At 30.7% G+C, this 121896-nt stretch overlaps 5 protein-coding genes and 1 long non-coding RNA gene across 28 annotated transcripts; 3 read left to right on the top strand and 3 right to left on the bottom strand.

The window, feature by feature from the left end:
• Positions 1-7320: 7320 nt before the first annotated feature.
• Positions 7321-20157, top strand: LOC105144645 (uncharacterized). The gene is made up of 13 exons (XM_087413447.1): positions 7321-7454; positions 7529-7680; positions 7758-8577; positions 8740-8858; positions 8935-9209; positions 9295-9460; positions 9555-9735; positions 9814-10172; positions 10342-10498; positions 10691-10819; positions 11105-11222; positions 11417-11571; positions 11727-20157. The coding sequence occupies exons 3-13, from the start codon at positions 7925-7927 to the stop codon at positions 11839-11841; spliced, it is 2427 nt and encodes an 808-aa protein (XP_087269573.1). The 5' UTR covers positions 7321-7454; positions 7529-7680; positions 7758-7924; the 3' UTR covers positions 11842-20157.
• A 496-nt stretch (positions 20158-20653) lies between these two features.
• Mpc1 (mitochondrial pyruvate carrier) lies at positions 20654-23568 on the bottom strand. 5 transcript variants are annotated; one of them, XM_087413474.1, is made up of 4 exons: positions 22835-22940; positions 22163-22737; positions 21518-21618; positions 20654-20940 (listed from the first exon to the last, which is right to left on the bottom strand). In XM_087413474.1, exons 2-4 carry the CDS (start codon positions 22210-22212, stop codon positions 20783-20785), a joined length of 309 nt encoding a protein of 102 aa, XP_087269600.1. In that variant the 5' UTR covers positions 22213-22737; positions 22835-22940; the 3' UTR covers positions 20654-20782. The 5 variants fall into 5 exon arrangements, with proteins under 5 accessions (XP_087269600.1, XP_087269602.1, XP_087269601.1 ...); XM_087413476.1 differs by having other exon boundaries at positions 22163-22551; positions 22835-22932; XM_087413475.1 differs by having other exon boundaries at positions 22163-22590; positions 22835-22926.
• Positions 23569-26860: 3292 nt separating this feature from the next.
• LOC105144649 (tolloid-like protein 1) lies at positions 26861-84212 on the top strand. Of its 14 annotated transcripts, none has more exons than XR_015547421.1 (19): positions 26861-27182; positions 34776-34898; positions 39039-39091; positions 39201-39299; positions 41497-41586; positions 41727-41904; positions 43327-43353; positions 44361-44572; positions 46496-46703; positions 47053-47261; positions 47361-47586; positions 48348-48533; positions 49908-50153; positions 51390-51610; positions 52357-52539; positions 54340-54463; positions 54538-54722; positions 72658-72798; positions 82307-82502. XR_015547421.1 is itself a non-coding variant. In XM_087413444.1 (18 exons), the coding sequence occupies exons 4-18, from the start codon at positions 39209-39211 to the stop codon at positions 59408-59410; spliced, it is 2421 nt and encodes an 806-aa protein (XP_087269570.1). In that variant the 5' UTR covers positions 26861-27182; positions 34776-34898; positions 39039-39091; positions 39201-39208; the 3' UTR covers positions 59411-67554. The 14 variants fall into 14 exon arrangements, 11 of the variants coding, with proteins under 11 accessions (XP_087269570.1, XP_087269565.1, XP_011051974.1 ...); XR_015547420.1 differs by lacking the exon at positions 72658-72798 and adding an exon at positions 68408-68554; XR_015547419.1 differs by lacking the exon at positions 82307-82502 and adding an exon at positions 68408-68554 and having other exon boundaries at positions 72658-72795.
• LOC147907310 (uncharacterized) lies at positions 34983-39031 on the bottom strand. The gene is made up of 2 exons (XR_015547426.1): positions 35979-39031; positions 34983-35902 (listed from the first exon to the last, which is right to left on the bottom strand). It is a non-coding gene; the product is annotated as an uncharacterized LOC147907310 (long non-coding RNA).
• Positions 84143-95438, bottom strand: LOC105144650 (cytochrome P450 6A1). Its single transcript, XM_011053680.2, has 6 exons — positions 95271-95438; positions 92818-93190; positions 89537-90065; positions 86466-86687; positions 86042-86293; positions 84143-85884 (listed from the first exon to the last, which is right to left on the bottom strand). The coding sequence occupies exons 2-6, from the start codon at positions 93148-93150 to the stop codon at positions 85712-85714; spliced, it is 1509 nt and encodes a 502-aa protein (XP_011051982.1). The 5' UTR covers positions 93151-93190; positions 95271-95438; the 3' UTR covers positions 84143-85711.
• Positions 95439-101235: 5797 nt separating this feature from the next.
• Positions 101236-119948, top strand: LOC105144651 (hypothetical protein). 6 transcript variants are annotated; one of them, XM_087413449.1, is made up of 11 exons: positions 101237-101488; positions 101802-101959; positions 102035-102190; positions 102490-102612; positions 109730-109881; positions 110000-110113; positions 111060-111120; positions 111231-111520; positions 111607-111738; positions 111809-112021; positions 115876-119948. In XM_087413449.1, exons 3-11 carry the CDS (start codon positions 102069-102071, stop codon positions 116961-116963), a joined length of 2295 nt encoding a protein of 764 aa, XP_087269575.1. In that variant the 5' UTR covers positions 101237-101488; positions 101802-101959; positions 102035-102068; the 3' UTR covers positions 116964-119948. The 6 variants fall into 6 exon arrangements, with proteins under 6 accessions (XP_087269577.1, XP_087269575.1, XP_087269574.1 ...); XM_087413451.1 differs by having other exon boundaries at positions 101236-101488; positions 101802-102190; positions 111610-111738; XM_087413448.1 differs by having other exon boundaries at positions 101835-102190.
• The last annotated feature ends 1948 nt before the right edge of the window (positions 119949-121896 follow it).

The raw sequence follows: 121896 nt of genomic DNA, 5'->3' as shown, positions 1-121896 counted from the left end.
GAAATTATATTATATTAATACATACATATTAATTAAAAAGATATTTAATAAAAAAGGATTATATGTAAATGTATAAGATGAATAAAATGCCAGAACAATATTTAATAGAAATTTCACCTTTCATATAAACAATATTTTAATGCTGGGTCTACAATGAGTCGGTAATCGAGTAGTATCTTTGAATTTTTTTGACTGCTGGCCAACTCTACTGCGATTCATCAATCCAGACTTATTAATTCACAGACTACCGACTCAATTCGGATCGCTCTAACCAAAAAATTAGAATTTTGGATTCGGCAATGACTATACGAATCTATTTTCCCAAGGAATTGATAGATAGATATAAATTTGTGTAGTCTTTTGCCAAATCCAAAATTCTAGTTTTTCAGATATTGGGGACTTATATAATAGACCCGGACTAACTTTTTAAACGGGAGATTTTATTTATTATTCTTATCATCAAGTTCATTCGTCATTCCCAATAACGCCTATTCATATAGTAGGTGCTTTCCATTTGGCACATAAATCGGCACAAGCGTCGTTCTATCTTTATTACTTACTAAATGTAAAGAAAGTTGAAATGATACTTATGTTGACTTGTGTCACTAAAGCTCGATTGCATCAATGTTACTTTGATAAGTGAGGCTTAAAATTTTTTCTGTCTGTGGTTCTTTTTCGGCTTTAAAACGAGACAGAGTTTTAAATTTTGCTTAAAGTCAAAGTAACGTTGGTGCAACTGGGCCTAAATGGAAAGCACCCTATACACCTCTGTGACCCCTATTGACCTCTGTTACACGGCATACTTAATCGGATTAATAACATCCTATTTCATAGTTATGAAATTGACCAATCATAACTGTTCCTCAGAAGAATGGAACAACTGTGACTGGCCAGTTTCATAACTACGGATGTTATTAAACTTGATTAAGGGTGCCTTGTAAATATAGTCATTGATGCCATTTTATGTTTAAGCCATGTGTCCATGGTGCTAGAATTCGATCCGAATTCTCAGATCGAAAAATGTAGCCAATCAATTTGCCGTTTTTCTATAAAATTTACATGTTGATTGGCTACATATTCCTAGATCCGAGAACTCGGACAAAATTCTAGCACTATATACACAGGATTTTACAGCATATTAATAGAATAATAAAGAGGGCAGAGGTTGGTACACATCTACGATCAGTTTATATTTGTATATGTCGCGTCTGCGTCGTGTGTTAGTCTATATTCTCTACATGCTATTCACGTCATGAAGCAAGCGTCATCTAAGACCGGTATTCATAGTCAATTCATATTTCAAGATCAAGACCATCTTAAGTAATGTCTTAAGGCGCTAACACGGTCTTTTTGGTTCGCGACTTCTTAAGACTTCTTAAGACTTACTTAAAATAATTTTGAATATAAGATTTGACTATTTCCGAATGCAGCCTTTAAATATCGACCAGTGTTTTCCATTAGAAAAATTAGAGCAAAATCAGCGCAGCTACGATATATATAGTAGCACAATTCTCCTGATTTTATATTGCTCAAAATGGAATGCGAATGTATGAAATAAGTAAGTTGTCTCGTCTCATTTTCTCCTTTATTGCTCTCTCTCTCTCTCTCTCTCTCTCTCTCTCTCTCTCTCTCTCTATATATATATATATATTTAAACGAGTGTTTCAATATTTCATTTAAACGTTTAATTTTAATTTAAAGCATACATGATTCAGAGTAAAAATTTGGAAGGAAATATTATGTACCTTGTCTATTTGGTAAAATGTGTGAAAAACTTCGAAAGACTGGTCTAATTCTTGTGAAAAAATGATAAATTGAAAAAGTGACCAAAAGTAACAAAGAAAATTTAAGTAAGAACAATTTCTTTTTATTTAGTGTATTTTAAATTTATTTTTTGGATTTATTTATATATATTCATATATATTCCTTTATATCAACTTCCTCATAACATTTTTATAGCATATATTTACACTTATATAATATTTCTCTATATAAATATATATTTTTAAGGTAATTTAATATTTCTCCAAATTTTTCTACATTTTTTTCTTTATTTTTTAATATATTTACAATTTATTTTTTTTAATTTTTATAAAGTTTAGATTATTTCATTGCAATAATAAGTTTATTCACGTTGCATGCTCCATATGCTTTAACATGCTTCTACAATAGCTTTTGATCATTGCTACGTCTTTTATTCTAGTCTGTATCATTGAACTATAATACAACTGGAACGTGCACTGCTGATGCATTAGTTGAAAGAGTGGAAGACGTGGACGAGATAGCATGATGTTTGGCGGGTATACCTTTCTCTTTTTAATTATCTGCGCATGCGCGTAACATAACGTTATATTCATACTCAAAAGTAAAAATCACTTTCTTATATAGCTGAACTGACACGATTCTTATAGCAAAATATATTATAATTATTGTTTTTCATCTGATGTATTTTATTCATATAATGCTTTTATTTTAAATCACTCAGGGCCAATTGTTCCATCTTTTGGAAACTTAAATTTTACCTGTTGGGTAGCAAGATTACCCAATCATATGCGTTGATTACCAGATTTACCTCACAAATAAAATTTACCAAAAGATGGAACAACCGGCCCTCACACACACATATCTACCTCTATTTACCGGTAAACCTTTAAAACCTTCTAACTTGACTGTACGACAAAAAGAGTTATATCTACGATTTGCTGACTCGGCATGCATTCTAGTGGCCAGTGCACGTTCCAGTTATAGTAAGGCTTAAACACAATAGGCACAGGCAATAGGCACAGGGAAAAGAGAATAATGAGCTGTCCAATCAGAGCTCTCGGATATAATATCGAATTTACACATCAGAGCTCTGATTGGACAACTCGTTATTCATTGTTGCCTGTGCCTATTGCCTGTGCCTATTGTATTTAAGCCTTTATAGTTCAGTAGTTTGGGGGCGACATTCGTAGTCAATCAATTCTTGTATTCAAGGCCGTCTTAAATACAGACTTAAGATGTTGCTAATTAATTAAAAGGCTGCATTTGCATCTTAAGACATTACTTAAGACGATCTTGAAATAAGAACGGACTATGAATACCGGCCTATGTGGTTATTTAAATTCGAGAAATTTAACTCGCTTTGTCCCTCTAATGGAGGTGTCGCGAACTGCTCAACAATAATTCGTTTATATTCGCTGTATAGTTCAATGACGCTCCGTTTAAAAAAAAAGTTTTTTAGTTTTATATCCTAGAAGTGTATATAAAGCGTAGAACGATCCGTATACTTTTTGTGGAACGTTTAGGAAGCGTAGACGAAGTATTAATGGAGGAAGTGTATCGATACGCTCCATGTACTTTTTGCGAAGTGTTGTGGAGCGTTTGAGAAACGTTAATGAAAAATAAAAAAATTTTAAACGTGTGGGAAATGTAACAGATGAGTTTCGGCATATTTTATGGAGCGTTTGGAGAGAGTTTGGGGAGCATGTATGAATATTTAAAATCACTAAGAATCAATGGAAAGTCGATGAAGTTTAAGAAGCATTAAAACTCTTTGTTCACACTTCTTTGATGCTTCGACAAACTTTACATTTTCATCAAGGATAGCATGTAAGCGCGGTAACATGATCATTATAAGAGCGTTCTGAATACAGGCTCGTTGGGGGTTGCACTAACATTACTTTGATTTTAAGCGATGCTTAAAACTCTCTCTATCTTTTTCCTTCTTTCAGCTTTAAAGAAAGAAACTGAGAGTTTCGTTTAAAATTAAAGTACATTGATGCAATTGAGCATTAAGATGATTCTTTAATAGTATAGGCGAGAGGTGCCTCACTATTGCCCATCCAAATTACAAATATCGACATAATTTGGATAAAATATTAAAACTACACGCGCGTGTAATAAAATATGTATTATGAAACACACGATAATAAATCAAGAGTTGCATCTTCATCAAACGAAAACAAGGTAAGATTATGTTTACTTTTTGAGGTTAAATTTATATATATGCAAGTTTATGTATACATAAATATCTTTCCAGAATGGAAAGCCGACCTATTATTTTTTTGTGATCATTAAAATCGTAATTTTTAAAACTATTATAATCTTGTTCAATTTTTGACACGTACATATGCTGCGTGAGATATTGCTATGGTAGTATAAAGAGTGTGGTCGAGTTGCCACTACGAAGCATTTGATTAACCAATCGGAAGAAAGAATTTTACTAATTTTACTAAACCAATCAAAAAATGCTTCGAAGCATTCATAGAGGCAACTCGATTGCAAAAAGACATGTCGATGTGTGGCGCACGGCGCGACATCTAGTGATTTCGTCGGAGTTTGAACTCTGCTTTAGGATCCTCTTAAACCTCGATTAAAAATTAGGGAGCGTTTATATTGACCGTAACTGTATGCCGTATAACTGTATGCCGTAATCTGTAAGAATTGATTAATCACAGTCAAATATTCCCCTCTCATTCGACTGTAAGAAGAGAATACTCGAAAGTGATTGGTCAATTTTTATAGATTATGGCATACGGCATACGATTATAGCCAATATAAATGCTCCCTAAAGCTTATTCTACAATAGTTGTAAGCGCAGTTGTAAGTGATTGTAGTTGTAAGAATTGACCAATCACAGTCAAATATTCTCTTCATATTCGACTTGATTGGTCAATTCTTATAACAACCACTTACAACTACGCTTATGACTGTTGTAGAATAGGCTTAACTCCGATTAAGCTAATCGATCGATTAAATTTTAGTATTTCCAACTGCAAGAAAATATAACTTAATTTTCTGTGAAGAACGATGTAATAATAATAGCACAGATTTTTATTAATCACAAATTTCTCAATCGCGAAAAAGCCACGAGTCAAGCATGTGAATACTCGGCCCCGCCAAAAAAGGATGTTTTCAAGTCTTGCAGTTGGCAATATTTAATCGGCCGATTAAGTTAATCGAAATTGGTGAGATTATGGTGGTTGGTATAGCGGATTACATCAGGTTTTAAACTGATGTGGGTTGAATTGAGTTGAATTAATGCTTCATTACAATAAAGAGGCTAGGCATGCTTACCGAGCGATTGAATATGATTGGTTGGATCTCTAAGTAACAACCAATTATGCTCGGCGAGCAGGCTAACCGCTTTATCAACTTAAACGCACTCATTGATTGCGAAGTTGTAATTGGTGACGCTGTTTCGTTCCGCTGTAAATTTCCGCTTCATGGAACGTCAACGAGGAGCACAGACTCTTGCATAATACATAACATATAATGCATAAGAACATGTATCAATCAAAATCTTTCGTTTCCTTCCTTTCCATAAAATAAAGAACTCTGATTGGTTGGATTTCTTATGTCTTATGTGTTATGCATTATGCAAAAGTCTGTGTTCCCCGCTTTACTTTTCGCACTTTCATCTCACGTGAGCTTGTTTGTGTGATTCAGGAGACTTATTATGGTTCTTTAGACGAAATAAAAATTACAAAAGCGAACTTACTAGGTGTTAATCAATGAAATTATAAATATTCTAGTAAATTCGATCACTTTCGTAATTTTCACCTCATTTCAAGAACCGTCATAAGCCCCTAGGGAGTCGATTGTGTATTTCGAAACCTAAGATTTGTTTGCGTCGCATGCTCCAACATGCTCCAACATAGTTCCTACTCACTCTAATGAGTGCATTGAAATGAGTAGGAGCTATGATAGGAGCATATTGGAGCATGTTGGAGCATGCGACGCAAACAAACCTGTAGTGCATATGATAAAAGTGAATTCTCATTTGATTGGGTAGTTTTGATCATAGTGAAAATGCGACATTTCTCACGAGACATTGCTCGACAAGAAATTCTATGTCAAATTGTATCAAATGGTGTCAAAGATTGGTTAAAATTTGTCAAAATTCATTCTACTTAAAGGCATAGATTATTGTTTCCACCAATGGACATTATTTTTATGCTTTACATGGAGAAAAATGACAACGAAAATAATAAAATTCGCAAAAGATATTTAAATAAATCATTTTATAATAAGAATTATAATTTTATAATTAGAATTAATAATAGGGATTTTTAAGGATAACTTAAGAATGCCATCCTTTAAGAATGATCTTTAATTGTATCAATAAAAGAATTAAAAGTTTGGCCAATAAAAAATCCTTAATGATAAATAATAATATTGGGTCATCTAAAAAGTATCCGCGGTACTTTGTCGCTAGATATATGACCATCAATACACATCTAGTGACAAAAAACCGCGGATACTTTTTAGATGACCCAATATTAACTCGGATGTCGGTGACAATGGTCTAGTCCGGATTAGAATGTAAGAACCAACCAACTACAATCGAGCATTCCCCCTGTCAGTCGACTATAACAGGGGAATACTCTATATAGACTATAGTTGGTTCTTATATTCTGATTCGAATTAAACCTTCGGTGGAAATTAGATGGAGACTTAGGGTCACTTTCACCAAGCTCCGATTAACTTAACAAGCTTAGTAACTTTGCAGGATTCCAACTGAAGCTGATGTCGGAGAAAAAATGCAAAGAGAGAAGTTATAAATATAAATTTGTAACACTAACTTATGTAGCAAGGTTTCTCTCTGGTAGCTGTTTGTTAATAACCTATTTTTGTATTCAATATAGTATGTAAAATTACAGTTAATTATAATTATTGAAATATGTTTAATTCTTCAGTTCACTTTTTTTTTTAAATTTAATAAAAGATGCTGAGTTATTGAACACCTCTTATTTTAACATATTGGTCGACATACATAGACATTGTAATAGTTTTGAACAGATTTGTTTTTATTGACTTACTTTTATTTAACCTATACATTACGGTTGAGGTTCACTTAGCGCTTCAAACACTACGCAGCATTTGTAGCACTGACATGACTAGTTCACTTGATGTTTCGGAACGCTCCTAGCAACTCTAATTATGTCATCGTTTTTGCTCCCGCTTCGCTCCAACTGTCTCATCTCAGAAGTTGGATTGGTTGAAGCATTCACATTGCAGTTGTAGCATTCGGAACAGTAATGAACCAATCGAAGCGTAATGTTCAGAGCATTTGGAAGAAGCAAGTGGATCGCAGCCCACATCAGTCAATGTTTGCACGAATCATATACATGCATCAACATACATCTAGTGACAAAAAACCGTGGATACTTTTTAGATGACCTAATATATACAATATTATCATGCATATACTTATACATACGTATACATGATGGCCTGCATTCAGAACGTGCTTACAACGATGTAAGCGCGTAACGTGCTATAATTTACGTTACGCATACTATAGAATTTTAGAGATAAAAGCGCGTTCTGAATACGGACCGATGTATATGTATAATATAAAGGGTATGCTCAACGCGATGTTGCAAACGCTTAGAAGCGTTTTTTTAATTGATCAATTTGTAAAATTCTTTCTTCTAATTGGTCCATCAAATGCTTCAAAGTATTAATTTGTAGGGAACTTTGACACAGCCATACACACACATCATATTGAAAAAAATTTTCATTTTTCACATTTCCGTTCTAGGGGAAAAGTTATATGATTCGATTCGATGACGTCACAACCGAAGGAATTGTATGTGGAAAGTCATGAAACACGCCGCACTCGACTGGGCGTGTTTACTCTGAATGCTTTGAATCTTCGTTCGATACAATTGTGGGATTCGCACATTATACGAGGTAAGAAAACTCGAAAATCAGTTCTGTTATCAACGTAAAAGTCTGCTCATATAATAAAGGAATTTTTCTAATCTAAGGAAACATAAGATTTGTTTACACAAATTAATAAATAATCAAAAGAAATGGAAGAAACACAGTGAGAGCGGGAAAACAAAAATGCATGGCCTATGCTAAAGTGTTCAAAAACCTTCAATAGCGATATTGTAATTCGAATTGAGAGAGAGAAAGTACGCACTTTTCGAAAATGATTACCATTTTCCAAACAATGACGCCAATCGTAATCGCTTTCTGGTTCTACTGCCTGTTGGGCGTTGTCGGTCAGTATGAGTGGCAAGCTCGTGACTCCTTCGATGAGATTCGTATGCAGATGGATAAGGTGAACGACGATAATTGTCAAATACAGCACCTTGGTGATTTGTATCTGCCGGATGATTCGATATCGCATTTGCCTGACATAAAGGACATCAATATCAATCCAGTGTTCCCGAATCGTACAGCTTTGTTACATCTTCATAACATGGCACTCAGCAGGAGCTTCTTCTGGAGTTACATTCTGCAATCACGCTTTATTCGACCAGCGATCAATGATACTTATGATCCTGGCATGATGTACTATTTCTTGTCCACAGTAGCAGATGTTTCTGCTAATCCATACATCAATGCTTCGGCTATTTATTTCTCACCTAATATGTCTTACTCGCCTTCCTATAGAGGTTTCTTCAATAAAACCTTTCCCAGATTTGCACCACGAACTTTCAGGGCGGATGACTTCAATGATCCTATACATTTGGAAAGAATATCCACTAGAAATACATTTACTATACAAGATTTAGGATCATTTCCTACTACCAGACTCAGTGATGATTATACCACTGATTTTTATCGTATAAACGAATGGTATGTGAAAGTGAATAGTGGAAACTTGTATTAAAAAAAAAATTATCTAGCAAAACTAATTACTTTTATAATGTATATAATTGTTTATAAACTTTTATATTTAAATAAATTTTATTAATTGATGGATATAGAATCATATATTCTACTTGAATTTATTTACAGGTATAAAAAATGGTTACCAGATAATGTAGGTAAAAGACATGATACCAAAACGACATATCACGTTGAAATTCGTTATGCTAATAATACAAATGAAACATTTAACTTCCATGGTCCACCTGGTAATGAAAGAACTACAGAAGCTACTTTAGAATGTCAAGTTTATATTTATTTTTATCATTTAATTTTATTATGCAGCTGCTGATGAATATCCTGGACCTGTACAATGGACTAGACCTTATTTTGATTGTGGCCGATCAAATCGATGGCTTGTAGCTGCGGTATCACCTGTAGCAGATATCTATCCACGGCACACTGGTTTTAGACATATTGAATATCCAATATACACTGCCGTTTCAGTGATGGAAATGGATTTTGACAGAATAGATATAAATCAATGTCCTAAGGGTAAAGGAAATAGTGGTAACAACAGATTTGCTAATACCGCAAGGTGCAAAATTGATACTACAGAGGTATATATTTAAATCCTATTAAGTTTATTAATGGACGATTACACACTAACTTGAACTAATACACACATATGTATCCGATCTACAGTGTGAACCGATACATGGTTGGGGTTTTAGAAGAGGTGGATATCAATGTAGATGTAAACCAGGTTACAGATTACCGACCGTCGTACGACGGCCTTATCTCGGTGAAATAGTAGAGAGAGCCACACAAGAACAATACTATAATGGTTTCGATTGCTCGCGGATCGGCTGTATGCATTAATTTGATTTTATTGTTTTTTTTTTAACTTAATCACGATATTGCCAAGCACAAGAATTTTTTTTAACAAGAATTTTATTCTGCAGGGGTTCATAAAATGCCAGTACAATGGGAGAAAGCAAAACCATATCTCAGAGAAAAATATCTCGAGCAAAATCATCATTATAGGAATTATTCAATTGGTTCATCTTCATTACAGGATACAAAGTTGAACATCGACCAAGCTCTTAAATTCATTTTGGGTATGAACAAGGACACTTGCAAGAAGTATGTTATCTTATTAACATATCGTACATTTCCTATTGAAATATTCGAATTTGTACAATTTCCAAATTGTGATTTCAGTAAAACGTTACCAGAGTTAATATTACGTGGAGACATTAGTTTTGGTGCAGAAGAGTTTTTCGAAAATGAAGCGAAAATGGCTACCAGATTGGCAAATTTTATCAGTGCGTTTCTACAAGTATCAGATCCCTTGGAAGTTTACTCTGGCAAGAGAGTAGCCGACAGACCGCTAACAGAAGATCAAATGATAGGGGAAACACTAGCCTTGGTGCTTGGCGATACAAAGATATGGACAGCTGGCACTTTCTGGGATCGTAATAAATTTACCAACAGAACATTCTTTGCCCCATACGCTTACAAGACACAGTTAAATACCCGCAATTTTAAAGTCGAAGATTTAGCTAGACTCAATAAATCAGGTAAAATAAAATAAGATGATGACTGAAGATGGTCTAATTAAGACCGAACGTCTATATTTTATTATTCTTTTTACTTTTAATAAATTGATTATTATTCACTGTCAACATCTTGCATAGTAGTGTATGTCCTTTATAATATTATTTTAAAATAAAATAAATTTATTTACAGATGAAGTATACACGAAAAAGAGTTATTTTCAAGCATTGAAGCAACGTTGGGCAACAAATTTTGATCAATTGGAAAAATACTATATGAAGATAAAGATTCGATTTAATGAAACAGGGGAGCACCTGAAAAAGTACGAGCATTATCCAAATCATTACAGGTAAAAGAAATGTTATTTGTTAATGCAAAATTCGCGTGATTGTATTTTGTCGATGTGCTCCAAAGTGATGATAAAGCAGTGGAGCATTAAAGTATAAAAGGATTACGTTCCCGAAAGCTTGGGGGGAATCCAATCTCTAAAGTACGATTTATTCTAATGTATGGGAATGTGGCGAATGGGCTGTCTGTGTAGGGCAGCAAACCTGGACCATGGACATTGGACAACTCCGTACTTCGATTGTAACGGTACGAATAAGTGGGTAATTACCTATGCATCCCCATTTTTCGGCTGGGACAGCTTGAAGGTGAAACTGGAATTCAAGTAAGTGTTCTCATCGGAATGTAATCACACATAATAGGAAGGAGTGCACTATGTACATATTTATATATGTTTGTATGTATGTTTGTGCACACACACACACACACACACATGTATATATATATGTATACATGTATGCATGCATACACATGTGTGTATATCTGTACATGTCTGCGCGCATGTATCAAAGAAATTTAATATGAGAGACACTGTAGAAACACAGAACCAGTTTTGTAATAAAAAGGGAAGAAACGAGGAAGATCACATTTAACAATAAGATACTTACAGGGGTATCGTGGCTGTTACGATGGATATGCTTCAGTTAGATATAAACCAATGCGATGATAAATTTTACAAACCAAATGCATTCAAGGATACACACAAGTGCGATAGAAAAACATCATATGTAAGCAGGCATCATTCTATTTTATTGAATAATAATATCTATATTATGTAAATGTAAAATATTGCAAAATATCTTTATATTTCATAATTTCGAAGCACTTTCATCAAACTAGTATAATATTACTTACGTTAATAATTTTAATAATTTTATTATATAATAAATAATAATAAATTTTAAACACTTAATTTCCATAGTGCGTGCCTATTCTTGGAAGAGGCTTTGAAACAGGTGGATACAAATGTGAATGCAAACAAGGCTTTGAATATCCATTTGAGGATTTAATTACATATTATGATGGACAATTAGTGGAAGCTGAATTTAATAATATCGTTAATGATAAAGAAACAAGGTAAATTCATTTTTTTATACTTTTTCTCTTTGTAATTGTACAAAAATTATATGTTTGTCTTAAATCTTCTATTAATAATTGCATAACAAATGATTTATAAATTTTATAATGATTATTATTATTGTATATGACATACTATAGACATGTTATTTTAGATATGATATGTTCAAGTGTCGATTGGCTGGTGCTTCGTCAATTCAAGTAAATTTGATACTACTGTTATCAGTACTGATATTCTTTCTAATTCAAAGAAGAGTTGAAAATCTTTAATATTTTATGAGACAAAGTAGCTAGTGCTATAATTGCTGTATTAGCAATTACCTTTTTTTAAGCCGTCCATTATAAATGTAAGTACTACTAAAGATATATAAATATTCAGGATATCCCAAGCCTACCATACCATCTGCTAATGACAGATTCCTGAAGTCATTTTGAGATGAAAATTCTAATACCAAAATGTTAGGGCTATAATAGTTTTTGAATTATAAATATTTAAAGGTAGCGAATCATGTTGCTTAAAGTTTGCGCATTTATTAGATTGACATTTTATTTCACAGTACAGTGCAAAATCCAATGCCAACATCTGAACTCACGAACTTTAGGCGATTAGCTAACTTTAATCCCTTCAGACTCTATGTACATTTTAGTGTAGGGGAAACCGAGGCTAGTAGACTCATTTTTCAGTTTCGAATTTTTACAGACAAAATTAAGAGACTTCGAAAAAATGAATTCTATATCAGTTACTACATACATTTGACTACCTAATAATATTTTAATAATAAGAGGAAACTGATAACTAATATGAAAAAAAATGCTTTTCTAATACATTCCATCATTCAACTAGCTCCGGAACCGGGGTAATTCGACTAAGATTATTAAAATAAAGATTAATGTATTTTAAGCTACATCTTTGGCTACATATTAATAAAACTTTTATAAAAATATATTTTTAACACAAATATTCGTTTAATACTTCTTTTTGCAAAATTTGTTCATTTCGTGCAAAAACGTCAAATTAGCCTACTTTTCGAGATTGGACATGAGAAAACTAAATTTATAACATTTACCACTGAGGAAAATCTTTTTAAAGGAATAAAATTTTGAGTAAGAATTATAAGAGTCGTCACTAAATGAGTCGTACAGTTTCATGCTGTGATTAATCTACTATCCCCATTCGTTCATTTTTTAAAAACATTAACAATATACGATAACAGAGACACATAAACAAAAAAAATCTATTGGACTTTTTTATTAAGTAAGAACTACTTACTATCTAAGTAGAAATCAAATATCTCAGATAATCATATACGACAGTAAAACAAAAACTTTAAGAATAAAAATATTTACTTAGCTACACGATTTTTTAAAATTGTGGCATAACTTCTATCATAGATGTGTTCGCAACAAGATGTTACAGCAGACTTAGCGTCTGCAGTCGGCAGTCGCTACTGCGTGCTCAGACACGTTTACGCATGTCTCGCGTATTTTGTTTTTAGTGTAGCCTTGATTATTTTACTTACCCCTATATTCAACTGATCCCGTTCTCCCCTACATCAATTTTGAATACATTATTCGTTGAATTTATGATTTAATGAATTTTGATTTAATTTTATCGTCATTATCTGAGATCTGATGTACATAATAATGTGTGTGTGTGTGTACACGCAACCTACGTTATCAATTACTGAGAGCAAAAACGCAGCAGAAATCACGCATAACAAATAAATATAATTTATCATACATTTAACTTTTATGAATTATGCTTTTTTTTTATTAAAGAAGTACATTTAATCAGAATAAGATTTTGCTAAACAGAAATTGTACTTTTTAATTTTTTTACATTTTAATTAAGTAGTGTTTCTTCTGAGTCTGCATTTATCAATAGTAACAGTGACAAAAAAATTAACGAACAGGATTTGAATTCGTTATCCTTCATTTTGATATATAATACTTCTTTACAATTAATATTTTGTTCTGTCTATATCAAATAAAAATTAAATTAGAAACATAATTGTGCATCGGACTTGACAAATGACTCTTGTCATGATAATACCCTTCCGCTCTATTTAATTCTCTATGGTTCCAATAAAATCAAGTCTGTAGGGGTTAAGTACTTATAATTCAAAAACTAGTATATCCTCGACATTTTGATAGAATTTTTATCTCTAAGACTTCAGTATCTGCTAATGGCAGGTGATATGGTAAGTCTGGGATATTCTGTGTATATGTGGTAAGTCTGGGACACTGTGTATGTGTGCTGCGCGCGCACCCGCGCGTACACATATGCGTACATACATACACATATATACTAACTGGAAAATGGAAGCAACTGTGTTATTGTAACGCCATTACTTACCATCATTACTCTGTTATAATAACGATTTGGCAATGACGAATTTTTTTTTGATTGCACAGTAACGGTTAGAAAGATCATTCGATCGTTACTTGTACTTGGAATTGTAAAAGTCACTCGTTACTGAAAAAATTAACTCGACGTTTGTAACTCGTTACTTTTTAATTGTTATTTGTAATAAGTAATGTTATTTGTTATTCGTTATAAATTACTATTTTCAGTAAGTAATGATGTAAGCTTTCAAAGTGACTTTTCCAACCTTAGTACAATTTCTCAGCGTTTACTTAATTATCATTATATAGTCATAAGAAATTATAACGTCGTTATCAAATTGTTATTGTTAAAAAGTAATGGAATAGTAACGCTTCTATTTTCTGATATACACACACATCAGTAAGATCCAAAAATTTCTGATCTAAAATAGAAGAACATTGAAAAGAAAAAAACAGCGATTATTGTTTTTCATTTTAAGTTCCCTTAAGTTCAATACATCTAATACATAAGTTTGGAAGTATCTCTATGCTCTTAAAAAAAAAACAATTTTTATCCTTAGTCTCAAGATATGCCTCAACGATTGTCTGAAGCTTTTCGTTGGTGTGAAATCTGCAAATGAAGAAATGTAGATTCCAAGAAATTTTTCACCTATCCTATAGTCCAGATGGTTCCAAGCGATTACTATTTGCTAAATTGAAATCAGACTTGCAACATTGGAGATTTCACACCGATGAAGATCTTCAAACAGCCGTTGAGATCTTTTCAGACTAAAGATAACATAATTATTTTTTTAAGGGCATGAAGAGGTATACCGAGTGTATTGAACTTAAAGGAGATTATATTGAAAAATAATAATCACCGTTTTTTCCTTCTAAAATTTTTTCCTTTCTTCTATATCAAGCCAGAAATCTTACACACACACACACACACACACACACACACACACACACACACACACACACACACACACACACACACACACATATAATACATACATACATACACCATGGTATAAATACAAGGGTACGCTCATCCGGGGATGACTTTAGAAGGCCTCTGCGCAACAGCCTGCTTACACATCACATTCGTGCGATCTCGGACACATTCGGAGCACTTCGGCCAACTAAAATATGGCTGCCATTATGGCTACCACATTTGATGCTTGGTATTGTGTGAGTGGTATAGCTACACGCAAACATTGTGAAAATTTTATATTTTCTCTTGCAAAAACAGTTAGTTATTGTTTAAATTAAAGTTTTGGTTGCAATGATTGCTTGTGTAGTGAAGCACATGAGGTATCACTTTATCTTTTTTTATTCTTCATTTCACAACAAAGACAAATGATACATCATGCAATTTACGCGTAATTCGGAACGCACTCTTTAATGCATTGAGGCATGCTGCTATGATTTACTTCATTTTTAACCGTTTGAATTTGTCGCGTAATAATGACACAGTATATATAGTAGTAATTCTCTGTGGCACCTTTTTTTAATGTTGGCCAAAATGGAGTGTGCATGCGTAAAATAAGTAAGTTGCCTAGCGTTACCACGGTTACTATCTAAACTTCTTTCTCTTTTCATCCTTTTTTCAATTTGTCAAAATTCTTCGCAAAACTCACTAGATTTATTCGCATCGCATTCTAATGAATTGAAGTGAGTAAGTGCTATTGTATTGAACATATTAGAGAATATTAGTGCATGCGACGCTAATAAACCTACTATTGCAATAATTTAAACTTTATGAAAATTAATAAAAATAAATTATAAATATATTGAAAAATAAAGAAAAATATAGAAAAATTTGTATAAAGAAATATTATGTAATTACATATCTATGAAAATATTATGAGAAAGCTGATATAAAAGAAATTTATATACATATATATCCAAAAAATAAGTTTAAAATACAGTAAATAAAAAGAAATTTTTCTTGCTCGGTTTTTTATGTTACTTTTGTTCATTTTATCACTTTTTCACAAAAATTAGATCAATTTCTCGAGGTTTCACACAACATTTCACCAAATGGACAATACACGTAATAAAATGTTTAAGTGGACATTAAAACGCTCATTTAAATAGAGAGAGAGGGGGGAGGAGGGAGGGAGGAAAAAATGAGACAGAGAAACTTATTTATTTCATGCATGCGCACTCCATTTTGGCCAACATAAAATCAGGAGAGTTGCGCTGTATATACTGTGATAATGACGTAGTCAAGCTATAATTCTCATTGGTTATCTGGCGTTATCACGTGTAAGAGCATACCCTCGTATTTATATCATGACATACACATAAATACACGCAGAAAGTGTTCAAGAAATGGAATATAAGCCGCATTGGGAGCATAGAAAGGGTCAAAGGGGATAGAAGAATCTTATACTATATTTTAGGATATTCGACTTTAATTTTCGACTTATAAAACTTCTGAGCAGTGACGTCGGGTCGCTCAAATTTTTAGTACGGCCCATCGCGTCTTATTTGATGGCGGCGGCACATGACGAGGCGCTGCCTAGCATGGCGATCTTATGTGTTTCATCGCGTTTGCATTATCCGAAAGTGTTATTTTAGCTGAAATTTTTCTTATATATTTTTATAAATCATGTTATTTAACGCGACTAAATACGTTTTAACATAATTAGGTATGTTAAACGACGTAATTAATTAGAGCGTTTCGCAAAGCGTATGTCGAACATCGTGATATGTTTTACTCATGGCGAAAGGGATAACATGGTATGCAGTTGGATGGTGTTTCTTTTTAAATCTTCACTGTATCTTTCTATGGATGTCGCCGAATGTCGCGTAAAACCTAGTCTACAATCAGTCGAAAGACATTGCCGTAAGAAATTGATCAATCATGGTCGATCGTTTTTTTCATATTCAACTGTGATTGGCCAATTCCTTACGGCGCGACATACGACACATCTCCCGACTGGTTGTAGACTAGGCCTATGAGACAAAAATTACCAACTGTGAAACGCGAAACATGGAGCAGTGTATTCATAGTCTGTTTTTATTTAAAATAAATGCTAATACAGTTCTCGGATTGACTTATGACATCTTAAGACTGTATACTTAAGACTGTATACTTAAGACATTATTAGCATATTAAGATTTATTATTAGCATTTTAAGACATTATTTAAGACAGTTTTAAAATAAAAACACTATGAATACCGCCTCATGTTTCGCGTTTCACAGTTGGTAGCCTTTGTCTTTTACGCGACATTCGACGACATCCATAGAAAGAAACGGCGGAGATTTAGAGAGAGACACTATTCAACTGCACACCAGAATTAGCACGTATTAAACATAACGTATTATACATTATACCGTTTTTATACCGTATGTTATACGTATTACATGTATAACATATGGCATACATTATATGGTTTTATACATATTATACATATGTATTATACATACGTACTATACGTAAAAAACTACTCGCAGCTTTAAATTTGCAGCCCAACCTTGCTGCACACACCATGTTATCTCTTTCACCATAGTTTTATTCATTGACGAAACGTCAGTTTTATTCATTGACGTAGTCGAGTATTCCCCTGTTATAGTCGAACGACAGGGGAATACTCGACAGTAGTTGGTTGGTTCTTATATTCTGATCCGGATTAAACTCTCGGTGGCCATTGGCTACCCGTGTAACTATTGTAGATGAGGCTTTAATTTTGACAATATATTTAAAGAATGGTGTACTAAGCTGATATAATATGCATCTAAATGATTAATTAAATAGCCATATCATTTATATACGTTTTCATTACCGAAATTAAAATAATTTAATAGAAAGTTACTGATTAGTACGCGTATTAAATGTTCGGTGTAAATAAAGTCATTGCCTCAGATGGTTTTTTTAAATCGAAAATTACAGCAAATATCCTAAAATGATATAAGACTTTTTTATTCCCTTTGCGTCCCCAATGTTGTTTGTATTCTATTCTTGATACATATATATTACATATAAATGAATTATGAATCAAATTATTAAATACCATTTTTGTAATGATAAATGCACATGGGACAATAATTTATTTTTATATTTTTATATCTATAATACATTGATCGAATTTCATATCGAAACTCTGCATAAAAATTTTCGGAATTTTATGATATTGAAGATAAGAATATGTGTGTTTATTTTACTCATTCAATTATAATTATAATGAATGATGTGAATGACATTAAATGATCTGATAGATTCAGATAGACATAACTAAGCTATAATCCGTCCAAAAACGAATCCGTCCGAATGTTTTCGAATATCTGACACTAGCAATTTATATAATATAACTGAAAAATATTCTGTAATGAATTGTTTATCACAATATCTATTAATATTTGATAAATGCTTTTATAGAAACTTATATTCTTATTATAAGCTAGCTTAAAAAAAAAATGTAGAAATCCAAATAGCAAAATTTATCAAAAACAGTGCAAAACGTTAATTTTGTCAACAAAATATTAACAGAGAAATATATAAAAATCTGTTAATAGAAGATTGCAGATTAACTGCAGTCTATTGTTAGATTATCTCAATAGACTTTAAGATGATCACACACAAAATGATATAAGCTGCATAGCATAAAGCCATTGGATAAAAACGCCATATTGATTTACATAAGATGTTCATTAGTCCAGCGATTTTATGCTATGGTTATGCAACTTATATGTCATTTAGGGCTATCCAGGGACTTAGATCGAAATGAAATTTCGGTTACAGTCATGATCGGAGACTATATCCAATTTTCGGTTTTGGTTCCGGTTCCGGTTCTTTTACCGATAACAGTTTCGATCTTTTTCGCTCTTTTTCAATTCAGGCTCGATAAATTCAAGCAGTTTCAACTTTTTTATCGATAACCGTTTAGATTTCAGTTTTTTTGGTTACGGTTACGAGTGTATAATTATCTATTGTAGAAAAAGATAATACAATAAGCATAAATTGCATATAAAAATTCGTGTTTATTAAAGGAATATTTTTTAAAAGAAATCTGGAACGAGAGATGTGTAAGCACTGTAATCATTTCTTTCCTTTCTTTGCTGTACTTTTATTTTCTACGTCAACGTCAACAATTCGCAGCATTCCAACTGGTCGTTTTAATTGTTTCGACTCAACGATTGTACCGAAGAAGTTAAAAAACCCAAACTGAAAAACTTTTTCAGTCCGGTTACTATATCGGCTTGAACAATATTTCGGTTCGGTTATCGGTTTTGATTTGATAAAAATAAAAATTTCAATTTTTAATCTTTAATCTCAATCTTCAATGCATAATCTGATTCCGGCCTAACAGCAACCGGTTGAAATTTGTCTTATGGATAAGTTTACTACTCTATTTCTATTTCCGTTAGATTACGTAAATCTAAAACAATATCTTGATTTTGATTCACCGGCTTAAGTTTACGCCTGTTACGAAATTTTGTCTGCAGTAGTCCTTAGTGTGTGATAGCCCTTGTATGGTAAAATATGATGAGCCTAGTGCAAATATCAAGCAATTGATATCAATTTGTTGCAATATTCTGATCGAATCTACTAGTAAACTGATATTGTTGAACATTTTGTTTACTATATGTACACTTATGAACTAAAAAGTTGCAGCTTTGTTTTTCGATGTATTTTGGAACTGTCTTACTCGTAAAGTGGTTGAACCTAAATAGTTAGATCCATAAGAATAGTAAGAATCAATCATTCGTAGCATTCCAAAACTTTTTTCATGAAAAAGTGTTACAACTGTTCAGTTGATGAGTGTATAAGAAATTGGAACTGCGCTCGGTTTGGACGCTTTTAGCGCTTCTATCTTTATGTCTAATGAAACATAAAGACAGGATGTTTATAAGCACTTTAAAGCGCGTATCATAAGCATTCAAACTTCTACACAGCTTTAGATTAATGTTTTTTTAAATATATATATATATATATATATATATATATATATATATACATACATAATTATAAAAAGTACAATTTTTATATTCGATATATTCCAAAGACAGTGTTCATGGACAAAATAGTCCACAATAAACGTTTGCTAATAAACATCTTTATTGTGTTTTAATTATAATTATATGTAATTTCATAAATTTTATATAATAATATAATATAATCTTATTATTTACGTATTTTAGTACCTTTTACATACATTTAAATATAGTTTCAGAAAGAAATATGGAGCACATTTTTAATTGAGTTTGTATTTATACACAAAATATATGTATGAATTATATCTTAAAATTATTTCTATTATTTCCATAATACGATTTATTATCTATAATATATTAAATCGATATTGAAACTCGACAACAATATAATTGTAGTTTTTTTATATTTAATATATTTAGTATTTAGTATTTTACATGAAAAATAAATATTTTATGTCAGTTTATATTATTGCTATCATGTAATTTTATTTAAATATAGTTTTTATTTTAATAAAATTTTAATTTGTGATTTAATTTCTAAGATATTTGATATTTTTCTATAAAAAAAAAACAATAGAATAAGAATATTCAATCTCATTAAATCTTATACGATTGTTTTTTTTTTATAGAAAAATATCAAGTATCTTAGAGAAATTAAATCATAAATTAAAATTTTATTAAAATAAAAACTGTATTTATTATAAATAAAATTACATGATAGCAATGATTTTAAATTCAAAAATAATGAAAAAATTGTTAATTAATTTTTGAATTTAAAAATTAGTAGAAAGAAAAGTTGATAACACACATTATTCATCAAGAAACAAGTTTTGTTTATATATTTACATGTTTTACAAATATCTATACATAACATGATCTTTATATATATTAATACAAAGTCCTATTATTTTAAAGTTAATATCATGTATATCTTTCGACTATTGTTCTTTCTTACTAAGATAGTGATGCTTAATAAATCTACAACCTTGCGTAATTTGTGCACCCTCATTGACAAAGTGGCAGGCAAATAAAAGCATGTTGCGTGGTTGCACCTTGATTGCAAATCTCATGAACATTGCTGAATATAAGCATAAGGCTGAAAAAAATCAGCATAAAGTCTTGAAAATTGATACCAGTAAATGCGCAACAATTACGGAAATTCGAAGAGCTATTCACATATCAATTTTTATAAATTCTACAATAATGTAGAACTAGTTATAAAGATTCACATAGTAAATATTTATCTTCTATTCTATAATTGGATACAAGATAATTAAATTAAAAAACGAAAAAAGCAATATTCCATCCAGTGTCATTGACTTGCATTTTTTACTTACTATAATTTTTTTCTTTGAAGTCTTATTCGAAATAAATATTGTTATATAATAAGAACACCGATTGTTAAATATGGTTTTAATTCTAATTTTATTAAATTTTACTTAAATTATCATAAATCTTGTAGCTAGCATAAATACAAAATAAATTTTCTATTAATTTACAAATATTGTAGAGAAATAGAAAACATATTTAAAGGAAAACAGTTTAACTGTATGCTTACTAGAACTTAACAAAGAAAAATTATTAACGCGAATTAGACGAATAGATACGTAAATCGAATCCTTCAAATATCTTGAACAAGATGCAATGCATGTAGTAAAGATAATTGAACTAACCAAAGGTCATTTTACCACTAATGTATTTGGGATCCCTCTGGATATCGGCGATGGCAGCAACCGGTATCGCCCAATTAGCAATGGGTCCCCAAAAGTGCGTGCTAAAAAAATGTTATTATTCATCACATATTTAATGCATACATGCACCGTCACGACCTGTATAAGTATTGATAATTCAAAATGCGCCCGACTTGACGTTCACACAATTCATACTGTTCTATGTTAAAACTTAAATGTGTATGAATTTAATAATTTACATTCACACACACAAGTTACACACAGGAGACATTGGACAGTTTACTAATTATAGTTTTTTATACATTCTGTCCATAGATTTCAAGCAATTTATGGAACTCATGATGAATACAGAAAAAAATCTTTATTATATTAAAATAACAGAGAATGGAACAGTTACTATTCTGTTACTTCTATAGTTGCAATTTGATAATTTTTTTATGACTATAATGATAGTTAACTAAACGTTGAAATTAAGCTAAAATTGGGAAAATCATTTTAAAGTAATCATTTAAAAAGTAATTTACATCATACATATTTATGCATTTATTTTTTGAAAAAAGTAATTTGTAACTAACGAGCATGATATTCTTTACAAGTAACAACTAAAAAATAATGAATTATAAGTACCAAGTTAATTTTTTTAGTGACTTTTCCAAGTCGTTACAAGTAACGATCATTTGAATGACTTTCCAATCGTGATATTACCATTACAGTTAAAAAAAAATTCGTTATTGCTAAATCATTATTGTAATAGAGTAATGAGTAGGGTAACAGCGTTAGAAGTAACTAATTTCCCTGAAAATAACACAGCTAGAATCATTGAGAATAAAATAATCACTTTAACTTTCTGTTTAACATAACAAGTAACAATGAGTTTATAATTTAGATTAGACTTATCTGTTTTAATGTTTTATGTCCATATAATTTTAGTAAGCTCGCCAGTACATTCGTATTATTTTCTTTAAAATATTTCTATACGCTTGCCTATCGGATATTTATAAACCTTTACAAAGATACTTCAATATGATATTAGTATCACATCACTCCTGTAAAATCTAACCTCACAAACATAATAGAGTAATAAGTCTTAAAAAATTGACCAATCATAGTCGATTATTTTTCTCATATTCGACTGTGATTGATCAATTTTTTAAGGCTTAAGGTTTATTACTCTACTATGTTTGCGGGGATAAACAACGATGCTACAAAATTATATTAATACTCCATTATCAAGATAATCTATCTTTAAATTCATGTGTCAACTGAGTAACTTGAATTAGTTGGATGAGAATTATTTACCTATTTTAACGCTCTACGAATCATTCTTTTCATTCTTTTTGTTTATCGAATATTAAACAAGGATAAATGATGCTCGCAAGCGTTGCGGACTTCAAGTCGAACGCATCTTTAAATGACATAACCATCACTTGCCTCATGAAATAATCGCGAGTTTCTTTACTCTTGAGAACTTTCATAAAACGATTCATCTTGAAAGTTTAATATTCGTGTTTTCACAGCGAGAAAGAGAAATTGCTTATATAAAAATTTGATGGGTTTGGACTTTAATTGGAATACGATCTATGGAGTGCACTGTAACGTAATGCACAGTAGTGCACAGGGATCAAAGGACACGAATACGTGGCAAGGAATAGAGAGAAGACGCGCCAAATGCTGGTCTTGGTTAAAAAAAAGTTTAAATAATCAATGTAAAATTAGAGGCAAATATATATAATATAGCATTCGAGGAAACATGAATCGCGCATAATGTTTTTACGCGTTTATGCCTACATGCAGAACAATGATTGATTGAACAAAGTCGAAAGTCATTAGCGATTTCAATCACTTGATTACTTTGACTCGTTAGCTTGGTCATTTTAATTATTTTGGCAATATTGACAGTCAGAGAGAGAATTCCTCAAGTAAAGTTTGAATATCACTTAAACAATTTTTCATTATCTTCCATACTCTGCAGGTATGCTCCAAATGATATTAATTTGACTATTGATAAGATACTCGAGATCAATCAGATTTTATCATGCTAGAGGTTTGTTCTTTTGCTTAAGCGGGGTCATGAGAGCTTTCCAACAAGCGACACACTGGCCTAGTTTCCACCGAGAGTTTAAACTGGATTAAAATGTAAGAACCAATCAACTATACAGTATTCCCCTGTTACAGTCGAACGACAGAGGAATGCTCGATTGTAGTTGATTGGTTCTTACATTCTGATCCAGTTTAAACTCTCGGTGGAAACTAGGCCACTGTGCGACACAGCAATCACTTGTTTAATATTGGCTGATTACGGTGTAAGAATAGGTGATTCCACTCGTTCATTTTTGCTCAGAAAAACTGTGACGAAATTGAGGCAGTTCAGATACGTAACACTAGAGGGCATAATGGTCTGAGACCTAATGGCCTTAGGGTCACTTCCATCAAGCTCTGATTAACTTAAAGGTCCTAGTAATTTTGCAGGATTCCAACTGAAGCTGATGTCGAAGAAAAAAATGTGAACTGAAAAGTTAAACATATTTCACTAATTATAATTAACTGTAATTATAATTAACTGTAATTTTACATATTATATTGAACACAAAAATTATTTTTTATTAGGTTATTAACAAACAGCTACTAGAGAGAAACCTTGCTACATAAACATTAGTATTACAAATCTATATTTATAACTTCTCTCTTTGCATTTTTTTCTCCGACATCAATTTTAGTTGGAATCCTGCAAAGTTACTAGGCCTGTTAAGTTCGGAGCTTGAAAGTGGCCCTAATTTAAATTTCCTATTCAAAATTTTGAATTGAATAGTGTTCACAATGTGTTATTTGTGCACAAAAAGCTAATATTATTTTTAGATTGAAAGACATAGAAATATGTTCCATGCAATTCCTATAAATGAATAAAAATGCAGAATTGAAAAACATTCATTTTAACATTCGTGAATTAATATTTTTTGAAAATCTGAATCCATTTCAATTCATTTTAATCCATTCTCGTTTGCTGGATATGAAAGGGAGGTGTCTACGCACTGAGATAAAGTATGGCAATTGAAGAAGAATTTTGTATTACACACAAAACGGACTGCTGACAATTAGAAACCTATCCAATAGAAATCCTATCCGTTTCTACATTATTCTGTAGTTTTTACCAGGATGAATTCTTTTATAACATGACAACTACTCTTCTTCGTGATATTAAATCCCTTTTTAATTCCTTACTTAAAAATTGGCGAAACAACGAACTTTTTCAACAAATTCTAAATTGATGAGCTCCTTTTCGCAAAAGATATGTTGCATTGTAAGATCCATAGCTGTATTCATTTATCTTCATCAGTGATAACAGCATAAATTATTATTTTGAATTTTGTATTCACAAGAATTATTGTTTCCTTAACTATAAATGATAAATTGTTATCTTTCTTTTTTTCTTTGGATGTTTCATGTTTTTAGATTGTTTTTTTTATTTTGCACAAAACATTAATCACGTGCAACATTAGTTTAATTTTGGTTTTTACAATGATTAATACATTTTCGGAATAGGAGAAAGTTTATTGATGCTTTTCAAGTTCTGCGTGAAGATCTCATTTGAAAAATGAGAAATGAAGAATGATTTGAAAAATCTCATTTGACATCGCTTTTACTGGAATGATGGTATGTGTGTATGCAGGTCATATAACATTTATAAAATCCGAAAAAAGCTTTGACTCAACTATTTTGAAATACAAGGTGCGTCCCAAAATTTTCCGAACTTTTTCAATAGGGATAGGTCGAGTGGCGCCATCCGTGTGTTCGATTGCGCGTTTGAAAGGTACATCCCTAGCTGACTTCCAGTAAAAATTTCATGACATTTGGTTCAGTGGAAACGAAGTTATGGCGTCTCAAGTGTCAGTATGTTGTATACATCGGTACGAGAATGAACTTCGAACAAAGAGCCAATATTAAGTTTTGTTTTAAACTTGGTAAAACATTTACCGAAACCCATAATTTGATGAAACAAGTTTATGGTGATAATTGTGTAGCCCGTGCCAGTGTTTATGAGTGGTATACGCGATTCAAGAACGGTCGTGAGGACATAAATGACGACGCACATATAGGTCGCCCAAAATCGACAATTAACGAAAATTCCATCGAAGTTGTGCGTAATTTCATCAAGCATGAGCCAAAATCTTCAGTGAGATACATGGAAATGGAATTGAACATCCCCAAATCAACGATTTATCGCATTTTGACCGAACATTTGGGCCTACAAAAAGTCTGTGCACGATTTGTTCCACACAAGTTGACTGACGACCAAAAACTGACGACACTTGTCATTGATTTTTTGACTAAAAATCACATTTTAACAATCAACCATTCCCCGTATTCGCCTGATATGGCACCTTGTGACTTCTACCTATTCGGCAAAATGCATTTGTCCATGAAAGGAAAGCGGTATGTGGACGTAGAAGACATCCAAAGGGCTTGTACCACTATTCTGAAGGACGTGCCTTTGAACGACATAAAACACTCATTTGAAATGCTTTTAGATCGTGCCAAACGTTGTATTGAGTCCGACGGGGACTACTTTGAATAAACAATTTGAATTTGAAAAAAAAAGTAAATCGTTGTTGTTTTATTTCAAAAGTTCGGAAAATTTTGGAACGCACCTTGTATTACACTCATAAAATATGGCCAAATTATCATTAATTTGAAGCATATCAATAACATTGCAGTAACGTTACAATGTTGCTGCGCTGTTGCTGAAATGTTTCTAAACGTTTCTTGTTTACTGGGTGCGAGCGACTTTATTACGTAAGAAATTAAAATTTTCTTTGTAATTAGGTTTTTATCATTACCATTGTAATAACATTAAAATGTACTTTTAATTTAATTGTTCTATGAACATTGAAAATAATCGGATAGAGATTAAAACGTATGCTTTTGCTTTATTGTTACTTTGTATCTAATTATTGGTTAATATAATAGTATTAAACACTCAGCTTGGTTCGCAGCCAAGTTATTTTATATAATTTACATTATACTTGCACATAATCGCTTTTTTAGCGCTTTGTAAGCGCTGCTGTGCTACTTGGATATCCTTAGCAGGATTATTGAATAGTTTAAGTGCTTGTAGATATTCTTATATATACGCGCAAAGGATTGAACAACTTCTTTTATTAAGGGCAACGTAAATATATTGAAGTTAATTATTGCTTTGTGGTAGTATATACTATATATAGTTATGAGCGTGCGCAAGATATATCGCTATTATTGCTGCCATTGCCATCGGCCCCATCGCTACTATTGCTGCTGCCGCCGCCGCCGTCGCTGTTGCCGCTGCCGCCGCCACTACCGCCACTCGATGCGTCGTCGTCGCACCACTGAGTATCTCACTTGATATGTTAGGGTCGTGTTTGCCGCTGGAGACTGTGATAACTATCGAATCGCATTATTACGTGCTGTGCACATCTCATCATCCGTCGTTCTCGTAACTAGTAGGCGTGTCGTAGTCGGAAATTGTGACAACCGCGTGAGAGTGCGAATATCGCACAAATATCTTATCTCAAAAGAGAGAAACAGGCAGAAAGAGAAAGAGAGAGAGAGGCTTCGCAACGGGGTGAGTTTCTTTGGCCTGAGAGAGAGGCCTGTTCCAAACGAGATCATGAAAGTAAGTCTAGATCATTTTTGCAATAAATGCGTTAATTCTTAGAGAATATAAAATATGTGGATGAAATCGTCATTTCGTTAATTTTTTTTTTAATAAGACCTCTTCGACCTCTTGAGTTTATTTTTAAATTCTGATACACTACATTTGCGATTTAAAATGTGCAAGAAGATTCGGAATTTCTCCGTTATTCATTATTTAATTATGCTGCAATCTTTTGTAACTTTGTTTCTATTTTTTAGTCTTGATTTATAATCCTGACATATCTAATATTCATTAAATTTAACATTAGATATTTTAGACGCGATAAAATATTGAAAATAATTTTTTAAGATTATGTAAAATTACTTTTTGCTATCTCTGGTCTTATCTTTTTAATTGTTGCGGAATATCACAAAGAAGATATCACAATTTTGATCATATGGTTTACTGACTCGAGTTACAGCGTTAGGTGTGAAAGATTTTTATGAAGAAAGTTCGAAATTAATTCCTGAAATAAGACGAAAATATGCAAATGTTGTGCAAAAGTTTGTTTCTTTTTAAATTAGGAAACAATTTTTTAATAAATGTAATATTTGAAATTTTATACGAGATATTATAAACATTTATGATATAAGCTCAACAAATTGGATAGTTAATTAAGATACGACACATTATAGATCTCGCGACAAATTTGATGCATCAGACAATTCATAGAATCAATTTGCTACATTTCTGTTTTTTAATCGATTATGAATCTTTTTATTCGGCATTTCGTATTTTATTTAGAATTCGGCATTTCTCTTTTATACTTTTTTCTTAATTTTAATTCTTTATCTATGTTTTATAATGATTAATTGTTTGTAGTTAAGAACATTACCACATGTTTTTTTTCTTTACTTTGTTTATTATGTAATTTCTTTTCTTTTTTTGCTTTTAATATATATTTAGATATTAAGATTATATACATTTAACTTTAAAAGGAATATGTTCTACATTCTACTGTAGTTATTAAGGCATAATTTTAATGTTATTATCCATTGTTAAATCTAACACGTATATGCAAGCAAACAAACTGTTACTGTTTTTATATTTTTTAAAAAGACAATATCAAATATTTTTCTATTTTTATTTAGTTTTAATCATTGAGATACATATACATTTATACATATTTTGCAGAATATAGGATAGAAATTTTTATAATAAACATTTTAAAGATTGTTTACAAGGACATTTACAAACTTCATAATAATTAGTAAATTTCTTGCATAAATTAAAGAAAATAAAAATTAATTTGATAATATAGAGAAAATAATAGTTGGAAAATAATAGTTAAAAGGAAATAGATTTTTCGGCATAACTCAAATATCTTTATTAGATAGTTAAGAAACAATTCACTAATATTATTATTTGTTGGTAAGAAAAATCCTACTTGGAATTATTATGAACATTATGTGACATTGAAACAGTATTATTTCATCTAACAAAGCATATTAAAACGAACAATAACTGCAACGAACAATAACTATAAGATTACAGACAACCAACATGTTATTTTAATATTATATCGTATATAATTTTAATTTTAACGACTTACTTTTTATTTGACGCAAGGACATGTGAATGTTGCGTAATAATTAAGTAAGTTAGAAGTATTCATGGATATTTATTGGACATGGATATTCGTGTTATTTAACTAAATATTTTGTTGAATACTTGTAGGTTGTTCAATTTATTAAAGAAAGCCAGCATTTACGTTGGAGTTGCCGCTATTGACCATCTCGCTATCCTTTTCCGAGCGTATGGGCGCGGTTCTGATCTCCTATAATATTCTGTTCTACTTTCTAGTGTCTCCGTGCTATTCTACATGCACTTCATGTTGATTGTTCCCGTTTATTAAGACAATAAAAATATCAATGAGAATCCTAAATAAATATCAGTAAATCTATCATTTGTCAATTTGAAATTAACGAAATATGAGACTTGCGAACTGACACTTTCTAAATAAGATATTTGAGAATTATTTGAACTTTTAAAGAATAATACAGATTAATAAATAATTAAATGAATGCTTTATAATCAAGTCAAAATATCAAATAAAATGTATAAAAACCGAATAAAATATTACAGAATATTTATTCTGATTGAAGCAAAGGAGACTTCACAAGTAATCAATGATAATAATATAGAATTAGCTAGCTTTAATTCGAATGTATTATAAAAACTAAAAACAAAGGATATATATTTATTGAGTATATTATATTATCAGTAGAAGCTTACCGATCGAAGTTGGTCTTTAATGTTTAGATAATTGATAATTCAATGTAAATTATATATCTATACACTATATATGCATACCATATTTGTAATCATTCGAACTGCGCACCGAATTGGTTTTCCGAACTTATAAACGCAATTAAACTACTGTAATAATATCACGAATTACATTAAATTGACAAGCAATTCTTAATATTATAATTCGATGCTCAATCAAGCTTATAAAGATGTTATAATCCCCTTCTAAAAGAAGTTGAACCCAGATCTCTTGTATTATTACAGTAGTTTAATTGCGTTTATAAGTCCGGAAAACCAATTCAGTGCATAGTTCGAATGACTACAAATATGGTATATATATATATATATATTATTATAATTAATTCGTAGCGTTTTACAAGTGATGGGAAGTACTTTCATTAATGTATTTTTTAATGCTCATGTGAAATAAATAACATCCTTTCATTAAAAACGCTACGAATTAATTCCAACACCTAATATATATATATATATATATATATATATGCATTACACTGACAAGGAAAAAAGGAAATATACTTTCTTTAATCGTTCTCTCAGCTCAAAAGTTTCCATTTCATGCTAAAAGAACCATAAAGTTTTATAAAAAAAAAAAAATTAAGATTTAGAGGTAAGTAAACGTTAGTAAACGATTCTTAAATCGAAGCTTTGATTGTTCTTAATACATATTTGATTTGATGCAAAAATGGCTTAAACTGGATTTTAAATGTGGTTACTGTATGTTTTTTTGATTGCTGAACATGATGCAATAATTCATTTAGCGATATACGCCTTAAGAAATATAATCCAATTAATGTGAAAAAATGACCAAATTTCGAATTCAAAATCGATTTTAGCAAGGTTCCAAGTGTTCAAATGAATCGTTACTCCCTTCAAATTAAATCTGTTCACTCAGAACAAGATCCATTTGCAATTTTCCCGAGGCCTCCTACAGAGCTTTTAAAAATTGCATATTATAAAACTGGAATATAAAACGTTTTTAAGAATAGAAAATTTTTTTTTACAAGTTCTAAAGTATATTGCTTTGTGGTTTTGACATCCTCAAATGCCTTAATTTAATAATAAAAAATTCTTTATTACACAATGAAATGAGTACATAATACAAAAAAACATAATTTAATTAATTCAAATAAACTACATATTATATAGTATATTTTTTTTATTGTTTATTTTATTTCCTAATAAAGAGTTTTTTTCGTCAAATTGATTTGAGGATATCAAAATCACAAGCAATATACATACTTTAGAACTTTTTTAAGAATAAAAAAAAATTTTTCTATCCTTAAAAATGTTTTATAATCCAGTTAAATGCAACTTTAAAAAGCCCTATAGGAAGTCCCGGAAAAGTTCCAACTGGATCTTGTTCTGGGTGAACAGACTTACAATTTGAGGGGACGACCCATTTAAATGTTAATTAGAATCTTGCTAAAATCGACCCTGAACTCGAAATTTGATTATTTTTTTTATATTAATCAGACTATATTTCTTGAGATGTATATCATAGGATTAGCACCAAGGTGTTACCAAGGTGTTTTAACCGACGACTAAAACTTCTTGAATGTTGTTCAGGATCATGACTTGGATAACATTTGTTAAGATCGAGGTCATTGGAGATTATTCCTTTTATTTTCATTTTTACACTAAATATTCATTTTTACATAAAAATGAAAATAAGAGAAATAATCTCCAATAACCGTGATCACAAATGTTATTCAGGGCATAATCCTGAGCAACATTCAAGAGATTTTAGTCGGTCGGATACCTTGGGTAATACTAATGCCAGCGGTGTTGGCGAACTTGCAAGCTTCGAAAAGTACTTAATGAAAATAAACTTAATTATAGTGTTTTGGAAAGCTCTCAAGATGATCTATAAGAATGTGCAATAAATAGAGGATTCTATTTAAGAAATTGAAGGTAACCTTCACACGTGACCTTCAAGCAACTATTCAAGGTCAAACTAATGATAATATCTTATGTCCCCTTCAAAGCCATGTAACTTTTATTTTAAAACATTTTTTTCTAAGATTAAAAATAAAAGTTATTTGGAGTGGGACATAAAAATGAGATACCCTGTATAGTATATGTATAATTCACATGAAATTATTTAAGCATTAAAAATCTAACTTCGACCGATCGAGGTAAAGGTTCTAGTTTATCGATTGTGTTCTCACATGTACGGTCTAAAATAAGATAATTATTGTTTATCAGTATTTTGTTGAATTTCACTAATTACCGTAATTATTGTATGTATTATCGGTTATCTGTCTATAAATTTTTCTAAACTATTTATGTACAAAATATTAAATCAATCCTTATATATGATAGTGTTATTAAAATATCAGAGACGTATTTTTCAAATTTTATATTCAAATATACATAGGATTAGGAACGTACTTCATAAAAAAATTACGTCACTGTTACTTGGCTAATAAATTCGGCTAATATATCCAGGCATATGATCTTTCCTCCGATCATATTGTGATATTTAGGAACATATATCAGGCCAATTATGCGCGATATTTTGTGCATAAGCGTATATGCTTTTTGCGCGAAGCGAGATCCATCCTACTTCCCTCCTGTTAAGGGGTGTCCAATTTTCGCAAATTGAGGTTCACCCCATCTCCTTCCCTCTGCCTAGGGACAACCTTTTCATGCAAAACGATCAAGGTCTACATCATATCTCTCTACCTAGAAAATCAGATATCCTTAGATAAAGAGTGAGGAAGTGAGATGGACTCATGGTGGATAACATGATGTGCCCAATTTGCATCTCTCTTTAATTCTCTGTCCTCTCGTTTGTTCGGTGACCGTTCAGATCCCAGTTTAGCCAACTTTAGTTGTTGTCTTCGTCGCACGCACATTCAGATTCGGCCTCTTTTTATCATGTACTACCAGTTTGTTCGTGTCACATGTTCCTACTCAATTTAACGCGCTCGTTGGAGTGAGTAGGAGTTGTAATAGGAATTGAAACACATTTCAGAAATATATACACAAAATATTTATTATTATTATTATTTTTAGAATTTTTCATAAATATGAATTCTGAAATATTGTGTAAGATTCGTATAAAAAAATTTGAAATATTTTCTAAAGTTATAAAATCATACAGAAATTCTAAAACTTCAAGATTTTTTTATGTAAATTCTAAAATATTGTAAGATAATATCATATAAAAGAATCAGATTTTTTAAGAAGTTATAAAATTATACTGAAATTGTAAAAATTCTGAAATTTACATAAAAATTTTGAAAAATTATTTGAAAGATTTGGAAAAAATTTCCATTAGCAACAAAAATTATTCACAAATAGTTGAAACACTGTGTGGAGAGAGCATCTGGATATTCCGTGAGATCAAAGGTTTGTCGTAATCGTTGGCATATTATAACTCTAATGCACGTCAATTAGAGATATAAATATATACGGTCAGACTTTGTAAAATTGAAATGGGAAGATTTTCACTCGGCTTCTCAAAATCTTCTGATCATTTCTATTTTTAATTGTTTATTGCGTTTTCAAATTATTCTCCAAAGAATTTGTAATTTTTTGTATACATTTGAAGATGGCTCAATCTTATAGCCGAGACTGTTATGTGAATTCTTGCTATTTTTGTAATATGAAGATTTATAAAGTTTAAAATAATTGGTCTTTTCTCCAATACATGTAATTTCTATTTTTAATTTTATAATTTTTGACTCTTATTGCTCTGTCGATATATTAACTCTGTTATTACTATAAGAGTCCTTTACTTTATTATTATCTTGAATGTTGTTCAGGATCATGTCCTGGATAACATTTATCAAAATCAAAACCATTGGCGATTATTCCTCTTATTTTCATTTTTATACTAAAAATTTATTTTTACGTAAAAATGAAAATAAGACAACCTTCAATGATCTTGATCTTGACAAATGTTATCCTAGTCATAATCCTGAACAACATTCAAGAGGTTTTAGCCGTCGGTTGGACCGACGCACCTTGGGTAATGCCGGCAGTACTGTAACTTTCAAACATCATAATTCAAAAAGTACTTAATGAAAAAATATTTTCTTAGCATTTTGGAAAGCTCTTAACATCAGCTATTAAATTCTGGAAACAAAAATAGGATGTTCTATTAAAAAAAAGTCGATATTTTACCTTGACTTGACCTTGGAAACGCTACTCAAGGTGAAACTGATAAGATCAGTAAATAGATCTTTTTGAACTTAACAACTTTTGTGTGAACAATTTTTCTCAATAATATTATGTTTCTGAGATAAAAATTTTTTAACAGTTTATTTTGAACATCCGATACACAAGGTGTCCCGAAATTTTTTGCTAAGCGCTCTTGTGTAGATAGAGCGGATTAAACTGAATCGAAAAGTCCTCTACTATTTTGCAATTTTTGCAATAGTTAACAAGATATTAATAATAATTGTCGAACTAACTAAAAATACTAAAAATTACCGAACATTGGTCTCTATATCTTTTTTTTTCAAATATTATCAACTTTACAGAAAAATTGCAAGAGACAAAAAAATGTTTATTTTCTTTTCATAGAGCTCTAAGAATTTTTCAGAATTTTTTAACAACTTTTTAGTACTGCATTTTCTTATTGGCAACTATTATTACCAACATGAAAGAATACGGTATTAAAAAATTCTAAAAAAATTCTGAAAAAAATCTCAGAACTTTATGAGAAGAAAATAAACAATTTTTGTCTTTCGCTGTTTTGTCTTTTTCTGTAAAGAATAAATGTTTTAATAATATTTGAATAAAAAATGATTGAAAACCAATATTCAGCAATTTTTAGTTATAATTAATATTTTGTTAACTATTGCGAAAATTGCAAAATGGTAGTGGACTTTTCAATTCAATTTAATCAGCTCTATCTACACAAGAGCGCTTGGCGAAAAATTTTGGGACAACCTGTATAGGGATATATTTTATATATTGTGATGTCCATGTATATACAATTATATATAAAATATTTTTTCCTGGGTGAATGAACAAATAAATAAATAAATAAATAAATAAACAACTTATACTAACGTATAGCTTGGCGGAATCCTCCTCAGCATCTACGGAATCATTCTATTTTTCCTAAGAAACAATAGAAATCTAAGGAATAATTGAATAATTCCAATATAGGAATTTATTTCGAATAATTTCATAATACGCACTCTAATAAATGCTTGAAATCACATTTGACACTTGCTTGACAATTGATGTTGCACCACACTTTGAAACGAAGAGAGAAAAGGACATATAGCGGGATCTGACGAAGATGCATAATCAGTCGTAGCAAAAACATTTATTTTTTTGCAGTTGGCAGGCCTGGGTTTTGAACAGTATTCCGACTCGCAAAAGGGCGTGGTTTACTCAAACTGATCACATCATGTTAATTCCTTCCACCATGGGTGGACCTCGCTTCGTATGGAAAATCGTAAGGTAAATGTTCCAACTAGTGTCGAAGTTATCTTGTGATAAAAATGAATTAAGGTATCCGAGCCGAATAAGATCCAGCACTAAATAAGGCCCATTTTTAAATTTATTACTTTAAAATTCGCTTTACGCCTACAATATATTTAAAAGATATGTTATAGAAAATAGATAAAAAGGGATTAAAAAATTGAAATTGGTAGCAACACATTTGTTTAACACAACAAAAATTTGTGGAGTATAAGTATTTCTTTTAAACAATGTGCTTATTAAATAAGGCTTATTTATATGACTATTATAGCTATTGTTATACCAGCGACGAGTGGTCTTGTAAACTCGCGCTCGCGCATGCGGTTGCGCTCTCGGCAATAAAAGAAACACTTGTGTGTATAGAAGGAACACTTTATTGGATACTATAGACGAGTATAGCGGAAGCAGCGTGCGGAAAGAAAGAGCGTGACAGAGCACGTCCGTGCGGTTCAATACGAAACTTGAAGTCGTTTGCTTGATAATCGCGCATCTTGCCCAAAGAACGCGCTCTTTGTTTTTCTAAGCTATGGTTCGATGCAACCTGGAGCTCGGCATGGACATAACACTGCCCTCCTTCTTCTAGATTGTCATCCTGACAATCAAGGCTTGACGATTAAAGTATTTCCGAGGGAAATTCCTGGATTTTTTAATCCTCAGACGGTTTTCTGCCTTAATCCACACTGTCGAGATGGAACACTGGGCTCCGCTCCTATCAGGATCCGTTCCTCCTCAATCGAAGGCCCTTCAGCAGCAGGATCCCTTCTCATATCCTTTAGAAGATGGCCAGTCTTCCGGATGAAATACATAAATTCGGAGGGCATCTACTTAGCTTCAATCTTCTTAATTGAGGAAAATAAATAACTCAATAATCCTCTTCCCTCTTCTATTGCGCCTTGTTGCTTCTTTCTTCGGACCAGGGAGAGGATTTATTTTCCGCGGTACCTCTCTGCCCCAAATCCCCGCCTCGGCATTTGCCCATCGTCCTGCGGAAAAACCAATGCGGATCAAAAATCGCGAGCAAGATATCTTAAAAAAAAAAAACTTCGCACAATATTGTACCAATCACCACGTATCTTCTGTACTTGTCTCTCTACAAATTTTTCTACACTAATTCTTCGTACCGATCTCCATCGGTTCTCCACGCCTGTAAAACTATCTTTCTGTCCATTCCAACATAACTCAAGCAACATGTTCTGGAACTGAAAAAAAGTTTAACCGCGCAGCTTATATCATAAATTAAAACAAAAATAATTCATTAGTTATCTTAGTAGATTAGGGCTCCGATTTGACAAGTTACTTTTCCTCTAAATGTCTTTAATAAGGAGCTAATCTATCTGAGTGAACGACTTTATTTTTACACTTGTCCAACTTGCGAATAAATCACATTGTTAAGTTTCTTTATGATCCCTTTCCTACCTACTCTGAAATTTTAGAGTCCTATCTTTTGTTTTTCGAGAATTATATAACCAAACTTTCTGTCCTTTATTGAAATGGATTTGCCTTTTAGTCGTACCAGGTTTTAATGCGAGAAGACTTAACATCAACACATTTCCTTATATCTTCATGGATTTCCTGTAACTTCGTCTAATTTCATTTAAGCAATTCTCAACCGAGAAATCCGCCTTCTCAAGTCCAGAAGAACTTCCTAATAAGTTAATCGTTTACCAGTATTCGAAGATCTCAAGTGAAATACAATTTGGCTGGCGTGAGTTTTGATGATCTATAAGCCAGCAAATACATCGGAATTCATCGGTTCCAGTGCTTTTGATTTTCAGAAATATACTTCGCTAGGTAATTTGAAATCATTCGATGTTGATGTTCCACCTGTTTGTCTAATTATTATATAAGGATGCAAAACGGTAGTCCTTGTTTTTTTTTAATTCCCAATAGATTTATTAATTCCTGAAAAATTTTTCAATTTGCCTCAAAGTTCTTCTCTTGATTCGTATGGATTTCCAAAGGAACCCTATGGCTGGAGATCAACTGGCTTAAGAAAATCTCCGAAATAGTTTTGGCTCTAATGTTTTTCAAAAAAGGCTTCCACTCATTTAGTGAAACAGTCGGTCATCACAAGCAAATATTTATTCCTCGATAATATTATCGGGGAGGGATAACAATCCCTCTGGATTGTTGAAGGGAATCAAGAATGTTCATTTGCACTCTCTCTCTCTAGCGGAGTATCGACATTGTAAATTTGTAATGAGGATTTTCCCTTTCTCGAAGGGCTTTTACCGACGATATAAACTTTACATGTTCTGCACCAATCTTTTAAATCTTGCTTGCAAGTTGCTCAATAAAATCGCTTATGGCCTTTCTCCAGAGTCTTATTGTCCAAAATGTCCCCCAAAAGCAGAATCAAAGCATGAATTCCCTCTAATATTTGTCTAATTCGATAAACAGAACAATTAATAACAAAATGCTTTTTTAAGAACAATTAATTGCAAAATGCTTTTCTTTAAATTCGATCCCTTTGAAAAATGAAAAACACCGTTTCTAATCTCAAAGAAATCCTAGTCCAATAGATTTTCGCGAAAACGTCTCTTGACGCAATTTCCTGCCAGCATGGACGCTCCCCAACCTCTTTGCCTCGAAGAATAACAGAAATACTCGGATTCTTCAGTTATTCCTTTCGCCAATCCTCAGAACTTTTTTCAAATAACGATTCGAGTAATAGAACTTTCTCACTTTAAAGCTTCCTTTATTTTCATCCGATAACAATATCGACAATCAGCATTTTCATAAGGATGCCTGGAAAGTCCATCCGCATTTCTATAAAATTCTTTCCGATGTAGCACCTCAAAATTATACTGCTGCAGCCTTTCCATTCAGCACGCCAACTGTCCTTACAGATCTATAAAGGACATTAGCCTTGAGTGAGACGTCCATTCGGACTTAAAATTTCTTTCCATACAAATAATGATGAAAAAACTTCACCAATGGACAATAGTTTACGACGCGTTAATTCCTCTTAACCTTGTTCAAAACTCGACTGAAATAAGCGATAACCCTTTTCATCATCCCCTGTTTCTGTGCCAAGACTGTCCTAATTCCAAAATCGGACGCATCATTATCAAAACGTACTCTCCTACTTCATTTTGAAAGAGAACCGAAGAGGAAGTTCTTCTTTTAATTAAGATTTTATTAAGATTAAGACTTTTCTTCCCAAATAAATTTTATTTGATTTTCTATAAGTGTATAGAACGGTTTTGTTATTGAAGGAAATCCTTTTACAAATTTGTAATAATAAGAGCAAAATTTGTAAACATTTTTTATTTCGAGGAATAGGCCAGTCTTTCACAACCGAAATTTTTTCAGGATCTGCGGTAATGCCCGCGCTCGAGACTAAGTGTCCTAAATACTTTATTTCTCTCTTAAAGAGAATACATTTTTTAAGATTCATTTTCAGATTAACTTTTCGCATTCGTAGAAACTCTGTTTTTAAATTCATAACCATTCCTTCAAAACTTTTTTAAAAATAATAACGTTATCAAGTATACATATAACTAACATAAATCAAAGCTAATGAAATTATGAATTTTCTATCAATAAATAAATGTCTTCTTTATTTTGAAAATTTCAATTCACTTTGGAATCTTCCTCAGCAACTACATCAATATATAACGAAAAGTTCACATCCAAAAAGATTATGTTACTCACAAATTGCCAGAAATGAAGTGGTGTAAAATCTGACGATACAAGAAAATTAATTAGTATGAAAGAATGTAAAACACTAAAAAATAGAATGACTTATTTTAGTAGATAGAGAGCGTATCAAAAATCTTTAATACATAATTAATCACAAAATTACATTTGTAAGAACGAGAAAGCAGATATGAAGATCGGCAGAGTCTGTATTACGTCCGTACGTTAAGACATTTCGCAGGTTTAAAACAATATTAAAATAAGCGAAAGATCACATAGTAAATATTCTAGCTAAGCATTGAAAATATAATATATAAGAACGTCAACAAAATAAAATTGACATTATAATCATTATATAAGTAAATCAAATTCAAAATTATTTATTGATTCGGAACTAATGCCTGATCCACGTCTAGTGCTTTTAACCTACACATATGTATACAATTTTAGCAATTAAAACGGAATTATATATTGCAGATGATCTTTTGGATTAGTTTTCCCCGTTCTTTGGAATAGATATTGACGATATGGTAAAGACATTTTACAAAATGCTATGTTACTTCTTTTAATGTTTTTAAGAACTATAATATCTATGGATGTCGATAATAATCGAGAAGTACATATGAATGATTATTTCAGGATGCAATATGGCCTCAGTACTTTGGCATGTCTCTGGAAATAGTTTTCTTTCACCTATCTTCGTGATACTCTTGCTACTGTGTCCACACAATTCCACAGGTTAGTAGAAAACACATTGAACAACTTTTAAAACGTTTCACGAATTTAGCCGAGAAAAATTAAACTTTTTTGCGTTTTGGAAGAAAAATTGCCATAAAAGATTTGTCTGCGGGAAGTTGTTTGAAATGACGTATTACACAACGTACTGAAATAATAAAAAGAATAAAAGTTTTGATCGCTAGCGGACTTGGAAAACTTTCCAGCTTCAAAAAATTGATCAAAAATATTTCAGTAGCACTATTCTTTGGGCCGACTCCAATTTAATTCATGTAGAGATTTTTTATTTAGTATTTGGAATGTAGAATCACGTAGAAAAGAAATTATGTGTTGAGGGAATCATTAAAAAAAAAAATTATAATAAATCTTTATTTTTTTAGTGAAAATCGGAAAATCCGATCGCCGGCTCGTGTAAAGAAATTCGGTAGTGTCACTGCACTTTTCTTAGCGCCGAGATACTACTGTATATATATTAGGTGTTGGAATTAATTCGTAGCGTTTTTTAATGAAAGAATGTTATTTATTTCACATGAGCATTAAAAAATACATTAATGAAAGTACTTCCCATCACTTGTAAAACGCTACGAATTAATTCCAACACCTAATACTATCCTGAAATATTCCTTTTTCTCCTTTTAATTTTTCTTTAAATCATATAATTTTTATCTATAACAAAATATTTTGTAACTCATCAAATAGAAAATAGGAAATTCTGGCCATAACGGTTTAAGCTGGGATTTTTTAAATACTTAATTTAGTGCTCGCAAAGATTTGCACATTTCGGGCTGATTCCGATGAGCAACCCTCACCATAGGTCAAACCGCCCAGCGCTCACGCAGTGATGCCCCGCACTCGCGCATGCGTTGTTTACAGCTAAGCGCGCAGTGCTGTAACTATTGGGTTAGGTTAAAGTAACGATGTGGTGCCGTGTGGACCGCAAAGTTTGCGCGCCAAACCGGACAACAGAAGGTGCGAGGAATCCCAAAAGGAAAATAGAAATGAGATAAAATATTTTAGATCAGAAAATGAATCGTAATGGAGTTAGGAAAAAGGCCCCAAAAAAGATATGTATCCAAAAATTTAGATCTTGATTAGACGAAAATATTGGGTCATCTAAAAAGTATCCGCGGTTTTTTGTCACTAGATGTGTTGATGGTCATATATCTAGTGACAAAGTACCGCGGATACTTTTTAGATGACCCAATATTTTTAAAGGTTGGTTGACAGAGAATGACAATAAAGCTTGGTGTAAAATTTGTAATATTTCGCTTAAATGTTGTCGATATAATTTATCAAAGCATGCCAAATCAGCTTCTCATACAAATAATGTGAATAGTATTAATGTAGAAATTGATACCTCACAATAAAAGATATGTCTATATATTTATAATTCTATTTCTCTTTGGGACGACTAAGGACACTAGTTTCACGAACGGATTAGATACTCTACTATGAACTGCGCGCATGCGCGAGTACAGGACATGTCTGGCAGCACTGCGTTCACATGACGCTCTGGTTCAGGAGCGTCTCTATATCAGAAATATACTGGGAGCGTATCTTCCGCCAAATTATCATTGAAACATGTTTTTTATTAAATAATTTATTTCTATTAATATAAAATTTTCTATTATTAATTTATTCCTTGTCCTTTAATGATATACTTATATCTTAACGTAGTTTTCTAATACATTACATAATTATGACAACGTACATTTCAATAATAGTTTTCCACATCACCCGTGAGATACTATTGTAAGATGCGTTTTCACCGGAATCAGCCCGAAATGTGCAAATCTTTGCGAGCACCGACTTAATTGAATTAATATATACTATAATATATATGTACATACATATATATCATATTGTAATCATTTGAATTACGCGCCGAAATTTTTCCGGACTTAAAATGCAGCTAAACTACCGAAATAATATTATAATTAAATTTTTGATGAAGAGTTCTTGAGCTTTCTAGAGAGATCTTAATAAAATATATTTTGTGTTATGAGTTTACTTTCAGAGATAATAGATTGTAAGATTTTATATGCTCCATCTTATATATATAAATAAGTCATATTTATATTAGTTTCATTATCATAATCATTTTTATTATTTACACGGTTATAACATGGTGTGGTGTGTTCCCGGTGGCGGTGAATGTTGTCGCGGGATCCATGAATCATCGCACCCTCCCTCAATTCAGCCCGCGAGATATTTGATGCACCACTACCACAAGACTACTTTCCATCACTGCCACCACCACCGGGAGGATTCACTACTGCCAAAATACTAAGTATATCTTGTCGTTTTGTGTCCTTTTCTATTGCCTTCTCTTTGACAGCTGATCTAATTGCAAAATATTATACCGATTTGATTCACAAGCGGATCGATCAAGCAATTTTATAAATTGTAATAACTTTTCCTGATTTCCAGAGTGCGACCAAAAATTTGTAAGCACTCCTGATGGACCGCTGAACGGAACCTTTCATGCACCGACATTGGCCAACCCTGAAGGAGAGCCACGTCAATGCGTTTACACATTTCTTGCAGGGCCGCGTCAGCGTGTCGAATTGATTTTCACGTCGTTTGGCCTTCGAGGAAAACCGCCAGAGTGAGTCTTCGTTCTCATTTCTAGAGAATCTCTAATCAGAATCACGTAATATAACGTCTCCAATTTTGATTAGTATCGTCTTTTTCAGCAAACTATATAAAAGAAGTGTAATACGAATGTATATGTTAAGCTCAAAGACCAAAAATACTCACAGAGCGGAAAAATTGATCACAACGTGTTATGACTTTTGAGAGCCATAATGCGAAATTTGTGTCATAGCCATTTAAAAAATATTCACAACATGTTCTGGCATGTTTAAAAAGCCGATAAAGCAAAATTTATATTATGATTCTTTTGACAATTAACTAACGTATTCTGATTAAGTTAAAATACCATAATAACGCAATCTGGTCATTTATTGTGAATATTAGGTATATAATTAAGTTTCCGCCATTAATTATTAAAATTCTTTTATTAATACAAAAGAAACATCAATGATAGAGAACGCTATTAGCGGTAAAAGTTAGATATTTTGAATAATATCATATATGTAATATATCATATATGTATTCTTTATTAAATCAATTTATTTCAGACATGATTGCGCGCTGAAACTTTCGGACTTTTAACACAATCAGTCTGAAATGCTAATAATCTCCTTAAATTAGAAAAACTGTAAAGAACTTATTGTGAAAAATATTACCTCAGCCAGGGTTCGGATCTGGGATCTCTCGACTTACTGGAGCGAGTACCCAACTCGATCACTGAGGCTTCAGAAATATTCTTTGCAATAGCTGATATGTATAGAGAGAACGTATTATAATGTTTGCGTGTTTTAAAACTAAACTTTATTTAATTATTATTTAATTATTTTTCTTAGTGACTGTACAATAGTAAACTTTTTTCTCCTTCAATCTTATGCAAAAATAAAGATCTGTGCAAAAATTCAGCCGTAGGTATTTTTTCCGAGGCCAAATTCTATAGGTAATGACTGTACTATCATTTTAAAAATTTTTTATGTTAAAAAACTTTAATTTTTACTGATTTTTTTTTATTAGTTAAGGAACTAAAACTGAAACCGGATTAAACTTATTCCATATTTCATTAAATCATAATTGGAATCCAACTGAAACAATCTTTCGATCTGTCCTGATTTTGAATTGCAAATTTTGGGATGCCCTGTAACATATTTGATTATATATGTAATATTATTTTATTACTTTTTAATATACATATATTTAACCGTAATATTCTCATATATCAATTATAAAAATTTATAATTGAACGCATGAAAGAATATTATTTATTTCTCTTTATGAAAAATTTAATGATCGGCACTTGATAGAGATGAAAGACAAAAAGGAATTTAACAATTTTGTATTATACGAATTATATTTGACAATTTTTGTGAATAAATGATAGAAACTTACGTAAGAATACTTGTTTATGTATATATATTTATATGCATACTTTTCCTGATAGTGGATCTGCTGTGGGAGAATTACCAGCGTAAGTATTTGTAAGAAGTTATGTTATCAATTAATAGTTCGTTATATAACTTTTTAAAAAAAATTAAGCTGTTAGGCGATAAGAGTATGAGCACTTCAAAGAAAAAAATTGTTACACTAAATTGATATCTATTTTCATCAATTTAGATTAATTTTAATCACGGTTTAAATTATTCTTCATCTTTTTCTAGTTCTAAAAATTAGAAAAATGAAGAATAAATTGAATCGAGATTAAAATTCATCTACAAAGAATGGAAACAGACATAAAGAATGAAATCCAAGTTCTTCATATGATATTTTTACACTATAAATTCTAAATGGCAAACAGAGATGGAAAGTTACTTTATAAAAGTAATTAGTTACAGTTTTTTCTCTCAAAAAGTAATTAGTTGCTGTTATAATTGTATTAAAAATGCACATTTTAATTGCAATTATTTAAAAAAGTAGACGGTCTATATGTTTCTAATTGCACACAAACATACAAAACATTTCAATTTACTTGTATTCAAAATTTTAGTAGTTCGTAAGAAAATCATTCTATGTATCAAGTATTACCTTCAAGCAAATTTTAAACATTTTGTTGGACTTCCTTTATTTCATTAAATTCCGAGATATATTATTTATTCTCAATAAAATGTCTTTGTTTAATCTATAGATTACACAAAGACGCCCACCGTATAAGTCGTGAATTATCGCACGGTGTAATCGTTTATATATTATTGTTTATATAGATTTATGTTTTCTCTTGCAGGCTTGCAAGCTATGTGCAGATAATACAAAGTAAAAGTGAATACGAAATGAAAATATTCGTAATCATATTAAAAAAATATTCATTCAAATGGAATGAAAAAATATTTATTCGTTTCTTAACGAATAAAAAAGAAATTCGAATGAGTATTTTCATTCATTTTTTATTCATTTATTCGAATATTAGGTGTATTCATCGGACACACTAAACATACAGAGAATCACGAATCTAAAAGTTACGTGATATACTTTCTTTTTCAGCTGTATTCATGAATATCTGGACATTTACTCGGAGATACGATCGGAGAACACGACTAAGTTAATAGAGACACCGTTTGGTGGACGATTCTGCGGACCAATTCCACCACGTAGACGGGTCTCCCTTTATCAAGGAATTGCTCTCAGTTTCTACACTGACAAGAATGTCACGTTGCCGCATATTTTCGGCGGTATTTACAAATTTATCAACGCCTGTAAGTTTTGTTTCACATTGTTTTTAAAATATTTGCCTGATGACATGCTAAACATGATATGCGATCATAATGATTGTGATGCATCATATATCGAACAAATGAGTAGACAATTTAAAATCAGAATTGCAGAATATCGCAATCATTCATTGGAATACATCTATCCGTTTCGTAATCACCGAATGTAGAATGCAAGTGACACATGATTTTGATTGGAATAACATCCAGATACTAGATGAAGAACCATACAACGCTTAATTTCCAAGATGTTAAATATCAAAAAGCAGAAAAACAGTCTCAATCTTCAAACAGACACCGAAGATCTTTATAAAACGTATACACCTATTATAAACAAAATTTGGTTCTTATCGAGTCGTTTTGTCAATTTATTAATCATTCCTCACAGATAGTGACAGTCTGCCGTGCCATTAACATTACGTTTGAATAATATTTCTGGATAATTCGATCTTTGCATAAAATTAATTTCGTTATCATACTGTAAAGTATATTTATCATCACTATCTGATTGATGTATTTGTCATTATATTCTATACATTTTTATAATGATTTGGACGAAGTATTCTTCCTACGAAACGATAATTGCGATTATGATGGTGAGTGTTTCATCGAGATGATGTTGTTGCTTACTTTTTACAAAATATAAAAAAGACAATTTTTCTAAAGAATTTTATTTTATCAAGTTATTTATCTATTTATTGATAAACGAATTTGTCTTTTTGATCAGAACATCATGAAATTCCTTAACAATCGATCAAATCGTTTGTGAGTAACTGTCTTTCATGTAACATTTATCAAAATTGTTACATAAATTGAAACACATTACATCATGATTTTTATCTCTTTGACGATAGTAATTAATGTAAAGTGTGAAGATGATAATCTGAAGAGGGCTCGATATAAGAGCCGAAACATGTAATGATATATATGTTTCTATTATGTATGTTTCTATTATGTATGTATTTAACTATTAATAATTTTTATACATTTACATTTTAAAGAATCGACTCTTATTTGCCTGTTTTATCGTTATAATGTTACTAATAGTTGATGTCAAGATAGCTGGTTTTCAAATCACTATAATAAAGTTATTTTTCATTAAATACTTTTCAAGTTATAAAGCTTGGAAGGTACAGTATCGCCGACGTTAGCATTATCCAACATGTCTAACCGACCGTTCTAAAACCTCTTGAATGTTGTTCAGGACCATGCCCTGAATAACATTTGTTGAAATAAAAGCTATTGCAGATTGTACCTATTATTTTCATTAATGAGATAAGATTGATTTGGTATATTATTCGTTCCATCAAACAAGATCCACTAAATCGGCAGATTTTGCCGCGTACACTGTTGGATCATTATAATGTAAACAAAACTAACAGATATTTCCACTGTTATTTTCCGGCAAAATTCCCCCCACTAAAAACAAAGCAGCGTTCAAATGCTCTTTGTTAAAGTCCTCTTTATCTTTCAATAGAATGAAACTTTGACGGCGGAGCTACTCTCACTACTATTCCGTGAATAAAGAAGCAATGAACAGACTATTCAAAAAATTGATCAATCAAAAAATGCTTCGAAGCAGTTGGTCAATTAACTAGAGTCAGCATTGTTTCGTTCACAGTTGGACAATGTCGAACTTTGAGAGAAGCATCACTTACTATGCATTTTTGCAGCAAATTTTAGCGAAATTTTCGGATAAACTTACAGAGGAATTTCAATTTAATTTTGATAATTTTTTAGTATTTTTGCTGAAAAATTTATTTTCAGTGAAATTTTAACAAATTTTCAGCATTTTTGTTGAAATATTAATTTCAGCAAAAATTTCTGCAAAATTTTAGCAAAATTTCTACAATTTCAACAAAATTTTTCCAGGATTGTTCATTAATATTTAACATAACTTATTTGTAGCCGAGTATGAAGTTGGCACGCCAGAGCCAAGCACACCGTGTACTTTTACAATACATGTGGATATCAAACGTAATGGAAACATATTGTCTCCCACTTATCCCGGCACCTATCCGAAAGATCTTATTTGTAGTTATCAATTTGTCGGACATCGTGGACAACGTGTGCGGTTGGAATTTCGTGACTTTGATTTGTTCTTTGGGGGACCACAGTACGTACATGCAAGGCTAATAATTTTCAAATATTAAAAATTTTTATAGAAAATTTCTAGTAAATAACAGCCAAATTAAAAGAAATTAATTGTATGTATTTATTGTATAAATATATATTTTTATAAAAATGTAAAATTATTAAAGAAAATTTATTTTTATAAAATAAAAACTTTTGTTGCTTTCTTTCTATTAATTAATGCATTGTTTAAATATTATAGAAGAATATTCTACATTTTTAAATATATATATTTATTACATCAATTTATATATTTATATTAGGTACTATGTATGTATAGCAAATGATATAGTTTAATCAAATTAATGAGGAAATTTAAAATTATTCCATAGTTGCCCGTTAGATTATGTAAAAGTGTATGATGGTCCTGATAATTCGACCGCTGTTATCGGCACTTACTGTGGTCAGCAACGAAATTTAGTATTATATTCCTCAGAGAACAGTTTATTTGTGCTATTTTCAACATTGAGACGCACGGCAAATACGCAAAATCGAGGATTTAAAGGCATTTTTGAGTTCTCAGAGAGTTTTGTCAGCCTAGGTGAGATTATTATGATGCCTGTTTGTTGTTTATAAATCTTTACAATTAAAGATACAAGTAAAGATATTAATTAATACTATTATCTTTTCCATTGTACAGATTTCATAACAGAATATCAAGGCGAGCATATCCGTGGGTCTGAATGCGACCAAAAAATCCTTAGTAAGAAGGAAACATCAGGATTCGTAGTTAGTCCTAATTTTCCATATCCTTACTTACCTAAGGTTGTTTGCCGTTACTTCATCTATGGCATGCAAGACTCGCAACATCTAGAGCGCGTGCGGTTGGAATTTCAAGTATTTACAATACAGATGCCCAAGGGAGAGTAAGTATTAAATAAATATATTTACTAAATGTCAGTATGATAGTGCATAAAGGTAAAAGTTAAGTTTAGCTCTCCTCACGTCCAATTTTGATAAAACCAGGTTTATCGTCTTTACATAAAACGATCGAATCTGGCAATAAGAAGTGCCGCTTTGTCCTGCGAAGCGAGATATTAATCATTAGTGATCAAGGTTCCGACGCGAAGCGACTTCCCATATCCTCCGTGCCAAGAGTCGCACAATTTCTATAATTATACTGTTGCACATGAGTTTCGACTTTCTACGAATCGATTTCTACTCTCCTCCTGTCAAGGAACATACGACTTTTTATACAAATAGATCTCACTTTGCGTGGAAAGTCATAACCCACGTACATCAGTACAATTATAGAAGTCGTGCATCCCTTGACAGGGGGGTGGAAGTGAGAGTTGACATGGGATGGAAGTCGCTTCGCGTGGAAAGTTGAAATCTATGTACAACAATACAATTGTAATCATTATAGACCTCGTTTCGGCTCTATGACAGATTTTCTAACTTGAATAATCGTCGATTTTAACGATTAATATCTCGCTTTGCGATTTTTTAACGATTAATATCTCGCAGAGCGACATTTTTCACTGCCATATTCGTTCGTTTTATATAAAAATGCGCCGAATAAGCCTGGTTTCATCAAAATTGGATATGTGGGGGGAGGGGCAGGTAAATTTAACATTTACCTGCGTAAATGTCAATTTGTACCATACTCTTTTTCGGGCTTTCTCAGGACGTCGTGTACCGATGGCTATCTAAAATTATATTTAAAAGGTCAAGAAGCAACGGATTCTTACGACAAATTCGATTATGAGATGTGTGGTAATAATAGTAATCCAAATTATGTAGTCAGCGACGGGCCGAGACTTGTGATGGTATTCAGTAGCGGAGAATTACAGGCACAAGGCTTTAAAGCTAAGTGAGTGCATATTTAATATAATATTATTCAAAATAAATCAATCAAAAGATTCAGTTTCATTGATTACTTTTTTAAAATTCTATCGTACTATTTTTGAACAAGCACATACATAGCACAACTAATCCATTTGAAAAGAATTCATTTTCTTGACTTCTTTATGAATTAGCGTAATTTGTTCAAACTTAAAAAGAATTCCTTTTCGACAATTAACAAAGGACTCTATAAAAGTATTTCTTACAGAGTTAAATTAAAGTTAATTTAAAGAAATTCTTTTTCTGTTCGTAATGAGTTCGAAAAAAATTCATTTTTGGGTTGATCATAATATACTTGTACAAAATTATTCCCGCTACAAGTCATGATCTGCTGCCACTAGAATTATAGTGTTTGAGTGATTGCTGCGAACATAATAAAAATTAGTTTTTGCAATAGCGTTTTGTATACATACATACATACATACATACATACAAAAAATATCCATACAAAATATGTATATATTACATATACAGAGTGTTTGAAAATTAGTGATAAGTCTTTCGCACAGAATGCACTAAACTGAGAAGAAAAGTCCTCTACTATTTTATAATTGTCGCTGCACCAATTAACGGCCACTCTCTATTATATCTAGCCAACGTGGCGTCAATTGATGGAACAAAAGGGGTTGATTCTCTGAATTGCGTGGGGTCAAATTCGCATCACTGATTGGACGGAGCTATAATCATTCTAGTGAGAGTTGAGACACAAAACCGGACGCCAAAAAGGACGCCATATTTCAGTCTTATCGAAAACGGCTAATAATTCTTATTCTTCTTTAATGATGACATCTGCCCTCGGAAAAATAAGAAGAGAATCAATACGGCCAAAATTAGACTGGCGATAATTATTTTAAGAGAATTAAGCTCAGATGGAACGAAAAAACATCCGCCTTCGCGTCACCATCTTGATGAACGTGATACCACACCTATAAAAATTGCTGTCACCTATTCATTTACATTCACTAACACATTAACAAATTGAAACATGGCGGTATCAATCACGAAGAGGACCGCTTGTGTCTCGACTCTTGTTAGAGTAACTCTAGACGGAGCATAGCATCGAAGCTAAGATTTTGGCAGACCTAAAAAAAGATAGAACGATGTTTGGATAGTGGCAAATCATGTCTCCTCTCTCCTAAAACATAATTCGATCAATAGAACAATAGTAGAAAGAAAGTTTTATGTCCAAACATATATCTATAAGGATTCTTTCCTTGTGAATTAATTAAATTCTGATTTTAAATAAGTTAAGTTAAAAATTATTAATTGTTCAATTTTATTATAACTTAATTCCTAATATTTTTACTTATTATTTTTAATCTAATCTAATTCTGATTGATAGGTACACTTTTGAAACGGAGTACAAGATACCGGGTACTGCAGCACCCGATGGCAGTTGCACTTTTACTTATCGCAGTTCTTCTCGTAAACGTGGCGAATTTAATTCACCACGATATCCTAGCAATTATCCGAGCGACACGAATTGCACGTATTTCTTTCTAGCGACGCCAGATGAACAGGTTGCTTTAATCTTCGATCACTTTAAAGTTCGCACAAGAAACGATAATGTGACAATTGGATATTATGGGTAAGTACAATTCTCTTGCAGCATTAATAGGATGTTTTGTAGTTATTGATACAGTATTTATCCAAGTAGAGTGGACTAATCTGACAAGGGAAATTACCCAGATGTCCAATTAGTTTTGAAAAAGTAACAATTAGAAGTTATAGTATCCTATCTTCTATTAACTAAAATGAGTGTCAGAAAATTTGATACTCGTTAGAAAAATTGATTCGAAGTCCACTATAAACGACTTTGAAAATGAGTTTAAGTGATATTTTTTCATAATTTTTTTTTATTTTTTGCGTTTTTCTATATACGTGTGAATAATATATACGTAAGTGGAATAAGAAAACTTGGGCTTCAATTCTAATGATGAGTGTTGAACATTTTTTTATCTATCTCTTCCGAAATTCGAATTGCGTTTAGATGTGGCACACTTATAAAGTTGTATAAGTGTATGTACGTATAAAAGTACATATATTTTCTTATTATGTACCATAATGTATACACGCATGCACGCACGCACGCCACACGCACACACACTTAAAGAATAAAATTTTATAATTACATTATATAAATCAAACAATTATGTTACGAATTAAAATAACAAAAGTGCAAATAAATTGATGTGTGATATAATAATTAAATAGCTAAGTGATAAATTATTTTTCCTAACTGCTGATTTCTTCATTCAACAGAAAGAAACAAGATATTTTGCTTTCGCAAAAAGATTTTTTTCACTCATTTTCATCATGATCACTTTCGTTAGAATAAAAATATATTTTGATATTAGAAAATTTTTAATAAAAAAATGGGTGATGATCATAGTTCAGAGAGGGAGTCCAATGATATACGCTGATCGTTTGTAGTCACATTGCTTTGTTTCTAATAAATTCGCGCGCCTAGCAATCTTGACTGGGAAATTATAGACCTGTTCTTTTTAATCGAACTTATGTACCAGTTCATTTTTCTTTCCTCTCCGGGAGAAAAGAAGAGGAAGATGAATTGGTGCAAAAATTCAGCTAAAAAGAACAGGCCTCGCCGTATGCTTACATTTGGCAATGGGCCGGCTGAATACGCGTTTCTCTAGAAATTAATATTTCATTAACTATTGATAAAAACGTAAAATGAAACTTTTTGATTCAGTCTAGTCCACTCTATCTATTCACGTTGTTTCAATAAGCGTTGTTTCAATAATCTCGGAATACTCTATATTATAGCATTATATATTAATTAAAATTAATTTTGTTTATTTATCAGATACGAGTTCTGCCAGGAAGATTGGCTAGAGATTTATAACATGTACCGAGACGATACGGAGAAATTGATAGGAAGGTATTGCGGCGGGACCGCACCGGGCCCGGTAGAGTCAAATCTCGGTGCTCTTGGATTAAAAGTGATCTTACATTCCGATTCTGAACTTGTCTACAGCGGCTTCAAAGCACGTTATACTTTTGAAATCGCTAAACCTATTTTTGGAGGTACTCTTATATGCTTTGTCTCTTTATAATAGAACAAAGGTAAGTATCCTGTTTAGGGGAGTCCTCTTCAATGACATTGCCTTGAGTGATCTTCAGAAGGTGTTAGCCGGTGCTCGTCCTTCGCCAAAAAGTTATTAACAAAAAAAAGTTTAAGAAATAAACTCTCTTTTTTAGTAGATACAATATTAAGAATTATATCTCGTATTTTTCTCCATATATGTAATGACTTTTTACTCGAAATAAGATCCATCGGCATAAAATATCATCTAGAGGGGGAGATAGGGTGGAATTCGCTTTGCGTGGAAAGTCGTAAAAGATATTTTAAAGCAGAGAATTTTTATTTTATATGATAGAGAAGGGATATTATTTCTTAAACTTTTTTGTTAACAAAGGACGAGCACCGACTAAGCTCATTTATGGTCATGATCTTGACAACATATGTTACGGTCAAGATCATTGGAAAGGATTCCTCTAAGAGGGTTTTTCTAAACAGGATGTTTACCAGAACAAGTAAAGAAAAAGGAATTAAATTTAAAGTCTTTCACGCGTAACTTTAAGTTAAACATTCCGTTTATATTATGTAATTTAAATTACAAAATGATATTTATTTTAAATTAGGGAATAATATTTTTTCTAAATTAAAAAATGATTTTTATTTCTTTATAATTTGAAAATATAATATTAATTTCAGATAATTACGCTCTTATTATTAGTGATATTAACTTTTTTAAATCATTATGCTATAGATTGTGGATCAAATATTAGTAGTCTAAATTATGGTATAATAACTAGTCCAAATTTCCCAAATAATTATGATGGACCGGCAAAAAACTTAGCTAGTAAAAGTTGCAACTGGTTTATAAGAGTTCGACCAGATCAGCGAATACTCTTAAACTTTGAAGTCTTCTCCGTAGAAGGTGATCAACTAGGTAATATATGGATTTATTATGAATTAATTTTATAACATTAATATTATAACATAGGTGTATATTATTCTTAAGGTAGTAAGTACATTCGCGAATTGAGAATAGTCAGAATGTTTTGAAATTGAAATTTTACTAGAAGATTTTGATACGCTTGCAACTACAATCAGATTGAGCGTTTCAATATTTTTGTTTCAATATTATTGTCAAGGAAACACATTGAAGTGTCGTCTTCTGATTTTGACGATCTTCTAATATGTTGTTCTTTACGAGCTAACAAAGGGATAGACAAAAATAAAGAATATGTACTTTTATATACATACTCATACGTACCTTTAGGGGATGAAGCATCCCTTCGAAAAAAATCAGTTTTTTTGCAATTGCTTTCAAAGCAAATATCTCTGAAATTATAAAGAATAGAAAGTTTAACACAATGAAAATTGAATGGCTTCATGAGAAGGTTATAACTATGATAAAAACATTTTTTTTGTAAATTATTTGTTTGTAAAACCGTTACCGCTTAACTTTTTTAAAACAAATTAAGATTTTTTTTAATGATAAAATAAAAGATTATTTTAAGATAAATTCAATAAAAAATTATTTGAATATGAAAAAAGTTACTTTCCGAAATATCATTTTTCAGAAATAATTATAAATGTATTTTATATGTATATTACCCATTCCCGTTCATGTGCTCGATTCTTCACGCAGCATGTTCTGCTTGCATTTTTTCGTAATAAGAGATAACGATGGCGACAAATACATTTAGACAATATTCTACGTATGTATATTTTTGTCGCGCACAGCGAGAAAATAATTTTCGTAAGGTGAATGTATAGTAAGATCATAGCACCAATTATATAATATTAGGTGTTGGAATTAATTCGTAGCGTTTTACAAGTGATGGGAAGTACTTTCATTAATGTATTTTTTAATGCTCATGTGAAATAAATAACATTCTTTCATTTAAAAACGCTACGAATTAATTCCAACACCTAATATTAAAGTATATATAATATTAAATTATACAAAATGCCAATTAAAAATGATAAATATGTATGTACACTTGCTAGCAAAAAGATTACGACACTTTTTTTGATGGATTTTGGAACTCAATCTTGCTTGTAAAGCGATTGAACGTAATTGGATAGATCCATAAGTAAGAACCAATCGCGCGGTGAACAAGCCATATTCTGAAAAAAAATTGTTGCAACCTTTTTGCTGCCGAGTGTACATAATAACGACGATGTATCTTGAAAAGTGACAAATCCGAACTTTTGCATCGCAATATCTCCGCTCGTAAGACACGTAATACAAAATAAAAGCATTTTTATTACACAATCCGAGTAGAAGCTATTGATTGAGCGTACAAAGAACTCGATCGATCTAGCCATTACTGAAATCCAATAATTTCGATCCCCCACAATTCACCGACTCGCGTAAGAACCACAGCCGGTCTCGCGCCATGATATGACAAAAATATAAAGCTGTTTTTTAATTCTTGAATAAATTTTCTTAAAAATAAATTCTTATGCGGAGAAATTTTATTGTTCATTTTCGATTAATTTTTATATGAGAAACTTTTTTCATGCTATAATTTTTACATTTTTCGGAGAAATTTTTTTCTGTCATGCTACAATTTCTAATACAACTTTTCCAGTACAACTTCTAACACAATTTCTCTAACATAACTTCTATATATTCATTTGCATATTAATACTTATATTATTGTTTTTATTTTAATAATATCATATATTTAATATTCAAATTGTAATACATTATTAATTTTTTTATAATTATTTTCAGTACGAGGTTGTCCTGCAGCCGTGTTACGCATGTGGTATTCTTCTATTCCTCGTGAGCTTTGTGGTGTCAAAGATCCTAATACTAAATGGGATTATCTTTCAGAAGATCATAATATGCGACTCAGGTTTGTTACGCTTCATATGAACAATGAGGCTTTCAGTAAGATACTCTTAATAAATTCTCATGTTATATTCACAGTTTTATATCAGCTGATAAAGCAGTAGGGCAACAAGGCTTTCGAGCTGTGTGGACCGAAGTGAGCATGAACACAGATTGCGAGAACCAATTTCTATGCAGTAAAAGCAAATATTGCATCAACGAATCGCTACGGTGCAATAACATTGATAATTGTGGACCTGATGATTCGTCGGACGAGGAAAACTGTAAGTTTCGCTAACATTAGAATGCAACATGTAAAAGAAGCAAATATTTCAAAAAGCGATGTGATTCGGTAGTTTACTTTGCTTCCATTACAACTTATATTGTCTCTCTTCCTTTTTCTACTCTCTATAAGTAAAGAATATTTTACTCTATTATTCAGTGTAATCTCCTATGAATTGTTTAACAGATATATTCTACAAAGATTTTCACGTGTATTGTTTCTGTGTATCGTAAATACCTTTTCAAGACAATCCTTTAACAATATTAATAATTTTTTATACATCTATGTCCTGATGCAAACTAACAGCACAAATACTCATTTATAATCAGCATGAATAATAATAAAGTATATATAATTTACATTAATCAAGTAAAACAACGCACTTTTTAATCACTTTATTAGGACCCCTGTTCACTTACTATAATTTTAGATTATAATGTCACAATAAAGAAAAAACGTAAAATAAAAATTCTTAAAAGTTATATTTAAATAAAAATATTTCTCAATAAAATAATATCTGCAATCGATAGAATACATTTATTAAATATATTGAAAATTTTCTTGCTTCGGAGAGAAATTAAATTATATTTACTTCTACATATTATTAGTTCCACAATTTGTTATAACTATGAACATGTCTTATTTTATTTTTAAATGTGCAGAATTCATTTACAGTTATACATATTTATTTATTTACGAATGAAATAAAAGAGTTTTCGGTACATTTTACAAATCGGTTCTATCGATGATTGTATTTTATTAAAATATGTGTTTTTCTATATTATATACTGCAAGAACTTTTACTTGAATTTCTTTGCCTCTAACGTTACAATCTGAAATAGTAATAGTAAATGAACAAGCCTTAAATACGGTTACGATTATCTCCTCCTCCTCCTTTTTCTTTCATATTTAAGAATAAATAGTCTAATTTAATATAAATTATGCAACGTTTAAAAAATAAATAATAATGATAATGGCAATAATAAAATGTATATGTATATATACACACATATACACAGAGTGATCCATTTTAATCCATCCAATAGAGTATCTCAAAATCCTTACATTTAAATAAAAATGTTTCAGACAAAAATTGCTCAGTTATAAGAGGGAAAGAGAATAGTGACTTTGACTGATCTGGAGAAGATATTTTTAAGATCAGATCAAGGTTATCTAAAATTTTTTTAATGGAATTATATAGGGAAGACGGGCACCATAAGTCACAAAAATTCAAACTCTTAAAAGTGCATCTAAATATAAAAATTTTTGTATCATTTTTTTTAGTACTTAAAACATAATGCATATTTTAAAATTTAATAAGTATATTTAGTAAATATTTATTTAAGTTTTTAAGAAAAAACTAAAAACATTTTTTAAGAAATGACTCATGGTGCCCTATATTCGAGATACTATAAGTCAACATACAAAATAGTAGGATTATGAAATAATGATGACAAAAGCTCTTTTAATACTCTTTTATATTTTCTGTATTGTCCCGTTATCATGAATATTTAATGTACGGTACCCCAATTATACATTTAATTATACATTTAATAGAAAACTATAAAAAATAAATGTTAGAATATTACTTGTAACGTAATAACTATAAAAAATAAATTCTTCTACAGAACATTCCATTATAATAATTTAAACAGTCTTTTTAAATAAGAGGATGTACAAGATACTAACGGCGCGCTAATTTGTTAGAAGTTTGCCATGTGCTGCTGTAGTTATGTCAATACATGCAAGACATTCTTTTAGCATTAAGGGGATTGCAATCTTAAATCCGGCATCTTATGGTTATATTTTCTGTTTTACTATATTACAGTATTTTGTAAAGCTCTTGATACTAGCTATTTAATTCTAGCATCAAAAATAGGATATCCCATTAAAAAAAAATCGATTTTATCTTGACCTAATCTTGGCAACGCCACCCAAGATCAAACTGATAAGATCTGTAAATAGATCTTTTTATACTTTATAACTTTTGTTCTAAAACATTTCTTTCAAAAACATCATTCGAGTAAATTTAGGATTCCGATTTTTTTTTTTTAATATTCTGTATAGGAAATGAACACGAGTAGAGGATTGATATTTCATGTCAACATTTGTCAGGATAAGGTATAAAATATAATATAATATGTCGCTTCGCTTGTCTTAGCGACGAGACACTACCGTATCTCCAGATCCCGTGAACTACTTTGTTGGCATCTCTATCTTAATACTTTTATATGCAGAATAATTAGAGATATCATGTTATGTAAAAGTATGTATATAATTAGATTTAAAAAAATTTATGTAATTTTAACTTGATCTTAAAGGTATTAAGACCTTAAAGTCAACATCTTCTTTTCCCTTGTAATTGACAACTTTCGTCTGAAACTTTTATCTCAAACCTAAGGAAATATTCTACTAGATGAATTAAAATGAATCACTCTGTGTATATTGTTGTGTCGAAGGCTTTCGTCACTCGCTATCGTACACCGTATAGTGTGCACCAAAATTTCTCGCCGCTCATATATCCAGAACAAGAAAAAAAATCTGTTTATGATTTCGAAATGGATAGCAGATACTACTGTCGCGTGATATTTTTTGATGCTAATAGTTTAATTGGTTTATGTATAAAATCGTGCCACCATAGCACGTAAGTTTCTATGAAAAAAGAGAATGAATACATGTACTGGTCGCACTAGGGTGCTATTTTATTGGTGTGTTTTTGTCGTACGATAAATGTGTACAGATCTGAGAGGTCCTCGGATCTCTCTATCCCATAGCCGACAGCCAATCGACAGGCTTGAAAAATTTGTTGTATAACAAAAACGCACAAATGAAATATTTCTCCTATTATTTTTACGATGGCGGAATATGCGCAGTACAGTGAAAAACTAATACGAAATCATGGAAACATAGCATAAGGGAGTATCCATAAAAAATGGAAATGAGATGTTTGCATTGTTTGTGCTAGCTTTTTACGATAGTCGCACGAGCGCAGTATATATCATAAAGCATCCCACTACCGTGCGAGATTCACTCGAAACCTGCGTGCTTTTTGCATGGACATCTTGCGATCAGTGAATAAGCCGCGTCCCTTTCCTAAATTCTATAGTTTATAGAAACCAGCAAGACACGCATGCGAAAATTGCACGGGTTTTGATTTTCCCATACACTAACGTTGAATCAATATCTCAGAAACGTTGAATTGTAACATTGTGAACATTGTAGTAACATTGCGAAAGAAAAATGTAGATTCAATGTTGAAGAGAGACGTTGCAGAAAAACGTCTAATATCCGTTATATTGCAATGTCTCACAAACGTTGCAATTCAACATTGATTCAATATTGATTCAATGTATATACAGATGTATCCAGAAGCACGACCGCTCTTGCATCTGATTGGCATATTACATTAGATCCAAAAATATAAACCAAACAGATACAAGAGCTCACTGAATGCTCAGTGAGCAGTTGTGCTTCTGGATGCACTTAGTGATTCCCCGGTAAAAAATTTTTCGCATATTAATTAATTCACATGTACGGTCTAAAATATGAATCTTATTATTTAATTAATTCAGTATTATTATTAAAATAAATATTATTGATTAACATCCCTGATAGCAAAATGTTAGCAATTTACGTGCAAATGGACAGCAAACTCGATCAGATTTTGATTACAAAAGCATAGCCATCTGTGTCCGCATTTGGTTATGGATTTGTTGACAAAGCTTGCAGGTTTTGCCAGCAGATTGCTGACAAAAATCGAGCAGAGTCTGACATAATCTAACAGCAGATTGCGAGCAAAAACCAAGCAGAGGTTGCTGACATAATCTGATGGTAGATTGGCAGCAAAAACCGAACACGATCTGTCATTTTCATTTAAATCGACCTGATTTCTTATAAGAAATTTTGCGTACATATACATTATGTAAAAACAGTTATATATAATTATACATAATTATATATTTATATATATTGGTGTAAAAACTGGAAACAATCAATATAGTTTTATTGCTAAAGTTATTAGCTTCGCATTTCAAAAATATACAAGTTATAAAATAGTCAAAAAAATATTTGGAGATTCAGAAAGCACCCTCCGAAAGAGCTTTGGAATCTTTAGGAGAGATTTGCCTATTCGATTTTCTGCAATCAAAAATTGGTAGCAGGCTCTGCTCAAAATCTGTCTCTGCAGGCTTTCAGGGATCATATTTCGGAACATACATGACAAAATTATAATTGAAAAAATTGCTTCCCCTTCATTTGGGAATTAATTTTCTTATTTTTCTAAGCAGTCATCTAATCTTATGCCCCATCCAATGGTGTTGAATCTCTGTAATCGTACTGCTATATTTCAATAATTTGAATATTGAATGTTAGTAGATGTATAACTGTGACATAGTTAAACATAGAAAGATCACAAGTTGATACGTCGCACATCAGACTGATCAAACACAAATAATATCAAACGAGCATTCTGCACGCAGCCAATTCCCGCGTAAACATACTTGTATATATTGTTTAGAAATGAGTTTCGTTAAAAAATCAAATTATTTAAATTATTTAAATTTTCTATTTATACAACATTCTATTTTTGTTCATTTTTTGTAAAATAAAATAGATTTTGATATATAATTTGTTCAATATTATTTTAACGTTGCAGCAACATTAATAATCAATATAGAAGAATCAATATAGATACAACATTGATAAAACATTGCTGAACGTAGCTATTGAACTTCAACATTCAACATCTTCTTTCAACGTTCTGTGCTGTATGGAAGTAAATCTCTGTCGCAGAGGGGGGTGCTTTATGTATACTGCGCTCGTGCTATTATAAAAAGCTGGTGCGACCAATGCAAGTATTTCATTCTCATTTTTGATACATACTCCTCATATTATGTTTGCATAATTTTATGCATAAATCGATCGAACGTGGCGTTATTAGCATCGAAGAATACAACGCGACAGTAGTATCGGTTGTCCATGCTGAAATCGTCATAAATTTCCCTCCGTGAAGACAAGAGAGGATCCTCTCCCTAGCAACGTGCGTTGCTGTGATGTGCGTTCACAGTTTTGATATGTTTAATAAAAAACATTCCTGTTCGTGTTCGAAAAACGTGTCTTTCATTTCCGCGAAATGTGAGCGAGTTTGTTGCACGAGTATAAATTAAGTGAGCGAGCGTGCCGTGAGTGTAACATTTTGAGAGCTTGTCCAAACATCGACCTTCGGAAGAGAATTTGTACGTTCGACGACATCGATCACTTTTATACGAGAAGTCCTCTCGTATAAAAGAGGAAGAAGCGACTTGTCGATGCCCCGAAGCTTCTACTCGAGACGGTGATGCTACAGGCTCTTTCTGAGAAGTTACGATAACTCAAACACGAGCGACAACAGCAACGCCAAGAGATACCATCGCTGCTGTGAGAACATAAAGCATTACCTGAAGGAGCAGCAACGTTTGATAAATATTTGGATTAAAGGATACGGCGTTGATAACTTTGGTCTTGACTGAATAACTTTGCCTTATAATTAGATGTCGAAGTTACAGTTTTCAAGATATTTAGAAATATAATGTTACATAATTTGATCGTTTTGAAATAAGAAAGAATTTTATCGGTATATTTACACAACCAAATACAGGATGTATCTTAAGTACGCTAAAGATTTTAAAAGGTGATTGCTCACAAAAATTTAAGACTAAAACTTCATATGACGATTTGTCGGAAACGGCTTAATTTCAAAGATACAAGGTATCAAAGTTGGAAAAAAATTTCGTTTTTTTCAAAAATTTCAAAAACCATTCGATTGCTAACGTTTCGTAAACCTTGCAGTCCACTTCATCAGGGCGAGGAACAGCCTGATACTGAGCTCTGGGCCATTCCTTTTTATATAACTACTTGTTGGAGTGATGGAGGAAAAGAATAGAATTGTGGGTGGAGGAGAAATTGGTCAGTCTTCAATAACTGGGAGAATGGTTTTCCATCTTTTATTTATGTTGTAGCCATCTCTATTTAAATTGTTAGGGTGTTTTTGTATCTCTATGGCTTCTCTATACTTTCTTGGAAAGTATGATGTAATGATGGCTATTATGATCGTCAAACAGTATTTGATGTCCTGTTTCGATGTTGTGTTCTGATAATGCTGATTGTATGACGTGTTTTAGTCTGATATCACATTGGTGTTTTTTTATCCGTAGGTTAACCATTCTCCTGATTTCTCCAATATATATTTGCCCGCAGGAACAAGGTATATTATATAGTCCTGCGGAGTTGAGGTCTTTGATCTTTAGGATTTCTTAAGATTTGTCCTATCTTTTATAAATAATGTATAATCCCAAACATAAACTTTCAATAAACATAAGTAACCAAGAGACATCAAAATAACTAGAATAGTTTTTGAAATTTTTTGAACAAACAAAATTTTTTTTCAATTTTAACACCTTGTATTTTTGAAATTAAGCCGTTTCCGACAAAAATCATTATATGAAGTTTTAGTTTTAAATTTGTGTGAACAATCAGCCCTAAAAATCTTTTAGTGTACTTAGGATATATCCTGTATTTACTGAGTAAAGTATTTGATAAAATTTGTTCGGCTAATAATTTAATTTTTAATAAATAATGCCAAAATCTTCTGAAGGTCATACAGGCTCAATACCTGAACATATCAAGATCGAGATCATTGAAGTTTGTTTTTTAAGAGGAGGCTGGAGTGACAGCCGAACTTGATCGATGTCGATAAAACAGATTTTTGATTCCAAATAAAATATTCCGTACATCAAGAAAACGTTACATAATTAATTAAAACATTACATATATATTATTAAGCAAAATCATTAACTTAAACATTATATACATTTTTTGCTCTGCTATATACTATACGGGGTGATTCAGAATAAACATTTGTCCTCAAAGTGTTATATTCCTGACTTAATTCTAAGACGATTTTTCTTTGCGAAAATTTGTCTGAAATTTAGTTTTCAAATTACAAGAAGAAATAGGGTATCACGGGCCACGTAGAGGAGACGGGCAGGAGCAGCGCTCACGGTTAGACGCAAGTGAGCGCATACTGATCGGACGCATTCACACGTTTATAAAAACACGTTTCTTCTTACTTTTTCTCTCTCTACTACGTTATCTCTTTGTCTTTCACAAATTTAAATATACTAATTTTGTTAAATTATAAATTAGAATGATGAAATTAAAATGAATATTGAACCCTTTGAGTATCGGATTGTTTTTTAATTACATCGATAAAATTTTGGCGCGTCAGCACATGTACATGGGCTCGTGCTTGGTGTGTGGCTATTGGCTACCGATTTCGCCAGGTCGCTGTCTGATTCTGTATTGATGGCCGAGTCAGGAGCCTTAACATGAAAATTTACTATTAAAACACTACTACATACTTTAACTCGAAAATTTAATAGTTATAGAGGAACAGTGGCATTTATTTGGTAAGCTGATAATTTTTATTGGGAGATAATTTCTCAGGGTAGTTCATAGTTATTGTGTAGAAGTCACTGACGATTACATTCGGAATCTGGATAAAATATTATATTTAAACTTTAAGTTTCAAATTTAGAAATGATACTTTCCTTTACGTATTAATTTTCCGTTCGTTCATTTACGTGCATAAAGGAATTGAAAGAATCAGATTGATAATGAACAAAACACTGAGCTTCTAGTGAAAAGGAACTGAATTGATGACTGTGAATGGCCAGAGAAGGATTGATTGTTTCAAAAGATTGCCTCGCCCACGATTGGGCGATATTTGAACCGTGGAACTATTTTAAATTAAGTGTTTATAAGTGTATGGTGCGGTGATCTTACCTGAAAACAGACATTTAAATTAATTTTGAAAACACATTAGTGAAGTCATACCAGAGACCTATGGATTACGAATTTTTTGTGTTTCATGCTACATCATTTCTTTAATTTATGAATGTTTTACTTATTGTCTATTTGTGTTATAATCAGCGCGCGTAATTATTTAGATATAATAAAAAATATATTAATTTAATAGATATTATAAGAAATGGACAATTCCCTGCTTAAAAAAATTAATAGAAAACGGTTGAATATTATATATATTCTCGAAAAATGGTATCATAAGCTATCTGATTTATCTTATCGATAGAATATTTATTGTAACGAATACAATTCTACTGCATTGTTTGTATTCTATTTATTAAGAAAAAAGTAAAGAATACATTGTTTTGTATAACAACACTTAAAACTTATAATTTTCTATTCTACGAATACTGATTCTACTCCCCCTTATCTGAAAAGTCAAGAAACAAGCATTCAAAGTCAAGAAACAAGTGTTCAAGTCTAAAAGTGGGTCTTAAGACTGAGGAAGAGGATGAACTCGGCAATCAATGCAGTAGATTGCCCAAAGTAGGGCAAGAAGCTATCACTCAATTCTTATTCTTGGGACTGCGTACATTGGTTGTCGGGACAACAACCTAAAAAAGGAGTGCAGTTGCGCCGAAGGCTTTTGCCACTCGCTATCGTATGTCATATAATTTTGCGAAGAAGTAGCTCTTGTAAGCTATTACTGTACACCCGGAAGACAAGAGAGGATCCTCTCCCTAACGATGGTTGTGTTGTTATGAGCTTTGACGTTTGACACGTTTAATAAAAAACGTTCTCATTCTTATATAAAAAAACCTATATTTTATTTTCGCGAGGCGCGTACGAGTTTGTCACACAGCTACATAAGTGTAAAGTAAGCGAGCGTAACACACACACAACACACACATATACACATACACATATACACGGTCTCAAAAATAGAGTAGGTGCCGCATTGAGGGCATAGAACAGATCAAGGAAAAAAGTCTTATTCCATTTTGAGATATTCGCTGTAATCGAGTGAAGCGCGATAGATCGTGCTATGAATTCGCCGCTTGGATATTTTCTTTTTTAATTTGAAAACTACAACGAATGTCTCGAAATCGTATAAGACTTTTTTGTTTCTCTTGACCGCTTCTACGTCCCCAATGCGGTATCTAATCTATTTTTGAGACATCTTATATATACATATATATACTCAACAAACATTTTGTTCCTAAATCGTTGTCAAATTGACATTAAACTCCAATGAAATTAAGTGCCAAAACCAGAGCCTACTGTGTCTACAATAAGACATGCAATGTAAACCATATCTGAAGAACATATTCTGAAATCAAATTGAAACTAATAAAATAGATTTGGTAATAGCAATATGATCTACACTAACAGATCTACACTAAATGCAGACCAAATCTGTAGTCAAATGTGTTGACAGAATAGCACCAAATACAGTCCAGATCTGTCCAGATATGCCAACAGAATGATGTCAAATACAAATAATTTAGTTTTATTGCTGAAATATTATCGTGTATATTTTAGAATGTGATGTTAATCAATAATTATTGATTTATTCTAAAAATATACACGACAAAGTTATAAAATAATCAAAAAAACATTTGGAGGCCCCATTCAAAAGAGTTTGGGAATCTTCAGGGGACTCGCCAACTTGATTTACGTCTCCTTATAGGACTGGGCGTTTTTTTTTTTACGAGAAGCGAGGACATCTCATGACGGGACCGCGTATGACAATGACAGATCTTGCTTAATTTTTGTCGACAATTTGCTATAAAATTAGATCAGCAAGGTTTGATCAGCTTTTGTCGTCAATTTGCTGTTAAATTATCTTGCTTGGCTCTTGTTGAATTTGATCTCATATCAGTAAATTTTGTTTCTTGTTACTTGTCATCAATTTGCTGACAGCTTTAAGTACAACAAAATTTGCTGATAGTTTTGAGTACAACAAAATTTGCATTAAATTTGGCGCCTTATGTTTTCAAAATGTGTAGCAAGATTTTAGAAGATTTATTTTCGATAGAATTTGGCTATCTAGGAGCGTATTTGGTGGAAGTTTGCTAACAATACTAGCAATAACAAAGTATGTTTCCTATTTGCATCAAATCGGTAAACATAATCTGTTATCAACATTTATGATTGCAGAGAAGATTATAAGGATAAGAATATTACGTATATAACGATAAGAATATTTTGAAATATCAAAAAATATTTAATTATGTAAATTAAGACAACTATTAAAAAATGTATATTAAATTCGTATCTCGTATACTACGCGGATAGAGCCACATATGTATAAAGAATAATGTTGAAAATTATATTGATAAAACAGTAGGAAGTTATTTATTATTACGCGTCATTTATTCTAGAATTATCTAAAGAAAATATCAAATAAAGTAACCGGACCCTATATGCCCTATTAAGTTTTGCTATTAAGTTTGCGACGTTTTCATTTTTTAACCTGATTTTTTACTAAATTCAAAATTAAAAATTAGTGGTTCACATTCAAGAAACATTTCACAAAAGAAGAAACATTTCTGAATGTTAATAAAAAATATTAGACAATTTCAAGTATTTATATGTATAGATGCAGTAAAGATTTTAAAAAAGTAGCATCTACGCGTACTAGGTACCTAAATGTTGTACCTAATATGACTTAAGGTAGTACTAGTATAAAATGACTTTCTTACGAATGTGCCAAAATTTGACATACAAGTAAGTTGAAGTACTCTTTATGTTTATGTGCAATTAGAAACATATTGACTGTCTAGTTTTTGAGATAATTGCAATCAAAATTTTGAGCGTTCAATCATGTGATCTGTTTTAACGCTGAAAATGAGTGTCGAGCGTCAGCTCGAAAAGGCACTTTGAGGTACACAGACTCTATTATAACATTAGACCACAGTATAATCATATCCAGTAGTGACACTGAACATCAGCACCTTTGATATAAGTGTTCTTAGGTCACATGATTCACCGCCATGTTGTGAAGTGTATACAGTAGAATTATGATAAGACAGGCTCTTAAATTTGAATTTCTATTAAGCTTCTAATATCATATTCCACCATATTTCTAAATGTACAAACTGATATACAAAAAACTGATTACAAAAATGCGCACTAAAAATTACAGATTATAAAAAAGTTCACTGTCGGTACTGGATATGATTATACTGTGACTAGACTGCTAACTCCCCACTTTTCCTATTGTCAGATAGTGGCTGCGTCCCTCCTTCCCTCTCCTTTCGTTTCAGTGCAGTATCCAGTAGCCGCTATTTTATTGTAGTGGGAATTGATTCTGTATCTTGAAATTAGAATACTAATAACTTCATTGATCTAGTAAATTTGCTCACTTTTGTAATTTTCATCTTGTTTGAAGATACAGAATCGACCCCCTGGAGAAGCGTTCCCAAATGACTAGATACTAGCTAGTGACGTTATACATTGCAGCCTCGCACGAATATTTACTCATAATCTAAAATTGTTCTGATAAACGAGATACGATGTCATTATCCAATCGTATGATACTAATATCCAATCATTTGGGAATGTTTTTTCAGTACAATATCCAGCAAAATGGTGGCTATTGGATCCGCACTGAAACGAAATGGAGAACACAGTCATACTTTCATATACTCGAAGAGATTTTATATATACACACATACACACACACACACACACACACAGAATGAACGAAATTAGGCTTATTCAATACGTTTTTGCATGAAATGAAAAAATCTGAAATCAATAGTGGTTCATGAAAATTAAAAATTAGGTCACTAATGACATTTTCTTATATACTTAAGAAGCAATCACAAAGAGGATGGTTACGTGACTTGTTGGCATCTCTTTTCTATACATGACGGTTTTCCATTACACATTCAATGCGCGGGCAACACTTTTAGATAAGGAAAAATAGGGAGTTAGCAGTCTAGTGTTATGATAAAAATCAGTGGTGATATTGCCCCCCCTCTCCCCCTTCAAACGCCGCGACGGGACTAAACTTTTAGACGGTATTATCGCGCTAGTACTACCTTAAGTATATGTTTTTTTCTTTTTCGTAAAGAAATGTTAAGAAAAAACGAAAAATAAAGTAAGCCAATGTTACTTTTATGACATTATTAGTATATTAATATTTTGACTTGTTTTCATTGATATATAAGAATACACAAATGAATTATTTTTCAATAAATTTATCTACTTCTCACACAACACATAGGCATCCGAAGGATGTTCTAGAGCTTTCCGGACGTCCATTTCATATCCATGTCTCATTAATGCTCGAAAAGCGACCAATGATTGTCCTTTTGACATCTATTGAGCGCTCATTTTGGAGATATACAAAAACGATTCATATTTAGAACTAAAGAATATTTTTAACTGAAGTTATTTTGTACGAAATATTTATAAGTGTATGGTCTTAATTGAAATTAGATATTTAAATTAATTTTGAAAAATTAAAAAAGCCAGTCGAAGCTGGATCTTTAATGCTTAAAATAATTCAATGTGAATTATATATATAATATCCTCTATAAGTTTGGAAACCCTACGTTTTACAGGATAACCATTACATGACAACGATCTATACATGATTTCGATTTAAATACGTCGTAAGACTTCTAAATGAAGATAAACATTTTTATCTAGAATACCTATATGCTTGTACATACCGAAAATATGTCGGTCAATCATTTCACAGCATCGGTTAAAAAAGCATTTTGAAGTTCGAAGTTTGAACTTCAACAAGTTTCTGATCGTTTTTAAATTTTATTCTACAGAATTGAGGAGATAAATAATTTTTGTGATTTTTTATCAAATTTCATCATTGGTTAATAATGCATTGATTAATAATGCAAATGGCGTCCATTTTTCGAACGGGACGCCCATGTGTTGGAAATTATTTATTTATCTACTTATTTTCACGATGTTTAATTAGAATCCATGATCTTAAATAATAAGAGTGCAAAAAAAAACAATCAATATGTGTGTTTTCACAATTAATAGCTTAGGTTGGCTATTATATATATATATTGATTCTATTTTGTAAAAAGTCTTTTTTTAATTTTATAAACGAAATTTTGTGATAAAGATATAAACTAAATATATAGACCAGTATTCATAATCAATTCTTATATTCAAGACTGTCTTAAGTTCTGTCTTAAGTTTTGTCACGAACTAATCAGAAAGCCGCATTAGCATCTTAAGACATTACTTAAGACAGTCTTGAAATAAAACTATGAATACTGGTCATAGTGATGTAAAGTTTGAATGCAGAATTACAATAACGTGAAGTGCTGAAATTAATGATTATCTTTTGGTAGCTATAGGAATTACTTAATACCTAAAATCTATGAAATATTACATTACGATCACGACATTCAGCATTTACTTTATTGATAACAAAATGAACAGATTTAGCAATAAACTGATGCAATGCTCGGACAACTTGTACGAGCTACTATTAATATTTGTTGAATTAATCGTGTAATTACCTACAAACAAGGCGTTTTGAGTATATGCCCATATTGGGTCCAGTTACCTTACTTGATAAAAAAAGAACATTATGCGATTTATAATTTTTGAATTTACTTAATACTTATTGGTATATCTATAGCATATATAAGCAATAAAATAGTTTTAATCGTGATTTTCGCACGCTTCTGAATACGAGATACGCTGGGGTGATAAACGGTTTAATATTAAAGTATAGCATTTCAAGGCTAATAAGAGAACATAATTTTTCCTAGGTAAGTAGTAGTAAAAGTAGATGTATGTACAAAATGAGAGAATGGTAGAATTGCGTGGGTGAATGATTGTATGATGTCACAGGTGCAGCATCAGCTCCATTGTCACCAACACTGACTGGGGTCTCTACTGCCATGCTTCCTCTCTCTCTGTGCTTTGTATTCGTGGCCATCTGAGCCCCCTTCATGAAGCTTCCAGACGATCCGGCATGTTATGATCTCCCTTTATCACGTGAGTTCACTCACAGTATTGCACAATCATATATCATAAAGCGCTACCTAAAATGAATACTACATATATACATTTTGCTTAAAAAAATAATGATACTTTTTTAAAATAGAAAAAACTTTTTATTGAATATATGTACGTAAGTTCCATATTATCATGACATTTGAATTCCATATTATCATGACATTCCCTTACGAAAAAATATGATTTGGAGCCATACCATAAATTATAGTTGATCAATTAAGTTACTATTGACTAAGTAACTATTGGTCAATTATAATTTCGCGAATAGTAATTATTGGTTATTAGTGTAATAAAAAAGGGTTTCTGAATTCAAGAATTAATTTTATGATACTCCCAACTATCACCCATCCAAAGTATACCCCGACTAATGTTGCTTGATTTCTCATCAAAAATCGTCATTTTGATAATCCAGGAACACTAACATCAATGCATGTATATCTAGTTTAATATTGTCAAATGGAACGCGTAAAGTAATAAAATATTTCATCCATAAGTGAATCTAAAGATTCATAGTTTTTACTGAATATTGTAACAACTAATTTTGATATTGACATTCAGTCATAATTGATGAATAGTAACTTTGGATCACGATTAGTATCTAATTAAGTTTTCTGTGATTATCATTAAGGTGATTAAGACTGGATTCGGAGAGATGCTATTAGCGCTGTTTATATATTCTATCTTCTATTGTTCATTAAATGTGAAACAAGAATGGTATAACATAAATAGCGTTGATAGCACGCTGCCCGAAGTAATAATGGTAATCATTACTACTGAGTTGCAATAGTAACTATTGATGCTTCCAACCGTATGATTTTTAAACTGTACCATACCTAAAGCATATGATTGGGAGTACTAATGGTTACTATTGCAACTTAATAGCAACAATTGATGAAAAAATATAACCATTATTTATGAATAGTAATCATTTATGAATAGTAATCATTAGTTTTTCTAATCGTTACTATTCATAATTCAAAGAAGGTGATAGTTGCAATAGTATATAACCTTGATCTTTCCAATTCTATTCGTATTCTTTAAGCGTCAATGGTTACCATTGAGAAACCAGTCATTATTATTGATGGCTCAAATTACTATTCGTCAATTAACAGTTATGATTGAAAGTATTTACAATTAGCTCCCAATCATATTTTTTTCTAAAGATTATGTGCTGAGATATATTAATTATATTTAGCGTATTGTAATGGTTTTAAAATGTACAAAAAATCAGTATTAAATTTTGTTTTAAACTTGGTAAAATGTTTATTGAAACGCATCGATTGATGCAAACAATGTAATTGCGAATTTACGAGAATGGTTTCATTTATCGATAGTGCGTCCGATGAATAAAAAATTTGTAATTGAGCTACAAATTGTATTTATTCAAAATTTTCACGTTAAAAAATGTAATCATATATTCATTCAAAATTTTGGATCTTCAAAGATATTTATTCACAAAGAACTATAATTATTTAACGAGTATTTATATTCATTTAAGTACCTATTCAAACAAAATATATAACAATGGATTATTTTGCGGAATTAGGTTGTTAGTCTAATATGCAATCTGGAGGATCCATATATCCACTGATATATCTATAGATTAATGCCGAATCCGAACGGCGCTGATGATCAAAGATCTCTTAATCACCAGATGGAATCATTTTCGGCTCCTTAATGCGAAAAATCGTGTATGTGGCGCAGGTGAGATTGAACCTGGATTTACAGATCACAAGTCAATCACACCGAGCGGCAAGCCACTCGACGCCTCAGGTGTATTCATCGGGCACACTAATTATTGATGAAAGAAAGTCATTATTGAAGACAAAAGACTGTAACCGGCATCCTCAATAATTTTAAAATAAGATAAAGTCATTTGAGATACACTGTTTTATCGTGTAAATCTCTATATCGCTGTGAAATAGATGTATTTTGAATAAAAATTTCAAAAAAATTGTATCTTAAAAAGTATCGTTATTTTTAAAACAGCAAATGTAATGTCACTTCGATACATATACAACAGTTATCATATTAATGCCATGCATTAAACAAAAAAAAAGTGTTACAATGATACACAATTATTATTTAACAATTTACATCAAAGTTAAGATAATTTTCATTAACCATAAATCTTTTTTATGATTTTTATATATTAATAATTAACATATTACTAAGGGATAAGAGTTAAGAATACTAATTGTGATTTTAAGTGAATCTCAATGTACCTCATGTATGAGATCAATACGTCTTAATTATCAACTTAAAAGTTAAAATGCATTATTTTATATTTTTTTTACCAGAACATAAATAATTACACCGGACACAAGCTAAAAAGCATGCTAAAAAGGAATGTTGTTTAATATATACATTTTACTGATCATCTGAGTGCATGTAATTCTCAACTTCTATTCCTGAAACTTACACGACGTATTTTTTCTAAACTGTACTACCTATCTATTTCTTGTAGATAGATTTCGATGTTTTCTTGACTTAATGAAACGTAATGAAAATTAATCAACTATATATACATATATACCGGATATTTCAGACCACACGTACACTCCATTTAAAAACGAGAAAAATGGAAAAATGTTTCAGACAAAAATTGTTAAGAATCAAGTAATGCAGGGTTCGGCACGATTTACATTTCTCGGCCGATTTTCAATTCGGCATCGCCTTTTGCTACTCCCCTCACTTCATCATCCGCTTAGAAATGTATAATGCTCGTAGACATGAGGTAAGATTGATAGTGCTTACGCGCTTTGATTCATTCTATCTTATAATTAATTATGTAATGAGTGAAAAAAAGATAGAATGAAGTTTACAGCATGAGTGCCCAAAGCGGGTGGACCTCATATTTACGAGCATTATACGCTCCTAAACATCGAGCGACGTTTGGAAACTGCGCGCGATTGATAAGAAGAGAGCAGTAGCGGAGCCGAACAAAAAATCGGTTGAGAAGTGCAAATCGTATAAACTCTGAAATAATGTATTACAGGGGCATATGCAATTGTCCTTGAGTGGCATCGTGAAGGTCAAGGTCGATTTAAATTTTTTTAAATGAGAATCTATCTTTTATCTTTTATTGCATATTCTTGTAGTTCACTACAAGATGTTTTCAAAACACTGATTATATCCTTTTTAGTTGAGATCTTCCTGAGTTATGAGACTTGAAGGTTTCAGTACCGCTGGCGTTAGTATTATCTAAGATGTACCTCGTGAAAGTCAATCGGATACATCTCTTTAGGGTACTTAATTAAAGTCTTCGTCCATGCTTTATCAATGCTGATTTTTCCACATTGATTGTTAATGTTGTTGCAACGTTGAAACGACATTAAATAAATTATATATCGAAACCTATTTTATTTTATAAAAAAATGAACAAAAATGAAATGTCAAGTAAAGAAAATTTAAATCATTTTAATTGATCTTTTGTCAAAACTCATTTCTATATGTTTACGCTGGAATCGGCCGCGCATGCTCGCGCGTGTGATACTTGTGCTTGAACGATCCAATGCGCGATGTCGACTCGTGTCTTTCTACATATCTATATGTCACAGTTATCATCCTGACATTCAGTGTTCGTGGATTATCGAAGCAATAATTCCTATACGATTGCAAAGGTTCAGCATCGTTGAAGTACAAGATACAATAGTATGAACGTCTGCTTAGAAAAATAAGGAAATTAATACCTAACGAGGGGGAAAACCCCCTCGTTTTTTTTTCACTTATAATTTTGTCGTATATGTTCCGGAATATATATAATGTTAATCAATAATTCTTATTTTAACCCTTTTCTTACCGGGTACGCGTCCGCGAGTAAGCTTTCTCTATATCGGGGACTCCGTCATAAGTGCCCACTTTAAAGATAGAGTGACATTAGTGAAAGACATTAGTTGAAGCAAAGGCCGTTTTGTGTTATATTGCATCACCGCGAAATTAGTGTATCGAACACTATCTATAGTGGGCGCTATCGATATCGTTTGTTATGTGGATGCCGACTAAAGTTGGTGTTGGTATTGAAAGGGTTAATAATAAAACTGAATTAAATAATATGCGAAAAATTTTTTTACGTTTCACAGACGTTGCAATTCAACGGACATTAGACGTTTCTGCAATGTCTCTTCAACATTGAATCTACATTTCGCGATGTTGCTGCTATGTTCGCAATGTTGCAATTCAACGTTTCTGAGATATTGATTCAACGTTAGTGCGCTGTATGGGTAAGTATTAGTAAATATAATTCTTTCCCAAAAAATCTGGAGACACGGTAGTGACAAGCGTAGCGTCATTACGCAAGATACTGCCGTGCTCCTTTACGCAATCTGGCGTTAAAGCAGACTGAGATTATCGAATCTCAATAACGACTGATTAAGCTTTATATACGCTCAATTGAGCTACCACTCGGATTGTATAATAAAAGTGTTTTTTTTCTACGTATCCTACAAGCGAAAATATTACGACGCAAATGTCTGAATCTTTGAATTTTATCATCATTGTAAGAAACGTCGTCATTATGTTTATCGTCATCGACTGCTCAGAGAATGTACGGTTGGAATTTTTGACACTAGAGGGTAGACGCTGGCGAGCATAGTCGGATGCATATGGAAACACTGTCAATATCGAACATAGGATAACTGTCCCAATTACTGTGCTTGTTCTTATTAATGATTGATTGTATCTAAATTCGATATTATACAAAATCTTTTGATTTTATATTTAAAATAAATATAAAATTTAGCTAATGAAATGGTCGTCAAATAATAGATTAATAAATTTTTTATTTAAATATAAAAATGGATTATATTAATTATTATATCATAAAAACGACTGTTAAATTAAAAGGCTGTACTATATAAATATTGTATTATACACAATTATATTTTTATATTATTATTATTATTATTATTATAATTAAATTTACAGTTTTGCAATTTTCTGGAATATTACAGGCATATTCCTGACATTCTGCAGGCATATTGTTAATTTACATTTCTATAATATATCTCTGCAATATTACATTGCAGTAATAATGCTTCAATATTTTCTGTGCTGTATGAGGTTATATGTCTTCATATCAGTTTATTTCGCAAAAAACATTTTTGAGCTAATTAAGAGTTGTAAAACGCTACAAATCCCAAAGAATTAACTAAAACGATTCAAAATCCCTCCGGTTCTTCAAAAGTTAATCAGCAGATCAGCGTTGCACGTGATCACACCCAGATAGCACACAATATTTATAAAATATTTACAAAATATTTATAAATATTTATAAGGCTTATTTTTAATATTTTTGTGGTCTTAAATTGCATGAATCATAAACATTTATTATAAATATTATGGAAATATTTAATAAGACATTATATTTAAAATAAAAATACTTAACAGAAATATTTATTTATATTTATCATAAATATTAAAGTAAATATTTAATCTATCTTTTAATAATATTTCGAATAAAGCTTTATCTAAAATATGTATAAAATATTTACATAACATTTCAAAAAATGAATAATAATGAATATTTATCAAAAATATTTTTTGCTGTCTGAACACATGCGGCGCAAATTATTCCAAATAAAATATAAAGATTATCGCCGAGATTTATAACTAAGTGTCTAGGTATTCGACGTAGAAAAATTAAGCATCTAATTGTTGTCTGCGTGTTCGCCGTTAATGAAATTCAGGTTCCCTAAAATTGAGCGTTAAGGTTACTAAAAAAAATTACAAAGTTACATAACGAAATCATATAATTACGACAAGTAAATCATATAACAGATTATTCCAGTACATAATTTTTTTAAATCGCATAATTCGGAAAGTCACATGATGATATGTTTTTTGCTTTCTATCATTTAATTCTTTAAAATAATATGCTTCTATTTCTATCATTGAATTCTCTAAAACCGCATGATAGATGAAATTATTTCTAATATTATGTAATTTTTCAAATTATGTGATATTAAAAAATCTCATACTGATTTGAAACAATCTATTATGTGATTTACTTGTCTTAATTATATGATTTCATTAAGTAACTATGTGACGTGATCTTTTTCAGTAGGGTTTGCTATCAAAAAATTAGTTGTCTAGGTTATAAGATATGTCGTTATTGTCATTATTGTTGATCAAAGGAAAATATACGGTTGCAATATCTTATATCAATTACGTAGAGTCTCCCGAATGCTCAGACTTTTTGTATAATATTAGAGACTCTATGCAATACTTTCTGCGCTTTATGCACAAAGCATTGACAAGTGAAACTTTGGGTATTTTGCATCAAGGGTACAATGAAGAGTAATACAATGAATTAATTACATCTTGAACGAATACATTACTTTGTCATTTACCAACGTTAAACTAATCCCATACAGCAGCTTTGTCATTTGCTAACGTTGAATCAATATGTCAGAAATTGAATTACAACATTGCGAACATCACGAATTGTAGATATAAATTTGAAGAGACGTTGCAGAAACGTTTAATGTTCTTTAAATTGCAACGTCTGTGAAACATAAAAAATTTTTCGCATATTAATTAATTCAGTTTTATTATTAAAATAAATATTATAATAAATAAATATTTATTATTAAAATAAATATTATTGATTAACGTCACATTCTGGAATATATACGACAAAATTGAAAAAAAAAACGGTTTTTCCCTCATTTGGGAATTAATTTCCTTATTTTTCTAAGCGGTCACCATCCGATCCTGTATCTCATCCAACGGTGCTGAACCTCTCATACTCAATTGTATGGGAATTGCTGCTTCGATTCAAGAATATTGAATGTTAGTGGATATATAATTATGACATAGATATGTAAAAAGACCATGAATCAACATCGCGCATCGGACCAATCAAACACAAACAATACTACACGTGCGAGCATTCTGTACACGCGACTGATTTCCGCATAAACATAAATCATTTAGAAATGAATTTCATTAAAAGATCAATTTAAATGATTTACATTTTCTATTTGATTCTATGACATTTTATTTTTGTTCATTTTTTACAAATTAAAATAGATTTTGATATATAATTTATTCAATATCGTTCCAACTTTGCAGCAACATTAGCAATCAATGTGGAAAAATCAATTCAACTTATGATTCAATTTGTTCAATATTGTTTTAACGTTGTAACTACATTAACAAATGTAGAAGAATCAATATAGATACAACATTGATAAAACATTGACATTTCAACATTCAACGTTGCAATATCTCAACAATATTCTTTCAACATTCTGTGCTGTACGGGAATGTTAAATATGGATGAAATGATTCACTGAGTTATATTGCATCCTTGCTGCAAAACGTCCTGTAACAGTATATATGTAAGTACATATGTCTGAGAGTCTTGCCGACGAATATCAATGTGCTCATTTTCAATTTTTCAAAGTTATATGAAAAAGATTAAGTTAAATGTCCCAACAATCGTAACAACAGAGTCAAAATTGTTGAATTTTTGTAAAGATTTATCATATAAAAAGATCTATTTATATAATTAAATAAAATATAAAGTTGAAATATTATTATTTAAATACAAAAAATACCAAAAGTTTTAAATTATTTAAAAAATAATTAAAATTTATGAAGCATGTGAGTAAATCAATATCCGAATATGTTTGTCATAAAAATAAAATTAAGTAATTTCTTTTATAATTCTGTAGTAATCATTATAACAATTTTCAAACAGTTTATTATAAATTACAAATTGCATATTTAACATGAAAATAAAACTGTTTAATTTTTATTATAAATATGTGTATAATTTTTAATTATTATATTAAGACTTTAACTTTTTAATAGAATTATGTTAAATTATAATATTAAAATTATAATATTAACGAGAAATTAAATAAATCTTTTTCATATAAGTATTCAATATAGCTGCGTTAAATATATATAAATCTTATTTTTTTTAACTTTTTAATCATTTTGTTATGTGTTTTTTTTCTTCTAATAATCTTTTCTTCTCCGCTTGTTTTTTTCTTTTCTTCATAATTATTTTCTTACAGATTGTCTCTCAGCTTTTTCTTATTGTGTAACTTTTCTTTTTTCTTGTTTTTCTATTTTCATCGATTTTTTTTCCGTTTTTTCTGCTACTTTTTTAAAATGATAAGCTTACCACTCATCTGATGTGGGTAGGTACCTACTTACAGTAGGTATTTTTTCAATGTTTTTCTTCTTACTGTCAGTTATTTTTCTTGACCACAATAAAGTTTTTTTAAATGGTGAAAAAACCCTTTTTTTCTAAATCATTTTCTTTCAAATATTAATCTAAAATAAAATAAAATTTTTTAAAATGTTTTTAACGATACTATTATGAACAATAGCAATTTACCTTTGTCCAATTTAGAATTGTTATTGTTCTGAGAATTATTCTCATTTATTACATTTATATTTGCGTTATTTATTTCATTTTGATCATCTAAAAATAAAAAATAGAGTTAAAAATTAATCTTTTAATTATATGTTGATTGAGAATTATGACGTCTAACTTCAAAAACCTCATTATTTTGAAAATTATTCAATTGTTGCATATTAATAGTTTTATCCAGTAATTGTGACTGACAATATTAAAATTAAATTTGAGTTATAATATTTCTCCCACATTCCATGACGACGACGACGACAACGACGACAACGAAAGTAAATAATGTTTCACATTTTCAGACTTTGCGTTGTAATATCTCCGTTCATAAAACACGTAGAGAAAAAATAAAAATACTTTTATTATAGTAACAAACAATTTATTATGACCATATATATGAATACACAACAAGTAAGAGTTTAATACCTATTACTCAAAGCTGGATCTTGGATGCTTTAAATAATTTCTATGTGAATTTATATACTAAATATGTAGTCATTTGAATTGCGCGCCGAAATGATTTGCCTCTAAAGGCTTAAGACACTCGTACGGAGTACAAAAGATCTGGGTTCCAAGGTAATATTTTGTAATAAATTTATTTACAATTTTTCAATACATTAACATCTTCCTAATAGAATGTCAGATTAAGCATCAAATTATTAAATTGCTTATCAATTTAATTTATGATTACTATACCTTCGACCGTAATAGGCATTAAATTTTTATTATATATTTTGAGTGAAAAAGCTGTCGATTGAATCTATTTAGAACTTGATCGGTTCTGTCCTTATTGAGATCCGATAATCGTTGTACTGGAAAACTCCATGCGTTTCGCGCATGCAGGATAGAGACTAAGGAAACCAAACTAGGTTTTGAAAAGGCATTCATAGTCAATCATGAAACTATTCCTAGGATAGAAAGTGAAAAGTGAAAATTTTTATCATTGAAGTTAATGGAGAAAATTTTCACTTTTCATTTTTCATCATAGGAAAAAAATTTCATGATTGATACCTAGATCTTATATTTAAGACTGTCTTAAGTATGGTTCTAAGAAGTCACAAAACAATCAGAGGGCTGCATTAGCACTTTAAGATATTACTTAAGATGGTCTTGAAATAAGAATCAGCTATGTACCAAAGTATGGTCAAAATCAGATTTCTGAATTGGTATTGGTGATGCTTGGTAGGCAGCGTTCGAATTGCAAAATTTCTCTCATACACGCCCCCTCTCACGCTTAAGCTCTGTACACAATAGAAGGAATAAGGAATTAGGAATAAAGAATAAATGATTTCAACCTATCAGAAATCGTGTATTCTGATATATCTGATTTCTAATTCCTTATTCCTTCTATTGTGCGCAGGGCCTTACGTACACACAAACGAACACACATAATCTAAGAATAGAAACGTTATTTTTTTGACATCATGCTCACAGTAACAGGAAGACGTAAATTCACGTAAATTATCATTAAAATTGCATGAAAAATAAATTCTTCATTTAAAATTGGTACACCTTGCCATGCAAACTGCAAGAACGATGTAATGAAACAAAAACGACATCTTGATCGAACTAATTCAGATGAACTTTTTCGCTTTTTACGCTTTTTAATGGCTTCCATATAAGTTCAATCTCCTTAAACTTAAGCTTAAACACAATGCGAAGAAATAGCTATAGCGATAGGAATAACACGACGATTTCAACCTATCAGAAAGTGTTATATTCCAGTGTATTTGATTTCTGATAGGTTGAAATCGTGTTATTCCTATCGCTGTCGCTATTCCTTCGCATTGTGTTTAAGGCTTTAGTCTCTATCCTCCATGGTTTCGGTACACGGCCGGTCTTGCGCTTCGATATCGCTTGCTCCTAGGGCGAGACACTGACTATGTTTACACCGTGCGCTTAGTCTGCGGCCTATATCCCAAATTTGACCTAAATTATTTAGGCCAGTAATGCTTTAAACACTTGGCAGCTGACCCGACCTAGCTTTAGGTCGGGTCTTGTTTTTTAGCGATCTGACCTAAAGTAGATCGTCTGCCTTTTCGATGTAAACGCGCGAGATTTGTACAAAACACGAGATGGCTCTAGGTAATTCGGACCAGCGTGGACTAAATACGACTCCATCAATTTTAAAGCTGTTTTGGTGTAAACAATTAGACCTACTTTGGGTCATGATATAGATCGAATTGCTGAGTATAAACGTAACCAGTGATAAAGATAGAATGAAACTTACAGCTCGTGAGCCCAAACTGAATGCAACTAGTATGATACCATGCATGTACATATTATATTTAATGCACATTTGCATTGAATTTCATGCACATTTGCATTAAATTTATACATACAGATTATTAAATTTTATATACATGTACATTACATTCCATGCATGTACATTGATATACTTTCATCTCTGTGTTGAAATGCAATGTACATGAACACTAAATTTCATAAAAATTTTATGTACATTGTTAAACATTTCATAAAATTTAATATACTTTTAAATTAAACAATTTGAACTTAATTTCATAACATTATAGTAAATTTAATATATTAAGTGTAGTAAAAAGAAATCCATTATTTTTCCAATAGATGGCTTTAGTAATCTGTATCTCGCGAACGCGATAATATTTATAACTGAAGAGTATATTTGTGTACATGTATAATACATGAAATGTATTTTTCATGAAAATTTATGAAATTTAATGTATATGTTTATTACATTTAAGTAACTACTGTAACTTAATTTTTAATTAAATTCATTCATTACTTTTAATTTCGTTCATAACTACGAACTTTATTTACATGCAAAGAAAGCATTTTTAATAGTATAAAATGCACTAAATTTTATGCAAATGTATACAAATATACTTTTTAATTGCACATACATTAAATTTAATGTACTTATGCAAAAGTACATTTAAATTTAATTTCTTTTTTAACAGTGTATGATTAAATCTATTAAACAGAAAGAAGTTGAAAAAGAGTTTTAGTCAAATATGTCATTTTTTTAAATACATATAAAAATAATATACCTGGATTTACAATGTAGTGACTATCTACGTGAATTTACACTGTAACTCCAAATGTACACATTAACATATTAAAAAATGACACCCCGGAAAAATGTAGCGATAAAACGATGCGATAGCTTCGAAAAAGTGTGTTTCGAGGCGCAATAACATCGCATAATAAAGCAAGCGGAAAACTTCGATCATACACTTTGTGTAGTACTCTGATTAATAACATCATTTAACATACTTAATTGCGTTAAAACATATTTAGTCGTGCTAAATAACATTATTTATAATATAAGAAATATATAAGGAAAATTTCAGCTAAAATAACATTCTTGAGTAGTGTAGGCGCGATGCGACAAAATACTAAACCGCCATGCCAATGACGTCATTCTTCCTCTCGTTGTGCGCCGCCGCTGCCGGAGAGGAACATGTCGGAAATCACATATACATACAGAGACCAACGTTACTTTGACTTTAAGCGAAACTTAAAACTTTATCTGTCTCGTTTTAGCCGAAAAAGAGACACAGATAGAGTTTAAGTCTCGTTTAAAATCAAAGTAACATTGGTGCAATCGGGCCTTAGATATTTTATCTTTTAATTCGAAAACTACAGCAAATATCTCAAAATGATACAATATTTTTTTATTCTCCTTCGTACTCTCGTTCTCCATGCCACTCGTACCCCATTTCTGGGACACCCGAATACTCAGTTACGGTATAATTCCTTCACAGTAGTAATTATGCACAATGAAGTAATGTATGTAGAAGTGAAAATATAATAGAACGTCTGACAAAGAGACAATTGTATCAGTTATACAGACTTTACGAAATATAATTTTTTCCGATTGTCAATTGTATGGAACGAAAAGAGAAACGACATAGTACAAATTTTAAAGAGAGAAGGATGCAAACTTAGCGCACTTGTAATATTCCCACCACTTTAGATACATTTTCTTTAGCACTTATTAGTATTTTTGGAGCAATGAGCCCTACAATATACTGAAGCATCGAGAAAGGGGAATACCTCAATTTCTAAATAATTCTGCAGAAATACTATTATATTAGATATTTTTCTTTATTAGAGACTCATTAATTGGCTAATGTTATTTGAAAGAAAGAGAAAGACAAGTATTTGTTTTTCTTCCTTTTCTCCGTTGAATCACAAATTGAATCACAAATTTTTTGTAGTATACGCTGCACGTATTCATAGTCGATTTTTATATTTAAGATCGTCTTAAAATCTCATGAACAATCAGACAAACGTATTAGCATATTAAGATATTACTCAAGATGATTTCAAAATAAGAACGCAGTATGACTAGCCTTAGTGTAGCACTTGAGATGCCATCCCATGAACACAGAGAACGGAATCGAAAAAATGAAATGGTAGAGGCATATCGATCAGCATCGTTCCGTTCTGATTTTAAACGGCTTAGCTCTCCATGGAGCATATTTTTCGCGAACACAGAATGACATTCTAATTTTATATTGAAAATGGTCCATCTACATACATATCTATTACATTTTGTTTATATTTTTTTATTCATACATAAATTGTTAATATGTTCATGTATGAAGATATTCAATCAATTTTTCCATATCAATATATTGCATTTCTCTTATTAAATTATTACTTGTTCCCTGCACCATTCATTCTTTTTTGAATATTGGACGTATTCAAAATTTCACTTTTCCGATTTCGTTTTTCGATTCCATTTCGTGACCATGCGACGATACACAAAGGGTGTTAGTCTAGGAAAAAAGCAGCACATTACAAAGCTTATTGGCATTAAGTAGCGATTTTTGTTTTTCAGATTTTCGCTTTTTTATACAAAAGGCGTTAAATGAGTGTATTTGTATCTATACTATATATGAAAAAACATAGCTATTTATCTTATAATATGTAAAATAATAATTTCTGTTACACGGCACGCTTAATCAGATTTAATAACATCCGTAGTTATGAAACTGCTAACCATAGTTATTCCTTGGAAGAATAGAACGACTGTAATTGGCCAGTTTCATAACTACGAATGTTATTAAACCCGATGAAGGGTGCCGTGTAAATATAGTCATTGACACGCATACACAAAAAATCGATTTTTTGTAAAGGGTTCATACTCATAAAATACAAGCAAAACATCTATAATATTTATGTCACTAAAACGCAAATTATTTTTAATATTGTCATAGATTTAACTTTTTGATTTATATTGATGGGCTGATATTTTTTATTATTACGTATTTTATTATATATTATTAAATTTTAGACCGCTTTTTAAAACATCTAGAATTATTTGTACATGCGGATGCATATTATGATGCAAATTGCAGGCGTCACCGTCATACCAGCAGACAGCTACACGATGCCGATAGTCTATGCGATCGGCAGTATCTTGGTGATCATGATGCTCTGTCTGATCTGTCATCATAAATTACGCAGAAGATCGCGTAATATATCAATCAATGACCTTCCACCGCAGCAAATAGTTGATGATCAGCGCCATTGCTATCAACATCATGACTTGTTACATCATCAGCATGAAAATCACACATCAACGCACAGTTTTAACCAATACCAATTAGAACAGTCAAGTCTACCGAGCGAAAGTGATGAAGGCGAGGCAGAAGAACCTGATCCATGTTGCGACCAAGAATCCAGCAGTCCTGATAGTGTATGATACCAATCAGCCTCTTACTTATCACGTGCAAATTGTTATTATTGTTGTTACATACAGCAAAAAAGAAGAGTCGAGGAAAAGTCCCAAAGAAGAAAATTGGTGCGATGTTTATCGTTATATACGTGTTTCAAAACACGTATATATTGTAATTCGTGTATATTATATTGTAAGTTTTCTATATGTACACGCGGTATGCATAACTTTTGTGTTATGCGCGCACGCGCTTTTGCGCGTATGTACATTTATATAAACACTATATATAATACTATATAAATACTAAACTGCTAATATATATGTTTGTCAGTAAATTCACACAAAGTATTATAATACATTGGTATCAACTGCGTTTGCATTAGTCTCTACGTTATGCGAAGTTTACTGACATAATCTGATAGTAAATTCCCAGCGGAAGTTGAGCAGAATCTGTCATTTCGTAATCTTTTAAATGAAGTATGCCAAGCACTGCATAGTATGCAAAGTCAATTTGTCATATTGAAAAATGTTATATACTTTGTTCCAAGTGTCGATAAAATTTGTAGTAGACATTATATGCAAACATTTTTGTTACAGATTTGACTGTCTAGATGTATATGTCAGAATATTTCACTTACTTCAGCCCTTTAAATATCTTACTTGTTTTTGATAATAATGTTACATAAACAATGTTACATAAAAATGTGTTATTTCTAGAACAAACAAAAAATGTTTATCAAACTCATATTTTTTGAGATTTTAAGATTATTGATGTTTCCTTAAATAAGACAGCTGTGTCATTACGTTGTAAATTTATTAGATAAAAATTAATCCATTGATTATATTCTATGATCTTTATGTGATTTTAAGTATGAAAAAGTAAAGTAGAAATGTATGAGAACAAATAAGTAATGAAATAATCACTATAAGGAGATTAATAAAAGAAAATTTATTTTAATAAATTCTCAAAATAATGCCCATTGTCTTCGATACATTTTTGTAGATAAATAAATGATAAATAAATCTTTAATCTTCATTATTAATTATACCTAATAGATTCATCCAGTAAAGGTATATATTTGGAGGCTCAAAGCACAGGTTTGGTATTTTGCACATTTTCTAAAGACAATTTAAACTCCAAAGTAACAAATATTTATATATAAGAGAGTTTTATCATTTGCTTAAAAGTTTAAGTAAAAGGAAAAATGAATATTGGCTATTACAAGAGAATAATGCTCTGAAATCAGAGTTGTTTTGTGCTGAGTGTAAACAAAGAAAGAGTGATGTTCACATACTAGATTGGCCGTTACAATATACCGGAATAAAAACAATATTTGGACTTAGCTTAAACTAAGAAATCAGATTTGGAAGGTCAAGTAGCTGGATTAATCTGGAGATTTTTATCTCAAGAATATATCACAAAATTAGTGGAAAGTATCTATGCTTCGAAGATGCAAGGCAATTATTGATAATAAAATGGCGGCTCTGGACAATTATTAATAATAAAACAACATGGTTTTTATCAAGCAATATGTATGTATTTTTTAAATTTATTACAATAAATATTGTAGTTTTATTATGCTGGACATGCTTTTATCAAGTATTGGGTGGATCCATATATTCGTTCGGTTTTTGTTAGTAGTGCAAAAACGGAGAATCATATCATTGATTAAAATTCATTCTTTGTATGAAAAAAACTTGTTTCATTTTACCTTCAAAACCGAACGAATATATGGATCCACCCAATATTATATTAAAAAATATAAAAAGTTAATAGATACAATTATTTCAAGTAGGTACATATTGCAGTAAATATTATTTCAGTATATATAGATTGTCTCAAAAATAGAGTAGGAGCCGCATTGGGGGCATAGAATGGGTCAAGGGGAACAAAAAAGTTTTATACCATTTTGAGATATTCGTTGTAGTTTTCGAAAAAAGGAAACATCTAAGCCAATGTGCAGTGAAGCCACGCCGCTCTTCATTCGACAGCGCCGCCGCTGCTTTACTGCACATTGCTTATTTTTTTAATTCGAAAATTACAGCGAATATCTCAAAATGATGTAAAACTTTTTTGTTCCCTTTGACCCATTCTACGCCCCCAATGCGGCTCCTATCCTATTTTTGAGATACCTTTTATATTATGAAAAAATATATTAGAATATAAAATTATTGCTTTCAATTTATACTAAATCATAATTTGAAATTAATATACATATAATAGATATGTAACTATTTAATAATGATCCATTTATAAAGCACAAATCATTTCAATAATACTGCAACGTTTCAGTAACATTGCAAACATTGCAGCAATGTTATTGCAAACTTATATGTTGTACTAACTTTTCTTTGCTACATGAATAAGAGTGTGAGAATATTCACATATTATAAGTTAATATTAATAATAATGGTTGATAAAAAAGTATAATAATAAAAGTAGTAAAAAACAAATATACATCATAAGAAGTGCTTCATCTGGTCCTTCTAAAATATATTCGAGAATGACAATGTTTTATACCTGCTTATAAATACAAATCGGAAATAGTCACTTTTAATAAATTGAAAGACAACATTTTGCAACTTTTCACATCATTTCTGCCCAGCTTCTCAATGGCATTCCTATATTTTCGATTTATTTAAAAAAATTCTATAAATTTAAACATATATTCAAACATGAATTTTTTTATAAAGAATGTTTAGATTATAAAAATATCTAACATATAATTGTAAATACATTTTTAATACATATATTTAATACATATATTTAATATTCGCAATCAATTTTTAATATTTTATAAATTTCTAATTTCAATGTATATGTTATCTTAAAAATATATTTACCTCAACTAATAAAGAAGAAAGCAATCTTGAAAGATTGGATTTTATAAAATATGTAATAACATAAATGTAAACTTAAATTATCTAATAATAATTAGAAAAAGCTCATGATATACATTAAAAATATATATTTAAAAATCAATAAAAATTATAGTAGTAACGTTAATAACTCTCATCATTATTTGATCGATAGATTTCTTCCATTTCTTATATTTTCTGTAGAGAATTAGGGAAAAACTTAAAACTATATCCGGTTAATTTTAACCATTTTTAAGTGCAGTCCATCTTTTGGTGCTAATATAAATGCTTTAGGATCATTTACGTAAGGTATTGGAGTTTTCTCACAAGTCTCGATTTTATAGTTACGAAGTATTTTTGTAAGCCCAAGTTTTGATTGATAAATAGCAAAACGAGCTCCTGAAAATAAAAAAAGCTCTTAATGCATAAAAGAGATCAAAATTCTCGATTCAAAATATTTTTCGATTGAAAATATGTTTAATATAGAAATTAAGAAATGAAAAGTGGTATTTAAATTAAGAAATGAAAAGTGGTATTTAAATTTATTTAACTTTACCAATGCAATTTCTTGGTCCATCTCCGAAAGGTAGGTAAGCCATCGAGTGCCTGCTATGCACAGCTTCATTATTAAATCTTTCTGGATCAAAGACATCTGGCTTTGGATAAATATTCGGATCCCGATGAATCGCGTAAATAGGAATCCATACTTTTTGGTCTTTCGGTATACTAACTTTAGTACCATCAAAAGTATAACTCGATGTGGATTGTCTCATAATAATTGTTCCTGGTGGATATTTCCGTAAAGTTTCTGCATTAAAAATAATGTTGAATTATGTATTTATGCGCATTGAAGAACTATAACAATTTGATTAAAGTTTATTAACATGAAATCATACTGTAATATTCTTGAAAAAAGATAATAGAGAGAAACAAAAATAGCATATTATTTCGTTATTCAATTATCTTTTCAAACAACGTACCTTTGAAAACAATATCCAAATAATTCATTTTTTTAATATTGTCATATATTAAATTTCCATCATGTTTTGCATAGACCTCGTCAATTTCCTCACGCAACTTATCTTGTATTTCCTGATTTAATGCTAATTCATAAAGTACGTTACTAATAGTGGTTGACGAAGTTTCAAAACCAGCAAGGAAAAATACGAACGCTTGAGAAGCTATTAAACTATCCGTTGGATCTAAAATATTATTTTCTTCTTGTTATAAATAAATAATTTAATTTTCTAACAGATTAATTTATTACTTAAAAATTTATATACAGATTATATCTTAAAAAGCGGCCACTAATCATATAAAGCTATTCTTGATCAAAAATTAAATCGAAAATTCCTCTACGATTTTGCCATTTCGCAATTTTTTTTAATTCCGTAATGAACAGAACGTATGAATCGGCACATAAGACAACTTTAAGATATCTTTAAGAATTTTTTTTAATCAACTTTAAGAGCTTGCTTTAATTCAACTTTAGGATATTTTTAACTTAAGGATATCTTTAAGATATTCTATAAAAAACACTGAAAGATATTTTAAAGTTGTCTAATGTCGATTTTATCCACTTATTTCGCAATGTTTAGAAATTAATATTTTGTTAACTATTGCAAAAATTGTAGAATGGCTGAGGATTTTTTGACTCAGTTTTTGAATAGCGTTATATAATTAGTGGGCACTTTTTAAAATATATCTTTAAAATCAAGTTTTATAACTTAAAAATTGCTTAACGAAAAAATATTTTATTATAGGATAAGTGTCCCTATTAATGTGTCTTTTAGCCAATTTGCTTATTACTGAATTAATTACTAAATACTGTAGCTTTAATTTTATCTGCTTGCAATCAATATCGGTTTTTCAATTATTTCTTTTTCTTATAATATTTCTTTAATCTAAAAAAATGTTAATACTTTATAATGTTTTTAGGAAGAAACATGTTTTTGTCCCTATTAGTGAGTCCTCCAAGTGACGATGGCCTTATTAATGTGTCTCCAATTTGTGTGGCTATCCGCATTTGACTCATTTTAACATATAGTTACTAAAACAGGTAATAAATTTAAGCTAATTGTTTATAAGTTAATATTACATAAATTATTATTTGAATTATATTTATTTCAATATACATTCATAACACAACGTTCTCAGCTCCAATACAGGGCACATTAATAGAGACAAGCTTAAAATCTTGCGGTATGTACAAGTACGAGGGGTATCCAGAAAATAAGTTCCGTTTGTATTATACGTTTAGTAAGGTCGATGTATGAGCGAGCTGGCAACACAGCATTGAAGAGGGGAAGCTACCGAATAGAATGAGCGGTGTTCGGCGTCAGTAGCTCGTGAAACACGGTCAGGAGAGGTTATCAAAATGGAGTCCTCCACTTCGCGTCCCGCCACCTCCATTCCGATTCCTTCTCGAGTTGTTTTGCGCGGCATCATTCAGTTTCTTTTTGCTCAAGATTTTAAATCGGTTGATATTCACAAACAGCTTGTTTCTGTATATGGAGAGAGTGTGATGAGTGAATTTATGCTGCGGAGATGGGTCCGAGAATTTAAGGCAGGAAGACATTCGCTTGATGAACTTTAGATGAACTCCACAACCTTTTTCCAGAGATATCCCGAAGTCTTATCCATGAGATCGTTTCAGAAAAACTCGAATTTCGCAAGGTTTGCGCCCGTTGGGTTCCCAGAGAACTGACTCCTCTACACAAGGCCATCGGACTACCATCTTTTTACGAAACTGAAGGAGTCCTTGGCCGGAAAACGCTTCCAAAGCGACGAGGAAGTTCAGACAGCTGTAACTAACTGGACTAAAGAACTGACGGGAAGTTTCTATGCAGAAGGGATTTCGAAGCTTGTTTCCAGATATACAAAATGTATTGAGATTGACGGGAATTATGTAGAAAAAGACTAGAAGTTGTCAAGTATTATCCATGTAAATTTTAGATTTTTTCAATAAAAACTTTATTTGTAAAAAAAAAACGGAACTTATTTTCTGGATACCCCTCGTATTACTGGATTCACATAAATTCCTCATATCTTTCGAAAAATATTTAAAATACTTTAATACTTAAAAAATAAAATATTATCTTTGGGATATTGTATACATTAATAATTAATTTAACAAAAAAAATATTTTTTCTTATTTATTCATCCTAATTTTCTTTATGATTTATCGAAATACAAAAGCACACTAATAGGGACAGGCACAGTAATTGAGACAGTTATCCTAGTGTTTTGAAAACATATCGACTTCAGCTACAAGAATATGCAACAAGAAATAATTATTCCTGTTTGAAAAATTCATATTGCTTTAATGCTCTATGTATAAAATTTGTTATTTCCACCTTTTTTCTTTCAAAAAATAAATATATCTATGACTTTTATATAAAACTTTTTCCCGTATCTCTCTTAGTTTCTGAGATATCGGCCTGAAACGATCAAAATTTTCCAACTTGTATGACTTTCCACACAAAACGAGATCCACCTCATCTCCCCCTTTGCTTAGGGACGCATAAAGCAAGATTCATTTCACCTCCATCCTACTTAGATGCGACTTTTCAGGCGAAATAAGATCTATTCGCATAAAAAGTCATACCCCCACGGAATGGACGGAGGTGAAATGGAATTTGCTTTACGTGGAAAGTCTTTATTACAAAATTAAACTCATTTGTAAAATTTATTTTGTTAACAATTTCTTAACAAATAACGACCGATATTTAAAATTTCCTCAAGGTCACAACCTTGACAGCATATACCAAGATCAAGATTGTCCGTAAATATCAAATCTATTACTAAAATTACAGTTTAACTCTAAATATCTCAAAAACTAAGAGAGCGCTACTTAGTTGTTAAGGCAAAGTTACTCGGAATGATAACCTTGACAATATAATACATTAAGGTCCTTGGAGTAAATATTTATCAATTTATAAAGTTTTTTAAATATATGCAATCTTGATCGTACAATCTTTACGTTACAAAAAATAAAATATTCTATAACACATAAGAAAAATAAATAATAGCAGATACAATGAATACATACCAATATCGTCCAATTTATCTGGATGGTTTTTTAATTCGCGCAATATGTCAATAAAATCATTCCTAATGATATTATTCGTTTCTCTATAATCCATGTTTTCCACGATAACACGTGTGAAGAATTTGGTAACGTTTGTTTGCGGTAGGAAATAACCAAACAATATATTGTAAAACCATGGAAATATTTGTCTGAGTCTTATTCGCAATATATTTAGCCAGGACGGATTGAATGCTTCCCTTCCCATCTTACGAAATTCGCTGTTCTCGTCCGATAATGCGTTCATTTCGATGCCGAAGACACAATTACCGATAACGTCCGTTGTATATTTGGCTGTTAACTCACGACATTCTACTGGATTGCCTGAATTCGTTATTTTGTCCATATATTGTATAAGATGATCAGCACACTCTGACATTAAGGCAAACATTTCCTTCAATTTACCAGATGTAAATGCAGGCGACAATTTCATTCTTAATGGTCGCCATCTCTTTGGCTCCAAAAAGAAAAGATGTTGCGACAACGGATCTGCCTGCGATATGACAAATAACATGAAAAATAAAATGATAAGAAAGTAAATTTAACTAAAAATTAAATTCTATCGAGTCAAAGAAATTTTCTTAGAACTTCTCGAAATAAGTCTCATGATTTTTAATAAATCACTTTATTTAATAAATTGTATATACAGTGAGACCGCCAAAAATTCTGGGCCGACTGAATGTCTCGGAAAGTATGCATTTTTGAGAAAAATGTAAGTTTAAAAAGATCTATTCAATGATTTTATCAGTTTGACCTTGGGTGACGTCGCCAATGTCAAATCAAGGTCACATCGATTTTGTTTAATTGAACACTCTATTTTTTATTCTAGAATCTAATAGCCGATATCAAAAGCTTCTCAAAACGCTACAATAAAGTTCATTTTCGTTAAGTACTTTTCGAATTATAAGGCTTGAAATGTATCACCATCATTAATATCAAGTGTCTGACTAAAATCTTCTAAACTAAAATATGATCTTTCAATGTTGTTCAAGATCATGCCCTGGATAATATTTGTTAATATCAAGGTCATTGGAAATTATTTCTCTTATTTTCAATTTTACATAAAAATAAATTTTCAGTACAAAAATAAGACAATAAGAGTTTTTTTAATATATCCAAAACGTTCAACATGTACGTTTTAAATATATTTTTAAAACGTTACTGTGCTGTCTGGGAATAGATGTCTTTGACTACAGCATACGCAACTAGAGCCATCTAAACTTGAATAGCGGCTTTCAATGCAACTCCCTAATAACATATATATATATATATATATATATATATATATATATATATAAGATAATAATTACAGTTTTGACGAAATTTTATAGTAGAAACATTAACGAATCTTAACGAAAAAGATAAATTAGTTTAAAATTGTAATGTAAATAATTATTTAATTGAAAAAAGACGAAATAAACGTTATTATCTATAACGTACGTATGTATGAACTTTTATTTCGTCTTTTTGTAATTAAAGATTTAATAACATGCTATTAAAAAATAAAACTATGCAATTTATATAAAAATTTTCTTCGCGGGGCCATTTTACAATTTTTACGGAGTCTGAAATCAATTTGCGACTCAAATAATTTACCACTTTTATTAAACAATTAAATGATCTGTGTATATACAACGAACACAAGTACAACGTTGCAAAACGAATGACATTATACATATAAATATACTAATATAGACATTTTACATATAAATATAACAATAGATCAAAGCGCGAAATTTAATTTGAGCGCTTCGATGCTATGAAATGATTGTCCAACATATTTTCGGCATGTACAAGCTTATAGGTGTTCTACATAGGTGTTCTAATTGTTTATCGTTATTTAGACATCTTACAAAGTATTTAAACCAAAAACATGTATAGATCGCTGTCACGTAATGTTCCTGTAAAATGTAAGGTGTTCCTAAACTTATGGAGGGTACTACTGTAGGTGCAAGCAATTGATTTCCGGAGCGAGGATAGTTCCGGTGGTGAGGATAATCTATAAAGTAGCCAACCAGCGTGTGAACGGTAATGATCGTTAGGTCATTCTGAAGTGGTAAATTGGAAATGTAGAGATGCATGGTGCCAACAGCATCACATGTATTATAGAAAATCTCGTTTTTTGGTGCAGTCACTGTCAGATTGTATGTTTCGTTTACATTGCTGCCGACTCACAATGTAAGTATAGGACACGTTTTTTTATAAGCACAGATGCTGTAGTAAGCGTGATATCTGTATTACTTGTATTATTTCCTGACATTTTTGATGAGAGGGACCTCGCTATGATTATTGGGTGTTTCAATATCTGCAACTTGTAAGTTTATTATGTGCAACTATACAAGATAAATCATTTTTATCAATACACGTGAACATCTTGAAAAAAAGAAATTAAAAAAAATTTTTTTAGACCAAAATTTTATTGTTTCAAGAGGAAAGAAGATAGTGACCATGGTCTTTTAGGCATGCATGTTTACTGGGATATTCGGACTTGATATATAGATCATCATTCCCATAAGCACGACTTGTATTGAATCTGACGAATAAAATCCGAATAAAATTTATAAATACAGGATAATGAATTCACGACAAAGTTGCACTATGTTCATGAGGGCGATTGCAAATTTCCAGGAATATCAAGTTTCTGCATTAATTTTGACATATAAATATAAATATTTATCATTTCATTTCATCGTCTTTAAAAAGTTCATACAAAGTCCACTTATATAATCGTTATTATTTATTTATGTTCATTCGAATATGTATTAGAACAACATTTAAGATGTTTAATCGTCGCGCGTCGATCGGATATCTTGGATAATACTAATAATGGCAGTACTGTAACTTTCCTTATAACTTGAAAAGTATTATACTTAATGAAAATGAACTTCATTGAATTATAGTGTTTTGAAAAGCTTTTAACATTGGCTATTAGATTTTGGAATAAAAAATAGGGTTTTAATTTAAAAAAATCGATGTGACCTTGATCTGACATTGGCTCATCTAAAGTCAAACTGATAAGCTCATTGAATAGATCTTTTTAATCATTTTTTTCTAAAACATTTTTCTCAAAAACACAAACTTTCCGAGATATTCAGCCCGGAATTTTTGGCACTGTATAAAAGTATACGCATGCGTAGATTTAAAAAAGACGCTAGGATTAAAAAAGTTATATATATCTTATTCATACTTATATTATAATAACTTATACTAAACTTATACTGTAATAATTTTTTAAGTATTCTTACTTTTTCGAGAACGGGAAATCCTCTGTCGGCGAACTTGGTAAAATCTTTGATGAGAATATCTTTAATTAAATCTAGATCTTTTATAATAAGAATGGGTGTCTTTCTAGCGAATATTCCAATTAATGGTTCATTTTTGTAGGTGTTGTACATTTCTTTTAAATAATCACCCGCAGATATATTATTTAACATAACGTCTTTAAAATTGCCAAGTCCCGGTATCGGTCGTGGACCAGGAACACCACGTAACTTCCAAAAGTCAAAAGTTGATGTGAGAAAATAATAAAGAGCGAGAACTGCGACGGCAATGCCGCATAGGATTTCGAAAGGTTCCATTATCCAATAACTTTTAGTTGGTTATTGCAAATGATTTTTACTGAAAAAAAAGAGGAAACAGTGTTCTACTATATAAGCTTCCGTATTACAAAGATAAAATTCAAATAAAATGTATCTTTTAATAAGATATGAGTCTAAATTAGATTTGATAAATTTTATCGTTACTAAAACGATCATGAAATTAGCTTATATGCGTGTTATATACATTAACTTGTGGTATACATATTTTACTTAAATTAATATTGATTTTCAAATTTGAATTTAATTTAACATATATTTTGAGGACAATAATAGTAACAAAAAATTCTTCATATTTCTAAGCTGCTAGAAATAATATATATTATTAACAATATTGACTCTTTCAATAATTAATTCATTAGCAGTTAATATTCTAATCTATTATAATAGTCTATCACATTGATATTACTTCGATGCTGTTATAATTATATATTAATATATCAAGTATCTTATTTCTAATGTCTTTTGACTAATAACAACCAATTTATATTAAACGTTACTAAAAAGTATTGAATGATTTTATACTTTTTATTATACCTTTTATTATACTTATCCATAAAAAAACGAGAAATTAAATTTTAGCACAAACTTTTAATATCTTTGAGCAACGATATCTTAATGAAAAATCATCATCGATGAATCGATCTTCTTGAAGTACATAATACTTGCCCGAATTACTCTATAGATGTTATTAGTCTATTTTGCTATTTTGTAGTTTCATGTTATTTTGTTGTGCACAATCGCATCAATTTGACAGGTCCAATCGCAATACTGTTTTTGATATAACATTTTGAACTTTATAGCACTTTATACGGCACAATTAATATAATTATCGTCAAAAATTTATTACTGCTCTAATCCATTTATAATACATGAACGACATTCGAGATTAGCGACAAGCGATATCATGTAACTTGTTTGTCGCTGAATATGAGCGACAAGCGATATCATGAACACTTATCTTTAGTATTTTGTGCTGTCTGGGTTCTTGAGATACAATGCAAAGGAATAATAAAATTTCAACCTAAAAAATCAGAAACTGTATGTTCCAGTGTATCTAATTTCTGATAGGTTGAAATCGTATTATTTCTATCGCTATCGCTATTTCTTCGCATTGTGTCTGAGGCTTTACAGGCGTCAAAGTCCTCGCTCTCGAGCAGTACATTTAGCAATAAAGTGAGTATAAAGTGGGGATAGGAAGGCATAACCCACGCGGGGACACAAACTGACGTTCTGATAATGATAATTTATCCACACAATGTAGGAACGAATAAAATGCTCACACATGTAACGGATACATGCATAGGGTAATATAATTTGTCCAAGGAGTCATTGAATATACATTGCAATGTTTGAACGTCTAATGAATAACGTACACATATTTAAGAGATAATATGAATAATACAGTCGGTAGATATTATTTGATTTATTACGTAACGAGAAGAGAAGAAAAAATTGCGCACAAAATCGCGAGATTAATTTCTGTTCTTTCGTTCAAAATACAACTCTGATGAACGTTTCTTTGTCTAATGATGATAAATGAACGTATGATAAAATGGCTTCTTTCATTATACGTGTGAAAATGAAATTACAAAATTTGCTTCTTTTTCTTTCTGAAATTATCATTTTGATATTGAAACAAGGTAATAAACGTGATATATTCAAATATACAGTAGTGTAATTTTAAATAAAAATTATGGCCTCACAATATTGCTACATAAAAACTTATATTTTCTTATAAATATATTTGTAGTATTAATCCTTTGCGTCATTATAAATAATACTAATTGTCGTTTGTGATAATATGTAACTGCCGCAGTTTATATCATGTCAAATTATCGACAAAGAGAACACAAACGCGTATGAAATTGTTTAAAGATTATTCTTTCTAAAAAAAAAAAAAAAAAAAAAAAATAGAACAAAATGCTAAATGCATGCATTAATTTAAAAAAAAACACAACTTTAATGGGCAATTTCTTTGTTTGATGATAATGACTGAATATGTAGTGCTATGATTTCTTTCAACATACATGGGTAAGAAGATAAGATTATAAAATTTCTATCTTTTTTTTTTAAATTGTCGATTCAATACTGTTACGTACCTGATTGTGAATAACAGTGCAATGTACTTAATTATATCCGCGATACTGCGTATCAGATGATATCAGCTCTTAGGAGAATCTGTTCTAGCTCGCAACGGTGCAACTAAAGATAACTGCCGCCGTCCATCGTGTCAGAATATGTACTATGTAGGCTGACTCTCCAAGCTCCAACACGAAGAAATGCGGACACATATGTGAGTCACGATGAATTGCGGGAACGGTATCTTCGAGATTCTTTCTCTATCAAACACAGTAGATGTCATGACTCTACAAAAAACAATACTCAGAAAAATCTAAATTAATAAGACAAGATCTTGTATGCTCATGTATGCATATTAACATGCGTATACGAATTTAAGTGCTAAGTGACTGTCCAATTAATAATATTTAAGTGAGTTTCTGCTCACTTAAATATTATTAATTGTTCGATCGCAAGATACTTTGCAAGATATTATATTAAATGTACATACCTTAAAACAATAAAAGAAAAACCATTCTTATAACCATAATTGCAAAATACTAAACAAATATTAATATAAAAAACCGAATGAACGAGAAAAATAACGCAGACAATAACATTTATTTGTTAAATTAAACATTTAATCATCAAATAAAAATTAGCAATAAAATTATGTCGTTATAATAAAAGCAAACATTATATTTATTTTAATGTACAGGAAGCCGGGAGTCACAAACAACACCATGAGTCACAAAAATTTAAACTCTCAAAAATACTTTTAATTATTGTATAAGGTAGAACGGGACTTTTCCATAGAGCAATTCTGATCAGCGATAATGTTCATGCTTCTAAACAGCGCAAATTCAATATCTAAAGATCATGCTTACGCTTTCAAGAAGCACTATTTGTGCAACGTAATTGTAAGCAAAAAAATAGTTTACTGCTTAAAAAGAAAAAACGTTTACTTTAAACAGTTAAAACTTTTGTGATTGAAGTTCAAATTGACAGAATAACATCTTTCTATCATAAGATTTTTTATTTTAAAAATATAATTAAAGAATTGTGCATATTTTAAAATTTATTAAGTATATGTGATAATCATTGATTGGTTTCCGGGATAGAAATAAAAACACACTTTTTAAGAAATGTTCCATATCTGAAGCACTGTGGGTTAAACAAAAGATTTATTTCTGAAATAGAAGTGAAGTGATTAAGAGTTAAAAATGATTAAGAGTTAAAATTGATAATATTGTACTAATTTTATGATTTATTAGATTTAGTAGACGTATTTATACATTTAGAACTCAATAATATTCGAGTTTTCTTTAAAATTGTGATTCAGTGTTATTGTCAAAGTTCAATTATCAATAAAGATGATAACTGCAGAGAAAAAATTGTGATTTTTCTGCAATATATAGGATATTATACAATAGCTTTATATTGGATATTATAGCAAGTATGTATATTTATGTATGGAACATTTATATAATAAAAAATCATAAATTTAATAATGTATAAGCTAAATATTTATTAAAAACAAATAAGGGCTAATGAGAATTTTTTGCGGTTGTTAGTGCGAAAATAAAAATTGTTTATTGTCAAAAAACTATAGTATAATTAGTTACGCTTAAACGTTTTGGCCTAATTCCGGACCATCATCAGTATGTCTGAACATTGTAAAATTCTCATTTCTTCATAGCGAAACGGTAGAGTTCAGTTGCAAAAAAACAATCTTAATTTGCAATCTGACACCGAATTTTTACATCACTTACACATCTTGATTCTCAATAATTTATACTGATTTAAACTACGCGCCGTTTTTGTTTTTATTATTTTTAAATAACAGTCTGACATATGTTGGTAATACCGTCCGTTTTACTTATTAATTTGTACACTAGGCGTCATTGATGCCTTCCTGTTTGAAATTAGTTTCCTCCGATCGTACACTTCATATCTGGATATTCATTCATCACGACTATCAGGTTCGCCAATGTTACTTTGAAACTGCATGTACGCATATATAGAGTCTGAGCACAAGAATTGTCGCAACACTTACTTAGAGACTTAAGTTGTAGACGTAAGTAATGCACAAGCTTTGGCGTATGAAGTACGATTTATTGCCGTCTCTTGGAGACACGCAATAAAACGGAAATAAGTTGTACGTCATACGTGAAAGCTTGTGTGTTACTTATGTCTACAATTTAAATCTAAATAAGTATTATGACAGTTCTTGTGCTCAGACTCATAGGCTGTGGTCAAAATCTCGCTACAAATGCTTTGAAATATTTGATGGATCAATTAGAAGAAAGAATTTTACAAATTAACTAATTAAAAAATACTTCAAAGCGTTTGTAGCATCGCGTTGTACCCATAGTATCAAAAAGAAAGTATTACTAGTATAATTTACATAATATCATGATATTGATATGTATTAAAATGTAATATCATATTTTGATATTGACACTATTATTATTTCTATTACACTAAAAAGTAATTTTACAAAAGAAAGAAAGATGTATGAAAGAAGAATAAATGTAAAAAAATTACTTACGTATAATTATATATAAAATTATGCATAATTATGTATAATTTTATATATAATTATACGTAAGCAACTTTTCAAATTTGTTTTTTTTTAAACAAACAATATGAAAATTATCCCTTTAATTATTTTTTATGTTTTCACATTGCTATTATTATTTCTATTACATTAAAAAGTAATTTTACAAAAGGAAGAAGAATGTATGAACGTAAAATTCATATATAATTATATATGTTTATGAATATATTTATGCTTGTTTTTTTTTATGTATGTTTATACATATTTATACATGTTCATGCATGAAAAGTTTTTTACTGAGTCTTCTATTTATATATATATTAGGTGCATGCGGCAATAAAAATCTGAAATGCAAGCTAGCAGATAACGAGCTTGATCACGTAATCTTCAAGCAATCCGAGTTATTAATTCCGATACAGAGCTGTAAATTTTAAAGTTAGATTATAAAATGAAATTGTTTATTTTTATGAAATAAATAAAAAATATCCTCTATTAATTGAAAATATTTTTCGCTTTATTAAAAACTAATAATAATCTTATATATTAAAAATAGATCATTACACATGAATGCAGCAGACTCATACGTCAGGTATGTTTTCTTAAAAGAAAATACTACATTGCAAATAAATTTTAGAGTTTTTAATATATTAATACAGTTTGATTTTATTTCATTCTATGTGTGCAACATAAACTTTGATCTAAAAATTAACTAGCAAATTTTTTGTTTTCAAATACTCAAATTCATAAAGAGGAGAAAAGAATTAAAAACTTATTTTCCTTTAAATATTGTATGTACATAATGTACTCTATCAATTTCGATTTGATAGCATTTGTTTCAGCATTTGTAGACTCAGATATTATAGTTTAAATACACTATTTGTAAAATAGAAGTATATTAAAAGAGATGAATATATGTGTCAACGAATCAATTAGTATATTATCATAAATATACAGATTATGAATTTAATTTAGGCGCGAAAATGTGCATTAGCTCTGCACGAACTCGGTCTTTGAATCCGGAGTGGATCGGTTGATTCTAGAAATGTTAATATGCAGATGAGATGACATGTAGCAGAAAAATGCGAGTTGTCGAACGATTTTCAAGATAAAAGAGGAAACAAACGCTTCCGATTTGCAATGCCGAACGTATCTATTTACATATATATATAAATTTACATATATACATGTATACAAGATGTTTGAAAAATAATGATAAATCTTTCACATAGGGGCAGAATGGCGTTCAGCAGACTCAACAGTTTTGCAATCGTTTTATAATTCATCGCGTTGATTGGATTATACTTTTAGATTTAAAGGAATAGTTCTATCTCAGCGAAGAATCATAAAACGATTGCAAAACTGTTGAGTCTGTTGAACGCAACCGATGGACTAAACTGAGAAAAAAAGTCCTCTATCATTTTGCAATTTCGCTATAGTTAACAAGATATTAATTATTAAAAATTATCGAAAATTGATCTTCAATAATTTTTTACTCAAATACTATCAATTTTACAAACTGCAAAAGACAAAAATTATTTATTTTGTTCTCATAGAGCTCTAAGAATTTTTTTAGAATTTTTTCAGAATTTTTTAATATCGCATTTTCTCATGTTGGTAAAAATGAGAAAATGCAGTACTAAAAAGTTGATATCTTATTAACTATTGCGAAAATTGTAAATTTTCTTCTCAGTTTAGTCCATTCTATCCCCATACGAAAGATTTATCGTTACTTATCAAACACCATGTATACAGACGTTAAATTCTAGAATTGAAAAGAGATGAATATGTTAAACTTCGGTTAAATTACCATGAGTAGCAAAACTTAGGCCGATATTCATAGTCGATTCTTATTTCAAGACCATCTTAAATAATGTCTTAAGACGCTAATGCGATCCTCTGATTGTTAACTTCTTAAGATCGCACTTAAGACAATCTTGAATATAAGAACGAACTATGAATATCGGCTTCAGTCACAAGAATAATCGTGACAGCTAATCAAAAGCGTAAGAGAAACTGTTGATGCTTCAGATTGTCTATTTTTCTATCTCTTGTGACTTTGAAATGAGTTTACTACCATATTAGAGATCCTAGGGCCCTATTAAGCACATACGAAAAATGGTAGTTTCTTGACTGTGATTGATTGATTGTATACAGAATTGTTATTTCCATGGTATAAGAAGGTTTGTTTGCGTTGCATTCTCCCAACTAGGAAGCCTCACAGAGAGAGAGAGAGAGAGAGAGAGAGAGAGAGAGAGAGAGAGAGAGAGAGTGACAAATTGCATCATGTGAATGCCCACGTCCAATCAGAACGGAGATCACTTGACCAGTTTTCTCCAATCTTTTCCATGTCTATGGAACTTTGATGCCCATGTCCAATCAGAGGAGACGGATCATGTGATGCAATTTGCTACTCTCTGTGAGGTTCTTTAGCTCCGATGTTACAGCTTCTACTCACTTCAACGAGCATGACAGAACGAGAAATGCTGTAGGAGGAGTATTTTAGAGCATGTAAGAACATGCGACACGAATAAATCTAGAATATAAGATATTTCATTGCGCATAATGGCCGGTAAACTAAATTAAGAACAATCAATCAAATGCTTATCCTAAATTTAGAACAAATTTTTGATTGATCAAAGATTGGTCATGTTGAAGACGACTGCGCAAAAAGGTGAATATTATGTGTTAACATCCATTTTTTCAGAGAACGGTAATACGCGACAGCATTTTGCAGTTATAGATTTTGATAAGGCACTATAATATGAGCATTCGCATCCGCTATTTTTAGTCCTTCTCTCACTCTCTTGCTCCTTTTCTCAATCCCTTGCTCTCTTTCAACTACGCCGTTAAATTAAGATGATTGAAGAGAGAAGAGAGAAAGTTGAAAAGAGAACAAAGAATGAAAGGACTAGAAATGGCGGATGCGAATACCTATACTTCGTTCAACAAGAGAATGATCGGACAAAAATTCGTCCGTTTTGCACAGGTCTTCATAGCGTTGTACAGCATTACATTGCCTGCTATGCGCAAAGATCATTCTCTCGTTGAACAAAGTATATACAATATTATAGTGCTTTAATTTTGGGCCGTCATGTCCTCTCTCAATAGTGGGATTTTCTAAACGTCTTATCGATGATGACAATTGTCGCTATCGTTAACTAGCGATAGCTAATGGCAGAACAATCCTGAAAGAAAGCGCGACTCTCATTGGTTAACGTGAACTATAGATTTTCAGTACCCGTAGTGAATAACGAAAAGCAGCCTAAAGTTTTTATCATTAATTTATCAATAATTTCATTATTATTTGTAGGCAATTTCCCAATAAAATTAAAAAACTAGAGGTTTTTGAGTTTTTTAATGAAAAACTAGAGATTTCTAGGGATTTTTGAAATCTGATTTTAAGATTTTTTTTCTATTAGCGAGTTGGCAATACTGTTACCTATATTGAAAAATTGCCTTTATAATCTAGGAATCTCTCTGTTGATGCTCCCGAATGATGTGGGGTTAAGTTTGCGAAACGTAGTTCTGCGCAAGAGAGGTGAACGTAAAGAGAGGCGTTTGGTATTTTAGATCTAATTATTTTCAAGTGGCATAATCAACGTTCTTTGTCTGTTTAAATTTGATAAAAATCGAATGTAATTGAAAGGACGGTAAAGGGTTTTAGCTGCTATTATGAAATTTGTAAAAAATGATAACGAGGTAATGCAATAATGAAAAATTCATATATCTTACAATATATTGAATATTATTACGATCTGCGGACGTAATTTTCCTAATTAACTTGTGAATTTCTGTCTTAACTGCGCTATATAATGCTATCTTATAAGAATGTTCTTACAGTAAGACATTGTTACATATAAAAAGATATATAAAACTATAAAAAAACAGCTGGAAAATATAGTTTTAATTTCAATACAAAACTTTTCAACTTTTGATTTGCACATTTATTATGAAAATAGTAACACATAAATGTGCAAAGTTGAAATATTTTGTATTAAAATTTTTATTTTAGATTAGACATTCCTAATTAATAAAAAAGAGATAGATTTTTTTAAGAGTTCTTAAAAAAAGTGCAACTTGAAAAGAATAAATATTGATTATACGAATGACAAACATTACTGTAAAAAGTCAAATTAGTGCAATAGACAGTGTGGACAGTAGTGATTCTGGGTGTGTTCCATATCATTAAGGTTATGTCACACGTTATGGACTGACAATATCGTTCTTGATTTCGGACGTTTTTAGAACACGAGACCGTGCTCTGTAGGAAATTTGTAATATGATACTACCTTTCTTTGAAGAAGATGCCTGGTGCTACTGGGTTGTTTCAGTTGGTGCTCTGCTATCATTTCTCGGTCTTGTTGCTACTTGTATCTGCAGTTGTCGACGAAATGAGAATAAGTGAGTATACTAAGGATTTGTTATTAATCATGATTTGTTATGATAAATTATATTTCTAGTAATTTAAGTTATTAACATGTAAACATTAATAATTAGGCAAATGTAAATATTATACAAACTATTTCTTTGGTATAATGTTTAATAAATTAACACTACACTTTTATTGAGTTGATAATTTATAAATTCATACTTTAAAAAAAAAAGATTAATCATTGTAACTATTTCTTTTGAAACGTAATTTCTAAGTTAATTTAAATTAACTTTATATTTGTTGTACAATTATAATCATATTATAACAGGAATGAATTTCTGGACCTCGCTGGTACAGTAACACTGAATAATTCTGAAACAGACAATTTCGACAGAATTCTGACATTGGATGTATGCCAGGTTGTTGAGCAGGATATCAACGATGGAAAAAGGTTTCTACCTTAAAAATAAATTGGTTACATGAAATTTTTCTTAGTAAATACAAAAAATAAGAATGTTCAAGCACTCTTACTATTAATCAAAACACTGTTGTGTCTCCAGATATTTACATATTATATTATGTGCTTATCCTTGTTCAAGAAGTAATTTTAAATCAAAAGTGAACACAAAATTATTAAAGTTGCTCAATTTTTTAATTTTATATATTTTTTTGTATGAATTACAACTTTTTAAAGTTGAACATTTTGGCCCATTTTCAGCTTGGTTCCTACCTTTTACCGATCGACATTTAAGCTGCACGCAGGTTGGTGAAGTAAGGGGCAGGAATCAAATGACCAAGCTGAAATGTGCAACTAAATCCCAGTTTTGTTTTAAATAATTCATTGATTGCGATAAAACAAAGACTACATATTATTTGCTGCACAATTTTATTTTATTAAAATGTAATTAATATCGTTTTCTCTTATCAGCATATAAATAACATAAGCTATTCATATATCAGCATTTAGTTGTCACTGCAATTTTTTACATATTTGTATGTGCTTGTTGTAATTTGTTTAAAAGTTCTTATTTAATTTAGTGTTATACATTACTTTTTCTAATAATAGAATATGATAATAAAGTATTAATTTAATTGACTGTGCATCATTAATATCTCTGTAAAAGACAAAAATTATAATGCTATATTATGTAAATGTAATATATAAATATATTAATTTGATAATAGGCATTCATTTTATTATGTTATATTTAAGGGTGAATCAGAATAGTTGAATCCCATGAGAAAAGTTTTTTTATTTTATAAGAAAATTATCAACTAATCTAATTATCGATTCAATGATACAGATTAGATGCGTGAATAACATCGTTCGAACTGCTAGTATGAGCGCGAAAACAGACACGTTTAATATTAAGTTGTGAAAATTGTTACAAGATTTTATTTTTATTATACGAAGATATTAAATACACACACACACACACACACACACACACACACACACACATGCGCATTTTTCTCGGTGCACCCAGAACAGCAATTCGCACAATGTATCCATATATCCGGGCCCCTATTCTTCAAAAATACGAAAAACTAGGGATATACTATAATATGTATTACGTATACTATAGCATTGCCCTAGTTTTTCGTATGCGATACTTTTCGAGAATAAGGACTCTGATCTATATCTCTAAGACCCGATTGCACCAACGTACTTTAATTTTAAACGAGGCTTAAAACTCTTAGTTTTTCTCTTTAAATCCAAAAAAAGGAAGAGATGGAGAAAGCTTTACCCCTCATTTAAAATCAAAGTAATGTTGCAACCGGACCTTAGTCGATAATTTTCTCATAGGGTAAAAAACTGGTTCAACTATTCTGATTCGTCCTATATATAGTAATAAGAAAGTTACTGAAACTGAATAGCTATTATTTTATAAAATAAGTGGATAGAATGAAATAAAGGAAAAAAATATGGATATCTCTGTAGAAGAAATCCATTATTTTTATTAGCATAAAAATAATACGAAAGATATATATATATATATATATTTATAAATTTTTAAAAATAAATATTGTATAAAAGCTGAAACTTGAATGGTTTCATAATACGTATTTAGAATTTAAAAGATTTCGACATGAATGGCTATTTTTCTAAAACAATTTATCTTCAAAGACTTGGTTATAATAATTAATATTCAAAAGTGTATCTAGAAATTTTCAAAAGCTCTGTGATTATTGGCAAATTCAGATGATCGTCATTTCGTAAACATCACTGAATCATTTTAATGTACAATATTATTAGTCCTTTTGTATATATTTATTTTATGAATTTATACATGTGTACTTTTTCAGAGCTGGGCCTTGAAATGTATTTAAAATACTTTTGTTTAAAACACATTATGTATTTGCAATACAAATGTATTTTGTACTTTAGTGGATCACATAAATGTATCATTTTGTACTAAAAATTGATTTTTGTATGTTTAAAATTTAATTTTTTTTGTATTTTTCAAAGATTAATTGTCAAATTACTTAGTAAGTAGTTTGAAATACAAAATGCAAAATACTTTCCATCTTTCATTATTAATATTGGAATACAAAATATATGCTTAATTGCTATAAAGTACAAAATACAATTGTCTTACGAATATTGTTTTTCAAATGTACTTTTTTCAAATACGTATCCGACAGGGCAGGAAAAAAATGGGTGGAAAAAAACCACAATGGATTACGGATTTTATTGATCCGGAGTTTATCCATTGGAATAAATTTGTGGTAAAAACTATAAAATTGACTAATATGTGATACTATAACATATTTATATATTTTATATGCAATCCCATTGCATATATTGTACTTACAATATTTTATTTTATGTGTGTGGGCATTTTTTAGAAATAACTGTGCGACTATATCCACTTGTTATATTGATTATAGCGAAAATAAATTAGTGCCGTTATTTATTCATGATAAAAGATTTCGTTTAATACTTAAGAAGCTAAATCATCAAATTTGTCTCATTTTCTTGTTTATATATTTTTAAATAAATTACATCCTTTTTAATATTTCGATGCCTTTACGAAAAAACTGGCTACGGTTACCACAATCAAAAATCGCCCATCAATACATTTTTTAATAAGAACTATAGTGTCTATAGTATGATTGTGATAATCGTAAAATGGCATATCTTAATAGATGGCTTAAGATATGCCATCTTACGGTTATCACAATCAAAATATTGATGGGCGAAAATTATCATTATTTTCTGTTGTGACAACCGTTGCATTTTTTCTATGTTTACATCTTATGGCAATAGATCCTCTTTATTACGCTCTCAATAATAGATCAAGTGACTAATCACACTAAAGAATTTTTATAGGTATTATGTATTTCAGACAACAGAGATCGGGTTCACATTTACCATTTAACATCTTGTAACAAAAAATCTAATTTATTAGTATTGATTCCTAATTTATTGCGAATTTTATTTTGAATGTAAATGAAATTAGAAAACTTAAATAAAACACACATAATTGATATGATGCACTCATCTCGCATGCAGCAGTGCTTCGCGGTCATGCGAACATGGGATCGTGCACGTCTGCGCCTTACTGATTGCTTCATTGACAAATAATAAACTGAATGTGTAATAATTACTTTAGTTTTTTTTATTTATTTTTTATGCATAGATTCTTGCTCATAGAAATCATAAACTAGAGCACTTTAAACTGCCTGCAAATAGAATATTGATAATTTTATTTATTTTATTGTTTTTAATAGAAAGATTTCGAGCTGGTTTTTTTAAATAACCAGAAAATACCGGTTTTTACCACTGATATAAATTTTATCCAAAAAATGTGGAATTTTGCCAACCCTGAATTACCCAGCCTTGCACTTTTTCTGTATGCTCACAAGAAAGATTTTATTTTCTATGATATTAATGAAATAATATAAAATAAATTTTATAATACTAATTTTATAATAGTAATATTTATTTAATTTCGTTTAATATACTTATTACAAAATAATAGCCATTAGTTTTACCAACTCATAGTTACTCATTGTCAGTATATGTATAGAGTGTGTCTTAAGTATACTAAAAGATTTTAAAGGTGATTCCTCACAAATTTAAAACGAAAACTTCATATGATCATATGTCCAAAACGGCTTATTTTTTTTAAATATAATCAGAATTAAAAAATTTCATTTTTTCCAAAAATTTTGAAAATCATTCAATCTATAATATTTTGATGAAACTTTGTACATGTTTAAAGGGCATAAAGCCTCATCTTTTCAGACTATACATTATTTTTATTCAATCAAGGGCAAACCCAAGGATAAGGATTTTTTTTACGATAAAAATATCACTGATTTTTCTTAAGTTTGAAATTTTTTATGATAAATGGGATAAATTAACTGAAAAAGATCTCTTTTAATATTTTTGATAAGGTGAGTTATTTCCGAGCAAAAAAAAAACAAATTTGAATTCGTGCATTGCAAAATTGTTTTATTTCATTAGTAGATAATGGTAGACGAAAATGGTTTATTTTATCAAAAATGTTAAAAAGATCCTCTTTTTTTGCTGACTTCCCAGTATTAAAATGATTCTTTTTTTCATTCTTTTTAAATTCTACTAAATCATTGATTATTATGACATATTAATTTTGAAATTGTTTCTCTCGAATATTTTTCAAAAATAAACAAAATAACTTAACAATTATCTGCATTCAAGAAAAAAATGCATTTTTGCAATCGTTGTAAAATTCTTAATATGATTGGCTTTTGCCCTTAGGTTTTCTTGGATCCGAATGTATAAGTCAATGATATTAATTAAAGAATACAACAGTTGCATAGTTTTCTACTGAATGCAGCCACTGTAATATAACCGCTATTCTAAAAATCTTGTAAATAATAATAAAACAATATCTCTCTCTTGCTCTTCGTCACATTAGCATAGCGATGGGAATAATTGTGGAGCCTATAAACAAAAGCTATTGATGAACAAGTCCATAATACAACAAGCACAAAATACCTCATCACTAATATCAGTGCAATCATTTAAATATGGATTAAGCAGAAGATATCTAATTGGTCACCTTTGTTCTCCTTTTTCTTCTATTCTTTTCGTTACCTGTAATTTAAGATAACAAGCAACAAAAATAATATTCACTAAGATATTTACAAAAATTATAACAGAAATACGTACGAATTTTATAATATCGAAATTTTTATTTGTATTATTATACATGAAAAATAATTTTTTAATAATTAATAATATATTTTCAGTTTGCAATTTTAATTTTGAATTTTCTTTTCGATGTGTTCCGAAAATCTTAAACCAACAAATTAATTTTACAAGTCTTTAATTTCTAACACTACTAAATTATTAATTAGTACGACACTTCACGTGAAACATTTTTTTCTCTCGAATATTTTTGAAAACGATAATATAAACAGTGTAAAATAAGCAAAATAATGTAGCAATGTAATATAACTGATATTTAGAAATATTTTGAAAATAAATGTCTACTAAGATAATAATTATAAAAATATAACAATAAACAGAAACTTATATCAACATCTAAATTTTTAATTGTATATGTAATAATTTTTTAATAATAAATAATCTAAACATTATATTTTTAGTATGCCACTTTAATCTTTCTTCACAATGCGTTTCTTTAAAATTTATAACATATTAATTTTACAAGTCATTTAAATTCTAACACTATTAAATCACTAATTAATATGAAACTTCATATTAATTTTGAAACAATTATTTCTCTCGATTATTTTCCGAAACAAAGTAAATAAAAAGAAATAATTTAACAATGACTGCGTTCAGCAGAAAAAACAACTTTGCAACCGTTGAAAGATTCTTAATATAATTGTCTCTCTTGCTCTTCTTGGATCCAAAAGTATAAGTCAAGGATATTAATCCTAGTTATACACACTTTTTTTCTATCCTTGATATACATACTCGGATCTCTGAGATCTTATCCATATTTGTTACCGTTAATTTTCATAAAAATATGGATATATTTTAATTAATTTTTTTTTTCAATCGATGGAAAATTGATTAACAACTTTTACATAATGTATAAAAGTCGATAGAATTAAGGAGCTTCGGATATATAGGTTCAAAGAAAAACAAAGTTTAAAAACACAAAAAAATCTCGATTTTGCAAATTGCATTGGGGTTTCTGTGACCCAGTATGTACAACTAGGGTTAAAGAATACATTAGTTGCATAGCTGCTTTTTTACTGAATGCAATCACTGTGATATAACTGATATTTTAATTCTTGTAAATAATAAAAACAATACTTGCTTTTGTTTTTCGTCACACTAGTGATGTAAATAATTGTCGGTCTCTTAATTAAAGAGCTATTGATGTACAAGTTTACAGCATCACCAACACTTCATCGCCAATATAATGTGCTCAATTTATCAATTTATCAATCGACCACTTTTTTCTTCTTTTCTATTCTTTTCCTGTAATTTAAAACAAACAACAGAAATAATGTCCACTAAGATTTTATTTAAAAAATTATAACAGAAATCCATATGAATTTTGTAATATTGAAATTTTTATTGTGTGTATATATGCAAGATGTCCCGTAAATACCTGAACAACGCTTAAGGGAAGATTTCTGAGATCATTTTGAGACGAAAATTTTAACATCAAAATGTTGAGACTATAATAATTTTTGAATTATAAGTGTTTAAAATTAGTGAATCATATCGTCTACAGTTGGCGCGCTCAGAGGCGGTATAACGTAAAGACTTGGGATGCGTTTCGAGTTAAGCATGAAGCGTAAATTGTATCATTTTACCCTTCTTTATTATTTGATGAACAACAAGGACAAATGATGCATCATGCGTTTTATGCAAAACTCTGAACGTACTCTTAAAAACGCGAAAACTGACTTATCACTTCTTTTGTTAATATCGATTTTAGGATTACATATGTGAATATAAGATTTTATTTACTGATATTTCTACAAACACATTGTACAATAACGTTGTGCGACATTATTATATTTGAATGAGTTTTAATTGAATATTAACAATAGTACATAACTCTATATAAAGAGCTACTAATTTTTGCTAATTAAGATATGAAATTGATAGCAGATTGTTCAAAGAACTGTCTTATCTGACAGCTTGCGTTTTTTGTATCATGTAAAAGTAAAAAATATTATAAAAACGAAAATTTGTCGCACAACGTTATTGTATAATGCGTTTGTAGAAATATCAATAGATAAAATCTTATATTCACATAATATATAATCTTAAAATCGATATCAACAAAAGAAGAAAAATCCCAAGAAGTATAAAAATTACGAAAGAATGTCATTTGAATCTATTTTTGGAACTGTTTATAGCAGACTTCGACTCCATTCTTGTAACGAATATCAAATTTTCTGAACAAATGATACTCATTTTAATTAATAGAAAGTAGATTACTGTAACTTTTAACCGTTACTTTTTCAAAACTAATTAAACTGAATAACTTTCTTTATTAACTTTATCTTTTCCGGGATATCCATCTGAGGAAATTAAAATGCTCCACCCTATATACATGTATAAATGGAATATTTTATTTGCATAGGACTACAAGTGCCAACAGAAGTCTTCCAGATATTCCAAAAGATAAGAGCAGAGAACATGAGAACATGGTAGATTCAGAGCCTCAAGATATTTATGACACTACTGAAATTATGGGGGACCATTCAGAATTGTATGCTACAGTCCAAGATGCAGGTAACATGAAATTAAAAGTAATGCAAATAATTAAAATTATAAAAGATAAAAACATTTTATTTTATTATTTTATTTTTATCTATAGTATTATTCTATTTTCACTAACTTTATCTTTTAGCTCAAGAACAAATGTTTGAAAGGGAACCACAAGAAGTTATCTTGCAAGGGTGTACCTTGCCACAAGATACGTCTCACCAATATACAAGATTTGCATCTCCTGTTTCTGACAATCGTAGGTGAATTATTATTAAATATTTCGATAATTATTCGGATTAATGGATACCGCGCCGATGACTTTGACATACGTTGTCAGGATCATGATTCTGAATGACCTTCAAAAGTTTTTAGGTAACAGTCACTATTCGTTCAAAAGTTATTACAAATAACGTTTAAACAATAATATCTTATTTTTACCATTTATTTTTTAGAATATTAAAAATTATTCTATATCCTTTCTGCCATGGGATGTACTTTCCACGCGAAGCGAGGTCCACTCCACTTCTGTCCTCTTGTCTAAAGCCTGATGTCCACGATACTAAAAATCGGTCCGACATCTCGGATGAAGAAAGAATTGACCAATCGCATTGGTCTTGTGACCAAATTGTTTAAATGTGATTTGTTAATTCTTTCTCTGTCCGAGAACTTGGACCGATTTCTAACATCGTGGACATTGGGCTTAAGAGAAAGTCGGTCGCACCTTGACAGAGGAAGGGAAGGAGAGATAAGACTTCGCTTCGCGTGGAAAGTCGATCGCCCCTAAACAGGTGGAGAGATGAATTGAATCTCGCTTTGCGTGGAAAGTCGTATGTTTTTAGAAGGGGGAAGGGGAGGGAGGAAGTGAGATCAATCTCATTTCGCGTAGGAAGTCTTATTCCTAGGGGGAGGTTGGAATCGCTTTGCTTGGAAAGTCCTACGCCCCAAAGCAAGAGGGAAGTGGGATAGAACTCGCTTCGTGTGGACAGTCGTATGTCAGTATATAACAGAAACAAGACATAATTTTTGAATTTGTTAATAACAAACAGTGACCGTCACCTAAAACTTTTTGAAGGTTACTCAGAGTCGTGACCTTGACAACATAGGTCGAAATCAAGGTCATCGATGACGCGGTGTCTGCTAATCCGAATAATCATCAATTTTTCTATCTTTTAATTATTTAATAATATTTTAATTTATTTTAGTTGAACATCCTTACGCCCAACTTCAAAATGTTCAGAAGACTGAGGCTAGTCAAATAAATAGGTATTAATTATTTATACTTCTATGTTTTATATTATTCTATATAGCATCCCGTATACTTTTGTCTTATTTGTTTCAGAAAATATGTAATATTTGTTTCTCATAATTTACAGAAATAATGTTAATCAAATTACGAATACTGAAAAACCATCAACATCAATGGATCAATCGAATGAAAATCCAATCGCGCCACCGAGAACTCGACGATCTTCATCTCACAATTCACTTCTTAATTCTGAGATACATTATGATATCCAGGCTGCTAATGCTATCTCTGGTAGTGTTCAAGCTAATCAAGATTTACCCTACATGACACCGCCTCTCTTAATGCTACTGCCACAGCCACTGCATCCCCAACATAATAATCTGCAACAACACTTCAGTGGAGACTCGCAAGATTCGAGTATTTGCATTATTCTTTCTTTCAACTTTTCATTTATTGTATGATGAATAATTTCTAATGAATTGCATGTTATTTTTCTATAATAGAAGGATATACAAGCATAAGCGTAAGGGAACCATTAGCCAATATAATAGCACAAAGTAAGACAACTTACAGACAAAATCAATCTATTCGACCAATCACTGATCCCCATTATGCTACTGTTTCTGATGATTCTGGTAAATAAGCTTCAGAAGTAAGCTATGATAATTATAATACATAAACTTCATATAATCTGACATTCCATAGACGAAATGTATGCTGCAATTGATGAACAGGATAAAATATATACCAGTGGCAGCGAAACATATGCACAAATTCAGCCAATGACATCAGAAGTGCAAGTACAACATGAACAAATAGTATTTTGTCAGCCTCCGCGCACAGAAGAAACACATTCTGCACCTCAACCACCAAGTGTCGATAGTTTACGTCATGTTGCACATGCCCATTCTAGGCAAGGTAATAACTTCTTTTGTAGTCTGGAGACACGGTAGTGTCTCGGCGTTAAGACATGGCGCGATAATTATGTATCGTAAGTACAAAAAGTGTTCGTACAGGGAAAATATAGCAAAAGCTTTATTTTTAGAAAATAAACATCCAACGAGAAATTATTCATTGAATTGATATCGAATAAACATCGATACGATGATGTCAACACCAATTTCATCATTTCAATTTAATGTTTAATTAACTATCATTTCTTACTGGGATTAGCAATTTATTCATAAAGAATGAAATAGACTGTATAGTTCTCAAAATTATTGTACTAAAAGATGTGTAATAATTAAATAAAATACAATATTAAAAATAAGCGAAAATTAAAAATGGTATTATTTGGATGCACAAAGGTATTTGTACAGTCGAGAAATTCTAAAATCAGGAAGATATACTTGTTCGTTTATATTAAAACAGAACGTATTTACTACATATAATTGCTAATTAATATTTATTTTTTACAAATAAAACTTTTTAAATAAAAATTTTCCTTGTACGAATACTTTTTGCACTCACTGTAATTTAACACAATTTTTTTTAGATCCAAAAGCAAAAGTAATTATTTAATATATGCAATTATGCAATTACATTTCTAAAATAGTTTATCTTGTCACAATTTTAAAATACAAGACAATTTTAAAAAGTTAAAGGGATACTGGCGTGACAGCCAAACTCAACGAAATAGTTTTACCGATTAAATGTGATTTACACTCATGATTTATACAATGCAAACATACGATTTACGAGACATTGATATCATATCACTATACACCAATATGACACGTACATACATATACAATTTGTCGCATACCAAAATTTCTTTTAGATTTATAAATTTATTTCTAATAATTCACATATATTCAAAACAAGTATCTCAAAGCTCAGAATTAAACATTTTAAAAAGCAACAACGGGAAAATGAGCCAAGCGCGATGTTATACCATTAAAAATAATATATTGACAGTTCAAATATAATATAAAAGTTCATAACCCAAAAGTTTCAGTTCACATTGAACCAGTGAGTAAAAACTTACAACAATTAAGAAATACGAATCCTAATAAGTTCAAGCATTTAAATGCTCTTTTTATTTTATTTAAATTAATTAAAGTTTGAAATCTAAAAAGTCAAGTTGACCTTGTAATGAGATCCCTGAACTGAATTTGACTTCATGATAGCCTATCTAAACGTAGAATTTTCGGCTCTTTTTATTTCTAGAGTAAAAAATAGACGTTTCCATTTAACATGATACCGGTTATAACAATTGGCGGATAATCAATATTAACACGATCAAACATGGAACGTTTCCAGTTGATGTATTAACTTTCAAACTTCATAACTTGTAAAGTACTCAAAGGAAAAATATTTTATTATAGTGTTTTGAAAAGGTTTTGACGTCAGTTATGTGAATATGAAATAAAAAATTGGGGTTTTCATTTAAAAAATTAGATAATCTTGACCTGACTTTAAGGACATCTTCTCTAGATCAATCAAACTCACTACTTTCTTTTTTCCTAGTAACTGAGCAACTTTTGTATAAAACATTTTTCCATCTTTTATATTTAATCCCTAATAGAAAAATTCAGCTGAAATTTCGTTGAATTTTACTGAAATTTCGAAATTGTTCTTCATTTTGGAACATTTTTCAGTGAAATTTCAGAAAAATAAAATTAATTAATTCAATTTGTTTTGCTAAAATCTATTACTGATAACACCGTATTCCATATGAGAGGATCATATGACAAAATTTTGATAAAAGAAAACATTCCTTCTGAATTCTGCAATTAATTTCATGATACTCCCAAGCTTATCCATCTTAAGCTATACCCCCGTGCTCGATCTCTGCGATCGTACAGAATGTGCTTCTTCAATGATTCACAAAAACTTATAATGCTTGTACGTGACAATTTTTATCCGTCATTGTCGCGGACCTCCTACGCGAGGATCTTGCATTCTCCCGATTCGGAGAGCAAGCACGCATGCGAGCGTGCGCTAATTATTTGCTTCTTTAATTGTTTGATTGTAAACACTTGATTATATACACTTTTTAGTCTAATTCCATGTATAAATTTTATACCAATAACGGACCGTGTTCGGTGGTTGCGCTATTTCCTTTGTATTTTTGTCGTCTCATCATCAGAAGAAGGAAGATTCATTATGTCGAGAAGAAAGAAGATACGACCATGTCATATGTAACCAAGATAATACCATGTTGAGAGTCTCATCCGGAAACCCGGTACACGCAGGTCGTATGATTTCGTATTTGTTTTTTTTTATTATGCTGCCGTTTAGAGCCTTGCCGTTTATCGCACACTAATTATAGGAGGAAGAAGCTGTATGTACGTAATATATTTTCTTCCGACTGAGAACCAGAATTATAAGGAATGAAAAGATAATCGTGGACAGTAATGCACATTGCTTCGACCAATTGTACAAAAGTAGAGGGGCTGATTTCGCGTGAGCGATAAGGGTCAATTGACGCAGAAAATGGCCCTAGCCCTGACTAGTGGAGGGCCCAACAGTCTGCGTGGATCTGCGGAAAAATCCCGGTCGGCACTCTGCACTTGTGATTGAGCTTTCTGTAAGATGACACATCCCCCAAGGCACAGATCGAAGATTAAGGAGTGAATCGAAGGTTTCCGAAGGATCACAATATCTGAGAGAACTGAGGTCATATCGATGAAACGATCGTCGTTAAAGATTTTTAAGCCACCGATCACGAGGTTTCTGCATCGGGATGGATCGCAAGTTAAAGATTCTTGAACTTTCGAATGATCAATATTTAGCTTGCTGCATAGTACTGAAGTTCGTCAGTCACGTGTCATCTGATGCTATTTTTGAGCGAAATATTAGTTGCCGAATGTAGGAAGTTTAAGCGAACTTCGCACTCGCCCCTTGCCACAGCCGTGTCATTTTTTTCTGTATGTTTGCGAGTCGAAATTTCTACTAGTTGTGACGTAGAAATAATCATAGAGCCATCGCGTAGAAATTCGTTTTATGTCGCACCAATGTGAGCTGTCCGGGTAACTTCTTGTTATTGTGAGTCTTATCTATCGATCAATATACTTGATTCCTAGCGCGATTTTATGTGAGATATTCATCTTTATTGTATAATAATTTTGAGAACTCCGATCATATCAAATTTAGCACGATTGTTTGATGCGAGTACAGTCGACTCTATCTTTTATTCTGTTGCGGATGCCGAGCCTTGAAGAACTGGGTCTACAAATTCAACATACAGTTGATCAATATCATAACTCGATGTTTACAGAGTACATTTGTTATTTTATTTTTCTTATTAATCTCTGTGCAGTTCTTTCAGCCTATTTCTCTCGTCCTCCAACGTTCTTCCCACCTGTAACAAATCACTCCTGTTGCACCATCGCGAATCGTTTTTGCGTGTAAATACTGTGAAGTGAATCAAAAATTAACGAAAGAGTGGCACGCTCTCTCATGCCTAGCGTCCGACTTGTGTTTGGTGAAAAGTAAAAAATTTTTGTGTACACACACACACACACACACACACACACACACACACACACACACACACACACAATTTTCATTTGTCACATTTCCATTCTTTTGTAAGGAAAACGTACATACTGACCCCTAGAACAAATTTTTCTATTGGATATTAGAATAACTTAGTGCCGCCCCTACCACCTTAAGAAGTTAATATTTCTTAAACAAAGTGTTTGCAATCAAACTTTCACAGAAAAATTTTGTTTATTTTGAGATCATAAATTAATTATTTTAAGTGACGGAAACAGTTTGAAATATTAATCTAGCTATAATATAACTGTCTTTTTTCTTATTTCTAGCGTCATCGTCAAGTGCCAATAGCTCCATTATCAATCTCGGATCTCCTAAACCTGAAAAACGTCAAGCAAATTCTCCTTTACCACCGCCACCAGAAGCAACCGCGGAGGCGTACGCATCTATTGACAAAAAAAACAAAAATGACGATAAATCGAAGTCTTCATTATCGGCGGGTAAATCACTCGAGGATATGTACGCGAAGGTGATGAAGAAGAAAAAGGAAATAGAGGAGCAGCAAAATGATGCTCATCCAAGCTTTAATAATGTTTTACATTCTGAAACGAATGCTTGTAGAAAATTAAGTCTTATAGAAATCAGCCGAGCATCATGGTGCAGCCACGAATCTGTGGAAATACAGAAAAAGGAATCCGATTTTGTTCATTGTTCAACTAATAGCAGTTCTACTACAAGCAATTTTTACGCAGAAAGTAACAAGGGCGCTCCTTTAAAAGTGCCTAAAGATGATGCGGATGTGATCTCGTTACATTTAGAATCTGATCACGAATACGAAGCCGTTAATTCTAACAGTCAAAGAAACTCTGTTACAAGAATCGTTATGAATTCATTTAATTCAAACTATGATATATTACGTCCGCAGTCTTTGCAAGAAAATGAAAACAATTCGATATCTATGAAAAATAATACGGATATATATTCGACACCGTTTAAGCGCAGACAAGTAAGTAACGCTAGCAGCGACGATCCTGGTTATGAGAAGGTGCGATTGCAACAGCGAGATCACGAAATAGATTCGGAGCCAAATTACGAAAGCATGCCACATGATACGAATGAGCCGAACTATGCGTCCGTTTGTCGGCCTGGTGACAGTGATACGGATCCAAATTATGAGTCTGTGAATCACACCGATCCGAATTATGAAAGTGTGAAATACATGAGTGTCGGGCAGAGTGAGGAACCACCATATGAGCAAGTGAATAATTTGTTGTTAAATGCAAATGCGGATGGTTACGAGAAGGTAAAAAATAAGAAAAAAATGGACAGTAATTACGAAAAAATAATATTACATAATTCTTTAGAAAGAATTAGCAATGGAGGGGATACCGACGACGAGCAATTCGTTCAAGTGTAATGTTTTTATTTTGCGTTACTATGAGACCTAATGATCGAACTGTGTGTTCAGTGTTCTTTGCAATCTCAAGCTCACTCAAAATTGAGTGAACAAGATTTGACCTTATATTTTGCAACAAGCGATTTACAAACAATACATCAAATGGCATTGATATAATAATGAGAATAAGACTGATGAAGACAGACAGTAAAAATAAGCTTTTGAATAAAGAGACGATAGCACTTAATTTCTAAATTGTTATAAATGGATGTATTTTTAGGATAATATATAGGAGTATAATTCGAAAAGTTACCAATAAACGAGTCAAAATGTGTAATTAATTCTATACTCTGTTCAATGAAAGAAATAGGAAGCGGCAAAATGAGGATGTATCCACTACTGTATACGTGTATATGATACTTCCAGACCTTGGGCTTAGAAAATTGACCGGATGAAATAATCAGAGTTGGGAAATAACACGTTACTTATAACGCCGTTACATTTTTCGGTAACGTTACTTTTTTCTATCTTTAACAGTAATGGTAACGTCATTACATTTTTGCAATAGTGATAACGATTCAGTCGCTACTTTTATCGTTACTTTAATTTTTATTGATCGAATTGGATTATATTTCAATATTGCTAGCGCTGAAAGATGTTTCGCTTTTGTATCCCTAGAAGTGTACTTCTAGTTACCAAAGTTGTGTCATTGTTATAACAAATGAGCGAAATATTAACATTATTTTAAATGCTTGTGTAAGTATACAAATATATATTTACAATTTAATATTGTATTATATATAATAAAAGATTACTATTTGCAATAAATATAATTCTAAAATATTTATTTTCTCATTTCTATATTTCTTAAAAAATATTTTATATTTTATACTTTTGACTGCATTCCGGTAATTACTCTCAATTTTGAAAATCTGTTAATTCACATTATATACTACGGATTTTTAGTACTGAAAGTGAATCTTAAAATATATGCTTAGACCCAGTTTCACAACTGACTGTCAACTCTTAACCGTGGGATTCAACTTATTCATTACTTCTTTTCAATTCTAGAAAAGATGAGAAATAAGTTGAACTTTAATAATTAAAGTTTAAAAACAATATTTAAACAATACAATATAGTATATATGCAAGTACATATATAGTGTATATTAATAGTTCAAGATTGAATTATTTAAAGCAATGAAGATTCAGCTTCGACCTAATAGACATTGTCTAATAGATATTTTTCTAGTATTGATTGTATTTCTCACATATGCGGTTCAAAATAAAAATTCTTAATATTATTTAACAATATTTAATTTAAATTCGATAATTGTTGAATTTAGCTCGATTGTTTCTGCCAGATTCGATCGTTTTTTTGTGCAAAAACGCGTCGAATGAGCCTAATTTTATTAACGTCGTTGATTTTATCAACATGTGTGAGCGAACTAAACTCAACAATTTCCCGAAAAGTAACGAAAAAGTAATGATTCGTTACTTTTTCAAGTAACGGTAACGCATTACTTTTTAAAACTTTGACTAAGTAACTAATTATTTTTAACAAAAAGTAATTACTATGATCCCAGCAAACGAGAATGGATTGAAATGAATTGAAATAGATTCAGATTTTCAGAAATATTGATTTCACGAATGTTAAAATGAATGCTTTTCAATTCTGAATGCATTTTTATTCATTTATAGGAATTGCATGGAATTGCATATCTCTATGCCTTTCAATCTAAAAATAATATTAGCTTTTTCTATATAAAAACACACAATTTGAATATTGTTCAATTCAAAATTTTGAATAGGAAATGCAGTTTTTCAATTCAATTGCATCCAATTGAATCCAATTGAATCCACAATTAAATTCAAAAAAAAGTATTCGCTATTTTTAAAATACGCATTCGGATAGAAAAAAATTTCAATCCATTTTAGTCCATTCTCTTTGCTGAGATAACACATTACATTTTTAAGGTAACGTTCCCAACTCTGAAAATATATAACGATTGTCACAATCGAGAATAGTTGTGGCAAGAAGACTTCTGTCCAATGTGTCATGTAAACGTGTAAAATAATTTTTGAAATGTCTTTTTGAGGTTTGAATATGAGATTACATTAAAAATTTCGCACAGCCAGAGAGCCCAGCTTTAAATTTAAAATTTTCGAGTTACGAACGAATTATTAATTTATCATTCATCGTTATTTACTTAGCCTCATTTATTTTTCATTGAAGAAGACATTAACGGATTAGAAGATGTCTTCTAATCCGTCACTTCAATGTCCAATTCTTCTACCATCATATTATGTAAGAATCTATGAATTTATAGAAAAACTAACACAATGGATTGCTCTGACAATATTATTTTTAGAATATTATTTAACAATATTATTTTTAGAATATTATTTAACAATATTATTTTTAGAATAAATAACTGTAACGCAATAAATGAACTTCAAGTAATCTAATGCTCTGATGACATCCGCTGATATAAGATATTAGCAAGTTGCAGTACTTACTGTGAAGAGGCAGCGAAGACTTGTGCGAAACGGATAAATTTTCATCCGATCTAAGGTTATTCTCTCCTTGAACAGAGTATAATATAAAACTGTAAAACTATTACATTTGCAATAATATTTGTCATTTATACGAATTAAAGCTTCGTTATCGTCTGTCTTTAATAAACAAATTCGATTACATTTACCATAAGCTAAAGTGACGTAAAATGATGTTTTTAAAATGTTCAATAAATTCATTAAATGTTCATTTAAAAAATGCGGTTAAAATAATTTATGAATGTAAGTATAGTTGTAATTTGACAATTGTAAATTATAAACATGTATTTATTTTCATCAATTCTTAAATATAAAGAGATATTCATAGTTCGGTATTTGTAATACGCGCGCGTACGCAAACACACACACATTTTATACATGCTAATTATTCTATACATGGTAATTTTAATGCTGTATTACTCAAATGAAAATAATCTAAGACAAAAATAATATCGAGGCTATTTTTATAAGGACCACCATAGGTAATTTTTCATGATTATTAAAGGGACTCCGGAAGCTCAATGATAATAGAAGAATAGTTTATCTTATTAACTGTTTTGGCTGTTCTAAAGAGATAAATTAATGAGGATTTTACACTATTTTATCATTAGAAATTTTATAGATTTGTATATTTTTAATAAAATAATGATTAAATAAGATAAAATTCTCATTATTTATATCTTCGTAACAGATAAAATAATTGATAATGTAAATGAACTCTTCAAATGCGATCAGGCTTTCTCCGAGCCCCTTTGATGGCCATGTTAACTTCTATAAGAATGTCGATTTTTAATAGTATTTTGTTGATGTCTTCATATATGTGCAATAACTGTATAACAGTAATATGTAGGGATAGATCGGATATTCGGAAAATATATTCGCAATTCAATACTTTTTTTTTATTATCCAGTTGGATAGCCGAATATTAGCAGTATATTCGGTTGAAATTTTATATAGAAAGTTGCATCATTGACGCAGAATTCTATTGTTTTCAGCTGAGCTTCTTGCACAATTCATTGTTTACGCTGATAATCAAAATAGATTGTCAGTGAAAAATGCTGAAATGTTATTATGAAAAATTGGTAATTACACAGTTTCATATTGAACAGGATTCAAAGCAGAATCGAAACGTTTATATGTTTTAATATTTAAGTAAAATATACAGTGTCCGCCAAAAGTTCCAGCTGATTATCTCGAAAAGTATGCATTTCTGAGAAAAATGTTTTAAACAAAAATTATAGGGTTAAAAAATCTATTTAATGATCTTATCAGTTTGACCTTGGGTGGCGTCGGCAATGTCAGGGTCACATCAATTTTTATATTAGACATCCTATTTTTTATTTCAGAATCTAATAACTGATATCAAAAGCTTTTCAAAGCTTTTGGCGACGCCACTCAAGGTCAAATAAGATATGATCTGGTAATTAAATAGATAATCTGATAAGATCAGATTAAATAGATTTTTTTAACTCTATAATTTTTGTTTAAAATATTTTTCTCAGAAATGCATATTTTCCGAGATATTCAGCTGGCCCGGAACTTTTGACAGACGCTGTATATATTTATACACTAATGTGTCGGCTCTGAAAGGCTTTATTTAATTTATTCAAGTAAGTCGAACTTGATGTGTGCAAAATTCTAGGGTAAAGTGTCAATGAAATAAGAGCAAATAAGAGAGGAAAAAAAATGTTGAAAATGTTTAATATATATAATCTAGTGACAGGAGGCGTTTATATCATAGATTTTTCTTAAAAAAAGAGATTATAATAATTTAAAAAATTACGAAAATTATAATAGTCACAAATAATAATAAGTTATCGGTCGTTTTGCAAAGGTATTTAATGTTAAAGTAACAAAATATCGAATTTTCATAAAAACAAATTGTATAATAAATCAACTTTTTATTTCATTATGTTTGCAGACTAAATATTGTTTATTTCATAAAAAGATACACGTAGTTTTAATATTTTATCCAAATCATGCAGATATATTTTGAGTGGTAAAGCATCCCAAATTTTAGAACCATCCTAAATGATTTTAGTTATTCTAACCATGCACTATATGTATAGATATTATATTTATTTGCATACGTATTATTGTAAAACACATTTTTTTTCTTAAATGTACTATTTTTTAAACATTATTTAATATACTTTTTTTATAAAAAATGCTGCTGCACCTAATAAAAAATGTTATTATATATTACCATTTAAATTGTTGTAGCAGCCAATCTTTTTTTTTTTTTCAGTGTAAAAATTGCATGATTTTGGAGCATAAGTTATATAAAATTGGCTGCGTTTAGCAGAGAAAGCAGCTTTGCAACTGTTGTAAAATTCTTTAATATGATTGGCCTTGCCCTTAGTTCCTTACTGGATCTAAATGTATAAACCAATCATAT

The sequence above is a fragment of the Acromyrmex echinatior genome, chromosome 14 (assembly GCF_024713525.1).
Source record: "Acromyrmex echinatior isolate Ae372 chromosome 14, ASM2471352v2, whole genome shotgun sequence".
Classification (NCBI taxonomy): domain Eukaryota; kingdom Metazoa; phylum Arthropoda; class Insecta; order Hymenoptera; family Formicidae; genus Acromyrmex; species Acromyrmex echinatior.
This window is presented reverse-complemented; position numbering and strand designations above follow the sequence as displayed.

Coding starts and splice junctions, on each gene's coding strand:
- Mpc1 (XM_011053669.2), bottom strand. CDS start 23,022: ATGAATCGTTTTATGAAAGTTCTCAAGAGTAAAGAAACTCGCGATTAT. Junction 21,619..22,966: donor ACTCGCGATTATTTCATGAG/GCAAGTGATGGT, acceptor ACATTTTTTTAG/CACGCACTTTTGGGGACCCA. Junction 20,941..21,517: donor TAGTGGTAAAATGACCTTTG/GTTAGTTCAATT, acceptor GATTTTTTTCAG/CCTTATGCTTATATTCAGCA.
- LOC105144649 (XM_087413440.1), top strand. CDS start 39,209: ATGGCCTCAGTACTTTGGCATGTCTCTGGAAATAGTTTTCTTTCACCT. Junction 43,354..44,360: donor GCTGTGGGAGAATTACCAGC/GTAAGTATTTGT, acceptor TTTCTTTTTCAG/CTGTATTCATGAATATCTGG. Junction 46,704..47,052: donor TTGTTCTTTGGGGGACCACA/GTACGTACATGC, acceptor ATTATTCCATAG/TTGCCCGTTAGATTATGTAA.
- LOC105144651 (XM_087413448.1), top strand. CDS start 102,069: ATGATACTACCTTTCTTTGAAGAAGATGCCTGGTGCTACTGGGTTGTT. Junction 102,613..109,729: donor GATATCAACGATGGAAAAAG/GTTTCTACCTTA, acceptor TTATTTGCATAG/GACTACAAGTGCCAACAGAA. Junction 110,114..111,059: donor ATCTCCTGTTTCTGACAATC/GTAGGTGAATTA, acceptor AATTTATTTTAG/TTGAACATCCTTACGCCCAA.
- LOC105144645 (XM_087413447.1), top strand. CDS start 7,925: ATGATTACCATTTTCCAAACAATGACGCCAATCGTAATCGCTTTCTGG. Junction 8,859..8,934: donor TAACTTCCATGGTCCACCTG/GTAATGAAAGAA, acceptor TTTATTATGCAG/CTGCTGATGAATATCCTGGA. Junction 10,173..10,341: donor AGCTAGACTCAATAAATCAG/GTAAAATAAAAT, acceptor ATTTATTTACAG/ATGAAGTATACACGAAAAAG.
- LOC105144650 (XM_011053680.2), bottom strand. CDS start 93,150: ATGGAACCTTTCGAAATCCTATGCGGCATTGCCGTCGCAGTTCTCGCT. Junction 90,066..92,817: donor GATTTCCCGTTCTCGAAAAA/GTAAGAATACTT, acceptor GTCATATCGCAG/GCAGATCCGTTGTCGCAACA. Junction 86,294..86,465: donor TTTGGATATTGTTTTCAAAG/GTACGTTGTTTG, acceptor TTTTTAATGCAG/AAACTTTACGGAAATATCCA.